Below are 143049 nucleotides of genomic sequence, written 5' to 3'. Positions count from 1 at the left end.
TGTCTGTTTCCCTTCATTGGATTTTTTATTTTATTGTTGTCTATTCCTTTTCTTATGAATGCAAGTTTAAAATTCTTCTTGCATCCCAATATCAGATACTGCCTTTCCCATAATATGCTCAGTCAGTAGTTACCAAATGTCCAATTAAATGACTTGGAAAGGGGATTCCTGTGATCCGTTTTGGGATTTTTGACAAAAGCCCAACGGAAAATCTACTTTTTTAAATGTTTAAAAATATATAATTAATAAATAAATAAATAAATAAAAATAAATGTTTAAATTACACAACTAATGAATGCATTTTCTATGAAAATTAGAATACTTTATTGAGAAGGAATCTGAGTCTTAGTATGGACCAAGAAGAAAGAAATGCTCTCATCAGTTATTGATGTTTGCCATGAGTGTGATATAAGTGCGTATGTGTCTATATGTCTTCCTGTGTACCGAATGACAAACATAAGGTCCCATGACACCTTAAGGTTCTTATGGCTTCTATCCTGCCATATGCCTGAGATAAACTTCCTTCTTTCCTGAAAATAGTGAGCCCCGCTAACTTGCAACTTTATTCATACGGAATTTCAAGCGACCCCAAGGAGCCAAACAACCTTGAAAAGAAGGATTCACACTGCCCAATTTCAAACCTTATTACAAGGCTACAGCAATCAAAACATGTGATACCAGGATAGGGATAAACATAAAGATCAGTGAAATAGAATTGAAAGTCCAGAAATAGTGCCATACGTCGACAAGCAATGGGTTTTCAACAGGGATGCCAAAAACCATTATATGGAAGAAAAATGGGCTTTTCCATAAATGGTGCTGGGAAAACTAGATATCCATGTGCAAAAGAATGAAGTTTAACCCTTATGCCATATATAAAAATTAATTCAGAATCAATCAGACCTAAATGTAAAGCTAAAACTGTAAAACTCTTAGAAGGAAATGCTGGTGTAAACCTTCACGATCATGGATTAGGCAACGGTTTCTTAAATATGACACCAAAATCACAAGCAACAAAAGAAAAATTGATAAATTGAATTTCATCCAAATTAAAAACTTATGCATCAAAGGAGACTAACAGTGAAGTGGAAGACAACCCACTGAATGTTGAAAATATTTGGAAATCATATGTCAGATAAGGACCTAGGAGCCAGAATATATAAAGAACTCAACAAAAAAAATACAAACAACCTAATTTAAAAATGGGCCAAGGATGAGTAGACCTTTCTCCAAAGAAAATATACAAATAGTCCATAAGCACGTGAAAGATGCTCAACATTGTTTGGGAAATGCAAATCAAACCACAATGGGATACCACTTTACCTCACTAGGATGGCTACAGTTTTAAAAATCAAATAAGAAAGAAAAGAAGAAAACAAAAAGAAAGAAAATACCAGGTGTTGGCGAAGATGTGGATAAATTGGAACCCATTTATACATTGCCGCTGGGAATGTAAATAGTACAGCTGCTGTGAAAACAGTTTGGTAGTTCCTTAAAAGGAGTTACCATATGCCCCAGCAATTCCACTCTTAGGTATTTACCCAAGAGAGGTGAAGACCTATTCACACAAAAACTAGTATATGAATGTTCATAGCACCATTATTCATAATAGCCAACAAGTGGAAACAATTCAAAAGTCCATCAACTAAAAATGAACAAAAAATGTGTGGTGAGCCATACAATGAAATACTAAACCATAAATGGGAATGTAGTACTGATTTGTGCAACATGGGTAAACTTCAAAAACATGGTGCTGGGGCACTTGTGGCTCAGTCAGTTAAGTGTTGACTTCAGCTCAGGTCATGATCTCACAGTTTGTAGGTTCGAGCCACACATCAGGCTCTGCGCTGACAGCACTGAGCCTGCTTCAGACTTTCTGTCTCCCTCTCTCTCTGTCCCTCCCCTGTTCACACTCTCTGTCTCTCCAAAATAAATAAATAAACATTTTTAAAATAAATTTGCATATGTTTATAAAAAAACAAACAAACATGGGCTAAGTGAAAGAAGCCAGTCCCAAAGACCATATATTGTATGATTGATTCTATTTATATGAACAGTCCAGAATAGGAAAATCTATATAGAGAGAAATTATATTATTGGTTGTTTATGTTTGTTGGGGGGGGGGGGTGGGAAGCATGGAGGATTGTGGGTAAAAGCTAAGGATAACAGGGTTTCTGAGTTGATGAAAATGTCCTAAAATTGTATTAACAGATGTGCAATTCTGTGACTGTACTAAAAGCCATTAAATTGTATGCTTTAAATGGGTGAATTATATGGCATGTGAACTATTTCTCAATAAAGCTGTTTCAAAAGGGTTATCAAAGAGGAATTATGAATGATGACATTTGCTTTTTTCCATCCTTGGTCACTTGGCTGGACTCTGGTTACAGTAGATGAGGGATTCTTTATAAAACACTTGTATAGCAGAAAGAAAAATTATTAATTTTCTAGTTGCTGCCAAAATGTCCCCTGGGGGACCAAATAGCTTTCCTTAGCAATGAGCCTTCCTACTTTACCTAAGGATAATTTGGGATTCAGAAGGAGAAAACAAAACTAGGTAGCTGCTCTTGTTGAGAATTTGAAGGCAAGGAAGAAGGGAGGGGAAGATGTTTCTGCAGGAAGGTGACAGGCTGGAATACCCTTGGGCCGACTTGACAGAGAGACTCCAGAAAAGAGACGTTTGATATTTAGCTTTATGTTATCTGCTACCGTGATGTAAACCTCCCTTCCTGAGTCAGCAGCAAAACTCTCCTGTCTTTTCTGTGTGGAAATGAGGGGAATGGGTTTAAAAAGTAGCAATTTGATGGGGATTGAGCCTGGGTGGCTCAGTGGGTTAAGCTTCTGACTTCAGCTCAAGTCATGATCTCACAGGTTCATGAGTTCAAGCCCCACATCAGGCTATCTGCTGTCAGCACAGAGCCCACTTCGGATTCCCTGTCCCCCTCTCTCTCTGCCCCTCCACCCCAAAATAAATAAATAAAACATTAAAAAAAATAAAGGTCATTGGTTTAGATATGCGTGGAAGGCCGGTCTGAATATGGCATATGCCGTGGGGCTGGGGGCATCCATAGGTTACAAGACTTCAAAGTTGGGGGGAGCAGAGAAAGTGGAAGAACAGAGGACAGGGAAGTAGAGTCACTATGACAGGAAAGTCGCATTCAGCCACAGGAATGCCAACAGCAGCGGTCAGAATTTATTGCGCAGGACAGGGGAGAAGCACAGCTTTACGGAGGCTTCTGCTGGCTGAGTCTGGAACCAAGCCCATGATCATTGTAAAGCTGACGCCAGAGGATTGTGGCAGGAAGGCACAAGGGGGAAATCTCCCAGGAAGACTTAGGCAGCGTGGCCCACCATGGCCCTTAGAGATGCTTCAACAGCCTCTCATTTGTCACAGAAGTAAATCCCCACTCACTGGATGTTCGGAAGAAGATCCAATCGCAGAGTTCCCTTCAGAGGCGAACCAGGTGGCTTCATAACTCTGCAAAGTAGAGAATCAAGCAGGAGCTGAGACTTTTTCTAAGTGGGAAGAAACCTAAAGGGAAGGGCAGGAGGTACAGCTGGCTGAGAACCCTGGTCCTGGTTCATTGGAAGGAATCGGCAAACGGAGGGGGATGAGGGTTGGGAGATGGGTCAGCAGCAGCGGTCAGAAGACGTCTGCCTCGAACCTGGTTTTCTATTTTGTAACACGTAGGAAGTGTGCCTCCCAGAGGTCCAGGGACCTGCCTTGGGAGGTCATCAGGACAGAGACCTCAGGAGCAGGAAGAAAGAGGACATCAGTGCTCTTCTCACCTGCTTCTCGGAATGACTCTTTGGTCTCCACCACTGGGAAGTTTTCAGTCGGTTTCTTGTGTCTTCTGGTGCTCTCTGAAGTTGGGGAGTAGTTAGAAGGGGGAGATCTGTGCTTCCGGGCCCTCCACCATCGCCCCAGGCCCAGGAGCACAAGTTCCAAAAGCGTGAACAAGAGACAGAGCCCACTGACCCCAAACATGGTCTTTAGGAAGATGGTCTTCTCAAACGGGCGGGACAGGTAACAGGTTATACTACCAAGGCAAGGCTCTCGGCGACATGCAAAGGAGCTGGGCACGTTGAACCCATACACATGGTACTGTACCCCCAAGGCTGTCCCCTCAAGGACCAGCCGCACACCCAGCTGTGCCACATAGGCCCAGAGCAGCCTGGGGCTTCCAGGACCGGAGGCATCTCTGCTCTTCTCCCCTTGGCGGATCAGAGTCTCCTCCTCCTTCCCCTTTCCTGACTCTTCCCAAAGCCAGATGACATGATACAAAGTGAGACCCATGTAGAGGGCGCTGGGCACAGCCACCAAGATGACCTGGAAGACCCAGAAGCGCAGTGGGGAGAAGGGATGGAAGGCATCGTAGCAGGCGGCCTTGCAGCCTGGCTGCTGGGTGTGACACACGAATTCACTCTGCTCGTCGCTGTAGACCCCGGCCCCGCTGGCAGCCAGCAGCACAAGGCGGAACCCCAGGAGCACAGGGAGCAGGAGGCGTCCCACGGAGGTGGAGTGCCGGCTCTCCTCAGCCACCAGCTGCCTCAGGAACCGGCCACACATCCTGTTAGGGAGCAGAGGGCAATAATGAGTGTGAGTGTACTGCTCCCTGATCTTGAGGAGGCGCATGGGGCCACCTCTTCACTGTGAATCCAAGGATAGATAAGGCAAGACTTCGCGCACCTCTCCAAGGATCTAGTTGGTTTATTACCAAGACTCTGATGGCGCCTGTTTATAGGTAATGGAGTCATCGTGGAAAATAGCGAGGGGGTGCGGGTGTGGCTGTCTCTTCTGCCCCCTTCTGTACCTGGCAGTGGAAAGCCAGGATCCATCTTTCCCTCTCTTTCCCTCCCTCCCTCTGTCCCTTTCCCAAAGGCTAAACAGCCAGAGAGTCCAGAGCCCTCTGAAAACTACTATTTCCCCCATTGATGGCCACCAGGCCTGGCGCTACTGTCACTGGCGCCTGAACCGAATCAGTGCCGACCCCAGAAGGGAACGTGCATTCTCTTGCTCTCTGCTTTTCTCTTGCACCAGGCCTTGGCTGCTCATAGGCGTGCGGTCTGGCCTCCGCTCCCATCGCAGTGGTAAGATTGAGATTCAGTTAGCTTACGGGCCCCGGTGCGGGTCAAGTGAACAGTGAGTGGCAAGGCCCACTTCAGTCTGGTGTTCTTTAGACCTAACCAGCTTGGGAAAAGGAGAACATTTTAAAAGAAACCCAGCAGAATTTACCGATTGAATGTAATGGAGTATGGGGCCAAAGCCAGAGATGACTGGATAAAAATTGGAAATTCCTCTCTGCTTTGTAATTGTCCCTTGGGCTCATCTCTCCCACACTGTGAGAGGTGACCATGCTCAGGGACAGGCTTCAGAAAATTTCTCAGTTCTCTGGAGAGAGTAGCACCCTGCTATAAGCCTGTGTGTCATCTTTATTTATATTTTATTGAGGCAGCCTCCTCAATGCCCAGCTGCTGCTTCTCACCGCCTGTGTTTGGCCTAAACTCTGACATGCCTGCATCCCCTCATTGAAGGGTCTAGAAGACCTTGAAAACATTTTACTCCACAGGGAATATAAAGACTCTTTGCTGGGGAGCCACACAGCCCCGTCTTGTCTACATGCTGCTCCCTTCTGTAGCATCTTAAAGAAGTGGTCTAGCATTTACCCAAGGCCACCCTCCCTCCCAGACCCATGTCCTTGGGTCTCTCCAGCTGCTTCAAGGACTTGACCACCCTCATTTCCTCCCTGAACCTGCTTAGGTCTCTCCCTTTCAACTCTAGTAATAATAACCTGAATTTCTAACTCTTTGACATGGCAGCAAATGAGACATGCCCAATTTGCCTCGTATCAACTTCCCTATTATAAGACCCAGAGGGGTGCCTGGGTGGCTCAGTCATTAAGTGTCTGACTCTTGGTTTCCATTCAGGTCATGATCTCATGTCTCATGAGTTTGGGCCCCGCATCAGGCTCTGCACTGACAGCGTGGAACCTGCTTAGGATTCTCTCGTTCTCTCTCTCTCTCTCTCTCTCTCTCTCTCTCTCTCTCTCTCTCTCCCTCCCTCTCTCTTCTGCCCTTCCCTCACTTGTGCTCTCTCTCTGTCTCCAAAAATAAATAAGCTTTAAAAAAGCTACATATAATATTCAGAAAGATGCACAAAGCAATTTAAGTGGGGATTCGTGCCATAAATAAACTACAGTTGTTTGACCCTTGAACAACGTGGGGGTTAGGAGCGCTGACTCCTAGACAGTCAAAAAACCCCATATAACTTTTGGCTCCCCCACATAAAAAACACTTAACTACTTAAGCTTATTGTTGAGTGGAAGCCTTACCAATAACACAGTCAGTTAACACATGCTTGTAGGTTACTAGAAATTCATAAGAAAGAGAAAATACATTCATAATACTGCATGTATATTGAAAAAGAAACCCATGTATAAGCCACATGGCGGGGACAGGGGCAGCTGCGGCCACTCATGAATGTGCTGGCCTCCAGGAAGCTGCCTTGAGGAGGGATCAGTACCTGGCAGGGAGGAGCCCAAGGCCCACGGCTGCCCTGGCACAGCCCCGAGACCCAGGTGTTCCACCTGACCACCCCAACAGCACACTGGACGACCTGCGGCCTGACCAGTACCCGGGCCTCTTGGGGGCTGCAGGCGTCGTCAGGCCTCCCCAGGTGCTCAGGTCAGCAGTCTCGACTGCCCGAGTAGCCTTCCGTTCAGTCCCATGGAGACAGGGTGCACAGCTGTAAATAAATGCCTTGTGGCCTTTGCCTGTCAACTCCCTTAAAATCCACTGGAGAGGCACCTGGGTGGTTCAGTCAGTTAAGCGTCTGACTTTGGCTCTGGTCATGATCTCACGACTCATGGGTTCCAGCCCCATATCAGGCTCTCTGCTGTCAGCACAGAGCCTCCTTCGGATCCTCTGTCCCCCCTCCCCGCCCCTCCCCTGCTCATGCTCTCTCTCTCTCTCTCTCTCTGTCTCCCAAAAGTAAATAAACATTAAAAAAAAATCCACTAGGGAACCTGTCTGGCTGGGTCCATGGAGTGTGTCACTCTTGATTGCAAGGTCATGAGTTCTAGCCCCACATTGGGTATAGAGATTGCTTTTTCAAAAAATCCACATATGAGGGGGCACCTGAGGGGCTCAGTTGGTTAAGCATCCAACTTTGGCTCAGGTCACTATCTCATGGTTCATGAGATGGAGCCCCAGATCAGGCTCTGTACTGACAGCTCAGAGCCTGGAGCCTGCTTCTGATTCTGTGTCTCCCTCTCTCTCTGCCCCTCCCCTGCTTGTACTCATGCTCGCTCGCTCTCTCTCTCTCTCTCTCTCACTCAAAAATAAAAATAAATAAACAAAAAATAAATAAACATTAAAAAATAATGAAAAATAAAAATTCACATATAAGTGGACCAGCAGGGCTCAAACCTGTGTTGTTCAAGGGTCACCTGTATAGATAAGAACAGGCCGTAGCACCAAAGCTGAGGTGGAATGGTCACTTCTGTGCAGTCAGAACAGATGGATTGAGATGCTTCCAAGGGACTGTTGTAAAGGGCTTAATTGACCAGAGAACCATGTCACCACCCATCAACTGTGAGAGACCATGTTTTGAGTCACTAACGATCAGAATTTGAACCTCTACCTGCCTGTCTGTCCCTATCTTTCTGCCTCCCTCATAGACTGTGAAGACTCCGAAGTCTGTCAGGCCACTGAAAATTATTCTCCATAAAATTGGGTTAAAATTTTTAGAAGAAATCCATTCTCCGTCCTTAGAAAGATGTGAAATCGGTCTCATGATTAAAAGATGGCAGATTGAAGATGGAGATTTACCCCCTCTCATTCCTGAGACTCCTCCAAAATGAGAGTAAATGGATCTTTAAGTGTATAAACCCACTACACATGGAAGGGAAAGATCACCGGTAGCACAACTAAAAATCCACTTTGAAAGCAAGAGGATAGACAAGAAATTCAGATTGTGGTGCTGGCGAGCACACTGGGTAATTCTTCCAGAATTCAGAGAAAGAAGATAAATCCTTGAAAATAATAAAAGGTGACTAGATAAGGGAAATCTATATCCTAATTTGAAAATCAAAGACCACAATAAAGCAAAATCCCTTGTCTGTTTATTGGATGAGAAAATACTTAGTGAAGTGCCTGGGAAAAAGAGCAGTTTCTCCATAAATGTTTAACCAAGTTTTGTTTGGAGAGATACTGAGTTCCATAGAGGACCAGAAGGAAGGTCAGCTTCCAGTGCTGGCCCTAGGTTTCTCAGCCTTGGCACCATTGATATTCGGGGACTGATCAATCATTTGGTTTGGGGGCAGGGAAGGCTGTCGTGTGCGTTGTGAGATGTTTGGCGGCATTCCTGGCCTTCATCCACCAGATGCCAGTAGCACGCTTCTCCCCTCCACCCCCAGAAGCCCCCAGACACTGCTGAATGTCCCCTGGGGTCAGATTCACCCCTGGTTGAGAACCACCACCTGAGGGTCACACCTGTCCATCACCTCTCCACCCATGGCTTCAGTCACCAGCTCTGTAAAGCAAGACATTCGTGCTGGAGCATCTCAAAGGGTTTTAATTTGGTGGGATGTGATGATCGGCCCATTTCCAAGCTGCCTTGCGCATCCTCCCCCTCAACAAGCTCCATCTGTGAGGAAGCCTGCAGGCCCTATGGGGGTCCTTGCACTTAGGGGAGGCACCCCAGGTTCGGTTGTTTGGGGGGGGGGTTTCCGCCCTGGTTGTCCTGGAGCATTGAGAGACTAGAGACTGATTTGGTAAATTCACAAGTCTGGTTCTCAGCCTCATCTTGTTTCAGAGTGGAGGCCCAGCACACTCTAAACACATTTCCAGCACATTCCCAGCAGACCTGGAATTTAACCCAGAGCAGGCTGGGCATATTCCAATGTTGGGAATTTGAGGAATTCTGAGAGGCCCTATAACTGGTTCTTCTCTCTCTCCTGCCCACCCCAGACCTGTAGCCAGATACCCAGTGTCCTCTCAGAGGCTCTAGGAACTGAACTGGGGTCTCCAGAGCTCACCACAGAGCTTTGGAGATTTGGGAGAGAGCGTGGAAAAAGCAGGATGAAAGGACTTGCCCAAGAACCCCTTGGTTTGGAGCTCCCATATTAAATTCTGAGCACCCTTCGGTGTCCTCTGCCCTGTGGCTGTTACAACAAAAACAACACTAATTCTGGGACTTCCTGAAAGATTCACACAAAATCATACTCCATCTCCTAAAGTCTGCAGACCAAAGGCAATTTCTTATACAAGTGGGGCGTCAACACAGGCAGATCTTTCCTCCTCCCTCCTCCCCTGCTTTCATGTGGTCTCCCCCATCTCTTCTAGCTGTCCCCAGCCCTCCAGGCTTACTCTCTGAGACCAGCATCCCACAAACATCTGCAGCTTTGCACAAGGGCACCAGAGCCCCCAAGCTAGAGTCAGACCAGGGGAGCTGAGAGCTCAGCATTGTTTTCAGAGCTCAAACTCCAGGGAAACCACTCTGCTCCCGGGAGTGGAGAAATCATTTGCAAATAAATCTTTTGGGAAGGAGTTGGTGGAATCTGAGCCCTGTCAAGATTTTCACTGGTGAAGCAATACCTGTGAGCTCAAGATTTGGGGGAGGGATGGGGCGCCTGGGTGGCTCAGTTGGTTAAGCATCTAACTTCAGCTCAGGTCATGATCTCTTGGTTCACAAGTTCAAGCCCAGCATTGGGCTCTGTGCTGACTGTTCAGAGCCTTGAGCCTGCTTTGGATTCTGTGTCTCCTTCTCTCTCTGCCCCTCCCCTGCTTGCATCCTCTCTCTCAAAAATAAATAAGTATTTTAAAAAAGATTTGGGGGAGGGAGGAAAGCCCAGCATGTGAGGGGATTTTTCAAATATGTAAATAGATTTTTGTTTAATTTCATCATGATTTTGGTAAGAATCTTTCTAAGCATCTCTATTCTATGGGAGAAAAATTTCAAGATTCCATGGGTGGCAGAACTCATCTCAGCCAGTGAAGGCACAAGGGAGGGATGTCCACCGAGGGCAGTTCTGGACCCGGCTTTCTGCTCCCGTCTCAGCCCACCTGGCCTGGAAAACGTTCTAGATTCTTTTACCTAAAGTGTGATCCCTGGATGCACTGGCAGCACCAGGAAGGCAGAACCTCAGGCTGTATCCCAGGGTTAGCAACTCAAATCTGAATTGTAATAATACCCCCAGCTCACTGGTGTGTGCAGCCCTGAAGCCCACTGTCTCTCACCCTCCCAACCCTGCACCCTGCCCCAGCCCAGCCACTCTCCTTCCCGGCACTCACCTGGCAGCGCCTAACAGAAGCACCAACAACACGGGGGAAGAGTCAGGGAAGAGTCCTCAGGCTGCAGCCAGCAGGGTCCCAGCTCTCTCTCCCCCAGGCCCTGCCTCCTGCCACCACCCACGTCTTCTCCCCTCCCCTCTTCATTCCTGGCAGCCTTAGCGAAGGGTGAGAGAATGGCAGCTGGAGGAGCCTGTAGCCCTGCTATTAAAGAATGGGGTCTGGAGAATAACCCTCTGTTGTTGAGGGCGAGGGGTGCCTCTTCTAAGTGAACTGAAACAGAGGTTTTGAAATCAGCTGAAAGGAGAGCAATGGCCTCTGCATGTTTCCAAGTGGGGGGTGGAGGCAGCACTCACAGGCAACAACAGACAGAATTTCTGTAAGTTTACATCTCTGTTAAGCCCCCCACTCTCCTGGCCAAAGTACCCAAAGCACAAGTTTACCCACAAGAGTGTGAGTGTGTGTGTGTATTTGTGTGTGTGTGTGTGTGTGTGTGTGTGTGTGTGTGTGCGCGCGTGCGCTTTGCTGGGAGAAATAGCACAGGCTTCCCCTCATCTGTTCCCTGTCCCTCAGCATCCCTGGGAGCCCAGCGCCTCTCCACCAGGCCCGGTGAGAACTGTGACACCTGCCTATACCCATTCCTGTCCCCATGGCTCAAGCCAGGATCCCCTCCAGAGGAAGGAAGGGGTGAGGCTGGGCGAGCGGGTGGTGGGTGAGAGCGCAACTCACCACTGCAGAGTTTTGACCAGAGTCAACCCTGCACTCTCAAGGAGGAGAGCTGGAGGGACCCTGGGTTCCAGATGCTGCCCCTGTGGGTCTTAGCGCATCATTCCACTGTCTTCTAGCACGTTGCATTGTCAGGGAGACATTTAAGTCCAGCTTGATAGTCTTCGAAGCTTAAGTTATTTGACCTTCTTGACAGTTGCCAACTGGATTTTTTTTTTTTTATGATCCTTAGAGCCTGTTCACTCCTACAGGGGATTCCATCAAGCAAGGCATGAGATAAGCTGGCACTGCCTCTCTCCTTGGCATGTTCGCATCTGATCCACAGGCCAGTTCCAATGCAGCCATATGTCCATCCATTCATCTGCTGGCTCGCCCGTCACTTGCCTTTTTGATTTTTCAGGCAGGAGTCAATAGACCTGTTTGAGTCCCTCTCTCTAGGCTTGAGATTAAGAAGGCGGCACCCTCACCTCTTGCCCTTGAGAACTAATAGCATATCTCTTTCCAAAGAAATCCTCTCTCCCTCTAATTTCCAACAACTCTGCCAATTGTATACAATTCTGATGTGGGCATAGAGTTTAAGAATGATATGCCCATGGGGCACCTGGGTGGCTCAGTCGGTTGGACATCCGGCTTCAGCTCAGGTCATGATCTCACAGTTTGTGAGCTCGAGCCCTGCGTCGGGCTCTGTGCTGACAGACAGCTCAGAGCCTGGAACCTGCTTCGGATTCTGTGTCTCCCTCTCTCTCTGCCCTTCTCTCTCTCTCTCTCAAAAGTAAATAAACATTTTCAAAAAATTTTAAAGAATAATATGCCCGTTATTTATTGATTTGGCACTTTTTTTTCCTTTGAAGTATTTCATCTCAGATTAGCAAATCACTTTAGAATGTCCTATGTGTTGTATTTTCTAAAACATGATATCTTGAAATCCTAGTCAGATTTTCCGATTTAATATCCTGTTACACTAGCGCTTATTCAGTACTTAATAAGTGACAAATATTCTAAGTGCTAGAGGACTACTAACTTGCTTATCCCCCATAGCAACCTCATGATGTAAGTCTATTATCATCCTCTGTTACAGAGGAGAGAGATGAAGAATAAGGCGGTTAAGTAATTTATTCGGGGGTGAACAGCTAGTGAGTGGAGAAGCTGGGATTTGAACAAGCATCGTGGCAGCAGGTGGCGGACCCTTAAATGCCACAACATGGCTAGCTTCCCCATTATTCAGATTATCAGCCTTTAAAGAACTTTTGATTGTAAACCCATTGTAATTTCATACCCGCAAGAAAATAAAAATCCTCTGCTTACATGTTACACTTCTTAATGACTAACTTCATTATCCACCCTGGATCCCAACCAAAACCTTGGGTGTCCTCATGGACAACCCTTCCTTCATTGACCACGTCTTCCCTGCTGACCAGTGGCACAGATTCTGCCCCTTGAACTAAGATGGTGTTTTAGTTCAAGAGTGAATGACCACCCTCATGGCCCTGCTCCTAGATGTGTCTCACTTCTAATCCATTCTGTGCATTGCAAACAGAATGTTTAACTCAATTCTGATTTAGATTTAACAAAAAACATGTTTCACTGTTTCTTGGCTCAGTGTTGCTTTTTGAATCCCGTACCTTCCTTCTGCGTTAAATTGTCTTCTTCTTTTTTTAACTTCTTAATCATTTTAAGTGTGCAGTTTAGTAGTGTTAAGTGTACTCATGTTGTTGTGCAGCACACCTCCAGAATTCTTTCATCTTGCAAAACTGAAACCTCATACCCATTTATCCCTCCCTTCAGCCCCTGGCGACACCATTCTACCTTCTGTTACCACGAATTGGACTACCTCATTGGATTCACTGGAATCATACAGCATTTGTCTTTTTTTTTCTTTAATTATTTACCCTGAGAAAGAGAGAGAGAGAGAGAGAGAGAGAGAGAGAGAGAGAGAATCCCAAGCAGGTACCACACTGACAGTGCAAAGCCCAGTGTGGGACACAAACCCATGAACTGCGAGATCATGACCTGAGCCAAAATCAAGAGTCAGATACTTAACCAACTGAGCCACCCAGAGGCCCCACAGCATTTGTCTTTTTGTGATTGGCTTAGCTTAATGTCTTCAGCGTTCATCCATATTATAGTTATCTATCAGAAATGTATTCCTCTTTAAGGGCAAATAATATTCCTTGTGTGTATATATGTATATACCAAATTTTGTTCATTCATTCATCCACTGATGGACATTTGGATTGCTTCCACCATTGGCAATCATGAATGGTGCTGTTGTGAACACAGTGTGCCAAATTTTCTTCTTAAAACACAACCTTCAGTAGTTTTTCTACTGGGGAACTGTTGGGGTAAACTCTTTTGATCCTCTTTGGTCTCAAAGTGCTTTCATTTTATCCTCAATCTTGAATTGTTATTTAGTTGGCTAGAGAATTCTTGGTTGATGATTATTTTCTTTCAGAACTTTAAAGGTATTATTTAATTGCCTTCTACTATCTAGTGGGTTTATAAGTCTTTTATGTAAAATGCCTATAGTAGATCACATAATGCCACCTGAGGTATCCACGTCGTCATCCTCAGAAGCTTGAATGTTGCCTTATATCAGAAATGGGACTTTGCAGGGGCACCTGGGTGGCTTAGTCGGTTAAGCGTCTGACTTCAGCCCAGGTCATGATCTTGTGCTTCGTGGGTTCGAGCCCTGTGTCGGGCTCTGTGCTGACAGCTTGGAGCCTGGAGCCTGCTTCAGATTCTGTGTCTCTCTCTCACTCTCTGCCCCTCCCCTGCTTGCACTCTGTCTCTCTGTCTCCCCAAAATAAATAAATATTTTTTAAAAATTTAGAAATGGGACTTTGCAGATGTGATCAAGTTGAGGATCTTGAGATGGGGACACACATGGTCTTAGTGGGCCTGATGACACCACAGGGTTCCTTATAAGGAGAGAGGAGGTCAAAGGGTACGATAAGAGATGTGATGACTGAGGCAAGACTCTGGAGCCATATGTGGAAGAGGCCACGAGCCAAAGAACACAAATGGCTGGGAAAGGCAAGGAAATTGATTGTCCCTGAAACTTTCGCAAGGAATACAGCCAAAACCTTGATTTTAGACTTCTGTGTTGTTGGGTTTTTAAAATTTTTTTTAATGTTTATTTATTTTTGACAGAGAGAGACAGAGCATGAGCTGGGGAGGGGCAGAGCAAGAGGGAGACACAGAATCCGAAGCAGGCTCCAGGCTCTGAGCGGTCAGCACAGAGCTCCACATGGGGCTCCAACTCATGAAGCACAAGATCGTGACCTGAGCTAGAGTCGAACGCTCAACCACCTGAGCCACCCAGGCACTCCTATATGTGTTGTTTTAAGCCGCTAATTCTATGGCAACTTGTTACAGCAGCAATTGGAAAAAAGTACAATGCCTGTTCTTGACTTCTGCCCAAATTTTTATTGGGTTGTTTTCCTTAGGGATTTGTAGGAGGCTTTTGTATTTTGAATGTGTTATTTTTTGGTCAGTTATATATTTTGCAAATATCTTCTCCCAGTTAGTGATTTCCTTTTTCACTCTTGTCACGGAGGCTTTTGATAACAGATTTCTTCACACAGTCAAATCTTCCCATTCTTTTTATCAATAGTGTGTACTTTTTGTCTTAAGATATTCTTCCCTACCCAGGTACGATACTTTTGATTTGTAGAATTTTTGTCATCCAGCTTAAAGTATTTTTTAATTTTCCATCATTATTTCTTCTCAACTGCATGGATGGAATGTTTCGAAGTATGTTTTTAAATTTCTAAATGTATGGGAATTCTCTGCTAATCTTCTTGATGTTAATTGCATCATGGTCTGAAAGAACATAATTTCTGTAGTACCAGCCCTTTAATTTTCTTGAGACTTACTCTGTGACTTAACATGTGCTCAGTTTTCTTTAACACTCTATATATATGCTTAAAAATATTGTTTTCCTCTGATTACTGAGTACAGTGTCCCTATAAGATCACTAGATTAGTGTTGTATTTTGTTCTGTGTCTATACTACCCAATATGGTAACCATAAGCCACATGGGGCTGTTGAGCATCTGAAATATAGCTGGGACAACTGAAGGAATGGAATTTTTAAGTTTTGCTTATTTAAGTGATCTCTGCACCCAAAGTGGGGCTTGAACTCATGACCCCAAGATCAAGAGATCATAAATAAAATGTTTATTTATTTTGAGAGAAAGAGAAAGCAGGGGAGGGGCAGAGAGAGAACGAGAGAGAATCCCAAGCAGGCTCCATGCCATCAGCTCAGAGCCTGATGGAGGGCTTGAACCCATGAACCACGAGATCATGACCAGAGCTGAAATCAAGAATCAGATGCTTAACTGAGTCACCCAAGCACCCCTGGAAATGTATTTTTAAGTTCATCTAAGTATAATTAATTTATTTAAATTTAAAAACTGAAACCCCATAAAATACTTTTCTGTTAAATACCGCTTTGTTGTTTTAGTAGGACAACATTGCCTTTAACCATGCATTGCATAAGATATTATTGTTATATTGTTGTGCAAATATCAGGAATGTGCATTGTTTCTGGTAATTCACATAAACATATCACTGATATGCCAATAGATTAATTCAGTTCAATGATTCAATTTAATTTTCTACTTACCAATGTAACACAATGTATTTATTAAATATTTTATGCAGACAGCATGAGTTACAGTTATACTTATGTAAATTATAGTGGTAGTTAAATTGAAGTACTTTATTTTATACATATATATATATAGTATTTAATTATAATATAATTAAATTATTTTACTAGTTTTAAAAAAAATAGATGGGGCAACATGCATGTGACTCTTGATCTCCGGGTTGTGAGTTCAAGCCACACACTGGGTGTAGAGATTACTTAAAAATCAATCAAGGGCCGCCTGGATGGCTCAGTTGGTTGAGCATCTGACTCTTGATTTTCCTCAGGCCATGATCTCACAGGTTCTTGAGTTCGAGCCCCACATCAGGCTCTGTGCGGGCGGCATGGAGCCTGCTCAGGATTTTCTGTTTCCCTCTCTCTGCCCTTACCCCACTCACTCTCACTCTCTCTCTCTCTCTCTCAAAAATAAATAGACATTCAAAAAATAAAAATAAATAAAGTCAATCAATAAAAATAGGGATCAATTTTTAAATTTAAAATGAAGGCACACTACTGATATAGAATCAAGTGGAGATAAAGAACTTAGCATTTTACTTAATTGTAGAGAATAATCTGATGATGTCTGACTCTTGATTTGGTTTGGGTCATGATCTCATGGTTTGTGAGATCAAGCCCTCCATTGGGTTCTGTGTTAACAGTGTGGAGCCTGCTTGGGATTCTCTCTCCCTCTCTGTCTCTCTATCCCTCCCCTGCAAACACACCTGTGCTCTCTCTCTCTCTTTCTCTCTCTCTCTCAAAATAAATCAGATGAATCATGTGATAAAAAGAGACACTACCCAATTAATATTTTGGGTACATTTCATCTCAGTATACTTCCAAATTCATGAAAAAATATTGTCAAGTCATGGCCTAAAAAAAAAATCAAACTTTCAGCATAGATATTCTATAGTCTTTTACAACTATCAAAGAAAAATTTCAGCTAGAAATTAAAAAAATATATATTTACTATCACAATGGACAGTTCTCTAGATGTTTCCCTTGTGTTTTGTTTCACCGTGTGATACATATTGAAAATATTTGTGTTCAGTTTTCCGAAGCAGACTCTAAGAAAATCATCATGAATACGGTTGATAAATCCACTGAATATAAGTGCAAATACTGTATGTAAGTCATCACTGGTTTGTGGAACGGCTGTAATAAATAGAGAAAATGAATTCAATGATCTTGTACTCTTTGCTAATGCTTATTGGTTGAGCCATGGAAGAGTTTTGCAAAGATTTACCATATTGATAATGCTAATGTAAGGTTTTCTTGAAACAAAAGAAATGCTTGCCAAAGATTCAATAATCAAAGACCAAAATAATGGCAATGTGATTCATGCTTCCCCACTGATATCATACCACAGATGAACAAACTAATTTTGAAGCTCCAAATAAAAGAAAAACATATTTGTGAAATAGCCAGAGATATGAGAATTTATGTCAGTTTAAACTTTTTGAAATACAAATCAATAATAATGATTTTACACATCATATATATACATATACATATGTATATATATGTGTATATATGTGTGTGTGTGTGTGTGTGTGTGTGTGTGTGTGTATATATATATATATATATATATATATATATATAATTTTAATTCCAGGACAGTTAACATACAGTGCTAATATTAGTTTCAAGTGTACAATACAGGGATTCAACAATTCTATACATTACTCAATGCTCATTGTGATAAGTATTTTACACATTTTTCTAACATTGAATCAGTATGGACACTAATCAGATCAATAGCTATTTACCACATAAGAGAAGCTGTGTTATTTTGCTCCACTAAATATACTACGTCTGGCCCAGTGGCTAAAATCTGGAACTCCTACTTAGTTAATTCTCCAGTATACATTTGACCCTTGAACAACACAATGGTTAGGGACACTGACCCCTGCACAGTCAAAAAATCCATGTATGACTCTCCAAAAACTTAACTACTATTAGAACTGCAAGAGGTCGCTTTTTATTGCAATATACAATGTTCTGGAGAGACAAACTGCTCCCTGGGAGATGCTTAGCACCCCATGTTTTAAGCAGATGCTCACACTTGAGCTCACTGCAGTAGCAACAGGAAGTGGCTGTGAAATCACTACAGAACAACATGTACTACAGTTAATTTTATGCAGTTAGGATTTAATACTACACCTTTACATTTATTTACATTTCTTTCAACGGCAAATAGTACCATTTACAGTCCGTAAGTGTGTGCATATGTTTTGATAAATTTTAACTTTTTAAAATAAGATTTGTGGGGGCACCTTGCTGGCTCCATCAGTAAAGCATGTGACTCTTGATCTTGGGGTTGTGAGTTCGAGCCCCACATTGGGTGTAGAGATTACTTAAAAATAAAATCTTTTGGGGCGCCTGGTGGCGCAGTCGGTTAAGCATCCGACTTCAGCTAGGTCACGATCTCGCGGTCCGTGAGTTCGAGCCCCGCGTCAGGCTCTGGGCTGATGGCTCAGAGCCTGGAGCCCGTTTCCGATTCTGTGTCTCCCTCTCTCTCTGCCCCTCCCCCGTTCATGCTCTGTCTCTCTCTGTCCCAAAAATAAATAAACGTTGAAAAAAAATTTTTTTAATAAAAAAAATAAATAAAATCTTTTAAAAAAATAATAAAATAGGGGCACCTGGCTGGCTCAGTCCGTAGAGCACGGGACTGTCAATCCTCAGGGACTTGAGTTCAAGCCCCACAATGGGCATGGAGATTTATCTTTAAAATAAATTTTAAAAAATAATAATAATGAAATAAAAGATAAAATAGATTCATGTATTTTTATGGTGATAAATGATAAAGTATATTTGTATCTACACATATTTTATGCATCCCTTTTTATTTAATTTTTTCAATGTTTCTAGGCTACATGGTTTTTCTGTGGCTTTTTTCAAATTGTTGCAAATCTCCAAAAAATTTTTCCAGTATATTTATTGAAAAAAAGCCACATAGAAGTGGACTCACACAGTTCAAGCCCAAACAACATGGGTTTCAGGGGTTTCCTTCCTTTTTATAGCTGAAAAATATTCCAGTGTGTGTGTGTGTGTGTGTGTGTGTGTGTGTGTGTATCACATCTTCTTTATTCATTCACCAAGATGGACATTTAAGTTGTTCCCACACCATGGCTATTGTAAATAACGCTGCAGTGAACATGGGAGTGCAGATATTACACTGAGATCCTGATTTCATTTTCTTTGGATATATACCCAGACGTGGAATTGCAAGATAATAATGTACTTCTATTTTTAATTTTTTTGAGAAACTGCCATACTTTTTTCCATAGTGGCTGTACCAATTTAAATTCCCACCAACAGTGCACCAGGGTTCTCTTTTCTCCACATCCAAACCAACATTTATTATCTCTTGTCTTTTTCATAATAGCCATTCTGACAGGTGTGAAGTGATATCTCACTGTGGTTTTTATTTGCAGTTCCCTGATGATTAGTAATGTTGAGCACCTTTTTAAAAAAATGTTTACTTATTTATTTTTGAGAGAGACAGAGAGATCACAAGCAGGGGAGGGGCAGAGAAAGAGGAAGAGAGAGAATCTCAAGCAGGCTCCACACTATCAGTGCAGAGCCTGTCGCAGGGCTTGAACTCACGAACTGTGAGATCCTGACCTGAGCTGAAACCAAGAGTCAGACGTTGAACCAACTGAGCCACTCAGGCACCCTGAGCACCTTTTGATATATTTGTTGGCCATTTGTATATCTTCTCTGGGAAGAAAAAAGTCCATTCAAGTCCTCTGAACTGTTTTAAGTTTATTTGTTTTGTTTTGTTTTGTTTTGTTTAGTAACCTCTATACCCAACGTGAGGCTTGAACTTACAACCCCGAGATCAACAGTCGCATGCTCTTTCAACTGAGTCGGCCAGGCACCCCACCCCTGCACATTTTTAAATTGGATTGTTTGGGGGCGGTGGGGGGCTTGTTCTAAGTTACATGACTTCCTTGTATATTTTGGATATTAACCCATTATCAGATAGATTGGGTTTGCAAATATTTCTTCCCATTCCATAGGCTACCTTTTCATTTTGTTGATTATTTCTTTTGCTGCACAGAAACCTTTAAGTTTGATGTAGTCCCACTTATTTATTTTACTTTTGTTACTGGTGCTTTTGGTGTCACATCCAAAAAATCATTGCCAAGATAAACATCAAGAAGATGGTGCTCTATGTTTTCTCCTGGGAGTTCTATAATTTCAGGTCTTATGTTTAAGTCCTTAATTCATTTTCAGTTAATTTTTGTGAGTGATGTAGTAAGGTAAGGAAAGGTCCAGTCTCATTCTTTTGCAAGTGAATATTCAGTTTTCCCAACACCATTTATTAAAGAGCCTATCCTTTCCTCATTGAGTATGCTTGGCTCTCTTGTCAAATATTAGGTGGCCATAGATGCATGGGTTTATGTCTGGGCTCTTGATTCTGTTCCATTGGTCAATGTGTCTGTTTTTAATGTCAGTACTATATCTTTTGATTACTATAGCCTTGTGATATAGCTTGAAATCAGGAAGTGGGAGGCCTCAAGCTTTGTTCTTTCTCAAGATTGCTTTAGCTATTTGAGGTCTATTGTGGTTCCATACAAATTGTAGTTTTGTTTTTTTCTATTTCTTTGAAAAATGCCATTAGAAGTTTGATAGGGATTGCATTGACTGTATAGACAGATTTGGGTAGTATGGACATTTTAACAATATTAACTCTTCCAATCCATGAACGTGGGGTATATTTCCAATTATTTGTGTCTTCAGTTTTATTTATCAAAGTCTTACAGTTTTTGATATATAGACCTTTCACTTCCTTAGTTAAATTTGTTCATAAGTATCTTATTGTTTTTTATGTTATTGTAAATGGAATTGTTCCTTTATTTCTTTCTCATCTAGCTTGTTGTTAGAATCTGGAAACACACTGATTTTTGTATGTTGATTTTGTATCCTGCAACTTTACTGAACTCAAGGATTAATTCTAACAGTTTTTTGGTGGAGTCTTTAGGATTTTCTATACACAAGATCATGTTAGCAGCAAACAGAAACAGTTTTACTTCTACCTTTCCAATTTGGATGCCTTTTATTTCTTTTTCTTGCCTAATTGCTCTAACTAGGATTTCCACTACTGTGTTGAATAGGAGTAGTGAGATGACATCTTTTTCTTGTTCCTGGTGTTAGGGGGAAAGCACTCAACCCTATCACTGTTGAGTATGATGTTAGCTATGAGTTTATCATATATGGCCTTTATTATGTTGAGATGTGTTCCTTCTATGCCCAATTTGTTGAGAATTTTTATCATGAAAGGACATTGAATTTTGCCAAATGTTTTTTTCTTTATCTTTTGAGATGATCATATGATTTTTGTCTTTCATTCCATTAGTGTGGTTTTATCACGTTTATTGAGTTGCATATGGTGCATGAGCCTTGCATCCCAGGGATAAATCCCACTTGGTCTTGGTGTGCAATCCTTTTAATTTGCTGTTGAATTCGGTTTGCTAGTATTTTGTTGAGAATGTTTGTATCTATTTTCATCAGAGATATTGGTCTATAGTTTTTTCTTGTAATACCCTTACCTGGTTTTTGTATCCAGGTAATGCTGACCTTGTAAAATGAGTTTGGAAGTACTTCCTCCTTTTCTATTTTTTGGAAGAGTTTGAGAAGAACTGACATTAATTTTTTTTTTTTTTTAATTTTTGGTAGAATTCACCCATGAGGCCATCTGGTCCTGGGCTTTTTCTTTTTTTTTTTTTAATGTTTATTTATTTTGAGAGAGAGACAGAGAACATGAGCAGAGGAGAAACAGAGAGAGAAACACAGAGTCCAAAGCAGACTCCAGGCTCTAAGCTGTCAGCACAGAGCTCGATGCAGGGCTCGAACTCACAAACCATGAGATTATGACCTGAGCCAAAGTCAGATGCTCATCAGACTGAGTCACCCAGGTGCCCCATCCTGGGCTTTTTATTGTTGGGGGTGGGGTTTCTGATCACTGATTTAATCTCCTTACTTATCTCCTTATGTATCTTACTTATTAGTCTGTTCAGATTTTCTATTCATGATTCAGACTTGGTAGGCTGTCTGTATCTAGGAATTTATCCATTTCTTCTAGGTTATCCAATTTGTTGATGTATAATTGTTCATTCTAGTCTCATATACTCCTTTGTATTTTTGTGGTATCGGTTGTAGTATCCCCACTTTCATTTGTAATTTTATTTGAGTTCTGTCTCTTTTTTTCTTGGTAAGACTAGCTAAAGGTTTGTTAATTTTGTTTATCCTTTTTTTAAAAAAAAAGCTCTTAGTTTTCATTCATCTTTTCTATTGTGTTTCTCGTCCCTGTTTCATTTATTTCTACTCTGGAAGAGGCAGGATGGGAACTAAGGGTGGCTCTGGGGTCAGACTCTTAGTCCTCTGCCAAACCACTTCTCAAGGAGGAGGAGCTACTGAGTCAGGTGCCTTTTGCACATCTTTGCATATGGCTTGTAATCATCTCCTTGGAAACCAAGAGCCGTGACCCCACATTCAGGGTTATGCAGATGGTCCGCCAGAGTGACCAAAGTCCTTGTTTAAATGTCTGAAGCGGGGGTGGAAAGTGGGGAGGTACACAGAGCCTGGGGAATAGGGACACTTTTCAAAGTTGCATGAATTTCTCCAGATTCTTCAATGGCTCCATTTATAAACGTCCCCAGTGCCCGGGTCAGTGTGGGTATCAAGGGAGGAGGCTAAGTTTGGTGCGGGACGGGGGGGGGGGGGGGGGGGGGGGGGGGGGGGGAGTGGAGTAGTAGGGGAATGGGGGTTTTGCCTAGTTATTTCTAAACTTCTGACAAGACCCTAAAGCACCAAGACAAACTTCTCTTTCACAATAAGTTTCTGAGGGTTGGTGCCAAGAAAGAAGCCCCTGAGGGTCGAGAGAGCTCTCCTCCCACTTCTTTATTCCACCAAACAATGCCCTCTTTGTCTCTCCTCTTCCCACCAAAAGAGACCAGCCTCCTCCCACAGCCATATGTTGATGACATGTGCCATGACCTGGAGCAGCAAGGTGCAGGGATCACCCAAGGGTAGGGAGTAAAAAGAAGTTTGGAGGCCTGGCATCTCTGTAACCTACCTCTATGGGAGGAGAAACCTTTCTTCTCTCCCTCCCTCCTTCGTTTTCACAGTTGGATATATCTATCTGGTTTGGAGGAGTATGAGAGGTCACCAGGAACAAGGGCTGAGAAGGGGTCAGCAGAAGTAAAGTATCAGAACAAGAAGGAAAACATCTCCCACAGAGGATTGAATACAGCAGCACTGGACCCAAGAGACCTGGAAAGAAGAGAGCTAAGCTAGTCCTGGGCCCATCATCACAATGAAAATCTGGAGGAAACAAAAATATAAACCAACAATTTCTTAAGATTGTGAAGGTTTAAAATCTGTAACATTTACAAATAGTCAACAAATGTATTTCTCACCATTATGGAAAGAACTCAACTTAGCAACAAGTTTAACTCAAGAACTGATGATATAGAGGCAGCATCCTGGTTTTATTCCATGCTGATCCCATCTGGCTCATTTCTAGAATTTCTAGAAAATCCTCCTTCCTGCACTTTGTACTATGTAAAGTCAAGCTCTTGCCCATGCAAGAATGCAATGCTGAGAGATGGACAGGAAGGAAAGCCTGGAGACCAGAGGCCATGGTCAGCTGTTGATCCCGATGACCAAGTTTTTTCCTCCTTGATCTTCTGCTACCTCACAAAGGGACTCACAGTTGACCCATACCTCAAAATCCTCTCCACCTTGGTAGCTCCTTAGTTTGTGACTTTCTCTATGCCAGATTTTCCAGGCCTAGTGAAGTCTTTCCCAGGTTTTAGGTCACTGCCTGCTCCAACAATCAGGCCTTCTTTCTCCATGATTATAAAAGCAGAAATCCCCTGGGACTCTAGTGCCAAGTAGTAGGGATGGAGAACGAGAGGAAGGCCAAGTTCAGAAGACTAGAAAAGACATCTTTGAAAGACATCATGGACTATTCCAAGGTCAGAGAAGGCCAGTGGAATGAATGCGATGCTGTTTTCACAGCTCAAGGGATAATCCCTCGTAGGCATGAAGAGGGAAGTTAGCAAGAAGGCAATATCAGAGCCCCAAAAACCAACAAAAGACACAGTAGAAATACGCAGACACAACTCATCTACTTTCCTCCTCCCCATCCTCACCCCCAGGCCTTAGGTCTCACACAAGAAGTGGTGTCAGAGCCAACTTTCATCCACGCACATCTGACTACACCCCTACCCATCTGAGGATGATTCCACTTTAGAAAGCATCAGACTCACCCCTGCCCAGGGTTGTTGACTGGAAAATGAGCTGACTTTGGGGTCATTCTGACCAAGGTTCACATGGTGGCTCTTCTAGTCACTAGATATTTCACAGTGGCTTCATCAGGTGACTTAATCATCTGGGCTGCTCTGTATCAACAACTCCTCTCATGGTTATTGTGAGAATTCCATTTTTAAAAACTAGCCTATGTAAGCTGCATGGGGACAAGGGATAGTGTCTCTTGATCTGCCCTGTTCCCCCGTTACCAAGGACATTACTCGGCATTTAGAACTTACTCATTAAATATGGTCCATAGTTCATAGTCCATTTGGGGTTTTTACTGAATGTTTTCCTTGCCATTGACTGTTACAGCCACGTGGAACCCTAAGGATCCTCCAGGCCATTTTACATAAGAGGAAGCAGACCCAGAATAGATCATTTCTGTGGGTCATACAGATTGCAAGATGCAAAGCAAGAGGCCAGTTCCTCAGACCCAGTAAACTATTGATACCGAGCACAGAATTAGAGACTAAGAGTGGGAGTAGAGAACAAAATGCCCCAAAAGCTGCAGGGAATCTGGAATCTCCAGGAGGATGAACCAGAAAAAGAGCCTGGATCATAAGTAGGAGTGATTAGGGCATAGAGGACTGGAAAGACATTACCTGGAACAGAAAACTTGTGGTCAGAAGTCATGAGTAATGGATGATAAATAAAGAGAGGAAGAGGGGGCCCCAAGGTAATTATAATAGATGGCATTTATTGAGCAAGTGCTATGTACCAAGTACCTGTGATCTTATTTAATCCTCACCAAAAAACACATCAGAGATAAAACTATTACTATTAATATCCATTTTAGCAATGAGGAAATTGAAGCAGAGAAGAATTAAGTGATTTCCTCAAGGTCACAAATGTAGCAGGTGATGGTGGCACTGGGGATCAAACCCAGACATAATTTCTGTAAAACCTGGATCATTAACCAAAACTGTCACCATATTAGGAGTTACTGTTTTGAGTAATCAGAAGGAGGGAGGAGGAAGCCCTAGGTAGGGATTATATTGATCCCAGAGACTGGCTACTCAGAGAGGATAAAACAAAGGGGCATTGTTGAAAATGGGTGGGGGAGATGGGGACATTCGGAATTTGGGATAGGGCCAGTAAAAAAATAAAGGAGCAGACATAATCACTGCACAACCATAAAACTGAACAGTTGAAATCTTACGTTGAATGGAAAGAAAAATTGCAAATAATATAAAGACTAAAAATAATTTTTATTTGGTTCTGGAATACCTACAAATGTTGTTGTGTCTGGTGCTCTCAGCAGTCACAAGATATCCAAAGAAATAAATTCTGTTCAACTGACTCAAGAGCATCCTCAGATCTGATTTTCCTCTCCCAGCCCACCAATAAGCTCTCTCTTGTGGCAAATGGGAGATTACCTTTAAGACTCAAGAAACACCAACCCAAGTGGAAATGTCTGACTTGGACCTTAATGATGTGGGGATATTAGGTTTATAGGTCTACTGCAGTTCCAGAAGGCCAGCAGTGAGGACTGGATCATCCTGTTTGCCCTGCAGTGGTAGACCAGCTTTCCCAAAATTGCACCAGCATATCTACGCAAAGACTGGAGCACAACCCCCCTCCGCCAAGACTGGAGCACACAGGCGGGTTGATCACCTTGGCACACAAAATCCCCTCTGCCAGTGGGAATCCACACGCAGACAGGAGGGGTGTGGAACCATCCCTGAGGCAGGTGCTTGTCAGAGTCTGGAATTTAGCCCTACTTGCAAGCCCATAAATTAACTGTTACTATTTCTTGGGATGCTGGCAGAAGACAGGAGAACCTTCGGACACAAACAAAGGACTGTTGGTCATCGCACATCAGGCAGTATGAACATCACGTTGGCCAGGGTTACCCTGTGCCCCTAAATCCCAGGCAGTATCTCTGAAGGACCCAAATGGATGCTATATAAGCAGTAGGCTTGTGTACGTTACAGTCAAGGAACACTGAACTTGGGAAAGGCATGCTTTTCTCATGAACTGTCTTGAGCCTGATCTTTTTCCAAAGGGCATCTCTTGAGGTTGCTCACTGCAAACACTACCCTGAGAAATGGCCCAGGTGGTGACCACACAGGGCTTGGCATTCTTGACATGGCCAGTAAGAACATGCAAGAACTCAAGCTCAAGACCCATGGCAGATTGCCCTGCCCAGCAGACACCCCTGACCCCCCCTACCTCTGCACTGAGTTGACCAGTTGTCCCCATGAGCTCTGCAACTCACAAAATGATTGCTCTGCTGGCAAGGCAGGATTGTATCCCAAAGGTACTGACACACTGATCTTTGGTAACTCTCTGCATGTGTTGCAATGATTGGTGAGGAGTTTGCAGTTGAATAAGAACATAGAAAAGTAATGACTTAGCAGCTCCATTGAAAACAAAAGTTTATGTGGAAAAGTAAAATAATTATAGTTGATTGTATAACAGAGCTGTAAAGGTATTACCTAGTCTGGGGCGCCTGGGTGGCGCAGTCAGTTAAGCGTCCGACTTCAGCCAGGTCACGATCTCGCGGTCCGGGAGTTCGAGCCCCGCGTCAGGCTCTGGGCTGATGGCTCGGAGCCTGGAGCCTGTTTCCGATTCTGTGTCTCCCTCTCTCTCTGCTCTTCCCCCGTTCATGCTCTGTCTCTCTCTGTCCCAAAAATAAATAAACGTTGAAAAAAAAAAAAAAGGTATTACCTAGTCATAATAATGAAAACAATGAATATAGATCTAACCTAAGTTCTCATATATAATATTTATATTAGGGGGATGGATGATGGGAAGTGGGTGTGTGTGGTGGAGGCTGGCAAAGGAAAGAAGGTAAATCATCTCTTCCAGAATATCTAGGATATCTATATACATCTATATAATGCCTGACACTGAAATATCAAGGAAGCATTTTATTCAAAAACATGGAGGTATACATCTCCAAAATAGCCAACTAAAAAGATATGAAAATCATTGAATGAAAAATAAAGAAAAAATATTTTGGAAGTCATTTTACTTTGCATAAACCAGGCATTGAAAAAATACTTATTGTCCTTAAGTAAAGAATTTTCACTGGGAATGGTTGACAGAAAAGAGAAGAACTGCAGAAAGATCATGCAATTGGAAGTAACAATGTGGAAATTTCATTTCTAAGTAATCTCTGTACCCAACGTGGGGCTTGAACTTAACCCCAAGCTCAAGAGTTGAGCACTCCACAAACTAAGCCAACCAGGCACCCCTGGAAATTTATTTTGAACAAAAAACTTGACTCAATCCTCAACTGCTTTTATAGCTTTATAGATAAAATCAATAATAAAAACTAAACTAAACTAAACTAATAAAATAAAATAAAATAAAATAAAATATAAAATAAAATAAAAAAATATGAAGCCAGACTAGCTGGCTGTGTATGGAGGCCCTACCTTCAGGGCCTCACACCTTCCAGGGAATGTTGGTTTGAAAGCTCTAGAGTAAAAACAAAGAAAAAAAAGACATCAAATTCAACAAAGAAATCCCAGCCTGAGCACCCTTGGACCCTGTAGCCCTGGACAGCAGTCAAAAATGGGAATCAGAGAACATCCCAGTGAAGTGGCTGAGGTCTACCTGGAGGCGGAGTACTCTGACCTATTCAGAGTGAGCGCCTACTACCTGGACTAAGCATTCACTGCTTCTTATGTTCTACTCGCCAGCAATGAGCATGAGAAGGACCAAGGAACCTCCAGAAGAGAGGACACAGCAGGCAGAAGACCCTGCAGAATAGAAAGAGGGCTTAGAAGTATGCAATGGAGTTCCTCAGAATCCTACTTTAGCCACTATACGTATTCTCAAAAGCTCTGGGTTCAGGACGAGAATGGGGACAGGGAGAGACATTGCCAGCCAGCACACTCGTGAGACTCAAGGAAGGTGCCTAAGTTCAGATTCTGTCCTCATCCTGAGCTCCCTAGGGAGAAACTGGCCTGGATAAGCCAGATCTTTCAGATCTCTTGCTCAATAGTACTTTCTCTTACACCGAATTGGGTGAGCCATATGCAAAAATACTGTCTCTGATATTTAGTCATGGAAGAAAACCCAAATAACTCAGAAGGAAATAACTCAGCCAGTGATATGTCAAAGCAACTTTGGGCTCTTTGAACAAATTAAAAGAACACATGACAAAGAAAAATTTCAGATCAATAAGGAAACCCAAAGTCCACAGAACAGGCCAGGGCTAAGGCAGACTGAAATGTGAGACCCCGCCCCACCCAGGACAGGAGACATAGGCTGGGGGTCGGCCAGGAAAGGGAACCTTGGAAGACCCCAGTCCTGGCCAGCTGTGGGGGAAGGGGAGAGGGACACAGAGCGACTCAGAGACCCAGAGAAACTTCCTGGAGGGGTTCAGGTTTCAGAGGAGGTGTGAAAGGCAAGACAGCTGGCCAAGAAGAGGTAAAAAGATTGTTCCTGACCAGTCAGGCATGAGACGGCTGAGTGGAGGGTCACAGGGACCTGACAAGGGACATGACTGAGAGTGGAGCTGGGCCATGGGCACCCCCAGGCTCACCAGGGAGGATAAAGGGCCCAGAGGACCAAATGTGTGTCCTTCCCTGAGCACCTCCCACCTGCCCAACAGAGAACCAGCAACAGATCCTCCTGCAGGCAGAACCAAGTTCAAGCGCACTTTAAAGATGCCCCACCCCAGGAGGGCCTCACTGCCACATGCTGTCTCCTTCTTGGCAGTTCCTCAGTCCCTTAGTACTCCCTTGTCTCTTTGGCAGATTCCCCTGGGGACAGAGAGATAGGGAGGGAGTCGGGGATGTGAATGTCCTCCAGACAGAACTCTGGGATGCTGGGTGTGAGAGAGAGAGAGTCATACCCTAGATGCGCTCTGCCAGGGGCCCAGGCTCTGGCCAGGTGCAGAGCTTTTCCAGAGGTGGTCTGACAACACCCAAGTCCCCTCCCCGCACCCACAGTGAGCCTAGGGTGGGTCATGATAGACTGCAGAGGCATTTGCTACCTGAAACCCCCGGCCATTGGCATTCTTTCACCTGGGGGAAACACAGACTTTCAGCCTGCAGATCAGCCGTCTCAGCTCTCGATTCGCACACTGTCTCTGAGCTCACTGAGTGCAGCCTCTGCCCAGGGTGGCTTGTGCATCCTTCTCTCTCACTGTCAGGGGAGGAGCCTGTCCTGCACTCTCATTGGCCTGCAAAGTTGCCTTCCCTGGGCCGGGCTCAAAGCCCAACCATTCCCATAACTACACCTGGCTTTATCTCCAAGTAGTCTGCTCCGAGCTCCAGGACCCAAGACAGTCCAGAACCTTCCAGTCAGGCACAATGGGCACGATGGTATCTGTCCTGCTGTCCCTGCTGCTCCTTCTGGGTCCTGCAGTCCCTCAGGAAACCCAAGCTGGTGAGTGAGGAAGTAAGGGTGGCTCTGGAGAAGAACGGAGGGGAAGTAATAAATGGAACAGGTGGGCTGGAGAAGGGCCCCTCCTACAGCTGTGATCCACAAGTAGACTGTGTGAATGGGAGGCCAAGGCTGTCAGCTAACTCAGCTCAGAAACTTCTAGAAGCACTGAGGGAGCCTCTGGACCCATGCTAAATGAGGCCGTAAAGATCTGAAACCCCTTAGTTTACAAATGAACAAAACTAAGACCAGAGAGGTGAAGTGACCTGGCCAGAGTCATACAGCCAGGACGGGGCAGGAGCCACACAGGTAGAACTTCTTGTTCTTTTCTTTCTTCCAAGGGCTGAAGGAATCTGTCTGACTCTCAGGGAAGAGAGAGCAACCCCAAGGGGCAGATATGAAGGCAGGTTAACTGGAGGGTTCTAGAAAGAAATCTGTCCCCTCCCCCCACAGTGCCACTGTTAACCCTGAAGGCAAGTTACTGGGAGAGAGGCCAGCTGGAACCTTGAAAGAACCAAAGTCAACTCTAGAACAGGAAAATGAGGCTGTTTCTCAGCCAAAAATCTCAGGGGGAAGAAATATAAGCCAAAGTGTGCATGTTTTAAGTTTGCTACATTTACAAACTATGAGAACATAGGTGTTATTTGAGAATGTTAATCACACCCTACTCCAAAATTTGTATTAGCCAGGGTTCTCCAGAGAAACAGAACTAATAGGATGCATATCCAGACAGAGATTGATTTTAAGGAATTGGCTTGTACAATTGAAATCCACAGGCTAGTTCAGCAGGTAGAGACCCAGAGAAGAGTCAGTGTTGCTGTCCTGAGACCAAAGGAAGTCTGGAGGCAGAATTACTTCTTCTTTGGGGGACCAGGCTTTTTTCTTGTGGCCTTCAACTGATTGGGTGAGGCCCACCCACATTGTGAAGGGTAATATGCTTTACTTGAGGTCTACTGAATTAATAATGTTGGTAGTCATGTGGCAGATTCCTAGTCCAAGTACTGACATTATTCTCGCTAATTAGTTTCTAAATGTGATTAACATTTAACACCCCTGTGAGTTGTATCATGAATTAATTATGGCGAAGTCCTCCTCTCCAAGTCCCTGCCTTATACCAAAACATAAGGCACAGCCCTGGGAATTCTGAGCTCTAGATCCATTCTAGGTCATTTCCTGAGTTTGCTGGTAAATTCTTCCTACACATTGGAACTATATGTATTAGATTAGGTTAGACTAGGTTGTGCTCCAGTAACAAAGTTGTTAGTGGCTTAACCCAACACATTGTTTATTTCTTACTCATGTAAAGTGAATACAGATAAGGCAACTTTCCTGTCTTCTGTGGGGTGACTCGGGAATCCAGGGATTCTGTTTTATCCTGAGGCCTCCACAGTCATCACCTAAATAAGAGACAGAGACAACAAACCAGCTAATAGGGCCTGAGACCAGAAGAAAGACATCACTACAATTCACATCCCCTTTCAGCAGAACTCAGTCTCATGATCCCAATATACCTACAAGGGGGCTGAGAAGTATTGTGTTGTCTCGTGCCAAGACAAGACAGTGTAGTGAAGCTACAGAATGGTCTCTGAAATACCATCCCTAGAATTGGGAGGGCCCTTTCACTCGAGCGAGCCTCCAGTGGGGTGAGGCTGTGGGCTGCAGAGGCCAAGGCGCAGTGACCACATCCCCCTTCCTGGCCCTCTGCTGCCCCACGTTGGGCCTGCATGGACCCCACACTTCAAAGTCTCTTCCTCTTTTTCAGGGTCTTACCGTCTGAGCTTCCTCTACACCGGGGTGTCCAGGCCCACTGACAGCCTCCCTAGCTTCCAGGCCACTGCCTACCTCAATGACCAGGTCTTCTTTCACTATGACAGTAAAAGCAGGAAGGCCATACCCCTGGACCCATGGAGCCAGATGGAAGGAATAGAGGACTGGGAGAAGGAGAGTGAACTTCAGCAGGCCAGGGAGAGCATCTTCATGGAGACTCTGCAGGACATCATGGACTATTACAAGGACAGAGAAGGTCAGTGGACCAAGGAGGGTGGGGTGGAGGGTCTTAGCCCTGCAGGTGTGAGTGGAAAGGGATCAGCAGGATGGAACTAATCCCCATCCCTAACAAGGAACAGACATTCTGCATCTCCCCACCCCCACCCCACAACGCAGCTGCTCTCCGCCTGCCCTGTCATGTCCCCATCCTCACTCCCAGACCTCAGCTCTCACAGGAAGTGATGTCAGAGTCAACTCTCACCCAGGCACATGTGACCTCTCAGCTCCACACCCCAATCCGTCTGGGGCTGCTGGCTGGCACTTTAGAAGGCATCAGACTCCCCTGCCCAGGGATGTCGAGCAGAGAGTGAGCTCACCTTGGGGTCGGTCAGACGTGGGTTCACATCGCAGCCCAGCCAGTCACTAGCCATTTCACAGTGAATGCATCTTAATGCCTGGTCTGAATCGGCAAAACTGGAATCTCCAAGAGATTCCATCAAACTTACCTATGTGAATTCCACAAAGGCTAGAACTTCATCTGTCTTGATCACCCCTCTAGTCCCATCCCCTAGGACAGCCAGTAACACCTGCTCAAATGAAATGTGTTACATGATTGAGAGAAAGTGCCTGGCAACAACCATGGCCCATACTGGGAGCTAGTGGGGACTGAATTCAAAGCCACATGCTGTTAGAGGTACAGGGAATCCTAAAGGCCCTCCTCTCCATGAGGGCTCATCTGGACTTGTGGTAGGAGGCATTTGAGGAGCCAGGACAGTGCAGGGCACCAGGACTGACTCCCATGTGTCCAGCCCAGCACGCAGTCCTGCACACTGCCCGCTCCCCAAGTCAGCCAGTCACAGGCTGGCAAACTGTTGATGCTAAGTCATCGTAGGGTGGGTGTCGAAAGATGGGTTTCTGAGTACAAAAATGCCTAAGAAGCTACACGGAACCTGAAAGTTTCCTAAAGGAGGCCAGAGTTTTGCAGAAATCTGAAGGATAAGGAATGGGAAGCCCGGGTAAGGAAAACAGCCCAGTGAGTGTGTCAGAAGTAGGACAGGGTGATTGATGCACAGTGCCCAGAGACACCAGCAGACATTTCACCAGCTGGAATAAAAATGTTGACACGAGTAATTATGAGGAAAGAGGGTAAAGAGATGAACACAGGGTGGCAGAAAAAGGATGGGAGCGAACACTTATTGAGCACTTGCTAGGCACCAGGCACGGGTGTTAACACTTGTCATGCTCGCGCTCACCCTCTAAAGTAGTACTGTCACCATCGCTGTCTCCAAGATGAGAAGACAGAGGCCCAGAGAGGTTAAAGGCCCAAGTTGGTGCACAAGCCAGGTGGGGGTGGGGAGAGAGCTGCCAGTTGAGGCCAGGGAGCTTGAGAGGAGAACCTGTGCCCTCGGCGTTAATCAGTATTGGGTAAACACCTCCCTTTATCACCAAAATGAAGACATGTGTCCCCTTCCCTAAGGAGGCTGATTTCCAAGGCTTGTGGCTCGCTGGGAAGAGAGGGGGCCTCTGAGATTTGTAATGTAGATATCAAACTCTGGAGAAGAGGAAAGCAGAGATCACATCACATTTACTCCAGTGGTGACATCAGCTCCACTTAGAAATGAGAGGGGGGAATGGGGGACATTTCATAATCTGCATAAAACTCTAAATATGAAATTCTATTTCACTCAGAGATAGCACTTCAGTGTGGTTGTGTCAGGTTTCTAAGAGCTTCCGATGGGGCACCTGGGTGGCTCAGTGGGTTAAGCGTCCAACTTCAACTCAGGTCATGATCTCGCGGGTCATGAGTCAGAGCCCTGTGTCAGGCTCTGTGCTGACAGCTGGGAGCCTGGAGCCTGCTTTGGATTCTGTGTCTCCCTCTCTCTCTCTCTGCCCCCTCCCCACTCCAACTCTGTCTCTCTCTCTGTCTCTCTCTCTGTCTCTCTCTCTCAAAAATAAGTAAAACATAGGAGCGCCTGGGTGGCTCAGTCGGTTAAGTGTCTGACTTCAGCTTAGATCATGATCTCGTGGTTCATGAGTTTGAGCCTCACATCTGGCTTTGCGCTGACAGCTCAGTGCCTGGAGCCTGCTTCAGATTTTGTGTCTCCCTCTCTCTCTGCCCCTCCCCCACTCTCTGTCTCTGTCTCTTTCTCTCTCAAAAATAAACATTTTTTAAAAATTAAATAAATAAAACATTAAAAAAATGTTTAATAAAAGAATTTATAAAATATAAAAAGACCTCCCAGTGCATTCACAGTTCACTAAATGAGATGATGCACAGGGACTAGACATCCTGTGCCTAGTCTCTAGCTCCCTGATACTCCCCGGCTGGGAAGAATGTTTCTCTGCTCAGACGGGCCTAAAACCCAAAGCAAAGCAACTTTCCCTGTCTCTGTCTGCTGTATGTCTGGCTCATAACCCATTTGTCAAGATAAAGGGACCGTGTGCTTAGGTTTCCAAAACCACTCTTCCTGCTGTTTTTGCAAACTGTGTAGGAATAGCAGTTGTTAAGACGGAGTTGATGCCAGGCTGACTGACTTCCTGGGGGCCCGGGGAGGGTACAGGGTCTCACACCTTTCAGGGAAGGTTTGGCTGTGAGCTCCTGAATAACAAAAGCAGTGGAGCGTTCTGGAAGTATGCCTACGATGGACAGAACTTCATCGAGTTCAACAGAGAAATCCCAGGCTGGGTCCCCCAGGACCCAGCAGCTCTGAACACCAAGCGGAAGTGGGAGGCAGAAGAGGTCTATGTGCAGCGGGCCAAGGCCTATCTGGAAGAGGAGTGCCCGGCGATGCTGCGGAGGTACCTGCAATATGGCAAGGCCTTCCTGGACCGACAAGGTACCCCCCACTTCCTGTGCCCTGCTCCTCCTGAGCTGAGCTGAGAAGGACCAAGGTGATCTCAGGCTGGGAACCCAGGGAATATCTCAGGCACATCCCATGGTGGTGTCTCTATGCTGATGCCTCCTGGCTTGGCACTGGATGGAGGCAGGCATGTAAAATGCCTGCCTGCGACAGGACTGGTCGGCACAAGCCAACACATTGGTTTGGGAGGCGATGAGAACGAGGGTCCTACAGGATACAGCAGGGAAGGATCTGATGGACAGAGCTGCAGGCAGAACTGAGGCCTAGAGCTGAGCCTGGGAGAGGAGAGAGCCCCAAAGCCCACTCAGAAGTTTGGGAAAAAATAAAAACTGTATGGAGGCATTCACAATTTCTTGCCATCAGATGTCAGTACATGGTGGAGGGACAGGGGAGCAGGAGGGTGGCCACAGTCATTCCATGATCCAACATGGGAACCCTCAGCCTTCCCTGATCTTTGTAAAGCTTCCCTGGGGAGGCAGACACAAAACTTGGAGTTCTGCTCATCACCAACACCCAGAGAGTGGAGGGAAGGGACACGAGCAGGGAGTCATCTAGGGCACACCCTCCATGTCCACGCTCTGTCCCCCCGCAGATCCCCCATCTATGTCCGTCACCAGGACCCCAGGAGAAGATACAATCAAGTGCTGGGCCAGTGACTTCTACCCACAAGATATTGATCTGCACTGGATTCAGGGGGGCAATACAGTAGAGACTGAGGTGAGGGGAGACCTTCTCCCCAGTGGAAACGGCACTTACCTGTCCTGGGTGTCGTTGACAGTTTCCCCTTGGAGAACTAAGAACACAGTCTTCTGTCGCATAGTGCACAGCAGCCTGGACCAGCCCCTCACTGGGCTCTAGGACAAGAGGCAGAGAACCAGGGCTGACAGCCACAAGGGGACTCAGGTGCAGCAGTCACCCTTCCTGCGGAACACCAGAAGATGAGCTCTAGAAATCACCGTCAGCATCACCAGTGGGGCCCAGGGAACAGTGCGAGAAGTCAGGGGACAGAAGATTTGAATGCCGGCCACTGAGCTGACTCACTGCTAAATTCTCTTGCAAAACCCCATTATCTAATCTATAGAATCAAATCAACAGTAATCACCTTGCCTAGCACACAGTGTAGGAAGAGATTTTTCAACTGCAATGGAGTAAAAATAATGAGTACGTTACCATTCGTCCTGTGCTCCTAAGCCTCTGATTCATCTGAAATTCTCGGCATCGACTCAAAGCAGCGTTTCTGGGCATCATGACCTGGGGTGTCAACTGTAGCGTGGCATGGACCACCTGGTCCATTGGGCCTTGTTTAGGAGCCCATGTGGATGTCCCATCTGTTGTGAGGTTGGAGAACCTCTTTAATACAAACCCAAGCCTCCTCTGTGCCTCAGTTGCCCCAGACCTCCCTCCTCCCTGTGAAACACTGCCCTCCATTCCAGTGCTCCATCATTCCCACACCATTTTGCCTTGGAGCCACACACCATAGCTCATTCGAGAGGCTTCCTCTCTCCGGGACATACTCCCAGGAAAGCAGGAATCTGATGTTCACTTGTATGCGTGTGTGTGTGTGTGTGTGTGTGTGTGTGTGTTTAACCAAGTTACCCACCACCATCCACAGGTTTAAACCCCAAAAGACAGAGCAGAGCTCACACTTGACCTTTTCATTAAGCTAATCTCTATAACGAGACCTTCCTTTCCTTCCCAGCCTCAGCCTCTACACTGGATTTCTCCAAGTGAAATGAGCTGAGCTGAGCTCATTAAGCATTCAGAATTCTAAGCTGACTCTTTTATTTTTCTTGAAACTCTAAATTTTAAGATTATACTTTTTATTTTTGATACTTTGACCAAGTTTGGAAATCAAAGCTGAGAAATAGCTTCTTCAGTCTATGTGAAATCCATATTCCTCTCCTCCGAGACAAAAACACAAACAAATAAACAGTATAGGGCTACAGGTGGGGATATCCCAATAGTCAAGAGGGAAAAATATAGCCATTGACATTTCAAACCACATGACACTGAACAAATAAAGAAAACCACGTGATGGGAGAATTTCAGATCAATAAGGAAACCCAAAGTCCACAGGAACAGGCCAGGGCTAAGGCAGACTGAAATGTGAGACCCCACCTCACCTAGGACAGGGGACATGGCTTGGGAGTGGGTCAGGAAAGGGAACCTCAGAAGACCCCAGTCCTGGCCAGCTGTGGGGGAAGGGGAGAGGGACACAGAGCCACTCGGACACCCAGAGAAACTTCCTGGAGGGATTCAGATTTCAGAGGAGGTGTGAAGGCCAAGACAGCTGGCCAAGAAGAGGTAAAAAGATCGTTCCTGAGCAGTCGGGCATGAGATGGCTGAGTGGAGGGCCACAGGGACCTGACAAGGGATGTGACTGAGAGTGGGGCTAGGCCGTGGGCATGCCCAGGCCCACCAGGGAGGATAAAGGGCCCAGAGGACCAAATGTGTGTCCTTCCCTGAGCACCTCCCACCTGCCCAACAGAGAACCAGCAACAGATCCTAAGTTCAAGGGCACTTTAAAGATGCCCCACCCCAGGAGGGCCTCACTGCCACAAACTATCTCCTTGGCAGTTCCTCAGTCCCTTAGTACTACCTCGTCTCTCTGGAAGACTCCTCTGGGAACAGTTCACCAGCTAGACTGCAGGGATGGGCAGGAGATGCCAAAGGGCTACAAGACTTAACCCTAGTCTCTGTTAAGGTCCTCTTCAGTTTGGCTGAACGCTGCCTTTTCAGCCTAGCGTGCTACTAGGTCTTGCTGTGCCAGCCAAGTAGACCTGATTGTCAGATATGTTTAGTGTTTTCTCCTGTTTCTTTTGTTTCTTTATTGGTGCATTCACTCAAGTATTCTATACTGAGTATCGATTTTCTGCTTGATACTCTAATAAGCATTGGAGACCAAGCAGGACAAGTAGGTACCACCCTTTCCTGCCTGGAGCTTGCCCCAATTCTGTTTATTGAAACAATACCCTCTATCAAGGTTCAACCCAAAGCTTACCTCTTCCCATGAAGACTACTTCCCATGACCGCTACCATGATCACTAATTCCAACACATACTCCTTCTATGCTGTCTCTCAGATAGAAAAATCAGGGAAGATTTCCAGAAAGCCACTGAGGGAAGCTAATTTCCACACTAAGCATCCCACACCACCCCATCACCTCATCTCTTTTTTGTCCCTTTCCAAGTGAAAGGAAAGGAATCAAAGATGGGAATAACCGGGGGGAAGAGCATTTGGGGCAGAGGGCACAGCAAAGGCCAAGTCCCCAGGGCAGGAACAATCATGGTGCTTGAAAGGCAGAATAAAGACCAGTGGACTCCAGCATCATGAACAAGAGCAGAGTCATAAGAGAAGATGTTGAAAAGGCAGATAGCAGCCAGATTGTATAAGAGCTTTGTCAGCCTTGGGAAGGAGCTTCTACTGCAAATGGCACTGCCTGGTAGGTTTTAACAAAGATGGTGATATGATTTGATTTAGGTTTTTAAAATATCCCTTTGGGGTGCCTGGGTGGCTCAGTGGGTTGAACCTCGGACCCTTGATTTCAACTCAGGTCATGATCTCGCAATTCATGGGTTGGAGCCGCGCATCTGGCTCCACGCTGACGGTGCAGAGCCTGCTTGGAATTCTCTTTCCCTACCCCCCTCTCAAAATAAATAAATAAACTTCAAAAATAAAATATCCCTTTGGCTGTTATGTGAAGAACAGACCACGGCGACGGAAGAGTGGAAACAGGGAGACTAGATACAAGGCCGGGGGAAGGACTTGGATCACAGTCGTAGTAGCTGTCAAGATAGGCAGCCAGAGTCAGGATATATTCTGGGGATCAAGCCTACGGGGACTTGCAGATGGACCCGATGAGCACTGAATTTGCTGAGAGGTTGGCTATGAGCTGTGGGGTAGTCTGATCTGAATCACTTCTGGCAGCACGCTCCTCCCTAGGCTGTCATGTCCCACACAGGCCTCCTGCCTCAGTCCCCTTGATTGCTCACTCCACCTGATCCCTGCTGCTGGAGCATCTGGAAGCTTCCTGCTTCTCATCCAAGGAAGAATTTTCAAGATGATCCACCTCCAATAGTATTGCGTGCACTCCCAGGGTAGCTGCTCCGAAGACCAGCCTCCAAACTGATCCGTGCTGTTCCTTTCTGCGTCTTTCCTCGCTCTTACAGCTCAGACCTCATTCGTCTCTCCCTCTAGCCTCCTTACACGGCCCCACCCTGCCTGCGTACCCTGGGTGAAGAGCCTCCTCCCAGACCTTCCTCTCAAGCTCTCCAGACGCATCTTCAGCGTTGCTCGCGCGCCCCCTCGTGGTCTAAAGGCAAAGGTGCAGGCTGGCCGCGCGCACCTGGGCCGGGTCTCCTCCTGCCTAAGTACCAGGAAATGCGTTAGCTCCCTTGGAACCTAGGAAGCCAAGGTGGCTGGATGTAGATCCCCGACAGCAGGAGAGCTCCAGGAAGTGGAAATGCTTTCTACCTGAGAGGTGAATAATTGCTATCGACCATTCCTAAACTAAGAGCTGGCAGAGAGAAGAAGGAACCCCGGGTGGCCCAAACTGAAAAGACCCGACTGAATGCTTCTCCTAAGCCCCGCTGGATCTGCTTCTCCCCCGTGGCTGCCCCAGAATTTCTTCATTGCTGACCCGATACTCCTAGCTCTCACCTGCTCTGGCTCAAGGGCTTGCATTTGGCTTTGAACTGCAACTCCCAGTGCCTACTTTAGGCAAAAACTCAGAATAAGATAGTGACAGAAGGAGGCTTCCTGCACAAATGTGTCATTTAGGAATGCCCCTCAGCTGCAAGGAATATCGTATTTGACTGCAGATGGCTCAAACGAGGGATTTTTCTCAGGGCACAACAGCCCCCCTTCTCTATGGGTTTAGGGTCGCCCCCTACTGGTCACAATAATAACTGCAGCAGGTGTTAGGTGTTAGGAGACAGAAGCCTTCTTCAGCTCAAAGTCAGGACTCACGCCTTGAGATAATGGCCTAAATTCTTCCTCCCACAATTCCTGCCTTTTATCACCGAGGAAAACCTTCCCAGGAAGACAGACCCACCCACCCCCAGCCGACCTCCCTTTACATCTCACCGACCAAAGTCAGTTTCATGCCACAGGCTGAGCCCCTGAGATTAAGAGTTTTCTGTCAATTTTTGTCAAAATCAGAGAGCATTTTTTAGCACAGAAGAAGGAGGAAGATTATTTGGAGGTAAGCGCCAACAGTTTCTGTTACCCTGGAAAAATATATACAACGTTAAAAAAAAAAAAAAAAAACAGCTCCCATACTTCTACAAAACATTAGCACATTCCCATTCATGTCAGGAATATCACGAATGCCTATTTCCACAATTATTCAATATTTTTCTAGAACTTCTAAGTTAATTCCTTAAGACAAGAGGAAGTGAGAAGTTCAAATATTGACAGTCATGAAATGAATGACACTTATTAGCAGATGCTACGTCTTCCTACCTAGAAAACTCAAGAAAATAAATGGCCACTTCACTAAAATAGAGTTCAAAAATGTGGGTGACAAGCAAATACAGGAGATCAATAGATTTCCTACACACCAACAACAAATAGTGGGAAATAAAAAAAGAAACCCAGCCACATTAGTTTTAAACAGAATAAAAACAAAATAGCCAGGAATGAATACGTGTTTTCCTGGGGGTTGAGCAGGATGTCCCAATTTATATAGCTTATTGTTTGCAGCAGTTTCCCATCTTTGACCTTGAATCTGGTATTTGCCACTCCTCTTTAGGAACTCTCCCAGCCCTTCTGTCTCCAGCTTTCAGGCATATCCCACATCCCATCCACACTTCCTCTCTACCCAGGCTGTGTAAGGGGTCTGGAGAACCAAACACGGGCCAGGCTGCAGTGGCCAGAGAACAATTTGTCTTTAGATATGGGAATAAGTTACTAACATAATACTAAATACCCCTCCAAAAATATATATAGACAAAACAGAGTACACTGAGTTAGTATGGCTTACTGGTTAAGCAAGCAGATTCTGGAATACAATTGAATGGTTTTGACTGGAATTTATAACTGCCATTTATAACTGTATAATCTCTCTGTTTGCTTGTCTGTGAAATAGCACCAGTGTGGAAAATATCCCACTTGAAGAGGGTCAAGTGGGCTAACACAGGTAACGCTGTTTAGTAGCAGGTACATAGGAAGCATTCAAACATTATTAGCTATGTTAAGTATTACTATCATGGTTGTTATTGAAAGAAAGGCATTCTTAAGCCAAGTGCTGTTCAAAACTCTATTAATTTATTCACTCCTCAAGACAACAGAAGTGTTCCATGCACTTCCCAGGTCAGGCCCTTACAGGGAAGGGGTGAGCCGTCCTCCCCCCTTTGGTCTTCCTCTTCCTGCTCCTTGGGAATGGATGTGATACCTGGAGTTCAATCTTGGACTGTGACATTGAGAACCACACCCTGGGGATAGGAGAGCAGAAAGCTGGAAGGGATCAGGGTACCAGGTCCCAGTGGAACCACCAACCCAGCCCTGAACTGCCTAAACCCAGACCTTACAAACGTGACAAAAATAATCCTCTGTCTTGCTTAAGCCGCTCTCATTTGGAATCTCATTCACTATAGTCAAACCTCATCCTGATACAGCCTACCACCAGGAGGTCTCTGCCATTTGGGACATTCTGGGTGTAGTATGAAATAAATGTGCAGGGGCGCCTGGGTGGCTCCGTCAGTTAAGCGGCCAACTTTGGCTCAGGTCGTGATCTCGTGGTCCGTGAGTTCGAACCCCGTGTCGGGCTCTGTGCTGACAGCTCAGAGCCGGGAGGCTGTTTCGGATTCTGTGTCTCCCTCTTTCTCTGACCGTCCCCTGTTCATGTTCTCTCTCTGTCCCAAAAATAAATAAATGTTAAAAAAATTTAAAAAAAAAAAAAAAGAAATGTGCAGACTTCTGAAATGACCTTTCCCTAACTGTGACAGGGCCAGTTAGAAGGAGATAAGAAGCACAAAGCAAGGGGTTCCAGGCTGCCTCAGTCAGTGGAGCACACAGCTTTTGATCTCAGGGTTGTGAGTTCTAGCCTCACATTGGGTGTGGAGTGTACTAAAAACAAAATAAAAAAAATAAAAAAAAAACAAGAAAGAAAGAAAGATTAAAAGAAGAAAGAACCCCAAAGCAAAATGTTTTCCAGGCAGTTCTGTTTCTTAGGGACCACCCAGGCAGATAATTTATTCAAACTAAAGCTGCCTGGCTGGAAAATTGAATATTGATTGTTGTACATTAATAGTTGAAAGTAGGGGCACCTGGGTGGCTCAGTTAGTTGCGTCTGACTTAGACTCAGGTCATGATCTCACAGCTCGTGAGTTCAAGCCTGGCATCGGCATGGGCCTCTCTGCTGACAGCTGAGAGCCTGGAACCTGCTTCTGATTCTGTGTCTCCCTCTTTCTCTGCCCCTCTCCTGCTCACGCTCTGTCTCTCTCCCTCAAAAATAAACATTAAATTTTTTTCCGTAAAATAGTTGAAAGGAAATGTGGAACCATGAGGGTGACCCCACAATAATTTCAATATACACACTGTTCTCATTTAACTACACCCCTTTGACCTTGCCTTTCTCCTCCATCTGTCCACGAACCATTCCTACTGTGCTCACAGGTGCCTCCTAGGCTCACAGCACTTGCTGAGGGAGCAGTCAGCTTCCCTGGACCCTTGAGCACCCAGTGTTTACATGAGGATCTTAAAACACAGTGTGTGAGTCAGTGTCAGATTTCCTTCAGCTAAGGGACAGAACTGCCGCCTTCAGGATTCAGAAAAACATTTCCTCCCTAGCTTGTAGGCTCAGCTGCAGTTGCACCTTATTGTCACGAGAGGGCACTATGTACCATGCTAACGGATTTGGAGAGGTTGTCCCAGCAGCTTTAGGAAGTTGTAGGGGCTGGGGTAGCCTGAGTGGCTTAGACAGTTAAGCCTCCCCACCCTTGGCTTATGCTCAGGTCATGATCTCACAGTTCGTGAGTTCATGAGTTCGAAAGCCAGCTTGGAATTCTTTCTCTGCCCCTTCCCCGCAAGTGTGGGTGCACTCTCTCTCTCAAAATAAAAAACTGTAGGGCTGCCAGGAACCCTAGGTGGCATTTCCTTTCAACTGTGTTTGCTGATCCCTCTTATAATTATTGTGTCATCTCACACCGCTTTCACACCTGTCCCCCAGCATTTCCACCTGAATGTCCTGAAGACCCCTCAGAATCAAGAGTTCAGATTCCAGCTTGATCCCCCCCCCAACCCCATCCCCAAAGAAAACCAAAACAACCTCTCTTCCCTCCACCTCCTCTCCTTCCTTCAGATTTTTCTTTATCCTCCCAACCATCCAAAGCTAAATTATGCTCTCACTCTGGTCCTTTTCTCCACCCAGATTGCTCCTGTCTAAATGTGTCTGCATCCAGTAGTGCACAGTCCTCCCAGGTCACCTGTCTTTCCAGTCATCCCTGATGCTCTGACAACACAGGTGAGATTATGCCATTTCCTTCTTTAAAGGTCAAGAAAAGTGAAATCAACCCAAGTGTTCATCCAAGCGTGAATAGATAAACAAAGTGTGGTCTATCCACACAATGCAATATTATTCAACCTTAAAAAGTAGGAAATTCTTTTTCTTTTTTTTTGTAGGTAGGCTCTATGCCCAATGTGGGGCTTGAACTCACAACCCTGAAATCAAGAGTCACATGCTTTACTAAGCCAGCCAGGCACCCCAGAAAGGAATGCTACAACACATGCTACAACACAGATGAAACTTGAGGTTATTATGCTAAGGGACAGGAGGGCTTGGATTCATCCAGAACTGACTGTTGGATCCAGATACTTGTATCAATAGGCCTGGCTTTTGAGACAAAATCCCAACACGTGGCAAATGGTATGACAGAGGGATCTACTTCTAACATGAAGTAAACCTTTAAATCAGCTATTTCTTCAGTCTCTAATTTTTTTTTTAAGTTTATTTTGAGAGAGAGAGAGAGAGGAGTGGGGGAGGGGCAGAGAGCAAGGGAGAGAGAATCCCAAGCAGGCCCCAAGCTGTCAGCACAGAGCCTGACACGGGGCTCAAACCCACAAACCATGAGATCTCTTGAAATCAAGAGTCAGATGCTTAACTTACTGAGCCACCCAGGCACCCCTCCAGAGCAGCCTTTCTAATATTTCTTTTGGCTTGAGTTAAACTGGAAGCATTTCCACCTTTGCTAGGATTTCTGACCAACGTAAATTCTCAGATGTATAAGAAATCCTAATAAATGCCTTGGAGTTTGGCCACACTTACTACTTCCCAGAGGGTCCTGATTTGAGTGCCTCTTGTGAGACTAAACAAGATTTAGGCATTGCCTAAAATTTTTCCCAAATTAATTCCTGTCTTAGGGTTTTCCTCTAATGTGATTTTTTTTTCTAATGTGATTATTTTTTATAGGCTCCACACCCAACATAGGGCTTGAACTCATGACTCTGAGATCAAGTGTCCCAGGCTCTACCAACTGAGCCTGACAGGCATCCCATTTGTGTGATTTTTTTTAATAGAATAGATTCCCCTCTTTCATTGAGGTATAGTTAACATATAATACAATGTAAGTTTAAGGTGTACAGTGTGACCATTTGATACAATTACATATTGTAAAAGATTACCATAGTAGGATCAGTGTCAAACTTTCCCTTCCTTTTTAAGGTTGAATAATATTCCATAGTATGTATGTACTGTGTTTTGTTCATCCATTCATCAACAGACACTTGGCTTGCTTCTACTTTGGGGCTATCCTGAACAATGTCGCTAGGAACAAACCCATACAATATCTCTTCAGGTCCCTGCTTTAAATTCTCTGGGGTCTATACCCAGGAGTGAAATTGCTTGGATAACATGGTAATTTTCCTTTAAACTTTTTGAGGAGCTGCCATACTGTTTTCCACAGTGGCTGCACAGATTTTACATCCCCACCAGCCATGCTGGTGGACAAAGGTTCCAATTTCTCCACATCCTTTCCACCACGTTTGTTTTGTTTTTCGTTTTGTTAGTAGCCATTTTAATGGGTATGAGACGGTCTTCTCTGAACTCTTGCACACTCCACTTGATCGGTTTTTGACACTGTTTGAGGTTTCCTGCCATTTTGAACTCGTAGGTTTTAATTTTCAGTGTTCATTTCAGATAAGAGGGAGCCCCGGGCAATGGCAAGTGCGCAGGCCACGGTGGCACAAGTCCTGGGTTCTGCCTTAAATCTGTCACCGGGAGACCCTGAGCAGGAGAGAACCTTCTCTAGGCCTCATTTCCTCCCCATCCTCCTCCCCCTTCCCCTTCCCCTTCCCCTCCCCCTCCTCCAGGGGCAGCCACCATGATAAAGAATACACTGTGCTCCGACCCCTCAGCTGAAACTCAGGCCTGGATCCATTTTAAGGCGACATTCTCTCTCACGAGTTGCTGGATTCGGTCTCCAGGTTTTGGTTTTTGTTGTCGTTGTTTTGTTTTGTTTTTCTTTTAACTCATTTTGCTGCCCCCGGAGTTGGGTACACGCCCTGGGAGTCCGGGTCTAGGGTATGGCGCTAACGGTACGCGTCCCGCTGGCCTAGAGAACCACCGAGAACTGGGGCCTCCTGAGTCCTAGAGAGGTCGCCTCCACAGGCCAGCTCGGGCGCACTTCCGGCCTTTGTGTGGCTGCGGGAGACAGGAGACTGCAGCCCGGGAGACTGCGGCCCGGGGCCGGCCGGAGCGTCAGTGCGCTCTTTACGTGACTCGGTGTTCCCCACCCCCACCCCAGGGCAGAGGCAGGGGTCACCCAGACCGCAGCGCGGCCTGTGGGGTCCGGAGAAGGCCCGGCAGTCCCCTGCGGGCACCGCGTCTCCACCTGTGCGCGCATTCGGGTCTCGCCTTCCCTTTGTGCCCCGGACAGGGGAGGAACTTAACAAAGACTTGCGCGGGAGGGGGGGGGGGGGGTGTCCACGGTTACCCACGCACACACACCCGTTCAGCCTGGCTGCAGAATTCAGGCCGACCGCGCTGCCTCCCAAATCCGTGCTGCTCCACAGGGAAAGTCCTTTTGAAAATGAAGTGGTTGTTGAACTGCGAAATGCGCCCTGGATCCGTCAGCTTTGCGTTTTCTTCTTCAGCGCACACAGTAACCCGAGCGCTGGGCTAGCAGTAGGGGGAGGGAGGATTCAGGCCAGATTCTCGCCTGCCCCACACGGGGACACTCGAGCAAGGGAGCTGACGGGTGTGCTCCTGACACAACGTGAGATACCCGAAGCACAGGTGAAGACCCCACCCCCCACCCCCCACCCCCCACCCCTCCCCGCCGGGCCCCGCCACTTGGCAGGGATCTGAACAGGGAAGATTTTGCAAGGGGGCTGCTACTGCAAGGAGGGGTAGGAGCTGGTCTGGGGAAATGCCTACCAGCCTGGAACGTTCCAGATAGAGCTGGACCAAAGCACAAAGGTGAAAAGGTGGGGAGAGCTTCCGGGAGCGTGGTAAATATTTCAACACCATCCTGATAAATGTTTATTCTGTGCCGGGGTTGTGGAGATTAAAGAATTGTGTGTGACCACAGATCCCTGCCCTGGAGATTGTTTAACCCCTTCTGCAAGAAATAGCCAAGCCCCTTTAAAAAAAAAAAAAGTACAAAAACCCTGGGTTTGTTTTCTAGAGATAATATAGCAAAATGATATCTGAATGCCACTTACCAGCTGTGTGACCTTGGACAATTTTCTTAACCTTTCTGACCCTCAGATTCTTTGTTTCTAAAGGAGGGATAATAGTAAGATTTTAAAAGGGACAAGTGAATGAGGTAAAAGCACCCACCTCAATGTGTGTGGCAGGTACCACTGAGTTAGTCCTCTGAGGATGGGGTGGAATAGGTTATAGGATAGGTTAGGATGTGCAGGTATAGGATAGCGAAGTGTAGGATAGTATAGTCCCCCTGTATCTTTCTGCGCTTGATTTGAAGTGGTGCCACTCGTTACTTTTTTTTTTCTTTTGTATCGGCTCAGACATCTGGCACTTTTCTTGGTGTCTTCACTTGTCCTCAGTTTCCTCAGTTTAGATTTTTTTTTTGTCTGCTTTTTTTTTTTCAACCTTTTTTTTTTTTTTTTTTTTTTTTTTTTGAGACAGAGAGAGAGAGAGCATGAACAGGGGAGGGTCAGAGAAAGTGGGAGACACAGAATCTGAAACAGGCTCCAGGCTCTGAGATGTCAGCACAGAGCCCGACGGGGGGCTCGAACCCATGGACCGCGAGATCATGACCTGAGCTGAAGTCGGACGCTTAACCGACTGAGCCACCCAGGCGCCCCTCTATTCTGCTTTTTAAGATTTTTGTTTGTTCCTGGGGCACCTGACTGGCTCAGTTGGTGGAACATGCGACTCTTAATCGTGGGGTTGTAAGTTCAGCCCCACGTTTGGTGTAGAGATTACTTAAAAATAAAATCTTTACAAAATAAAATAAAACAAAATAATAGGGGGCCCCTGGCTGGCTCAGTTGGTGGAGCGTGTGACTCGTGCTATCAGGGTCATGAGTTCAAGCCCCACATTGGGCAAAGAGATTACTTTAAAAAAAAAAAAAAAAACCTATAAATAAGTAAATAAAAGGATAGACATACAAATGACCAACAGGTACGTGAAACGATGTTCAACAGCACTAATCATCAGGAAATGCAAATCAAAACGACAATGGGATGTCACCTCACACCTGTTAGAACGGCTGTCCTCAGAAACGTAAGCAATAACAGATGCTGGTGAGGATGCGGAGAAAAGGGAGCCCTTGTGCAATGTTAGTGGGAGTGTAAGTCAGTGCAGCCACTGTGAAGGACAGAGAAGTATGAGGGTTTTCTCAAAAGACTTAAAATAGCTACCTACTTTTACTATATGATTCAGCAATTCCACTTGTGGATATTTATCTGAAGGCAATGAAATCACTATCTCAAAAAGATACCTACACCCATATGTCCATCACAACATTATTTACAATAGCCAAGACGTAGAAACAACCCAGTGTCCATCTGTAGATGAATGGATGAAGAAAATGTGAGATATTTAGATAATATATTTAAAATGATGGGGCGCCTGGGTGGCGCAGTCGGTTAAGTGTCCGACTTCAGCCAGGTCACGATCTCGCGGTCCGTGAGTTCGAGCCCCGCGTCAGGCTCTGGACTGATGGCTCAGAGCCTGGAGCCTGCTTCCCATTCTGTGTCCCCCTCTCTCTCTGCCCCCTCCCCCATTCATGCTCTGTCTCTCTCTGTCCCAAAAATAAAAATAAACGTTGAAAAAAAATTTTTTTAATAAAAAAATAATAATAAAAATAAAATGGAATATCAATCAGGCATTAAAAAAGAAAAGGAAATCCTGCCATTGGCAATAACATAGATGGACCTAGATAGAGGCATTATGCTAAATAAATCATACACAGAAAGGCAAATACCATATGATCTCACTTATATGTAAAACCCCCAAAAATCTCATAGAAACAGAGAACAGATTGGTGGTTGCCAGAGGCTTGGGATTGGGGGAAATGGGTCAAAGGTACAAACTTTCAGGTATAAGGTTAATTTCTGGGAATGTGATGTATATATATAGTATGGTGCCTATGGTATTGTATATTTGAAAGTTGCTGAGAGAGTCAATCTTAAAAGTCTTATCACAGTAAAAAAAAACTCGGGGGGCACCTGGGTGGCTCAGTCGGTTAAGCGTCTGACTCTTGCTTTTGGCTCAGGTCGTGATCTCACTATTCCTGGGTTCAGATCTCTGTGCTAACAGTGCAAAGACTGCTTGGGGTTCTCTCTCCCTCTTTCTCTGTCCCTCCCTGGCTTATTCTCTCTCTTGCATTCGCTCTTGCTCTCTCGCTTTCAAAATAAATTTAAAAATTTTTTAAAAGAAAAGAAAAAAACTTGTTACTATGTATGGTGATGGATGTTAACTTATTGTGGTGACTATTTTGCAATATATACTATATCAAATCATTATGTTGTACACCTTAAACTAATACAATATGTCAATTATATACCAATAAAACTGGGAAGACCATTTAAAGTAAAAGGAGCAGGTAGGGGATTCCTGGATGGCTGAATTGATAGACCATGTGACTCTTGATCTTGGGGTCGTGAGTTCAAGCCCACGATGGGCACGGAGCCTACTTAAAAAAAATTTTCTTTAAGTGTAAAATAAAAGGAGCAGGTAGCTGAGATGAAAGAGGGAAGCCTTTGAATTAGGGAAATATGGGCAAAGCACAAAGAGGCAAGCCCACCGCGCAATAGCCTTTCCAAAGCCTGTAGGGGCGCCTGGGTGGCTCAGTCGGTTGAGCATCCGACTTCAGCTCAGGTCACGATCTCGCGGTCCGTGAGTTCGAGCCCCATCAGGCTCTGGGCTGATGGCTCAGAGCCTGGAGCCTGCTTCCGATTCTGTGCCTCCCTCTCTCTCTGCCCCTCCCCCGTTCATGCTCTGTCTCTCTCTGTCCCAAAAATAAATAAACGTTGAAAAATAAATAAATAAATAAATAAAAAGAAAGATAAAATGCAATCTACCGGCTGTTTCGAAGGGACACATGCACCCCCATGTTTATAGCAGCACTATCAACAATAGCCAAAATATGGAAAGAGCCCAAATGTCCATCAATGGATGAATGCATAAAGAAAATGTGGTCTAGGGGCGCCTGGGTGGCTCAGTAGGTTGGGCGACCGACTTCAGCTCAGATCACGATCTCGTAGTCTGTGAGTTCGAGCCCCGCGTCAGGCTCTGGGCTGATGGCTCAGAGCCTGGAGCCTGCTTCCGATTCTGTGCCTCCCTCTCTCTCTGCCCCTCCCCCGTTCATGCTCTGTCTCTCTCTGTCCCAAAAATAAATAAACGTTAAAAAAAAATAAAAATTAAAAAAAAAACAAAAAACAAAATAAAGCCTGTAACCACCCGAGCTACCAGAAAGAAAGAAGGGTGTTTGCTGTACTCCAATGCCTCACAGCTCGCTGAATTCAGCTTTGTTAGTGTGCTTTGCTTTGGGGGGCTGTCGCCTAGCAGCGCAAAACATTAACGTGCTGAGAAAACTTGTATACAAAACAACGTGACTTCACATTCCACTAATACCGCTCCCCCCGTCTACCAAGTGTCTATGCACCGATCACACCCCAGGAACGTATTCTAGCTGAAGCAGACTATCTGGTCACTACTTTCTTCTGGACCTTTTATAACCTCTCAAGCTACATTTTTTCTCAACTTCTCAGGAGCGGGTATGATGGATAATAATTTCCACTTCTAAAGCAGAGGTGCACGGTTGTCAGAAACTGGGGAAACGTGGGTGAAAGCGGGGTGAGTGGAGGAGATTGAAGTGTATACACTACAGGGTAATCCTTAAGTTACTAGGACCTACTTGACAAGTGTTGTAGAAGGACAGTAGCCAGATGCACCTGCCGCCTCCTTTCCCATCTGACCCCCAACCCCCCTTCACACACCCCTACCGCTTCCCATCCACAACCCCCGAAAGCTTTGACCAGGAAGCAGGAGTTGGGCCGGACATGTCTGAGCTGGCACGTCTTCCTCACCACCCAAGGGAAACCATGCACTCAGCACCACCCTTTTCTACCCGTCACTGCCCACCATTCAGGGGTGCCACGTCAGGCAGTTCCCTCTCTGTGTCCCTGCAATAGGGACATTTTTCATCACCTGACTTTACCTTAGGAAAGTTACTGTCCTTTTCCATCTCACCCTTTTCATTCCACTTATGAGCCTAAGAACAACACTAATCATGGCTGATTTGAGTAACAGTTAATCAGAGATACAAGCATATTAAGAAAAGAAGAGACAATGGGGTACCTGGGTGGCTCAGTCAGTTTAGAATCCGACTTCGGCTCAGGTTGTGATCTCACGGTTCATGAGTTCAAGCCCCATGTCCAGCTCTGTGCTGACAGCTCAGAGCCTGGAGCCTGCTTCGGATTCTGTGTCTCCCTCTCTTTCTCTGCCATTCCCCCACTCACGCTCTGTCTCTCAAAATTAAATAAACATTAAAAATTTTAAAAAGAAGAAGAAGAGACAAGGCACACCTGGGTGGCTCAGCGGTTAGGTGTCCGACTTCAGCACAGGTCATGATCTTGGAGTCCATGAGTTCAAGCCCCACGTCAGGCTGTGTGCTGACAGCTTGGAGCCTGGAGCCTGCTTCGGGTTCTGTGTCTCCCTCTCTCTCTGCCCCTCCCCCACTCATGCTCTGTGTGTGTGTCTCTCTCTCTCAAAAATAAATAAACACTAAAAAATTAAAAAAAGAAAAAAGAGAGACCATATAACTCCCAAGTGAAATGACACGGGTGCTCACTCAGAACCTCTCAAGTTGTCTTGTTCGACTCCTCCAATACTAGACCCAAAATGAATACTGTTTCTAACCCAGCTGTATTGTTTTCCCTTTGTACTTAGATGCTAGAACTGCAATAACATCTTCTGCTATTTTCCACCGCAGGTATATGGCATTTTGGCTACATTCTGTTTTGACTAAGCTTTTGTGAGAACACAACTGATGCTTACAGCACTGTTTCATTGGAAAAATAAGCTCCAAATTCCCAAGAGCCAATCTATAAATGGACTATTGGAATGTATTTGTGTTGTTTATTAGAGATAACCATTTATATGTTAGTATTTTACTCTTGTAATATTTTACAGTTGTAAATAATTTTTCTGTTTCCAACCCTCATTTCTTGGCTTCTTGCTAATGTTTTGAGAAATAATACTTCTTTTTTTTAATGTTTATTTATTTATTTTGAGAGAGAGAGAGAGCACGCACAAACAGGAGAGAGGCAGAGAGAAGGAGAGACAGAATCCCAAGCAGGCTCCATGCCGTAAGCACAGAGCCCAACACGGGGCTGGAACTCACAAACTGTGAGACCAAGACCTGAGCTGAGATCAAGAGTCAGACTCTTAGCCAACCCAGCCACTCAGGTGCCCCCGAGAAATAACACTTCTAATCACTCTGCATGGAAATCTTTCTAAAATGTATGACACTTGGGGTGCCTGGGTGGCTCAGTTGGTTGAGCATCTGACTCGTTATCGCTGCTGAGGTAATGATCTCACAGTTCATAGGCTCAAGCCCCACCCCAGGCTCTGCACTAACAGCTCAGAGCCTGCTTGGGATTGTCTCTCTCTCTCTCTCTCTCTCTAAAAATAAATACATTAAAAAATGTTTTAAAAAATAAAATGTATGACACTTTCCTATGGGGATATGATTTAACTCATTTTTCCTGACTTGGTCAACATAATGAACATCCTTTACACAATGAAATGATCCTACCTAAGAAACCTCTCTTAGGTTTTCTGTACATTTCTTTTTCAAAGAAAAAGTAAACAGAAGCCTCATATACACCGATAATTTGCTCAATTAATGACATGAATCTTGCTTTCATGTCAGTTATTATAACAGTCTCTGAGGTTTTTAACATGATTTCTAAGTGACTCAAGTCTGAATTTGTTTAAAATTCCATCCTTGGCACAACCCATTCCATAGGCCATTTTAAAAACACGGTTTGACACAAATATTTACTTTGTAATGTTTAAAGAGGAACTCTAAGCCTCTTTAAAAATAAAAACAAACAAAATCTGTCCTTTGCTTGGACTAAGTCCTTATTTCTCAAACCTTATTGCAGACTACTACCCTGACATTTCTTACCCCATTTATGTAGTGATTTACAAGACTGAAGTGATTCATACACACTCGTTTTCCAATTTCTTTTTGGGCGATGGTTATACAAACATTATTTCATGGATCCACTCTGTCTCCTGTCATCACTTATCCCTCTGGTCCCACCTGGAACACTAAAATGCCCTCTTTCTGGGACCAGGTCCATAATCACAGTCTGTTTTCAACCACATGGTTTGCTGCTGTAAAGGTGGAACTGAGGTAAAGCCACTGGCAGATGATTGCTCTTTCAAGGAAGTTCACTTCCTAAGGGCTCTTTCTGTGTTAGAGCATTGCGCAATAATGCTATGCCCCAAAGGAGCCACCCCATAATACTAGCCTGTTGCTGAGCTTTGGTTTGTCTGTTTTTATTATTTTAAAAAAAAACATTTTTTAACGTTTATTTATTTTTGAGACAGAAAGAGACAGAGCATGAACGGGGGAGGGGCAGAGAGAGAGGGAGACACAGAATCTGAAACAGGCTCCAGGCTCTGAGCTATCAGCACAGAGCCCGACCCAGGGCTCGAACTCACGGACCGTGAGATCATGACCTGAGCTGAAGTCGGCCGCCCAACCGACTGAGCCACCCAGGCGCCCCAATTATTTTGTTAATGTTTATTTATTTTTGAGAGGTAGAGAACATGAGCAGGGAAGGTGCAGAGAGAGAGGGACAGAGGATCCAAAGAGCGCAGAGTGTAACAAGGGGCTCCAACTCATGAACCATGAGATCATAACCTGAGCCACCCAGGCACCCCTGTCTGTCCTTAAGTAGGACATAATACTTGAAGGATCACTGAGCCAGGACAGAGGAAAGCCCTGGGAAACTGTGGAACAGTAACAGTGTAACAGCCACAAAGTGTCAAGCACCTGCTGGCAACAGGAAATGCTACTAGATATTTTGTATCCACGATGCCATCAATTTTTAAACTCATATCAGCTCCCCAAGCTTGGAATTACCATGCCTGAAACCTTAAGGAGGAAACAGGTAGAGACAGTTGCCAACGTTGGGCAGCTACAGAATGGCAGAGTCGAGTCCACTCAGGTTCAAAGCTCAGGCTCTTTTCACTAAAATCCTTCTCCAGATAGAGACTCTGCTTTTCCTCTCTGGAATGAAGACAACAGCTGTGTTTCAAGTTCTTAACCGCCAATGGATGGGACGACAGGACTAATTGGGCTTCAGCATGGCTGGCTAGAAGCACCCCAGCTCTCCCAGGCCTGCGCTTTGCATTTTATAACAGGCCCCAGGCCGACTGGAAAGCCCAGGAGCTCTGTGCATTTGGGGGAGTTTCACTACATAGTGTATGTAAAAAAGGGAAAATAGAGTGTTTAAGACAAAGTAGTGTGATCTTGCATTCAGGGATAGCCAGAGATGACAGAATATTCTTTACAGGAAGTTCTGTCTTCTTCCTATTACCAAATAGGTGCACGGATGACAAATGACATGGGAAACCGTCAGGACTTGATTGCTTTTCCAAAACAGCCTCTTCAATCACCGCCTCTTCAAATGAACTAAACTGGCCTATCGTCAGGACCAAGACTTGCTCAAGGAGACCAACTATTTGCCAGCTCAACTTGTAACATGTGGAAGTTTCAGGAAAGTTCCAGATGGAGGAGTTGAAGGGGTGCAGGATGAGACACCCCAAAATGTGCCACTTTGGCATAAAGATTATTCCAAGTTAAAATTAATAAAAACCCAGCAGATGCAGAAAAAGCACTTTGCCTCCCCCATAACCGTGTAAATTCACATTGGAAAGGAAAACCTGCACTGGGCAGAGTATTAACAGCCACCCTCCCAACCTTTACCAATGGAGCTCATGTGCCCAAAAGAGCCATCTAGTTTTTCCAAACATCTCCTTTCACCTCCTTGCTGTTGACTTTTCTCCCCTTTGTGTCCTCAGACCCCTACCTCTTTCCTGAGCTCATATAAGCTTCATGTGGCCTCCCTGTCTTCAGAATTTCCTATCTGTGTGGATTCCCCATAAGTATACCTATTAAATTTGATTTTGTCTTGTTTTAAAAAAAAAAAAAACCGCCAAACAACAACAAAACAAAAAAAGAAATGCAAAAGAATCCTTTTCCATAGGGGCTAAAATGTCTTTTTTAGGTTTTGAGAACAGTTTGATCTGTAACCTGAGTACAGCCATGTATGTTCCTCTTTAGAAAAATCCTGGAGCCCTTTTGGGGCACCTGGCTGGCTCAGTCAGCAGAGCATGTGACTCTTAATCTGGGGGTTGTAAATTCAAGCATGCTGGGTGTAGAGATTATCTAAAACTAAAATCTTTTTTTTTAATGTTTATTTATTTGGGGGGGGGCAGAGAGAGAGGGAGACAAAGGATCTGAAGTGGGTTCTGTGCTGAAAGCAGAGAGCCCAACACGGGGCTCAAATTCACAGACCATGAGATCATGACCTGAAACTAAGTCAGACAGTTAACCGATTGAGCCACCCAGGCACCCCAAAAAAAAATATTTTTAAGGTTTTTTTTTAAGTTTCTGTATTTATTTTGAAGGAGAGGGAGCACAAGTGGGGGAGGAAAAGAGAGAGAGAGAGAGAGAGAGAGAGAGAATCCCAATCAGGCTCTGCACTGTCAGCACAGAGCCCCATGCAGGGCTCGAACCCATGAACTGTGAGGTCATGACCTGAGCTGAAATCAAAAGTCGGACGCTCAACTGATTGAGCCACCTGGATGCCCCATAAAATATTTTTTTAAAAATAGGAAAAAGATAAATCCTGGAGCTCTTTCTTCTTGCTCCACAATGACCTGGCTGCTGTCCCAGCTGCCACACACCTGTCACCTCAGGACACCTGTCTCCCATCAGCAGCACCCCAGGGAGCCCTGGACCCAGCCTCAGCCTCACCCCATGCTGGGTCTCCTACTGCTGCCAGATCCCATTTCTCTCTCTCTTTCTCTCTCTCTTTTAATGTTTGTTTAATTTTGAGAGATAGAGACAGAGCACAAGCAGGCGAGGGGCAGAGAGAGGGGGAGACACAGAATCCGAAACAGGCTCCAGGTTCTGAGCTGTCAGCACAGAGCCCGACGCGGGGCTCGAACTCTGGACCAGCAAGATCATGGCTCAAGCCGAAGTCAGACATTTAACTGACTGAGACACCCAGGCGCCCCCCTCCCCCACCCCGGCAGTTTCTCTCTTGAGTACACCTTCTTTGGCTGACACACATCCTTCCATAAACTTCCTGAGACAGTGTGCCCATAGAGTAAATATTTTGAGACTTTGCATAACTGAAACTTCCCTTTTGCTGTCCTCGTTACTCTTTCTTTAGTTTGGGTATAAAATTCTAGTTTTGATATTATTCTTCCTTGGAATTTTGTCTTCTAATTTTCAGTGTTGCCGTTAAGAAATCAGGAGCAGGGGCACCTGGGTGGCTCACTCGGTTAATCAGACTCTTGATTTTGGCTCGGGTCGTAAGATCAAACTCTGCATGGGGCTCTGTGCTGGGTGCCTAGTTGGGATTCTGAGTCTTAGTCCTTTAGATGAGACCTCTTTTGTTTGTTTCTGGATACTTTGGGGTAGTAAATTTCACATCGATGAGGTTTTGTTTCTTTCTTTCCCAAATTCCTTCTTGCTAAGCATTCAGCAGGCTGTAACGTGTTCTGTATTTCTGTGACATTTCCCTACACTCTTTTGTTGATGATTTCCCCCCACTTCACTTTATTCTCTCTCCAAAATTCCTGAAATTCAGCTGTGGAACCTCCTGGGTTGACTTTCTAATTTCCACATGTTTTTCACTCACATTCTCAGTATATGTGCTGAAGAGAGCACTCACTCACGTCTTCAATCTCTTTGTCATTTTGTTCTATTTGCTGGCATATTTCCTTACCTTCTCCCTGTCTCTTTCTTTAAGATTTATTTTTTATTAAAAATTCTTAATGTTTATTTATTTTTGAGAGAGACAAAGACACAGAGCGTGAGCAGGGGAGGGGCAGAGAGAGGGAGATGCAGAATCTGAAGCAGGCTCTAGGCTCCAAGCTGTCAGCACAGAGCCCAACATGGGGCTCAAACTCATGGACCATGAGATCGTGATCAGCACAGAGCCCAACATGGGGCTCAAACTCATGGACCATGAGATGGTGACCTGAGCCGAAGTCGGAGGCTTAACCAACTGAGCCACCCAGGTACCCCTTAAGATTTTACTTGTAAGTAATCTCTACATACAACCTAGGGCTCAAACTCACAACCCCGAGATCAAGAGCCGCACACGCGTCCCCTTAACCTTCTCTTCTAATGAACTTTTCATTTTTGCACTAACGTTATTTCCAAGATACTCTTTCTGTTTTCTGACTGTTCCTTTTTAGAGCATCCTGCAATTTCTTTTTTTTAATGTTTATTTTATTTTTGAGACAGAGAGAGGACAGAGAGAGGCAGAGCATGAACGGGGGAGGGGCAGAGAGAGAGGGAGACACAGAATCGGAAGCAGGCTCCAGGCTCCGAGCCATCAGCCCAGAGCCCGACGCGGAGCTCGAACTCACGGACCGCGAGATCGTGACCTGAGCTGAAGTCGGACGCTTAACCGACTGCGCCACCCAGGCGCCCCGGCATCCTGCAATTTCCTCTCCTATCTCTGCAGACATTAACCGCAGAGGTTGTTTGATTCAATGTTTCCTTCTGCTCCCTCATTATCACGGTTTCCTGGTCTTTCTCTTGCTGTGCCAGCTGTTACATCAATAAGCTAAACATGGCCCCTGTGTTGTTTACTTCACAGCAGGCTCAAAGCCCACCGGTGCTAAACTCAAATTCTTACACATCCTATTGCTTTAAATATAGCCTGCACAAGCATATTTTTAGCCATGTAGGGCCTGCCTGCTTTGTAAAACTGCACCCAACATCAGCTAGCCATGGAGAAGACAAACCCAGAGGCTATAAAAAGCCACCAGGTCAATGCTGCTCTTAGGGGATTCTGACCCAGAATCTCCCCACCGTGCTGCTGAGCAATGTCACCTAGACATGCAAGTCCTCTGTCCTAGACCCCTCTCTCCTGAGTAGTCCTTTGCCTTACTCCCCCTCCGGGGGCTGTCACTGTCTCTGTAAGGCCCCTTTCATGCAATCCTGTGCGAGTTCCACCCAGTAAAACATGTGGTGCAACATTGCCATGTCTCTGTCCTGTGTTCCTTGATGGGTCCCAAAACCTGGACCTCACCACACCTAGCCTTAAGATAGGGCTTTCCTGGGGTACCTGGCTGGCTCAGTTGGAAGAGCATGCGACTCTTGATCTCAGGGTTGTGAGTTGAGCCCCGTGTTGGGTGTGGAGTTTACTTAAAAATTAAATCTTTAAAAAAAGATGATAAGGGCTTCCCTCGAACATCTTGGCTCTCCACTCACACGTCAGTGCAGGACTCTGGGAAGCTCCGTGGAAGGCTCTGCACGTGGGCAGGATTTGTCCACAACGAGCTTCCCTTAGAGGGCCTGGTGGGAACTAGACTCTACTGTCAGCATCTAGATCTTGTCTCTTGGTTAGTGTCTCCAGGGGAAAACCCTCCAGCCTCCCTCCTGAGGAGCCCAAGCCTGACTACCAGCACTCTGGAGGGGGAGGAAAGGACTTGACTTTTGAAGGGTTCGGCAGAGGAGGCCAGGTCTGACTACTCATTCACTGACCACAACCTACCTCCTCCGGTCTGAGAGCCCACACCCCTCAGGCTACCAACCAGACCTAACTGGCCCTGGGGACCCCAGGCACAACTGAGATGAGAGAGTCAATAAGTATGTACCTCCAGAATGGTGATGCCTTCCCCCCAAGCACATGCTTTTTCCTAGAACAGGAGATAGCAAACTTCTCTTTTTTTTTTTTTTTCTTTTTTGGAAAGGGCCAGATGGTAAATATTTTAGGCTTTTCGGGACACATGGTTGATGTCACAACTACTCAACTCTGCCACCGTAGCACAGAAGCAACCACAGACTCTATGTAAATGAAGGCATGTGGCTGCATTCCAAAATCACTTTATTTATGGACACTCAAATTTGAATTTAACGTAATTTTCACATGTCACAAACAATTCTTCTTTTTATTTTTTTTTCCCAACAGTGTAAACACATAAAATTCTTAGATCTCTGGCTGTACAAAAGCAAGTGGCAAGCGGCGTTTGACCCAGCGGCAGAAGCGTATGAATCCCCTTCCTGGAATATGATGGTCTAGAGATGCCTGTCAAAATCCTCTGAAGCTGTCTTCCCCTTCCCCTTAGCAAAGCCTCCAGCGCTCATTTTTGCCTGTAGGTATAAGGGCTGCAGGTCCTCTCCCTCCCTCATGCAGCCTCCAAAATGTGCCACGGAAATTTAGACACTTAGGAATTGCCTTGGAACAGAACTGGTGGTAACAGCGACTCTAGGATTTGCCGCCAGTTTCTCCCCCCGCCCCGCGGGTGGAACAAGTTGTTGATTGTTCTCTTTCCCTGGATTTTAACCAAGGTGATAAATGAGTCCCTGAGGAAGAGATCTCGGGGAAAGGTGGGTGCTCGGAGCCAGAGCCCTGACTCCCAGGCCTTGCGCTCATCTGCGTCAGAACCTCTGTTTCCAGCAATAAAGGCTGTTCTAAGTGGTCCAGGACCTGCCTAGTCTCCGCTTTCACATCAAGGAAAGAAGTCCTGCCTTTCTTAGTTGCAGGGGCTGAATGGGGGGTTGGCAAAGAGAAGACCTACTTCCCCCACGTCACATGCGTCTTGGCGCGTCAGCTCTGCCAGCCGGTCTCGCTTTCTTTATCTCTAATGTGGCGACAGTCGTTCCCACCTCACTGGGTAGTTGGGTGGACTGATAAATTTAACATTACCAAAGTCTCTGTCACATCGAGGGGCTCCACATATGACAATTAGTATAATTCTAATTTATCCAGGCAGGAAACTCAAGAGAGGTTAAGGTATCACCATCCAGAGGGCACTCAGCTCATTCATTAGGGGTGGAGACAGGAGTAGTTTGTTTTTCAACTCCCAAACTAATATTCTTTCTTCTATCCTGCGCTGCTTTTTTCTTTAAAGTTTACTTATTTTGGAGGGGGGTGCGGGGAGATCCGGGGAGAGAATCCCAGCGCAGAGTTCGAACTCATGAACCATGAGAACCTCTGAGCTGAAATCAAGAGTCAAAGGCTCAATCCACTGAGCCACCCCCATCCTGCACTGCTTTAAGAGGGGGGCTTAGTCCTTTTTATTTTTTTTTTTAAGTTATTTATTTATTTATTTATTTTTGAGAGAGCAAGAGCGAGTACAAGAGGGGCAGAGAGAGAAAGAGAAAGAAAATCCCAAGCAGGCCCTGCACTGTCAGTGTGGTGCCCAATGAGGGGCTTGAACTCACCAACTGTGAGATCATGACCTGAATTGAAATCAAGACTGAACCGCCCAGGCTCAGTCCTTTTTTTTTTTTTTTTTTTTTTTTTTAACCACACCTGAAATGCTACAGTAGGGAAGGTGTTGGGGCTGGGGGATATTAGCTCTGTTGCCTCCCTTAATTTCAGCCCCCGGGGTTTGTGCTGCAGGTGACAGACCCTCTCCTCTGGGGGTTAGACACAGCAAAGCTGCGCCATCAAATGGCACAGGGGATGTTGTGGGCACCGCCCCTTGGCCGCCCCCAGCACCCCAGGCTCCACCCTGGCCCCCTCCCAGCGCAGGCTCCCTTCCTCTGGGCTGAGCCACTCCACTGGACAGTTACAAAGATTCTTTGTAATTTGTTTGCACCGGGAGGAGTGAGAGGAGGGCCCTGGCTATACTCAAACCACATGGGCTGCCAAGGCCTGTTTACACAGGGAAGGAGCCAAGACAGATGACCCTGTGGCTTGGGGGCCCTGACTGAAAACACAGCCCAAGCCTGTGGATCAGCCTCCCTGTTTCTGGGCTACACCACACAGAAGCAGCATGGAGGCACCTCTTTACCCAGGGAGGCCTGTTTGCTCGGCTGGGTGAGAGGTGTTTGCACAGAAAGGGAGGTGGCAATAGCCATCTGGCTGTTCTCTGGCTGAGCAGGAGAGCATTTGCAGGTCAGGCACTGTCTGTGTTTCAGGGCCTCTGGGGAGGCAGCCCCTGACAGTGGGCTTGCTGGGATGAGTGTCTCTTCTTTCAGAGTGAATGTGGACAATTTGGAAAAAACTGTTTGAAAAAAAATACTGTTATTTTTTTTTTCCTTTAATCCAGACCCACACCAAATTAATTGTCCAGGATCTCTTTCCCCCCAGCTATAGTTTGCAAGGTAGGGAGAAATGCAGTTTTCAGCATTTAAAGAATGGTGAGGTTTGCCACTTATTAGGTACATTGTGGTTTAAAAAGTATTGCCAGGGGTGCCTCAGTTGGTACAGCATGCAACTCTTAATCTTGGGGTTGTGAGTTTGAGCCCTACGTTGGGTGTAGAGATCACTTAAAAAATAAATTTAAAAAAATAATTGAGGGGCGCCTGGGTGGCACAGTCGGTTAAGCGTCCGACTTCAGCCAGGTCACGATCTCACGGTCCGTGAGTTCGAGCCCCGCGTCGGGCTCTGGGCTGATGGCTCAGAGCCTGGAGCCTGTTTCTGATTCTGTGTCTCCCTCTCTCTCTGCCCCTCCCCCGTTCATGCTCTGTCTCTCTCTGTCCCAAAAATAAATAAACGTTGAAAAAAAAATTAAAAAAAAAAATAATAAATTTAAAAAAATAATTGAGGGGCGCCTGGGTGGCTCAGTCGGTTAAGCATCCGACTTCAGCTCAGGTCATGATCTTGCGGTCCGTGAGTTTGAGCCCCGCGTCAGGCTCTGTGCTGACCGATCGGAGCCTGGAGCCTGTTTCAGATTCTGTGTCTCCCTCTCTCTCTGACCCTCCCCCATTCATGCTCTGTCTCAAAAATAAATAAATGTTAAAAAATTTTAAAAAAATAGGGGCGCCTGGGTGGCTCAGTCGGTTAAGTGTCCGACTTTGGCTCAGGTCATGATCTCACAGTCTGTGAGTTTGAGCCCCGCGTCAGGCTCTGTGCTGACAGCTCAGGGCCTGGAGCCCGCTTCCGATTCTGTGTCTCCCTCTCTCTCTGCCCCTCCCCTGCTCATGCTCAGTCTCTCTCTGTCTCAAAAATATATAATAACATTTAAAAAAAATTTTTTTTAATAATAATAATTGATAGGGGCGCCTGGGTGGCGCAGTCGGTTAAGCGTCCGACTTCAGCCAGATCACGATCTCGCGGTCCGGGAGTTCGAGCCCTGCATCGGGCTCTGGGCTGATGGCTAAGAGACTGGAGCCCGTTTCCGATTCTGTGTCTCCCTCTCTCTCTGCCCCTCCCCCGTTCATGTTCTGTCTCTCTCTGTCCCAAAAATAAATAAACGTTGAAAAAAAAATTAAAAAAAATAATAATAATTGATAAAGCTTGTCATATCTACCAGTCTGCATGATCCTCAAGACAGTGGAGTGGGTAGCCACGGCCAGAATCATCCCTATTTCACAGATAAGGAGTAGACGGTTTGAAAGGTCAAGTTGCTTGCACAAAACCACACACCCAGTAAGAGGTAGAAGCCAAGTGACTCCAGTTTGCATGTTCTTTTTTCATGGAGTCCCCTTACCTCCCCATCTGGCTGTAAAGAGAGATACACAGAGAGCTTATTCCAACATGTAACCACCTCACCACAGTGGCTTCTGGGAGACAGCCTTGCACCTCAGTGACGTGGCGGAAACCACAGGGGATGAGGCGCTGAGCCTCAAGGGTACTATGCAGGGACCATGGACCCGTCCCTGGGTATCCCCGATGGGGCATTCACTGGGCTCCAGTGAATGGAGAGGCTGGGGACCAACTGCGTGAAGTCATGTGTAACATACACACTGTACTGCCACCAGTGAAGTCATGGAGGCAAGGGAGGGAGTTACAGAATCACTGAAACTTTCCTCCAAGCTCCTTCACCGCCGTCTCCTCTTGGGCTGTGGCTTGCTGCATCCAAACGGGCAATGTGTCTCCCTGAAGCCACTGCCTGGGTTCCACCTACCATCCTCGATGCTTCTTCCTAGCTCATTAGCCTCCCTTTGATAACCCCAAACACCAACCACCCAAGTGGGCGTCATGCTCAGCTTCCCCCTTTCTCTCTTCACCTCTGTCCCTTAAGTCCTGCCCAATGCAAATTGCTGTGACCTGTGTGACTGATTAAAACTTCTCAGCTCTGTTTCCACCACCCTTAGCCCAGCCCCTGCAACTGACCGGGCCACCACGTTCAACTCCTGGTCTTTTCTTTTCCTGCCACGGTCAAATCCTGGCTCTTCTCTCTTCTTGCCGATCTATCCTTCAGTGACCACCCTTCTATAATGACCAATGTGTTGCTGTGTCTTGCAGCAAAGTACTCTTGCATACGTACATGCTGACATACTTTCACACAGAGCCCCATTCTGAAGTTAGCTCCCCCTCCCCACCAGATCTCCGTTCATCTCCTGCCTAAACTGCATAAAATGTTTGGTTTTCTTTTGGTCTTCGTGTCCAAGGCATCTGAAATCTGCCTGCCATCATTCTTTCAACCAACCTGCCTTTCCTTACTTTCCTGATAAAATGCTATTTGTACGTTTTCAAGTGTTCTTCCTATTGCAAAGTCCTCTAGAAATTCCAATTAGCCCTCTACTGTGTCCTTCCTTATTCTCTCTTGACATTCAGTGCCTGTCATCGATTGTTGAAATCAGACTGTGACTCCTGGAACTGGAAGCTTTAAGGACCACGTGGTCATGAATGACAGTTCACTCCATGGCCAGCCACCCGTGCTGCCTGGACGTGTCTATACATCCACAACGTGTTTCTTTTTTAAATTTTTTTTTTCAACGTTCATTTATTTTGGGAACAGAGAGAGACAGAGCATGAACGGGGGAGGGGCAGAGAGAGAGGGAGACACAGAATCGGAAACAGGCTCCAGGCTCTGAGCCGTCAGCCCAGAGCCCGACGTGGGGCTCGAACTCACGGACCGCGAGATCGTGACCTGGCTGAAGTCGGACGCTTAACCGACTGAGCCACCCAGGCGCCCCCACAACGTGCTTCTTTACGCTGCAATTCTCTTGCAGCGATGAGGATCCTCCTCCTTTACACACTACTCAGATGTTTAGAGGAAGCTCTGGGGTTAGTTCAGCTGCTCCCCAGGTTCTGGCCCAGCTCTGAGAGCCATCTCTGTGCCATATATCTCTCTCCTCTGCCATTTGGCCTTTACCAAAGGCAATCTGGGGGAGGCACTGCTATAAATGGCTCTCAATTTGCCAGTGATTGACACTCCAATGATCAGAGAAGGCTTAGTAACATGTTGTAAGGTTGAGTCCCAGAATTTCAAAGAAGGTCATGCAAAATTTGCATATGAATTGGGCGAATGAAAGCAAGACCTGGGAACACAGCCCAGTGGTATCACTGTCTTCTTGACTTTGGTTCTTAAAGGGTGAGGAAGGCCACCCTGTCCTGGCTGGATGCCTGTCAGAGCCACTGGAGTTGTACTGAGCTCTCCTATATATCCCTGGCACCTTTGTGTGCTGTATGTAGACAGAGATGCCTGGGCACTGACATACAGGCAGGAAAGAGCTCGCAGATGGGCCTACACGTGCAGCCTAAGTCCAAGGATCATTCAACAGCCCAGAGCCCTGAACTCATCTTGTGTCCCATGTGAGTGAGTCCAAATATATAAGCACCATAACAATGGCATTACTAGTTAACCACAATAGTTCACGGCATGCCAGGCACCTCACCAGTGGCTTTATACCAGTCAACTCAACTAGAGCCTCATGACCACCTGATGGAGTAGATGCTGTTATAATCCCAGTTTTACAGAGAAACTGAAGCCCCAAGAGGTTACATAACTAGACTGAGAGTGCATAGTACACACAAGGTTAGAACCAAGGCCATCTGAATCCTATAGTGACCTTCCAGAGTGATCTCTGCTGAAATCCAGTGATCATATCCTTTCCTGATATGAATAGGCCTGTAAACAGAGGGGGAGTTCACTTGTAGGAGGATCATCATGGTCCCAGCTGAGCAGAACCAAGCTGGACTTGACTTCCTCCTCCCTCTGGTCACCTTGCTACAATTCAACCACTGTTTTAAGCATAAAGACAAGAATCCCTATGTTTAAATTTTTTTTTTTCAACGTTTATTTATTTTTGGGACAGAGAGAGACAGAGCATGAACGGGGGAGGGGCAGAGAGAGAGGGAGACACAGAATCAGAAACAGGCTCCAGGCTCTGAGCCATCAGCCCAGAGCCTGACGCGGGGCTCGAACTCACGGACCGCGAGATCGTGACCTGGCTGAAGTCGGACGCTTAACCGACTGCGCCACCCAGGCGCCCCCCTATGTTTAAAATTTAAAACTAACTCTAAAAGATATCTACACCCCCATATTCATTTCAACATTATTTACAATAACCAAGACATGGAAATAACTTAAGTGTCCACAGGTGGATGAATGGATAAAGAAAATGTGATGAGAGAGAGACAGACAGACAGATGGATACAGTGGAATACATTCAGGCATTAAAAAGAATGAAATCTTGCCATTTGGGACAACATGGATGAACCTCGGGGGCGTTATGCTAAGTGAAATAAATCAGACAGAGAAAGACAAGTAGCATATGTATGATCTCACTTCTGTGTGGAATCTAGGGGGTGGGAAGTTCATAAGTACAGAGAACAGATTGGTGGTTGCCAGAGAGGGGCAAAGCAGGGGGTTGAGCAAAATGGGTGAAGGGGATCAATGGTACAGGCTTCGAGTTATAAATAAGTCATGGGGACATGATGGACAGCATGGCAACTATAATTGCACTAGACTGACTATTTCAAAGTTGCTGAGAAAGTAGATCTTAAAAGTTCTCATCACAAGAAAAAAAAAATGTAACTATGGTGACAGATGTTAGACAGGCTTATTAGTGTGATCACATTGCAATATATACCTATATCAAATCATTACGTTGCACACCTGAAACTAATATAATGTCCTATGTCAATTATATCTCAAAGATTACTTAAGGACAGGGGCTGGCTCAGTTGGTGGAATGTGTGACTCTTGGTGTTGGGGTTGTAAGTTTGAGATCACTTTTTTTTAAGTTTATTTATTTATTTTGAGAGAGAGAGAGAGAGAGAGAGAACCAGCAGGGGAGGGGCAGAGAAAGAAGGGACAGACGATCTGAAGCATGAAGCAGGCTCTGTGCTGAAAGCAGTGAGCCTGATGCGGGGCTTGATTCACAAGCCATGAGATCATGACCTGAGCTGAAGTTGTACACTTAACCGACTGGGCCACCCAGGTGCCCCTGGGTGTAGACATTAGTTAAAAATAAAATCTAAAAAAAAAAAAAAAAAGTCACTGGGTGAGCCTTAATGCAATAGGACTGGGCTCCTTAAAAGAAGAGGACATTAGGGGGTGCCTGGGTGGCTCAGTCATTTGAGCATCTGACTTCAGCTCAGGTCGTGATCTCATGGTTCGTGGGTTTGAGCCCTGCTTCAGGCTCTGTGCTGAACGCTTCCTCAGAGCCTGGAGCCTGCCTCGGATTCTGTGTCTCCCTCTCTCTCTGCCCCTCTCCCGCTCTCTCCCTCTCAGAAATAAATAAACATTAAAAAATTAAAAAAGAAAGAAAGAAAGAAGAGGACATTGGGACACAGACACACAAGGGAAGGCCATGTGAAGACAGATGGACAGGAAAGACAGAAGACAGGCATCTATAAGCCAAGGAATGAATCCTGTTGACACCTTGATCTTGGATTTCTAGTCTCCAGACTTTATACGATGCATGTCTGTTGTTGAAGCTGCCCAGTTCATGGTACTTTGTGGTGTTTTGTTTTGTCTTGTTTACTGTTTATTTATTTTTGAGAAAGAGAGAGACAGAGCACAAGTGGGGGAGGGGCAGAGAGAGAGGGAGACACAGAATCCGAAGCAGGTTCCAGACTCCGAGCTGTCAGCACAGAGCCTGATGTGGGGCTCGAACCCATAGAACCGTGAGATCATGACCTGAGCCAAAGTTGGATGCTTAACCGACTGAGACCCAGACACCCCCACACCTACCCATGGTACTTTGTCATGGCACCCCAGCAGACTAACACAGTCTCCCTCAGAGGCTCCCCATTCAGCCTAAGCCGACCTTGAACTTCTGGCAGAACCCTAGGGGAGAAGCTTCCATTGCCCCTTTCCTGTGTTGCTAACCCTCCTGCCCTGCACTCTGGCTTGTTCTGGTGCCCAGAAGGCAAGGCCCTGCACCCAGGTAGCCTGACCATTGTGGAGGTAGGTCACTTCATGGTCCACTTCATGTGGACCTCTCACTTCATGTTCGGATTCTGTGCTGCTGTCCGCGGAGCCCAAGAGCTGCTCAACTGTTACTGAACCACATTCTTGGCTCATTTGGAGTTTACAGTCTATGGAGAGCCCCGAGACTTGTTCACCACTATTGCTGTCAAAAAGCCACATCTTCCACATCCAGTCCTTTCTGACTTATTTTTTCCAGGCTGATGTTCCATCTCGGATGGTGGCCACAGGGGTGTGTTGTAGACTTTTCCATCTGGATGCAGAACATTTGGCTCTGTTAGATTTTAACTCACCCATTCCCTATTTGGGGTGTGGGTGTAGGGCTTGCTTTTCCACCTTCAACACGCAAGTTAACACTGTTAGCCTTGGTCGTACACAAATCTAACTTTCTGTCACCAACATTCCTATATATAACATTGGTAAAACAGGAAACAGTTCGTATAAAGCATATATAAGAGGATCCCGTTGAATAGGAAACAGGGCGGAACCCAGTAGTAGCTGCTCTGGAGGGTGCATTCAAAGTTGCTGTGAATTTGTAAGGGGCGCCTGGGTGGCTCAGTCGGTTAAGCATCCAGCTTCGGTTCGGGTCATGATCTCATGGTTCACAAGTTTGAGCCCCGTGTCAGGCTCTGTGCTGCTGGCTCAGAGTCTGGAGCCTGCTTCAGATTCTGGGCCCCCCTCGCCTTCTTCCCCTCCCCCACTAGTGCTCTGTCTCTCTCTCTCGAAAAGAAATAAAACATTAATTTCTTTTTAAGTTGCTGTGGATTTGCCAATATAACTTGGGTGTGGTTATTCAACCAACTAAAAACCCCATCCGATTCTGCCCTTACCTGCCCCCCGTTCATTTTGCAAGCACTCACGGAGGGCTTGTCCCCTTGGAATAAGATCCATAAACACACTATCTTCTCTATAAAAGCAGAATCTCCAGGTATTTTTCCTTTGTACCCTGCTCGAGCCTCTTCATTTTAGTGTTCCGAGACGTAATCATCAAGCCTGTTTTACTCCAGGCACACCATCTATAATTTTTCAGACTTGCAAGTCTTAAATATACATCCTCCTGGACTTCCCCTTCTGGCCATATGGCAGCCAAGATGAGCAGAGAAACCCTCCCCATATAGCACACCGACAAATGATGGGTTCCATGCAAAAAAGCATCTTCTACTAATGTGTGAATGGGCTGGTGGGAAAGTAAGGGAATCCCTTGGAGGCCAGAAAAAAATGACGGAAAGCAGCAATCCAGAGGGATAAGCACGCTGTAGAGTGACTTTTCCCTAGAGTGTCTGCTCATCTCTGGTGCCCAGAACATGGGTTTTAACAGGTGACACACCAGGGGGATAGGAGACAAAACCAGGGACCTGAGCCTTCTGCCTAAAGCTAGGAACCTCTAAGGACAACACCCTGAAAGGTGAATCGAGGCACCTGGGTGGCTCAGTCGGTTGAGCATCTGACTTCAGCTCAGGTCATGATCTCCTGGTTCGTGGGTTCCAGCCCCGCATCAGGCTCTGTACTGACGGCTCGGAGCCTGGAGCCTGCTTTGGATTCTGTGTCTCCCTCTCTCTCTGCCCCTTCCCTGCTCATGCTCTGTCTCTTTCTGTCTCTCAAAAAGTAAAATAAAATGTTAAAAAAAAAAAAAAGAGTAAAATCCACACCAAAGAAGAAAACCATGGGGATATGTGGCTATTTGGGCCTTGGAAAATTCCTCAACACAATGCCACCCTCACAAAGATTTGGTACCTGAAATCACACTGTCTGGGTGACCCAAAAGATCTCTAGCTAAAAATTTTTTAATCTTTTTTTTTAAGATTTTATTTTTAAGTAATCTTCACACCCAGTGTGGGGCTCAAACTTACAACCCCAAGATCAAGAGTTGGGTGCTCCACCAACTGAGCCAGCCAGGCATCCCGCTAGCTAAATCTAGTTTATAGTGACCCCAATGTATTAATATTCCTGGGTATAAAACTGAATCAAACAGATTCTCACTATAAACCCAGGGCACACCTGGCTCCCACAGGGACAACCCTGAGGAGCTCACGACAGGATGTCACTAGACTTTCATTTGAGGAAACACCCCCAAGGGCCCTAGTGCCTAGTGTCAGCGGCCTGTTAGGGATGCCCCCCATTAGTCTTAACCCCACCAGCTTTCACATCACAGAAGTCAACCTTGGGAGCCCACAGTTTCTGGAATGCTCTTCAGAAACTTTTATTTGTTCAGGGCAGCCTGCCAGGCCTTAGGTACGGTATTGCTTTGTAATAGTAAATCATTACATTTAGTGGTACTTGGAGTTCTTTCAAAACCCTTGTACGGATGTCATCTGATCTCATGAGCTGAGCTCACTTGCCAACAGCAAACTTAGGGTCACCAGCACTATTTCATGTAGACCCTCTGACTATTTGTGGGCCCGGCAATCCTCATTTCTTGGAATCTGTCCTTAGGAAATAGAGAGGTCTTCAATGATCATGAACAAAGATGTTTTGCCTTTCCCATAGTGCCACTGGGAAAGGGTCTTCTTGGATTATTTACTTGTCTCTTTTCCCCCATACTGATGTAAGTGCCATCATTCCCTCTTCCAGTTAAGATTATGATTAAAAGAACAATATGGGGTGCTTGGGTGGCTTAGTCGGTTAAGGGTCCGACCTTGGCTCAGGTCATGATCTCATGGTTTGTGGGTTTGAACCCCGCATTGGGCTCTGATAGCTCATAGCCTGGAGCCTGCTTCAGATTCTGTGTCTCCCTCTCTCCCTCTGCCTTCCCCCACTCATGCTCTGTCTGTCTGTCTCTCTCTCAAAAATAAAAATAAAAAAAAGATAAAAATAACAGTAATCAGGATAAGCAACATGCATTGAGTGTTCACTGTGTGCCAAATGCTTTGCTATCAGACACTTACCTCCCACAGAGACGTTGTGAGGTCAGTATCACCATTATCAGCTACCAGTTATTATCAATCAATAATTATCAGTTATTAACTATCATCATTTTACAGATGAAGAAACTGAAAGCTTAGAGATAGGTTATTAAGAAGCCCCAAACACATAACTAGTTAATGGTGGAGTTGAAACTTGAACTCAGCTCCACTTGACTCTAATTTGTACACTTGGAATAAGTACACTATGCCTGGTATCTGGTGAAGCTTAAGAGGAATTCAGCAGATTCTTTTTTTTTTTTTTTTAATGTTTATTTCTGAGAGAGAGCGAGAGAGAGAGAATGAACAGGGGAGAGGCAGACAGAGAGAGAGACAAAGCAGACTCCAGGCTCTGAGCTGTCAGCACAGAGCCTGACGTGGGACTCCAACCCACGAACCACGAGATCATGACCTGAGCCGAAGTCAGACACTTAACCCACTGAGCCACCCAGGTGCCCTGGAGTTCACCAGATTCTTCAGTCATCCCATGGATTAAACAATGTCTCAGAGAAGAGTGTCCTAGATATTTAAGCTTCATGTCCAGTGGGGCAGAACCTGTTGGTCAGTACTCAAATTTCTGCCCATTCTGCCCTAAGGAGCTCAGCTGTCCTATTTTTCTCCCTGTTGGCTACTTTTGCTCAGGTTCTTACCTTCCATACAGCTCACCATGCCCCAGGTAGTGAATCTTCATACATCTTAGCCAATCATGGTTGGCTAGTTCCATCCTCTAAGCTCTGATGGTTCTTGGCGTGGCTATGTGATTCTCTTTCTAGCTGAAGAGATGTGAAAGTCTGCTGAATGGGGGTGGGGGCAGAATTATGAGATTTTCTAACACAAGAGAGAAGGTAGCCCAGTCTCTTTTGCATCTCTGACATCTCAATTCTGTGTGGCTTCTGGGAAATGTTTTCCATATCTTTGGGAAGGAGAAAGGTTTTTCTCTCATCCACAAACCTGTCTGCATCACTCCCATAATCACACACATCTGACAGGTGCTTCTGGAAGGTTTCTCTCAGTGAAACCTGCATTCTCACAGTGCAATCCATTATTTGAATAGCAAATATTTATCAGGAGTACTTGTGGGCACTAGGGGTGGGGTTGAGGTGGGGAGGATTGACATACATAAAGAGAAGTCGATGCTCAACGGAATAAAAACTCTGAGAGATTGTTAGGATCCTAGAAGAAAGGGGATGAAAAGAAGATTCCGGACAAAGCAGAGAACTTCAAGTGGGGATAAGCATTAGAGAGCTGGCTGGGGAATAATCCCTAATGGCTGAGATGACTGAAAATGTTAAATATTCACCTTGAGTTGATTCCAGTCTGCACTGTTATAATCTCCTTCATTTATTCAGAAACTGAAGGTTAAATCTATTGTGCACAACGATTTTATGTGTCATGGACCTTTCGTAGGTCTGGAAACTGAAGAAGAGGCTGTTCCAGGCCAGAGGACCCAGCAGGCAGTGGCACTTAGGGGCAGGAAGAGGTGGGGGGGGGGGCAACAGAGCTGACCTCAGAGCAGGTTTGAGACAACTCCCTCTTCTACTAGCAGAGAGGGACCTCTCTGCAGAAGAGGGACCCCACACAACCCTTCCTGCTTCCCTGAGAAACCTGCAGTCAGGCCAGAAAAATGTGTTTATGTGCCTCTGGATTTATGCACCTTTTCACTTTGTATTTTGGTGACCCACACCTTAGTCTAGTGTCTCCTACCGGACTTCTTGAAAAATTCTTGAAGACCAGCTCAATGTCACTTTTATATCCTCCAAAATAAAGCATAATACTTGATACATAATAGGTGATAAATGGCTATAAATAAAGTCTGCCCTAAGTCTGTGGTGAGGCCCAATAAATTAAGTATGGTCAATAGAAGGGCATTTGTCACCCTTCTGGTGTAAGTAACTTAGCTGCAGAACGAAGATAAGAATTAAATCTCTTTGGGGAAAAAATATGGTAATAGATATATTTTTAAAGTTCATACCTATTAACTCAGTAAACCCACTTGTAAGAGCCCGTCGTAATTAAATAATTCAAAAGACATTTGCATAAAAATCTTCATTCAAATGTTTCTTCGACTAGCAAGACATTAGAAGTATTCTACGTGTCTAGAAATAGAGAAATTCTTTTTTTTTAATTTTTTATTATTTCTTTAAAGTTTATTTTGAGAGAGAGAGAGATAGAGAGCAAGCCAGGGAGGGGCAGAGAGAGAGGGAGACAGAATCCCAAGCAGGCTTCGCACCCTCAGCGCAGAGCACGACACAGGGCTCAAACTCGCTAACCATGAGGGCATGACCTGAGCCGAACTCAAGAGTTGGACACTTAACAGACCGAGCCACCCAGGTGCCCCATTTTTTTTTTTTTAATTTTTTTTTCAACGTTTATTTATTTTTGGGACAGAGAGAGACAGAGCATGAACGGGGGAGGGGCAGAGAGAGAGGGAGACACAGAATGGGAAACAGGCTCCAGGCTCCGAGCCATCAGCCCAGAGCCTGACGCGGGGCTCGAACTCACGGACCGCAAGATCGTGACCTGGCTGAAGTCGGACGCTCAACCGACTGCGCCACCCAGGCGCCCCGCCCCATTTTTTTTTAAAGTAAGCCCTACACCCAAGATCAAGAGTTACAGGTTCTACTGACTAAGCCAGTCAGACGCCCCTAGAAATAGAGGAATTCTAAATAATTAATGGTACAGTTGCTCAATGGAATACTATATAGCTATTAAATGATAATTATCCATTCTGTGAGGCAAAATGTAAAATGTTAATGATATGATATTAAGTGTTTTTATTTTTTTTTTTCCAACGTTTATTTATTTTTGGGACAGAGAGAGACAGAGCATGAACGGGGGAGGGGCAGAGAGAGAGGGAGACACAGAATGGGAAACAGGCTCCAGGCTCCGAGCCATCAGCCCAGAGCCTGACGCGGGGCTCGAACTCACGGACTGCAAGATCGTGACCTGGCTGAAGTCGGACGCTTAACCGACTGCGCCACCCAGGCGCCCCGATATTAAGTGTTTTTAAATAGTACACATGAGGGGCGCCTAGCTGGCTCAGTTGGTAGAACATGGCAACTCTTGATCTCTGGCTTGTGAGTTTAAGCCCCATGTTGGGCATAGAGATTACTTAATAAAAAAGATTTTAAAAAAGTAAATGGTACACATGATTTCACATCAAACAGACTGGGCTATTCCAGGTGGCAAGAAACAAAGTTGGGTTCTTTTGTTGGCAAAGGATTTATTGTAAGGACACATGGAGACATAGGGCCACCGGGTGCACTGACCTCTGCAGCAAAGTCGAGCAATCTCAAAGACAAAATGTTGTTTGGGGCCTGAAAGTTACTCAGATTGTCACCTCATTCTGCTGTGGGCCCTCAGCACCAGATGGCCCTCCTCTGTGAGCTCTGCCATGTGGTGAACCAGCCCCTCATTGTCTTTGTTTCCATGACTCAGTTTTTCTCTCTATTCAAACCTCTGTTTACTCATGTCTTCTATGCTTCTATCACCTAATGGTTTCGGCTTACTGATTTCTTCTTGTGCTGATTTTTTTGTTTAAGTGAACACTGTGCTACACTCACAGCATTTTTTTAAGTTTATTTTTTTTAGTAATCTCTACATCCAACATAGGACTCGAACATATGACCCTGAGATCAAGAGTCACATGCTGTTTCGACTGAGCCAGTCAGGTACCCCTTGCCCTCCTTTCTGATTGTTTCAATATGTATCTCCCATTTAAACTCCCCCAAGAAAGGGAATCCAATGCTTTACTTCCCTACTGTTCCATTAGAACTCTGAGGCCGGGCTGCCTCCATAGTTCCAGTGGTCAGAGTATATCCAAGCTCAGCTTCCATCACATGCCCAGACCTGATCCATTCAACTCTGGTGCAAAAAGTGGTTACACAGCATTAATGTGGCAGGTACTTCAGGCTTCCCAGCCACCTATCCAATACAACTGTAGTTTTGAACGATGTTTAAAATAATAAATGAAAAAGGTGTACCTGGGTGGTTTAGTCGATTAAACATCCAGCTCTTGATTTCGGTTCAGGTCATGATCCCAGAGTCATGAGATGGAGTCCCAAGTCAGGATCTGCTGACAGCACAGGGCCTGCTTAGGATTCTCCCTCTCTCTCTCTCTCTCTCTGTCACTCCCCCATGCACGAGCTCTCTCTCTCTCTCTCTCTCTCTCTCTCTCTGTCACTCCCCCATGCACGAGCTCTCTCTCTCTCTCTCTCTGTCACTCCCCCATGCACGAGCTCTCTCTCTCTGTCACTCCCCCATGCACGAGCTCTCTCTCTCTCTTTCTCTCTCTCTCTGTCACTCCCCCATGCACGAGCTCTCTCTCTCTCTCTCTCTCTCTCTCTCTGTCACTTCCCCATGCATGAGCTCATTCTCTCTCTCTCTCAAAATAAATCAATAAACTTTAAAAATAATAATAAATAAAAAAGATATATGTATGAAAGCAGAGAGGAAAGGGATAAATTAAAGCCATCACATTCTTGTTAGGGTAGAGGGATTACAAGTGATTTTTTTTTCCTCCACTTTGCAATTTTCATTTAATGATACTGTAATTGCCTCTTAGTTTTCACGGGTTTTGTTTTGTTTTGTTTTGTTGAGACAGAGAGAGAATGAGTGGAGGAGGGGCAGAGAGAGGAGAGAGAGAGAATCCTAAGCAGGCTCCATGCTGAGGTGGGAGCTGGAGACTGGGCTGGATCTCACCTCACCACCATGAAATCACGACCTGAGCCAAAATCAAGAATTAGATGCTTAATCCACTCAGCCACCCAGGCGCCCGATCAAGTTTTTTTGTTTTTGTTTTTTGTTTGTTTTTCTTTTAAGTAATCTCTCCCAAGGAATAGGAGTCGTGCAACCACTACTAAGTCCAGTCTCTCTCATGAACCTGACTTGGAATATAGAGCAAAGTTACAACCATTAAAGCCTGTGGTCACCCTTACACAGAAGGCAGAGCAAGGTTGACTTTCCCAGCTAAAGGTGAAGTGAGAATTATTGTAGGTTGTGAAAGTGCCCTGAAGGCAAAAGTGTCTGTTATTACTCTGAAAACTCCCCTTAAACTGCTGTAATACAATATGCAACATGAGCAAAACACAGAATCTTGTAACTACTTTAGTTATGGAAATACGTCCTTTGTGCACAGGCCAAATATTGGAAAACCCCACGCACTTCATTGACTGTCATCTCCAGCTCCAGAGAAGCTACCATGGCAGTTTTATGAAACCAGCCACCCCTGGCTTCACTTTGATCTTCCTCTGTTTACATACCCCCGTTTCAGTTCGTTGGCCACAGACATACAATTACTAAGAATTATTATTGCTTGATAAGAACTATAATTACTACAATGACTGCCCGAAATGGAAAGGGCAGGAGAGAAATCGAATTATCATATGGACTGGTGTCTGAGCTGGGCCGTTTGTGTCTCGTAAGCCTGAACCCCGCCTCCGGTCCATTCCCCGAATTAACTCTCGGCGCACCCGCCGAGCGCGGTAACCTTAAGACTGGAGGCTTGAGCACCGAAAGCAGGAGCGGCATCCAGCGATTCGGGAATCGAGATGCAAATTCCTCCTGCGCTCCTAGAGAGGACCCGGAAGCACAGCGCAGTCCCGGAAGGCGAGATGCTGACACACTTCCTGTCTTTGTGACTCATTGTGTCTGTGTCGAGGCGTCGGGAGGGCCTAGGTCCGTGTGCAGCGCCGTTCTGCCGGCCTGAGCCCCAGAGTCAGCTCCCCTTTCTCGCCCAGCGCCCCCAGGCTGCTCCCGGGGCTCACGGTGAGACTTGGGGCCGGCCTCTGGGGAGGGCGGGCGGCGCCGCAGGGTGTGTGCGTGAGGGTGGGCTCTGCAGCTGCGGCCCCGGGGTCCCTCCAGGCGGCCCGGGGGAGTGTGGAGAAAGTCCAAGCCCCTGGCCCGACGGTTGGAAGCGCCGTCCCCCGGGAGACGTCCCGCCCTGCCCCCGGGTCCAGGCGGGGAGGGGGTGAGGGTCTAGTGGCCGGGGGTACCCGGAGCCCTGGGGAAAAGCCGTCTGCGGGCCCCTTCCGGGCCCCTAGTCCGCAGTGTCGTCATCGTCCTTTGACGTTTCTGAGAACCGGGTCGCGAGCGAGCCGACCCCTGTCTGATTTTACTGCCCGTCCTTCGTCGCCATTTGCTTTGATTCCAGTGAGAGACTTTTTTTTCGGGGTCCTTCAGGACCTCGAGGTGAAAAATGAGGAAGGCCGAGTAATGGACACGTTTTGAGGTGCCGCTTACGTGTTTCCAGATCACCTGCTTCTCATCCCACCTCCACCCGCTAGCGGTGATTAAAGGATATTGGAAGCTTAGAGTGGATAAAGACGTGGTTCGGATCTAGTAGAGATTTTGTACATCCCACTTTCTCTTTCTGCCTTATGGAATATTTTGAAGACTTTTAAAAATGATCTGTCCGGAAGATTACGTGGTTCCCCCAACCCCCTCGGTTCTGGGTAGTTAACTCTTGCTTGTCTTCGAGTGGGTGAAGAGTGAAGGGAATTTGTGGAAATTGCACCAGGCCATCGGGGAGACTGGTTGCCCGAGTGACCTTGTATTAGTGACCTAATACAGGACTCTTCTCCAGCTCTCAGTTTTGTCATCAGTAAAATTAACTCGATTTTCTCAAAAGGCCTTCCCACTTTGAAATTACTTGATTTGGCCAGTGCAATCGGAAAAAAATTGAGCTACAGTTTAGCCTGAAGCTGTGCCCCTCCCTTCTTTTTCCTGCTGTGCCTCCAGGACACAATAAGATACTTTCATTTTAGAGAGTGGCTGTTACATGGCCTGGGACCAAAGAAAGCATTTATTGTACAGGCCAGTGCTGGGCGGATTGGAGGTGGTCAGTAAATACTTGTTGAATTGAATTGTGGAGAATTCATTGTAACCAGATCAACAAAGTACTGTTAGTATATATGCTGGCCATATGTGGAGAAATAGCTTTATTACAAAGGGAACCATAAGGATAATTTGCCCCAGAACATATCTCCAAGTTTATATTGTCTCTGAATCACTGTGCAAGATACCCATTCATTATTTTAGGCAGTTTTCCCAGTCTTAAAGTACCAACAAGGAAGCTAGCTACTTAATACACATAGTCTTTTGTTGATTCTCTACTTGATCTAAACATTAATTTTTTTTCTAACTTTATATTGCATCTAAATACAGGTGAGTGCTATATTAAATTTTACCTTTTCATTCTGGAGTAGTATTGGTATTCTTTGGGTAGCTGGCTGTCTTTTAAAGGGAGCTTTTTCATGTTAAAAAAAAAATTATAGGCACCTGGGTAGCTCAGTCGGTTAAGCATCTGACTTCGGCTCCGGTCATGATCTTGCATTTGTGAGTTCGAGTCCCATGTCGGGCTCTGTGCTGACAGCTCAGAGCCTGGAGCCCGCTTTGGATTCTGTGTCTCTCTTTCTGCCCCTCTCCTGCTCGTGCTCTGTCTCTCAAAAATAAATAAATGTTAAAAAAAAAAATTTAAAAATTTAGGGCGCCTGGGTGGCTCGGTTGAACAGCTGACTCTGGATTTTAGCTCAGGTCATGACCCCAGGGTCGCACGATCGAGCCCTGCATCGCGCCCCATATCAGGCTCCAGGTTGAGCGTGGAGCCTGCTTAAGATTCCCCTCCACCGTGCAGACGCATTTTCTTACCCTGTGTCTCTAAAAAATAAAAAAAAATATGGAGTGCCTGTGTGGCTCAGTCGGTTAAGCATCTGATTTCGGCTCAAGTCATGATCTTGAGCTTCCTGAGTTCAAGCCCCGCGTTGGGCTCTTTGATGTCAGCACAGAGCCCACTTCAGATCCTCTGTCTCCCTCTCTATCTGTCCCTCCTCTGCGTGTGTGCTCTCTCTCTCAAAAATAAACATTAAAAAAAATTAAAATAAAATAATAATAAAGTAAAATAATTTTTTAAAAAGCTTAACAAAACTTAAAAAAAATTTAAAGCTCTGTTCAAAAAAGGGAAGAGAGGGTGCCATTTGTTTAAACTTTCAAGACTATGCTCTGGAAAAGATACTGACCTGCTTAGAAAATAGCCTTTGGAATAAACCGAGCTTGTAACTCCAAGCCCTTTTTGTAAGAAAATCGTTGGTATTTGTCCTTGGTGACAACCGGTGGCTGGGGGTAATCTTATCTAAATCGGATAGGGTGTCAGAATGTTTTTCAGCTCAGAGGGACCCCAGAGGTAGTTTTCTACTCCCCTCCCCCATTTGACAGATAAGGATACCGAGTGCCAGAGAGGTTGAATAATTCACTCAGGGATGTGTAACTTATTTGTGGGAGACTAGAGTTTAGGTATTCCAACCTGTGCTGCTTTCACTGTTACAGGAATTCTGTTGCTTAATGTTTTAAGCAGGCTGAAAATTGGAAAGTACAGTCATAGCTCTTAAGTTTGTGGAAAACAAGGTACTCCTCTACCGCTTACTGAATGCCAGACGCTGTTTAAAGAGCTTCATATATGTTAACTCACGTAATCATCACGACAACTCTGTGAGGAAAATTTTTTTTATTCCCATTGCACAAATGCAGAGAGATATTAACTTACTGAAAATGATCAGCTCGTAAGTGGTAGGGTAGCTTATTGAAGCTTCTCCAAATAGCCCCTGGGGCTAATTTGAGGGCGGTACTGAGTGCTGTATGAGTGGGCAGAAAAATACCACACTGTAAATTCAGCAAGTATTTCTTTAAAACTAGGTGTTTGCAAGGAATCATACCAAGTGGTCTAAGAGGTACAAAGAAACATTCCCTTGGGTGCCTGGCTGGCTCAGTTGGTGGAGCCTGCAACTCTTGATCTCTAGGTGGTGGGTTCGAGCTCCACGTTGGGCATAGAGCTTACTTTGAAAAATAACAATTAAAAAAAAGGAAGAAACCTACTTTAGCAATTAGTCCAGTTGAGGAGGAAGGCGTGAGCAATTACATTACAGAGAAAGAAATACAACTTCCATGGCAGATGCTTGGCAGAGAGCATTTGGGCCAGAAGTTTAGAGAGAGGAGAAGAGGTGGTTTGCTCAGATCATTTGAGAAACCCAAAATAAACCCAGCCCTTCCCACTGCTGTTGTGACTTTTCTCTTTGCCTAAGTAGGAGCAGAAATGTTGAGGGATGGGGGAGAGGGCCTCATAACGGGGGGAAGAGGGAACGTGCCTATGCCCTCATCTCTGCCCCTTTGGGTCTCACTTCCTCCTCAGAGTCTCTTCCTATTGAGTCCCACTGACCCAATAAATATCCCACCTTCCCCCCACCCCCCAAGCAAGCTCTGTGCCCAACGTGGGCCTTTGAACTCAACAACTCCGACGTCAGGAGTCCCATGCTCCACCAACTGAGCCAGTCAGGCACCCCAGGAAGTATCCCAGTCTTTAAAACTCTGGCCTAGGTGTGGGCCCAAATCAAGATTCCTTTCCTTTAGTCTCCTTCGTATAGCTGAGACAGGATAAAATTTTCATGAAAATATGAACATTTTTCTGATGCTAGACTAATTTCTACACCAGTCCTGTTCAGTTGCCCCTGGTTAGATTTGAGGTGATTCCTACTTGTGTCTCCTGCTGTGTCTCCTTAGCCACACAGCTCCCTGGTGAAAACAGATGGCAAATGAGGCCCATTCCTGGGTGGTGATCCTTCACAGGCACCTTCAGAAGCCTTTCCTCTGGGAAAGAACCTGTGTGCACACAGAAGCTCTTCCTAACCCCACGTATTGGGACAGAAGGAGTTTGGCATGATGCCTAGAGCTTCAACTGAGGGTTCCTAATACCAAATCCTACCTCTGCCCTTTAATTGCTGTATGACCTTGGGTGTGTTATTTAACGTCAGTAAGCCTTAGTTTTGTCATTGTAAAGTGATATGATCATCATAGCTCCCTGCTAAGATTGTTCTGTGAAATACTTAATATCTGGTCCGTGGAAAGCACTCAACGAATATGAGTTCTTATGCCCCTGAATGAATGTTCTTGAACAGTGATGAGGGGCAAGTGGCATTTTAGCTAAGCTCTAAAGGATAAGTAGGATTTGAAAAGGCCAGAAGACTGGGAGAGGAGATCCCAGACATCGACTGTGATGTGAGAACAGGATGGTGATCAGAATCCAAGACATATTTAGGAGCTACTCCTTTTGTGGATGGAAAAGGTTCATGCCGGAGAGGGAAAGAAATTGATGCCGATGGTGAACTTGAGAGGAAACTGGGACCAGGTACTGGGGACTGGTGACTGGAAAGCTATAGAGGTTTAGGGGTTCCTTCGGTGGCTCAGTGGCCAAGCGTCCGACTTCAGCTCAGGTCATGATCTCACAGTCTGTGGGTTCGAGCCCCATGTTGGGCTCTGTGCTGACAACTCGGAGCCTGGAGCCCGCTTGGGATTCTGTGTCTTCCTCCGTCTCGCTCTCTGCCCCTCCCCCGCTTGCCCCTCATTGGGCTCTGTGCTGACAGTGGAGAGCCCACTTTGGAACTTCTGTCTCCCTCTCTCTCTGCCTCCTCCTCTCACACTCTCACTGTCTCTCTCTCAAAAACAAAGAAACATTTTTTAAAGAGAGAAGAAAGAAAGAAAGCTATAGAGGTTTATGAAGTAGGGGGGAAGGGGAATAAAGGCAGGAAACCAAAGAGCGGAAGCCAGACCTGGCAGAACTAGGTAATTGCTTCTTCCTGGTGCTTGGAGACTGAATGCGTGTAAGGAGAGGAATCCAGAAAGGTGAGATTCTGAGCTTTAGTGAATGAGGTATCAGTAGAATATCTGATCCCTAATTGCCACTAAAGGGAAACAAGAAGTGGCAGGGGAAACGGCAATATTTTGAGTAGCTCCTCTTTCTCCTCAGTTTAGCAGAAATAAACTGCCAGGTTCTCTAGCAGATAAGTACAAAGAAGTCAAGAGTCTTTGTCTTTCAGGGGCTTAAATTTTAGTTGGGAGGTGATGGGAACTGCAACCGAAATAACGATAATGCAAGGAGAGTATATGTGGCATAAACAGGAACAGAGAAGGTATTGAGGGTGTTCAGAAGAGGAAGGTATCTGAGTTAATCTGGAACGGCAGACGTTTTACATCTGGAAGAGTACGTAAAAATTTGACCAACGAGGTTGACGTGGTCGAAACTGTTCACGGCGAAAGTGTGACGATGGGATATCACACCCTGTGCTTGGGGAACATGAATGGCCAGAGAGGCTGAAACACAGGGCATCACGACGAAGAGCGGCGGGGGCGGGGAGAAGACTGGAAAAGTAAAGTAGGGTGTGTTCTTTGAACACTAAATTGGCAGATAGCAAAAATTCACGGGCGCTAATTGAGGAGAAAGAGATGCCCGGAAACGTACTTTGGCAATATGGCAGTGACCTCGCTTGGTTCCTACTGGACCTGGGAGAGATGGAAGGTAGTGAGACTATGGCACTGTGGCACAGATAGGGAGCCGGCCTTAGGGTGGTGGGAAATAATTGTGGGGGGCACAGCAGGACAAGGTAGTCTTTCTTCTGACTTTTCAGAATGAAATTGAAGAAACTAAGGCTTTTAGGAATTATTTAGCCTCGGTTGGGAAGACGCTAGCCAAAGGAGCGATCTGTTGGACTGCCTGTCCCACTGCCTCTTCCCGTGGGGGCAGCTTTCCTAACGAGGTCTTGGCTGTTCTGATGCCCAGACTTCAGGGCTGTCTCTTCCCAGACACGGCCTTGTTGACACACCAGTTACTTCCCTGGCTCCTCTAGCGCTAATGTTGAAACTTCCTTAGAACAGTTGGCACCTTCTGCTTTGTACTGAAATTATTTGGGTAAAAATGGGAATCCTGCTTCACATCTTTGTATCCCCCTCCGTCTAGGAAGGCACTTGGCATATTGTAGCCTTGGAGAGGGAGATGTTTAAGAATTTAGTCGTAAGGACTTTACCAAGGCTGCTCTGAAGTTGTAAAACGTATTTACTGCAGCAGGGAGGGTGGGGTGCAAAACCGTTCTGAAGGAGATCAGCGGGAAGGGCTGGGGGGTGGTTTGCACTGGACTTGACCAGCTTAAAATCGCAGAAAAAAAATGACTGAATTCCCACATTTCTGTTTATTTCTATGTAGAAGGCCTTTTTGAATATAACGTTCTTTGTTGTTCCTAGAGTCCGCTACTTTAATAAGGATTTTGATTTTACTAAGGACAAAAAAAGTTAAGATAGGAAAACCAACCCTGTGAGAAATCTCAGATTAAAACAGCCATCGCCAGTGCTCGCTTTGGCAGCACGTGTGGTCAAATTGGAACGATGCAGAGATCAGCATGGCCCCTGCACAGGGACAACGCAAGATGCTGAAGCGTTCGATTAAAAAAAAAAAAAAAAAAAAAAAATCACCTCCCAGCTTTTTTTTGGACACATTCCTATCTGTAAAAATTATTTATAAAAATTGTATACATGTAGTATTATACCAGTATTTTATATAACAAAACAAGGATACATTTAATTGTGCTATTCAGAAAATACTTTTGTGTTTTAATTGTACATGATCCCTTTTCTACCAAAATTACCAAAAAAAATTTTAATGAGAGCCATGTAATTAAAAATGCTTTCTAGCTTAAAGTTCTTGGCTTTGGATGATAGAGCAGTTGAATGCTCTGTCTCTAAAACTTGAATTTGATGCTGTTGAGACGAAAAAGATACCTCACAAAGATTTGCCAGTTCAGATGGAAGAAACACATTGTCAGCTCTGCTTAGTAACTATTGGTCCTATCCACCACGCAAAATTTTTGTTGTTGAAATTCAGCTAGTACATTTCCGTTTTTCAGACCCTTAAATCATCTGTTCTTAAAAACTAATCAAAAGGTGGCATGCCTAGCTGGTTCAGTCAGCAGAGCATGATCTCGGGGGTTGTGAGTTCAAGCCCCATGTTGTGCATAGAATCTACTTTTAAAAAAATCAAGGGGTTCCTGGGTACCTCATTCAGTTAAGCATCGGACTCAATTTCGGCTTAGGTCATGATCTCACAGTTGATGGGATTGAGCCCATGTCGGGCTTGGTGCCACTGTTAGCGTGGAGGCTCCTTGGGATTCGGTCTCTCCCACACCGCCTCTGTCTTTCTCAAAATAAATAAATTTTAAAAAAGAATCAAAGGTGTTTTAAGTGGTTTTTTTTTTTTTTTAAATTTATTTTGAGAACAAGCGCATGCACGAATGCAAGCAGGGAGACAATGGCGGGGGGGTGGGGGGGTGGATTATCCCAAGCAGGCTCTCCACGCTGACGATGTTGTAGGCATCGACTTGAGGTTCAATCCCACGAACCGTAAGATCATGACCTGAGCCGAAATCAAGAGTCCGATGCTTAACGGACTGAGCCACGCAGGCACCCCTGTTTTAAGTTTTTAAAAAACAGACTTTTGGGGGCACCGGGGTGGCTCAGTCCATTAAGCATCAGACTCTTGATTTCGGCTCAGGTCATGATATCATGATGGGATTGAGCCCTGCACTCACAGCATGGAGCCTGCTTCAGATTCTCTCCCTGTCTCTCTGTCCCTCTCCCTCTTGTGCACTCACTTGTTTGCTCTCCTCAAAGTAAATAAACATTAAAAAAAGAAAAATCTTCTTTAAAACACAAAAACAGACTTTTAAGATCTTAAAATTCTTCATTTGGAAGATTTTATACAGTGTAGAAAGTATAAATATTAACAGATGATTAGGTTTGTCCAGGATACTTAGTATCATCTCTAGAAGTTAAAATTACATAACAATGTCGGGGGGGGGGGGGGGGGGCCCATACACTTTTTTTTTTTTAAGCAGCTGCCGTGTCACTTATTGGTTGATTTCTTGTTGAATTAGTTTGACATTCGTTCTTACCCACTAATCTGCGTGAGTGAAACCTCGCTGTAGGTAGAAGCTTCATCTGTGCCACTTTCTTAACGTGTGTTTCCACTGTTTGCATTTCTTCGAATTGTGCTTTTTCTGTTGGAGTCTTTAAGCTGCTGGTCTTTTTTCTTCTTTTCTTTTTTCCAGATGTAATTGACATATAACATCATATTCCAGGTGTACAACATAATGGTTTGATATTTGGGCAAAACGATCACAATAAATCTAGTTAACATCTGTCACCACAATTACAATTTTTTTTTCTTGTGATGAGGGTTTTTAAGGGCACTTAGCAACTTTCAAGTATGCAATACAGTGTTATTCACTGTAGTCCCCTTGTTGTACATTATGGTACTATGACTTCTTTAAGACCTGGAAGTCTATCATTTGAGCCCTGTCACCCAGTTTGCCTGCCCCTGTACTTGTCTCTTTTATGAAGACAAGATTAGTTCAAGCTGGATAAAATAATCCATTATTCCACATAACTGGTCTCAGGTAAACTGGGAGATATCACAGTACCTAAAAGTGAACAAGTGAAATGAGGAAATTTTGTCAGCCCTCTGTGTGGGGGAGGGAGGTTCCTGCTTTTTCCTTGGGACGTACCCTGTGACATGTGCCGGTTCGACATTTAACCAAGGGCGGGTGTTAATGTCAGTTTGTAACATGCCGTCTGTAGAATGGCACTGGTGGTCGTGCCTCCCTGCTAGTGCTGTTGTGTCCGGAAATAAGATGACGTGTGTACTGCTTGAAGCCTGGTACCTGGCGCCCTGCTGACACTCAGCTCTCTCTGGGACGAGCACTTAGAAGCATGGCGTCGTAACCTGCTGTCCTGGAGGTTAGGTGTTCAGACTCAGGCACACACCCTAAGGGTGTTATTGGCCTGTTGGACGTTTCTCTCTGCACGCTTTTTTTTTTTTTTTTTTTAAGGGGCACCTGGGTGGCTCAGTCGGTTAAGTGCCTAACTCTTGATTTCAGAGTTAACTCTTAACTCAGTCGGTTAAGTGCCTAACTCGTGCAGGTCTGATCTCTCGGTTCATTTGTTCAAGCCCCACCTTGGGTTCTGCATTGACAGTGTGGAGCCTGCTTGGGATTCTCTCTCTCCTCTCTCCTCTCTCCTCTCTTCTCTCTCTCTCTCTCTCTCTCTCTCTCCTCTCTCCTCTCTCCTCTCTCCTCTCTCTCTCTCTCTCTGTCTCTCTCTCAATAAACAAACAAACAAAAAAACTTAAAAAGAATTTATTTTTAAGTAATCTCTACACTCAACATGGGGCTCAAACTCACAACCCCGAGATCGAGAGTGTGCCACATGCTCTACCAACTGAGCCAGCTAGGCACCCCCTCTCTGTAAGCCTTATCATATAAAATGATGGTGAAAACAGTGTGACTCTGGAGGTTTTGTTTTTTCTTTTGCTTTTCAGAGGCATTTTCAGTGCCTTGATGTGCAGCCTTGTGTGAAGTGTTGACACAGGTCACTTTTCATAAAGGTACTAATAGTTATGTTTACTATGTCAGGAACAATACCGAAACGTATCAGAAAACATCTAGAACAGAAAGGAGAGCACAGACCCTGTTTGGATCAAGTCAGCTCCCTGAGCCTGAATGATGACTGCAGAATCCAGGGAAGCCACAGGTCTGTCCCCCCAGGCTGCCCAGGAGAAGGATGGTATCGTAATAGTGAAGGTAGAAGAGGACGATGAAGAAGACCACATGTGGGGGCAGGATTCCAGCCTGCAGGAGACGCCGCCTCCCGACCCAGAGATTTTCCGCCAACGTTTCAGGCACTTCTGTTACCAGAACACTTTTGGGCCTCGAGAGGCTCTGAGTCGACTGAAGGAACTTTGTCACCAGTGGCTCCGACCAGAGATAAACACTAAGGAGCAGATCCTGGAGCTGCTGGTACTGGAGCAGTTCCTCTCCATCCTGCCCAAGGAGCTCCAAGTCTGGCTGCAGGAATACCGTCCTGATAGTGGGGAGGAGGCCGTGACCCTTCTGGAAGATTTAGAGCTTGATTTGTCAGGACAGCAGGTAAGAAGAAGGTGAAACCTATTCTGTATAAGCAGCACTTGGGCTGTAAGCCTGGAGCAAAGAGAGAGTTGCAGTTTGAAGCTGGCACTGGTAGTCTTTGTGGCGGTTATTCTTCTCCGCTCAGATGCTCAGAGGTGCTCTGGCCTCCTTCGCCTGCATCCACTCATTATACGTACCCTCTTTCTGTTCATTTAAACTCCGGTGTAAAAAATGATTTACCCATAAACCCACCATTTGTCCTCAGGTCCCAGGTCAAGTTCATGGGCCTGAGATGCTTGCCAGGGGGATGGTGCCTCTGGATCCAATGCAGGAGTCCTCAAGCTTTGACCTTCATCATGAGGCCACCCAGTCCCATTTCAAGCATTCATCTCGGAAGCCTCGCCTCTTGCAGTCACGGGGTAAGAAAGAGGCAAGATTTCACGTGGGGGAAAGCAAACTGTCCGGGGTGGGAGTGCCCTCTCTGTGTTGCTGAGGGCCTGTAATAAAAAAATTTTTAAGCATGCTTGTTTTTTTTTTTTAATCATTACACTTTATTGTCATTATTAATAAATAAATATTGGGGGAAGTGAAACTTACAGCTCAACCTCAGGAGTTAACGTTACTGAGATGGTAAATAAAATGTGCATCATGAACTGGGGTGGACATTACATTATTCTTGGAATGATTAGCATTTTGGATGTCCAGATTTTTTTTTACAGGAAAGTGCTAGGAAGTGGTAATATATTTCCGGTCTGGGTTTTAAGACACTCTTGTTAATGTCCTAAGTTGCCTTGAAAAGGATCAGTTTTTAAAATTCATTTTATTTCAGATGTGTCAGAATGTTGTAGAATGTCTTTTTCTAGCTTCCAAAAATTTCAAACAGTGTGGAAAGGATGGGAAAAATATTTTGGTTTTTTGTGAGGAACATGAGGAAAAAAATCATTTCAGGGTCATGTAAATGAAAATCAGTTTGTTTTTTTTCCTTTGAGGGAAATATTAATGTCTTTATCCAATATAAAAATCAAAGTAGGTATGTAGACATCTCTAAAAACAATAACATACTAAAAGTCTAGTTGTTCGAGAGGAGTTGATAAAGGAATGTTCCTTATCCAATGTGTTTATTTGTGATGTCATTTAAGGCGTGAATATTAGAGCTGCAGGAAACGTTCTCTGCATGTTGGAGAAATCCATGTAAATCAGTGCATTGTGATGTTTGATTCACCACTGTGCATGCAGTCCCAGCCATGTCCTATCTAGGACTTGCGAGGTCTCTCTACCCTTCACGTGGGGGAAGCCAGAAAATTGAAGAGGGTATTTTTAGTTTTAAGTGCCAGATTAAGAGCTTTTTGTCCCCAGAGTTAGCAGTTTTAGAGACCCTGACACCTACCCTTGATGCTTACTAAATAGATCTCCAGGGAATTCAGCCATTTGCGTTTATCCTCAGTTCCCTCTTGGCACTACCCCTCTTCCAGAGTCTTTCCTAATTCTCAGAAGGTTAAAATGCTAGATACTGGGTCTTTTTTGCACATTTTGCTTTAGCTTCTCTTTTAACCACCTGGTCTGAAATAGTTACAGGGTTTAGTAATTCAGTTTCAAGTTCGTTTCTCTTCTGTCTTTGCAGCTCAGTAACATCATCTGTTTATCCAGTAATACTTCCAAATCTCACATTACTTGGCAAGGGAAGATTTTAATTTTGCGGTTTAGAAATTTGTGCAGTTGTTCTTACACGTTGCAGTTAGTGTGATCATCTGATCGATGTCTTGTATCAGATCCGTGTCAACCCATGCTTTTATATACTTGTGAATGTCTTGTCGACATTTGAAGCATGTATGCATTTTATCAGAAAACTGTGGCTAAGTGAGGGAGAAAAGTAGAAGCACAAAAAATGGCCAGAATAGATTCCCTTGTTACTCTGAGTAATGTCTCTGTTCTGAGACATTACTACGGAAGATTGTTAGCACTCATGTTTTATTGTTCATAACTCAATGAAATTCTGATGCTCTGGCTCTTTGGACTGCGGAAAATTAAATTGTGAGCCAAACTTGAATCATGGACTGAATTAACCCATATCTGTAGCTGAGAATAGGAAGCTGGCTCTGCCATTCTTAACTGTGTGACATTAGACAAGTCATTTACCCTCTCAGGGCTTGGATTCCCCCTCATTAAACTAAAGGGATTGGACCAGGTGATTTTAAGGACCCTTTTATGACACCTTGTGACTCCCACCTAAAAGTCTTTTCTTTGTTAAATTCTCCGTAGTTAACTATTCTGTAGTTAAGCACTGAACATCGAACATGCTGGTGCAGGAAAGAGAGTGCCCCAGGCCCTTCTTGGAGGGGAGGCCCAGCACACAGCTGGTTTCACTCACAGCTCCTTTCTCCTCCCTCAGCTCTCCCTGCCACCCACGTTCCTGCCCCTCATCACGAGGGGAGTCCCAGAGACCAGGCGATGGCATCTGCACTATTCACAGCAGATTCCCAGGTGAGCTGTGGGCCCCTCTGCCCTCCTGAGACCCTCGTGTCTGCCTCTCTTCCTGGAGCTCTTTTAGCTCTCTCCACCCAGGACACAATCTTGATGCCCCAACCCACAGAGTAGCCCCACTCCTCCTGATCCCATTCACCAGAGCCTTATGGTCACCTTTTCTTTCCCGGCATCCTGTAGGTTTGCAGTCAATTCTGTCCCTGACTCCAGGTTTGGGTGATGGGGTTGTCCCGGAGCTTTGGGAGAACTGAGTGTGGGGCTCTCATATTATTTCAGGCAATGGTGAAGATCGAGGACATGGCCGTGTCCCTCATCCTGGAGGAATGGGGATGTCAGAACCTGGCTCGGAGGAATCTCAATAGGGACAACAGGCAGGAGAATTATGGGAACGTGTTTTCCCAGGGTAAGACTAATGCAGGATTGTTGTCTGAGATTGTTTTGCATCTTTTTTTGTTAGTTGTGGAATTTCTGATGTGGTCAGCTGAGAGTTGACAGGGATTGAGAGACTACTGAGCGCCCCCCCCCCCCTTTTTTTTTTCAGACCAATTAGAGAAGGAGCACAATTCCATTTACTTAGCCCCCAAAGCCTGATACTATGATTCCCTGATTCCAAGTGGATTTTTTACCTTTCAGTAGTTTTTGCTGTTAGAAATCAGAAATACTCTTGTGTTCTGAGTCCTCACCTCTTCAACCAGTCTGATCCTAGGATTCTTCTCCGGTCCCCTTGGGTTGCAATGTAGGTGCCTCTGTCGAGGGGGTAGAATCTGTATTTCCTATTAGGTCCATGTGAGACCTGATCATTGGTCTAGTCCTAACCTAGGACCACATTCCTGGAGTTACCAAGCATCCTCCCCTGGGCTTTCTGTCTTTTTCCATCCTGCGAGCACAGCTCCACAACAACTTTATTTAATTCATGAACTTGCGCCTGTTACCTCCCTTGTGATTAGGATTCCCAGTTTCCAAACCCAGTGCTGGTCTTCTGTGGAGAGGTCTGTTCCTGAATGAGTAGTAGGAACAAAAAGTTTTAAGAGACATCATCCCGATAAGACAAGGTGACACAATTGACAAACATTGCCATTTGTCCCTGCAAGACCTCAAGCCTTGGAAGACAATACTGGACAGCAGCTCCCAAATAAATAGTATCATGGGGGGTTCACAGTGAGACTTCTGCCGGGGGGGTGGGGGGGGGGGATAGGGAGGAGGGTCACTGAAGGGGACTGAAGAAGGAACCTCAGGTTTTGTCTTGAACCATAGATATAACCGGGTGATAGTTTCCTGGTTAAGCCAAGGAACTGATCTGTGTTTATGAGCTGGGTATTACCTATCCCATGATAACTTCAAAAAGCAAACAAACAAAAACAGTACAGTCTGGGAACTATCCAGATAATCAAGGACTTTGGCTTGGAATTCAAAAGAAGTGGACTGATGTCCTCAGTATTTATGGCAGTTTCATCACTAAAATCAGAAGTTAGATACCGTTCAACTCTCTGTAATTTCTTTTTTTATTTATTTCTTTTTTTTTTTTTTTAATTTTTTTTTTTCAACGTTTATTTATTTTTGGGACAGAGAGAGACAGAGCATGAACAGGGGAGGGGCAGAGAGAGAGGGAGACACAGAATCGGAAACAGGCTCCAGGCTCTGAGCCATCAGCCCAGAGCCCGACGCGGGGCTCGAACTCCCGGACCGCGAGATCGTGACCTGGCTGAAGTCGGACGCTTAACCGACTGCGCCACCCAGGCGCCCCTCTGTAATTTCTTTCGGAGGTCTGTTTGGGATAGTGCAGACCCACTTGGAAAGGGTTCTTAAAGCCCAAGTAAATAAAGAATAGGGTTGAGATATCTTGGGTCTCTCCCTAGATGATTGTAGAGATAGATAGATAGATAGATAGATAGATAGATAGATAGATAGATAATCTCTACATACACACACACATATATATATATATATATATATATATATATATATATATATATATGTAGATATAAATAATACTGCATGGTTTTTGAACAGTTTTCAATCTCTATTTAAAAATAACGACATGCAGAATTTAGCAGTCTACAATAAAGGTGTATTCCAGTGTTTTACCAGTGCGCTGGTTGCTACACGAGAGCGTCAGCTTTGTGTTTGTAAAATTTGGGATTTTTACATTCTCTCTGTCATGGGCCATATACAGAATTGTTTTCAGTTTCTTTTCTGTTCTCCGTTATTCTCAGTGGTCTGTCAGTGAAGGTTCTAGTTACGTTTATTAATGCTCCAGCCAGCTGCTTCCCCCTTGTCTCTGATACCTGAGCACTGTCAGCTCTGTGCTGCTCTCACTGGAGGAGATAATCTCCTGTGTCTCAAAGGCCTATGTAACCTGCCAAGTCCAGAGCTCCTTGTTTTGTCCGTTAACCGTGGACTTGTAAAAAGCTCACAGAATTGGAGGAGTATTCACTTTTCCTTTATTAACTATGTATATGCCTTTCTTTGTGCTAATACCACTTACTGTTTTCTAGGAGAGACCTGTCCATTCTTTTTTCAAACTCATACTTTATTAGAAATGGAAAGTGATTTTTTTTTTTTTATGTTTATTTTTGAGAGAGAGACAGAGTGTGAGCTGGGGAGGGACAAGAGAGACAGGGAGACACAGAATCCAAAGCAGGCTCTGTCCAGGCTCTGAGCTGTCAGCACAGAGCCTGACACAGGGCTCAAACTCACAAACCGTGAGATCATGACCTGAGCCGAAGTCGGACGCTCAACTGACTGAGCCACCCAGGCACCCCTGGAACGTGATTTTTTTAAACATATATCCCTTCAAATTAATTAGGGGGTGACCAGTCATACAACTGTGAATGATGACCTTCTGCATTCCTCATTCCTTCCTTCCCTAACTTGTCCGGCTCCCTCCGCTCTTCCCAGGTGTACGCTCCCATGCTGTCAGCACGCTGCCCCTGCTGTCCTCCTGCTCTGTCTGCCCTCTCCTCCCCCAACTCTGCTCCCTGTTATCTCCATTCTCTTCCCCTGTTTTTCTCATATTTCATCCCTGTGGATACTGTGATGCCACTTTACAGGCATGTAGAAGCTTCCTGGAGAACAGTGTCACTTGATTGATGATCCCACAGGTTGAAAAGAAAATGTTGCTATTTGTATTTTCTGTTGTGTCAGGTTGTGAAAACAGGAATGAGAACGAGGAGTCAGCCTCAAAGGCTGAAAACGCAGAAGACTCAGCATCGCGTGGGGAGACAACAGGAAGATTCCAGAAAGATTTTGCAGAGAAACGTGAACAGCAGGGCAGAATAGTAGAAAGGCAGCAAAGAAACCCTGAGGAAAAAACCGGAAGAGAAAAAAGAGATTCGGGGCCAGCTACAGTCAAGGAAAAAAAACCCACCACGGGAGAGAGAGGTCCAAGGGAGAAGGGTAAAGGATTGGGAAGAAGCTTTAGTCTGAGTTCAAACTTTAACACCCCCGAAGAGGTGCCGACGGGAACGAAGTCCCACAGATGTGATGAATGTGGAAAATGCTTCACGAGGAGTTCAAGCCTTATTCGCCATAAAATAATCCACACTGGAGAAAAGCCCTATGAATGTAGTGAGTGTGGGAAAGCCTTCAGTCTTAACTCAAACCTTGTCCTGCATCAGAGAATCCACACCGGAGAGAAGCCTCATGAATGTAACGAGTGTGGCAAAGCCTTCAGTCACAGTTCAAATCTCATTCTCCATCAGCGGATCCACTCTGGAGAGAAACCTTATGAATGTAATGAGTGTGGGAAGGCCTTCAGCCAGAGCTCAGACCTTACTAAACATCAGCGGATCCACACGGGGGAGAAACCCTATGAATGTAGTGAGTGCGGAAAAGCTTTCAACCGAAACTCATACCTTATCTTGCACCGGAGAATTCACACACGAGAAAAGCCGTACAAATGCACCAAGTGCGGCAAGGCCTTCACCCGGAGCTCGACCCTCACTCTGCACCACAGAATCCACACGAGAGAGCGAGCCCCCGAGTACAGCCCCGCCTCCCTTGATGCCTTTGGAGCATTCCTGAAAAGCTGTGTGTAAGGCAAGGAGTTGTCCACAAGCCATTTCCCCCTTCTGTTTCCAAAATTACCTTAGAGACGTGTGCCCACGGAGGGGAAAAAAGGCAGCCTCAACAGATTATAAAAGTCACACTTAAGGATCCTTGTAGCTACATCAGCAGTGTTCTGCCTTTGCATAGTCTGTGGGCATGTAATCCCTCCACACAGCCCCTGCAGGGGAAAGCTAGTCACATGGAGAATCCTCACGATACTTCTGTACAAGACGAAAGCACACATCACGGCAAAACGTCAAGCTTTTCAGTAATGAGGATACCTTTTAAGGTGCTCTTGGCCCAAAAAACCACAGTACAAAATTGAAAGATTAAGATTGGCCCCGTGAAAACGATACTGAGGTTTAAAGCTGCTTGCTGCAAACAAATCCCACTTGGCCAGCATCTTGCTATCCTGTATTTCTCGAAAAGAGGAACAGTTGAAACAAAAACTGCATTGGGACATGCTGCTCAAACTAGTTCTAGAGATGATAAGTTATATATGTGATCACTGGTAGCCTGCCAAAGCTATAGAAATCTAGGACTGTGCTGATCAGTATCAAACCAAAGATTTCTGGCTCTTCCTGAACGAGGGTACGTGCACCAGTCTACAGTTCCAAAGGACTGCAACAAATGTAGATGGCTCTATCCTCATCACTGAGATAAATCCTACTGAAATGGCAACAATGATTCGAAACCTTCTCTTCCTTCTCGGAATCCCTAAAGCACTATGGCACTCCTAAATGCATTTCTCCACAAGCTAGCACTTGATTGTATACTGTCTTTTAATCCACCATTGTTTCGTGTATGAAAGTTTTCGTCCTGCCCCCTGCCACACCCCAGCAAAGAGATGCTTCGATCGTCAGGGGATATATTTACATCCCCGTCAGCACTGGACACAGTGCTGAACACCTAAAACGCACTCATTATACCTGACTTCTAACAGGACTTTCTATGCTTATGATAAAGTCCTGTGTGAATCATGAGTACCTGAAGTATGGTAGCCTGGCCCAACTTTTGAAGAGGACCTTCGGAATCCGAGGCATGCTAAAGCTTTGGGGTCTGATGCTGTTTTTATCCTGAATATAAAAGAAAGGTGCTGGCCAGCTGCCTGCATAGACTCTTCCTAAACACAGATCTGTGAGTAAGTACCATGGAATGTCAGAAGTGACTTTATTGTCATCATCTTAAGAAAAATAAGAACATTTACTAAGGCCAGTTTTTAACATCTTTCTGTTCCAAAAGATCTTAGAATTCTCTTCAGTCAGCTGTTGAACGTGATCATTTAGGCACTTTGAGTCATTTGTAACTAAATATAGTTCAGAAGCTATAATTTGTGTTGCTTTTCAGAAAAAGGAAACCTGTAGAGTGCATCCCCCCCCCCACACACACACACTTTTCCAGAAGCTTTGCAAAAGCATTTGATATCGTTAGCTGGCAATTACCAAACAAGTTTGTTGCTCTGAGGAGTTCACCAACAAGCTGAGACGTGGTTGGGTGTATCATAGTTGAACTGCACAGCATCTCTTCTGTTTCTCACCCCTGAAGACTGAGGGGAGGTTCTGAAACTCCTCTTTTCCATCGTCTGTGCAGGAGGAAGCAATTGGCTGCCTAGAAACTAATGGCAGACGTTTTTCAGATACACATACGGGAGACGCAGGTAGCATGGGCTACATAGGCAGTCCTCAGGGACTTGGGTAGAGATGACTCTGCTCCTGAGAGTGTGCAAATGATGGTGGACAGCCCTGCACGAACTTAGAAACAGACTAAGAGCAGACCCGAAGACTCCCCTTCCTGGGGGAACCCCACATAGAGTTTGAGGTTTTCCATCAAGAAACAAAACTATCATTGACCAGTTGTTCAGTGACCCGGCAGCTCAAGCCTGGGAGACAGCATGGCTGTATGGGGAACCAGTAAGGTGGGGACAACTGTGGCCTCAGTTTCAGACCAAACTAGAAATTCTGCACAGCAGTAATTCTTTGGCCTCTCTTTAGAGCTGGGATCGACCACAGCTCCCCTGTAGCTTCTAAACGGTCCTGTCAGTGTTGGCTGAGGAAACTTCAAGGAAGTCTGCAGGTGACCAGACTATTTCTGTCCGTCCAGTTTCAGACCAACAGAAGAGATAGTCCAGAAGAATATGCCTACATAGCTTTTCATAGTCCGTGAAGGTGGAAGAAGTGCTTTCAAGGTTTTTTTCAGAGAGGACGCCACGGTGGAGGCTTCACGGCTGGTGCTCATCAGCAAAGACTTGCCACTGGGGAGCACCAGGAGCGGCAGGCCGCTTAACCCCAGGCACTGATCAAAGCACTGACTGGAACGTTCTGGAGAGGGAACGAACTTGGGTTGGTTCCACATTGGTCCTTTTTTGTTGTTGTTGTTGTTTTTAGCCATAACTCCATGCTGACATTAATTCAGCCATCGTTTTGGGGTTTTTTGTTTTGTTTTTGTTTTTTTGTTTTGAAAAGGAAAGTTCAGTCCAGCCTGTGCCCTCCTATTTCTCTTCCTTGCCGACCACGGGGGAGCCACAGCGGTTGCCTCAGATCTTCAGCAGATGCACTTCTGAAAGCAGCCATTTGAAAATGCGTTTTCTGGGGGCCGGGGGGGGGACAGGCTATGGCTGTTCACGAAAACCTTTCACATTGGTCCGTTTATCAGCTGCTCAGTGTAGAGTGTAATTGGGTCACGGTCAGAAAGGCTCACCACATCTCATTAGTGTGTCAGGACACTCAGAAGTTCTTGACTGGCCGAAGTCTATTAACAGTTTAAGTACTCCATAGTTAACCATTAGCATGCTAGTTGATCTGATGGAAGTTTTTGAAGGGTTTTTAAAGGATATACCTTAAATACACCTGCCAGGAAGAGAAGTAAAATTCTTCAGATTGTGGGGGGGATTTGTCTGTATTCCAGCCTGGCAGGCAAGGCTCCAGCCTGAAAAGACAGATCTCTGAGGCATCTTGATATGTAAGACACTTCGTGTTTGATCAAAGGCATAAAAGTGAAACTGTGCTAAATGTGTACAGACAGCTCGCTGCATTTGATACGTGTGACCATTGACATCTTACATACATCAGAAAACTCATTCCAGGAAAGAACCTCGAGAATGCGATAAATATGGCAAAGCCTTTCATCACATCTCAGCCCTTGGCATCCAAAAGCTTACACTGTAAATAAACTTTATTAATATTGTATGTGAGGAAAACTTTCACGTATACCACTCGTTGCTTTGGACAGAAAATGAATTCCGTCAGTATGTTCCAATCATGTAATGAATTTCAGAAGCACTGCAGAGGAAGCCTGATCCACTCCAGAGGATCCACAGAAGAAAAAAAATGTGGGGAAATGCTAAAAAGAAGGCAAAAATTGTTAAAAAATTGTTCATGTTGGGTACTTCTATATATTTTGTATGACCCACAATGTCAATGTCTGTGTTTTGTACCTTCAACCCCGGTTGTGATTCTGTGTATTCCCTGTAAACAGATAATGTATTTTATTTTAATCTATTTGACAGAACACATCACTCCAAAAGAGCAAAACTTCTGGAGTGAGTAGTGAAGGAGTTGATGTGGGTATAGACAAAAAGTCGGTTTACAGAACGGAGGAGGGGGAAGAGGAGAGAAAACCTTTAGAGTTTGGTGCTCACCAAATCAGAAGAGATTAGTAGATTCCTTAGGAGAGACAGGTCAATAGGCCTCTAAAATGGAACAGTTCCTATAAACATCTGCAGCTTCCTGCGCATTTTCTCTTCAAAGCCAGGAAGTGGACCTCTTAGCTGCCAGCTCACCATTTCAGGCAAAGAAAATGGGTTCTCTGAGCTTGCGAGGTGGGGGAAGAGGGGCTTCTCCAGGAATCAAGAGTAGGGAGTGCACTGGAAAGGCCCATTGGGACCCATTAACCTGACCAGGTCATATAAACTATGGCCCTGCTTCCCCCACTAACTCTGTTCTTTATGCTTAGGCAATTTGGGTTAGCAGAACGCCAGGACGGGCCCTTTCCTGGAAAACTGGCATCCAGTTCCTGGCATGGCGGGAAGTTTTTCTGATAAGGCTTGAGAAGCGTTTTGCAGTATTTGCTTTGGCTGTGCTCCTGTGTAGCTTCCCTGCTCCCACTTACTTCCCGTGATTATTAGAAGGCTTGTGAAGATTCATAGCTGTGAAGGAATTTTTTTCTTCCTTTTTATCCTAGAGTTGATCACCTTTTATTCCAGGGTCTGGTCACCCTGATGTCCTCATCTGAAGCTAGCTAACCAGGTTCATCCTACCATCCTCATGGAAGATTCGTTATGTGAATTGGAGTAACAGTATTAAAATGTAGTCAAACGGTGACAGCAATACTTGCCAGAGGAGCCATATTTTTGTGTGTCCAACTCTGAGCAACTTCTCAGAAATATTTATGAGGGGGCTGGGTTCCCCATCTGGGAAACCAAATGAAGGTCTGCAGGTTGTGAAATGAAATGTAGAGTCAGAAGAAGAAACTAAGTGGTATAAATAGATCTTTTCATAGAAGTTAGAGTAGATTTTTATTTCAACTACTACTGGAGAGTTTAATAAAAAGCATTATTTGCAGAGTTTTCCTAACCTAGGTTTAGATTTTGTTTTTAGAATGGACACACTACTGTACATTTAAAAAGCAGTTACTTATTTGCTATTCAAATTAATTTTTATTATATCTGAAGATGAAATTATCTGTTTTACTTTTCAAAGCTTTGTAAAACAAACTTGAAGTTATAGGGAGGCTAAGCCATCTCCAATTCTGCAGGTCAAATAAAAGTTGGAGAAATAACTTTGGACATATCATACAACAGAATGTGTCGATGTGAGAACTTAGTTTCATATTGTTCTGTTTGACGGTGGATGGCACAAACCTCATGTTTTCCTCTTATCCTGAAACAGTGGAAGGTAAGGAGAGGCATGAGGTTTGGCTTCTAAACACTGTTATTTTAACAGCTTTTTTTTTTTTTTTAATGTTTTGAGATTTCTCCCCTCCGTTTACTTAAAGAATTATGGCCCACTTAGAATTACATGGTAATTAGCAAAGCTAATTGGTCTTCAAGTTCAACTTTCTCCCTTCAGCAAGCACTCATGAAGCAGTGAGGCCCAATGAGTGTCTTAAGACATAAAAAAAAATGAGACCTGCAAGTGATTGAAAGGTGGTAATAAAACTCAGATTTCATTCCAGTTTCAGATTTGGGTTTTAAGTTTCTTGAGTCCAGGGAAGGGACTAGGCAAGCGCAGTCGCCCCGACTCAGGTGTGTGTGTTACTGCTTGCTCGCCTTCCTCCTCACCTCAACCGCTGACCAGTGTAAGTAAGGTTTCTTTCTGCCCTAGCAAGGACAAAGCATGTTAGGCTCAGACCAGCTTCTGCCAATAGCAGGGGTTACATGAAAACGAATAATTGGGGGGAGGGGGGATGGGGGGGGAGAAGGTGGATGGTGATTGTGCAGAAAAATCTTGTTCTAAAACAATACGAGTGTGAGGGTAAGGGTGGGGAGGGTTACAAGCAAAATCAGCGATTATTTTAAAATGAACATATTGTATTTTTATTAACTTGTAGTTAAATATAGGTTATTACAACCAGGTCAACATGATAAGCCTAAATCTATATAGAGAGCTAACTCAGGCATTGTCTTGTTTATCTGTAGACTGGATAAGACAAACCTTTCCTGTTCTGTCAGTCCCTAGTTTCTTAGTTTAGAATAAGTTAGATCGAAAGAAGAAAATGTGTCTTTGTAATACCCGCAGAATTAAGTTCTTGCTGTTGAAACCTGGCTTCTCATTTCACTAGTCTTAGGAGAGTCCAGACGCTTGGTAGACGTTCAAAAAGTGATTTTTAAATTGCATTTGTTCCTTTAAAATCCTCATTAACCTTTCTAGGAAGGCTTCTTTGAATAAATAATGGGATCTTAGAGGAAAAGTGGTTTGTTTTTTTAAAAGCTAGGGAACTCCTCTATTGAAAATCATTTGAAAACTTGATTGAGGACTAAAGTTTCCATTATGAGAAATGGCAGCAAAATGACACTTACATGCATTTATAGTCAATGGTCCATTGTAGGCGGCCGGTGGTGTCTGATGAATGTTAGAGCAGTGAGGTTGGGGAAGGAGATTGTGGGGAATTGTAATAAATATCTCTATGTTGTTTCTCTTCTGGGTCATGGTAAAACAATAAATTCTCACCTCTAGGTGGCAGTGTTGGTGGCGTTTGCTTTTTGTCCTCCTTCGTTGCATAAATACACATTTTGGGTGAAGGAAAAAGTATAATTTCAAAGTTAAAAACAACTGCACCCCTGCAGACCATCTTCGCAGCCACGAACGTGCTGTAAGTAACTTCACAGGAGCACGTTCCAGGTGGCCTTTCGAAGGCAACCAATGAAAACCTGTGGTGTGAAGTAGCTCTTCCCGATACCCCAAAACACGATTTTCTCAGAAGACGGAACCATTAAAACAACCTTTGACCAATTTATGGCACTCCAAAAAAAACTGAACATCCTAACGGTTGGTGCAGCTGGTGATCTGTTCAGATCTTCACACTGTGACTTCTCCCCTGATAACCTGGTTCTGTTATTGTGCAATGTAGTGAAACAGACTCCATTTGATTTTTTTTTCTTACTTTGTCTCATTTAAATGCTTTATACACCCTATTTAGAAACCAGAATCGAGGCGTGAAACATTTCTGTCTGCTTCCGTTTCAGGGTTCTTAAGGACTACTAACTCCTGCCCTACCTGCTCTAGTGGAACATGCAAACTCTTTTTAAAGTAAATAAAAGAAGTAAAAGGTGGCACATGTGAAAAAAAAAAAAAAACACAAGTTTTTTATGCATTGATCTTCACAATAAAATCCCCATTCAGGGGAACTTTGCCCTGTCCAAGGGTCTTAGCACACCGCACCCCCCACTGCCCAGAGAGCAGAACCTGAGCTGAGGGCTTATGTGCAGATGATTTATTTGGGGAAGTGATTCCAGAGAACTGAAGTGAGGGACGGGGTAGGCCGAAATGGGAAGAAATCCAATCCGTTATTGAACTTGGTCACTGCCGGGGAGGATGAACCCTGTGGCAAATTCTGGCCCTGAGCTAATAAAATCGGCCTTGGGTAAGCAGAGGACGGGAACCTTACCGCACCCCGCCCCCCCCCGCCCCCAGGGCAAACTGGAGCTCCAAGAGCCAAGGGTCAGGGTTTCTTCCGGAAGCTTCTCAACTTTTTACTCTGCAGTCCAGTTCAAACCCTGGTGGCTGCCTTGCCTTCCTCTCTTCACAGCTGCAGGAGGGAAAGGTGGATGAGGCCACCTTCCTTCCACCCTTACCTTGGTGGACAACCCTATTCGCTGCCAGAGTCTTGGGTTCCCAGTGTAGGTGTCTTCTGCTCTCCAGTCCCCTGTGCTAGTCACAGCTTCACTTCACCCTTTCTCAGCAGATGTCCCTCAGTATTCTTTCCCAAGGGCCCAAGTCCACCAGGACGTGCCTCACTGTCTGGTCCTTCCTGCTCCCTGGAGCCCCTGGCCTTGCTCTCTGGTGCTTCCATGCCCCTCACCCGTCAACACCTGTTCTATGTTTAAATAAACACAACTATAGTTATAAGGAGCAAAAACAAATTCTGAAAATCTTTGGACTTTGTCCTTTCCTTTTGGGCTACCAAATTCCTCTCTGAAGTGGACCATGACCACTCTTCTCATCTCTTAGGTGCTGATCTCCCTCCTGTACCTCAGCTCTTTCCCAACCGTTTAAATGGAAGATCACAGGTATTCTTGACAGAGCATTTTCCCTCGTCTTCATTCTCCCTTATCTAGAGCACTTGGCCATTTCCTTGAAACTCCATCAGTGGCTTGTATTATGCTATCCTTTGGCGGCTCTCTCTTCACTCATGAATAATAAACATCAATTTTTTCTAATCCACACATCATTTTCCAAAAAAACCAGTTGACTCAAAAGTGCAGAAACAGGCCTAGAAAATGAAGTGACTTACCCAGTAAATGGGAGAGCAGGATTTTATTTCTAAATTTTTATTTTGAGAGAGAGCATGAGCAGGGGAGGGAGAGAGAGAATCCCAAGCAAGCTCTGCACTGTCAATGCAGAGCCCGACTTGGGGCTCAATCTCATGAACAGCAAGATCATGACCTGGGCTGCAATCAAGAGCCCTAAGCTTAACTGACTGAGCCACCCAGGTGCCCCCACTTTATTATTTTTTTTAATTTATTTACTTCCCTTTTTTTTTTAATTTTTATTTATTTTTGAGAGAGAGACAGCGTGTGAGCAGGGGAGGAGCAGAGAGAGAGGGAAACAGAATTCAAAGCAGGCTTTGAGCTGTCAGCACAGAACCTGATGCAGGGCTCGAACTCACGAACTGTGAGATCATGACCTGAGTTGAAGTTGGACACTCAAGTGACTGAGCCACCCAGGCGCCCCTATTTACTTCCTTATTTTTAAGTAACCTCTCTACCCAACATGGGGCTTGCACTCAACTCCGAGTCACATGCTCTTCTGATTGAGCCAGCCAGGTGTCCCCAGAACTAGATTTCAAAACCAGGTGTGTGACTCTAGCAACCGTTCTGTTATGAGCTCAATTCTCCCTCCTTCATAAATCACTTACATGATCCCACAACTATGTTTATGGAACAGCCTCACACAATGGTTAAACGTACACAGGCCTTGGAGGGAGCCAGTTTGCCTAGGGTCAAACCCTTCATCCACCACTTACTTGCTGTGTCTTAGTTACCTCATGTGCAAAATGGGCAGAGAGTTCTATAAGCATTAAATGAGCCATTACATGTAAGTCATGTGCAACAGTGCCTGACATAAGTGTTCCAAAAATAGGTCACCTGTTATTTCCTCCATGGGCCTCTCGATCTCTCCTGAATATTTATTTAGCCCTCACAAAAGTCACTTTTTTTTAAGTGAAACATCCTGGCATGTCCTCCATTCCATGAGTCCCTAAAACACATAACCCTGAAATCAGCTCCTTGTGAAACTGGGGACCCTGGCTCTGGGCCCATTTCAGTCCCAAATGTTATGTGCAAAAATTTCACAAGGCCTCTGTGATTAAAGTTGCCTCACTCCTTCAGCTGATGCAAGTCCCTTTGCAATCTCAAATCCTCCAATGAACCAGAATTTCCCCTGGAGGAGTGAAAATTGCTGCCCAGGCTTAAAGGAGCCCTTCCTTGCTTGTTCCAAACTACCCATGTCCCTTTGCCAGTGGACTTACTGCTTCCAAGTCTTCAGCGTGGCCTCTACTCCGGATGCTTGAACACAGGAGGTGGTAGTCTGACTCTACCCTACCTGGGTTAAGTTTGTCGCGTGCCCTACATTTAGTTCTGGATTGCACATTTTAAAAGAGAAACAGTCCAAGTGCTGGATAATAAAAGCAACACCACCTCGTGTGTACAATAAAGGGTTTTTTTGTTTTTTTTTTTTCTTGGTGAAGAGAAAACTCACGGGGAACTTGGTCTCTTCCCTCAAATACCTAAAGGCCTGTCATGATAAAAGAGGGATTTAATTTGTTCTGTGTGACTCCCAAGACATAGAACCCAAAAGCCTTTGCGACAAACACTGACAGGCCATGTGCTAGGAATAAGAAAAGGAAAGAGCGACAGCAGTGAGTAAGGCAGATGAGTGAAGGGGCTCTGCCTGGCTGCTACCAGGACAAATGAGAAAAAGGCACCCCTTCCTCAAGACACTTAGTTGACTGCCTTCTGCCGGCAAGTTGTGATAACCACACAACCTACTGATAACTCCCGGATAATAAGGTGAATGGTGGCCCCTGGGGTGGTGCGGGGTACAAGTTGCATAACTGGAGTAGCCCTTGTGGAAGCCACTGGGAGAAGAAAGAACCTTGTTGCAGGTGCAGCCAGAGCTGTAAGAATTCAGGCACTCAGGTATGGCTGGGGGACTCTCAGAGGCAGGGGGCAGGCAGAAAGGGATTTTGCATTGGGGAAGGCTGGGCCAGATGCCCTTTGTGATCTCCTTCTATTCTGACATGATGCACATTTTTTTCTGGGTTCTTCCAGAAACTAGGGGAACAACTTGCAACCTGCTCTTGTAAAAGTCTTGGCAGGAAACTTCACCTTCTCTTATTAGAGAGAAGGCAGGTGGCTCCTTCCAGAGAGGGCAGAATTGAAAAAAGTGCCTGTGATGGGTAGAGCCACATCTGTCCCTGTGGGAAGGGGGCATGGAGGCTAACATTAAACCAGAGAGAGGATCAGAAATAATATTGTAGCCAAGAACACTTAGTGATAGAGAACAAACTATAGGTTGATGGAGGAGGTGGGTGGGAGATGGGCTGGATGGGTGATGGGTACTAAGGAGGCCACTTGTTATGATGATCACTGGGTGTTGTATGTAAATGAATTCAGAATCACTGAATTCTACTCCTGGCACCAATATAGCACTGTCTGTTAACTAACTAAAATTTTAAAAAATAAATAAAATGATCAGGTTAAAAAAAATAATACTGTTACCAAATAAACATTTTACTTTTTTAAATATTTTCTTGAAGTTTATTTATTTTTTTTGAGAGTGAACAAGAGCTCCAATGAGCGTCAGGGAGAGGCAGAGAGAGGAGAGAGAGAATCCCAAGCAGGCTCTGTGCTGTCACCACAAAACCCAGCACAGGACTTGATCTCATGAACTATGAGATCTTGACCTGAGCCGAATCAAGAGTCAGATGCTAAACCTACTGAGCCACCCAGGCACCGCCCAAATAAACATTTTAAATGATTAAAAAAATATATTGTAGCCAAAAGTGATGAAGACTAGAAGTCTCACTGTTGGTATAGTCAGTTACAAAGCCAGTGCACTTTTGTGTGATCCAAACACTTGAAGTTGTCAGAGAAGGTGGGGCACCTGGCTGGCTCAGTCAGTAGAGTGTAGGACTCTTGATCTCAGGGTTGTGAGTTTGAGCCCCACACTGGGTGTAGAGACTACTTAAAGTTGTCAGAGAAGGTACTATTATGCCCATTTTCCTGATAATCAAATTGCAGATCTAAATCTCCCAAGGCTCATTGGCAACGGAGCTCCAGCTTCAAGCTGTGAGGTTGTCTAACTACATCACTCTGCTTTTATTCTCTTTTCCTTTCATTTTATTTTTTCTTTCTTTTTTAAAATATACATATTTAAAGTTATCTCTACACCCAATGTGGAGCTCAAACTCAGGACCCCAAGATCAAGTCACAAGCTCTACTGACTGAGCCACCCAGGCGCCCATCCTTTCATTTTCTTTAGCTGAATGAATGTTTTTGCAGCTCCCCAACATGCTGTACGTGTGGACCCCTTCCAGGAAGAAAAAAAAGGAAGTTTTCACAGTTGGAATGGGACAGAAGTTCGCCGAGCCTTGTTTTAGGAGAAATCAAGATTTGATCACCCTCTACTGGCTAAGCATAGTGATGGCAGCAAAAAGAAGCCGTGGTGAGAATGAGCAAGGAAGATCCAGAGAGTCACCATTTTAGGGACAAACTTGACCACCATGCTGCTGGTAGGGAAGGGAGGAAGCTAGAGCCTACAGTAACCCGTGGTAGCTTTTCCCCTTCTGGATTTCTGCTACAAGGAGAGGGAATGCTTTTTCTTTTTCAGGCCAAATAATCTTTCAAGCAAAAAAGAACTGGATAATGTAGAGAAAATGGGAGAGTATGGAGGTCATTTAGGAACCATGGACCTTCAGAGGGCCCTCGGTCAGTTCAGACATTTTACATTCCAAGATTCAGAAGCAACTTTCAGATCATGGAACTGTTGTAAGTGATCGCTGGGACATGATAGATTTTAAATATTTTGAAGGGCTGGCAAGAAGAACAACTACATTTTGTGAGATAAAAGGACCAATCAAAACCAGGGTTGAAATTGTAGGAAAACAGATTTTTGCTTTAATGTAAAGAAATTTCAGCAATTAGAACGTCCCAAAAGGAGGGAACTGTTCTCTAAATGAGTAAGCTCCCTGCCATGTAAATGGTTAGAAGCAGAGGGCTGTTCACAGAAAGAGTGTTTGCACGTTAACAAGAGGCTAGTCTGTGGTTGCCTACGATGCCTTATTCAGGCACCATTTATTGGTCTCATCTCTATTTTCATTGACCACATCTGCAATTATTTGCTTACATATCTGCCAAGAACTGTATTTTTCATTTTTTCCTTGTGCTTTAATACAATGGCTGACACATTCTTGGTATTTGTCAAATGAATTCACTGGAAAAGTATGAGGTTCTTGGAAATCAAAACTGTTCTGAAGAGGAAATGCAGGTGACACACCACAGTGAGCCACCAGTCAAGTTGGCTAACTTTTCCTTTGCTCTCTTGTGGTTGTGCTATAGTTATTTTAATGGAAGAAACGAATGACTCACCCTAAGTTAATTTGCTTTAATAAAGTATGATTTGCATGGATAGCCTGTTGATCTTCCTAATGCTTTTAAAAAAAAATTTTTTTTAAAGTTTATTTAGTTTGAGAGAGATAGAGTATGTGTGTGTCAGAGAGGGACATAAAGAAGGAAAGAGAGAGAATCCCAAGCAGGCTTAAGTCAGTCCAAAGCCTAACTCGGGCTTACTCTCATGAACCATGAGATCATGACCTGAGCCAAGATCAAGAGTCAGACACTTAACCTACTGAGCCACCCAGGCAGCTCTATCATCCTAATGCTGTTTTTAAAAACCTGTTGAGATAGAGGCACCTGGGTGGCTCAGTTGGTTGAGCATCCGACTTCTGCTTGGGTCATGATCTCATCGTTCATGAGTTTGAGCCCTGCATTGGGTGCACCGCTGTCAGCACAGAGCCTGCTTTGGATCCTCTGTCCCCCTCTCTCTCTGCCACTCCCCCACTCACCCTCTCTCAAAAAGGAGAGAGAGAGATTAATAATAAACATTTAAAAAAAAACCTTTTGAGATATAGTAAGGACACAGGATTGAATTAGAGAATCTGTATTCTACTCTCAGCTCCACTACCAACTAGCTCACTAGTGTGGCTTGGATATGATTTCTCCAGGCATTGGTGTTTTGTTTTATTTTTGGTGTTTTGTTTTTTTTTTTTAACGTTTATAGAGGGAGATAAAGAATCCAAAGCAGGCTCCAGGCTCCAAGCTGTCAGTGCAGAGCCTGATGCGGGGCTCAAAGTCATAAACTGTGAGATCATGACCTGAGCCAAAGTCAGACACTTAGCTGACTGAGCCACCCAGGTGCCCCAGCATTAGTTTCTTCATCTGAAAACAAGAGCATAACCAGATTATCCTTAAGGTCTATTTTGGCATTAATATTTTCCAACTCTGGGCCCCTTTGCTTTAGACAGAGCAACAGGCTTGGAATTGGAAGGATTTCCTTCAGGCCCCAACATCACAGCTCACTGGTTGCATGGCTAGGCAAAGATCCTTTTGACTAAGAGACTGGATTGAGCACGACCAAGACATCAACATGCATGTGGCTCATGGAATTGTGCAGGTTTCCTGGTTTTCCTCTAGTGATTCTGTTCCCTTCAACCATCTCTTATTCCTCCAGTCTAATTCAGAGGCAGTAGAGTATTTAAAAGCACAGGCTTTGGAGAAAAGAGCCAAGTGTGAATCTTGACTTTCCAGCAGATCACTTGTATGACACTGGTCAAGGTACTTACTTTTCTGAGCCCCAGTTTCCTGATCTGTAAAACAGAGATTTCAATATTTCACAGGGATAAGTATTCTCAGGTCTATAATATTTCATAGGATTGATATAATGAAGACAAATGTGTATAGTAGATTGTTCCCCAAAACAGTCACATTATATCCCATCCCACATACTCTTTCACAATGAAATAGAGAAATTTCTTTCACCAAGGAATAAAGTCTGTCTTCTTCCCCTTGAATCTGGCCCAGTGACCTGTTTAATTTTTTTAAATGACTTATTTATTTTTGAGAGAGAGAGAGAGAAAACAGAGGAGGGGCAGAGAGAGAGGGAGACACAAAATCTGAAGCAGGCTCCAAGCTCTGAGCTGTCATCACAGAGACTGATGTGGGGCTTGAACTCACAAACTGCAAGATTATGGCCTGAGCCAAAGTCAGACACAACCGACTGAGCCACCCAGGTGCCCCTGCACACAGTGGCCTGTTTAAACAATCTAATATGGTAGAAATGATGCTGTGTAACTTCCAAGGCTGGGCTCTAAACACATGCAAGTTCCACCCTGACTTCTTAAAATGCTCCTCTTGGGGAAGCCAGCAGTCATGTCATGAGGAAGCCCGAGCAGCCATGCGGAGACACTCACACGGAGGAGCACGGAACCCCCAGGCCAACATCCCAGCTGAGCTTCCAGTCTGTGGGCCAGCCCCAACCACCAGCCATCCCAGTCCCTTAGGACACCACAGGAAGGAGAAGAATCCAGCCAATTCACAGATTTGTGAGATCAAATGAGAAATGATAACTGTTGTGTTAAGTCACTAAGTTTTGAAGTAGTTTTTAATGCAGCAATAAAGAAGTGAAACCAAGTGCTTAACAGTACCTTGCCCATAGTAAGTACTCTAAGGAGGTGTATGGAGGGGATGGTAATGGTAAATGTTGTGAAAGGGTTTGACATTAAGGGAAAAACTAACAGGAGTATGGAGCAAGCTGTATGAAGATATTAAAGGTGTTCTCCACATTCCTAGGGGCTCCCCCACCTCTTCAAAACAGCACAAGATGATACAGGAAGTGGCCATCCTTACATTGAACTTTTCTATCATTTCCATTCATTGATCTTAGTTCTGAATTCCGGGGTCCCCTAAGACAAATTTCTTTTGGAAACGACAACTCTTTGTATTTGAAAACTACGACTACTTTGTCCCTCATTCTCCCCTCCTCTTCTCCTACCTAAAGTAAAGGAAGGAAAAATTCTTCAGATTCTCTCTGGTCAAATTAGGTATGGTGTTCAGACCTCACACCCTCCGATTTGTTCATTTCTGGATGACCATTGGCTTTTGGTGCCTGTAACAGGTGGTGTCGAGAACCCACCCATCTTAGATGTCTGACCAATGCATGTGGGAAGGAATGAATGAAAAAAGACTGACCATGGGATAACTGTTGACACTGGCCAGTTGGTACATGAAGGCCCACTGTCATCCTCTCTACTTTTGTCTTTGAAAATTAAAATTTTTTAATGATCCTAGAAAAATAGGGGGAAACGCTGTCATGTTTCTGTGAAGTTATGGTGCATTTAATCAGGGATTTCGTGTTCAGGGATGTTGCTGTCCTTCAGTATGTGTACCTTTTGAGGAATCAGGCAAAAGCAAAATCAATGGGGGCTGGGAAGGGGGTGCCGAAAGAAACATTGAGAATCAAGCCTGAAATCTGCAGGAGCAGCAGGAGAAAAGGTAGGCAGAAACTTCTTTAACCAGTCCTGCAGCATCAGGAGCACTTAGAGGGCAACCTCCGAGATTTCTGCCCAGGAAACTTAGAATCCGCAAAAGCCCCAAAGGCACGGCGACTTAGATTGATGCCACCGTGACCCAGGTCCGAGATTGATCACTGAATCTCTGACTTCGTGGGCCAAGCGTGCGGCTCCGTGTCCATAAACGTGGGCCGCGTTCTCACGAGACGACGGGCTCAGGTCTCGGGCGAACGGGTTCTGAAGTCCACGAAGGGACCGAGGTCGCTGCGCCGAGCCCGCGCCTCTCCCTGGACCGGGACTACGGAGACTGGGTGCGAGAACCCGCGAAGCCTTCACCTGGCAGGCACTTCCTTGGTTTAAAAGGTGGAGGGGGGAGGGGGGGGAGTGGCGGCTGGGGAACGAGGTTCCTGCTAGTTCGCGTAGTGGAGCGACCTCGCCCGTCCCCAAGACGCCAAAACCCCCGACTAACCAAGACACCGAGAGGCAGAGACGACCTCCCCCGGTCCTAGAGGGACCGCTACGGACCCGGACAACTCCCGCGGGGGGCGGGGTTCTGACGAACTTCCGGCTGCGCCGGCCGCGGGGTGCGTCGAGGCACCAGAGCTTCGAGCGGCCCCAAATCCGGTGAGTCTTTGGATTCCTGGTTCGCGTAGCTGCGGGAGAGGGAACCTTGGGTGAAAGGGTTCGGAGAGGGAAGAGGGGTTGAGCAGCTGTGGCCTCTGGAGAACCCCCTAGACCGGTCCTGGGAGGGCTGTGGGGAGGAGCTCCGTGCTCCTACCCAGCTAAGCTAGTGGAGGCTCGTCCTCGCCTTTTCCTGCCCTCCCCGGCGGTTTCTCAGATAAACTGCTTCTTTCGCGTTCCAGAACAGATTTTCTGTGCTCTCCCTGAGACGGGCCCTTAGTCCGTCGGACCCGGGCTGCCTTCTCTTTTTTCCTTGCTCTTAACAGGAAGTCCGAACTCGGGGCTAATTGATGAGAAGATGTCTGAGGGGTTTGGGGACCTGCGGTGGGAAACCGAGCCTCATTAGAAGTCCCGGGTAGCTATTGATCCAAGAGAGGGAATAGTTCCGTTGGGCTTTGTTCAGATTAGAAAGCAGATACACAATAAGGATCTGCTCGAGTTTGGAAACACATTTCTAGGTTACCATTTATAAATAGTTTCTCGAGAGGAAGGCGATCTGGTGGGTGAGGTCCTTGGAAACCTATGTAATATAAAGTAAGAGTTGAAAGAACTGTGAAGGAAAGAATCAAGAGGCAAAGCAATTGTTTTCAGGGATTGGGGTGCTGCTATGCAGAAAGTTAAGTACTGTACAGTAGAATTCCATGCTTCAAGAATTAACCATATTTGCCTGCCTGCGAGTTTTCAGGTACACAATGTGTGTGTTAAAAGCATTCTAGCAATAGTTGGTAAGTACCATTAAATTGTTATCATCTATTTTAATTTGGTTTATTTATGCCTCATCTTGTTCCGGAATGGGTTTGGGGCACTTCTATAAGAGAGTATAAGTTTTGGGAAATTGGGATAAAAGAGGGGGAAAAAACCACCTGGGAACAAGAACAGTTCCCTTCTGGTTATAGTAGACCATAAACTTTTGCTTGATGAGCCTCTTGTGCTACACATTCTAGATAGTCTAAAGAAAGTAGTTCACTGTGGTTGAAGACAATCTGAATTAGTAATGAAACCTCCTCTTTTCTACCCACATGCTTTTTTTATCTTATAAATACTGTATTAAGAAAAACTCAGAAGCCAGGGCACCTGGCTGGCTCAGCCACTGTAGCACAGGACTCTTGATCTCAGGGTTGTGAGTTCAGTCCCCACGTTGGGCATAGAGCTTATGATACATAGATAGATAGATAGATAGATAGATAGATAGATAGATAGATATGCAGGCATAGAGTTTATAATAAATAAATTAATTAATTAAAAAAAATTCAGAAGCCATGACCTGGAGGGCATCCCGAGATGAAACTTTAGGCAAACTCAGCATGACCAAATGTGAAATAACTGGCTTTGCTCAAGGGAAAAAAAAATTTACAACAGAGCATTACCAGGTTTTTAAAAAGTCTTTGCCAGTCCAATAGATGGAAGCATTTCATTGCAGCTTTAATTTCCATTTATTCTGTTGTAAATAAGGTTAAGCATCTTTTCATGGATTTATTACTAAGCTGAGATTTGAAAGACAAAAAGAAGTTTGTCTGAGAATTGGGCATTATCAGTGCATTGGGAATGAGCAGGGAAGCAATGAGACAGAATGAAGAGGCAGAGGCCAGGTTGTGACTTTTGTCTGCCATACAGAGAAGTTAATAAAATGGTTGTTAAGAGCAGGGTCATATGTGCAGATCTGTATTCTAAACCTCTGCTGGTACTAGACTTTTAATGTGTGAAACTTGATTTTTTTTTTTTTTCAACATTTATTTATTTTTGGGACAGAGAGAGACAGAGCATGAACGGGGGAGGGGCAGAGAGAGAGGGAGACACAGAATCGGAAACAGGCTCCAGGCTCTGAGCCATCAGCCCAGAGCCCGACGCGGGGCTCGAACTCACGGACCGCGAGATCGTGACCTGGCTGAAGTCGGACGCTTAACCGACTGCGCCACCCAGGCGCCCCGTGAAACTTGATTTTTAGAGGAGGCATCGTCAGGGGTCAAGGGCAGGCTGCCGCAAGATGGGGCACTTTAACTTTAGCACAAACATTATTTTGAGTTAAAAGCAATTGAAACCCAGCAGATTCAGGAAAGGCTCTTTACCTTCCCCCTCAAGTGCCTGCCTACACCAGGAAGAGAGCTATTAATGAGATTGCTTTTTACCTAAGAAACCTGCATAATAGGGCACCGTTTGTTTTCCTAACATCTCCTCTCACCTCTCTTTTGGTCTTCCTCATCTTTGTATCCTCAGACCCCTTTCCTTAGCTCAGGTTGTTATTTAAGGCTCCATGTTGCCTCACTGCCTTTGGGATTTCATATCTATGTGGATTCCCTGTACACACAAAACTAAATTTGATGGGGGCATCTGGGTGGCTCAGTCAGTTAAGCGGCCAACTTCGGCTCAGGTCATGATCTCACGGTCCGTGAGTTCGAGCCCCGCATCGGGCTCTGTGCCGACAGCTCAGAGCCTGGAGCCTGTTTTAGATTCTGTGTCTCCCTCTCTCTGACCCTCCCCCGTTCATGCTCTGTCTCTCTCTCTCTGTCTCAAAAATAAATAAATGTTAAAAAAAAACAAAAAAAAACACTAAATTTGATGTTCTCCTGTTAAAAAAAAATTTTTTAAGGTAAGCTCTACACCCATCATGAGGCTCAAACTCACATCCCCGAGACCCTCTTCCTACTGAGCCAGCCAAGTGCCCCTCGATTTTTCTTTAAACAAACACACAAACACGCCTCTGCTGGTAGCCTTTGAGCCTGTGGAATTGGAGTTGCCAAACTGGAAAATGGCCTGTGCAATTTCAAAGGAGGAAAAGACTGTTGTAACATCAACTAGTCAAAAGTGTTTGATGTGGGGAATAAGTTTAAGAATTCTCTATGCTTGCACCAATGGGTTAGCAAGGCTTAGGGTGGAAAGCCACCAGAGGGGGAAAGTGCCCAAAGCCAGTCATTAAGTAAGACAAAGCATAGAGGCAGAAAGCCCTGGGTGAAAGAGTCTAAAGTTAGCTGGGCTGAAGAGTGCCTTGTTAACTCTGAGGTTGCAAGCTCAAGCAATCTTAAACTTTGGAGATAACAGCTAATTGGCTAAATCACCTACAGAAAAACATTTTCCATCTGCCGCCAGTATATCATTGTGCTTTGATCTCAACTTCAAAACGCAGCTTGCCCCCCAAACCCTTTGCTTCTTACACAAGTTAATGGTCACTATCTGATCATTTCCTTCCGCACATTTACCACATATGTAAAATCTTGAGAGCTCAATAAATACAGAGGTGAAACCCCTGTTCTGGGCTCTTGTCTCCTCCCTGACATTAGCCTCTCGTATTCATTTCTGTGTCTGCTCTCTTGCTGGATAAGAGAGAGCTCCAGACTCAAAAGTCTGTGACAGTTTGATAAAAGTAAAAGTAAGCTTTGTGATATGTTTAAAATAGATCTGCTAGAAACTTTATTTCATTAAGCCAATATTCTAATAATTGTTGAATGAGAGTCAGAAATTAATTATTGTTCCTAGAGACAAAGCAGGTACCTTTTAAAAAGAAATCATAAAAAGGCTTCATAACTTTTTAAAAGTATCTAAGAATGGTCTGCTTCAACATCATAAGTATTAAAGTTAACAGCTGTGCTTCTCCCCCCCCCCATATTTTTAATTTAAATGTTTTATTTTATTTTTAAGTAATCTCTATACCCATCATGGGGCTTGAACTCACAACCCCAAGATCAAGAGTCACACGCTGCACTGACTGAGCCAGCCAGGTGTCCCTTAAATGTTTTTAGAATAGTTTTAGATCTATAAAAAAGCTCAAAGATAGTACAGAATTCCCATATACCTTTTCTCCAGTTATTGTTAACCCCTTGCATTACTGGGTACATTGGTCACAACTAAGGAACCAACACTGATATATTACTATTAATTAAGCTCCGCACTTTATTTGAAGGTCACTAGTTTTTCCCTAATGTCCTTTTTCTGTTCCAGGATCCCATCTAGGGTACCGCATTATATTAGCCTTCAAGTCTACTTAATGTCCTCTGGTCAGTGACAATTTCTCAGGCTTTCCTCGTTTTTAATGATCTTGACAGTTTTGAGAAGTACAGGTCAGGTGTTTTATAGAAAGTCCCTCAATCCATGGGGCGCCTGGGTGGCGCAGTCGGTTGGGCGTCCGATTTCAGCCAGGTCGCGATCTCGCGGTCCGTGGGTTTGAGCCCCGCATCGGGCTCTGTGCTGACTGCTCAGAGCCTGGAGCCTGTTTCCGATTCTGTGTCTCCCTCTCTCTCTGCCCCTCCCCCGTTCATGCTCTGTCTCTCTCTGTCCCAAAAATAAATAAAAACGTTGAAAAAAAAATTAAAAAAAAAAAAAAAGAAAAAAAAAAGAAAGTCCCTCAATCCAGATTTGGAGGAGGAAGGCCACAGAGGTGATGTGCCCTTGTCATCATTTTCAGGTGCACTTACCACTGGTGATGTTAACCTTGGTGATCCGACTGAGCTAGTGTTTGCCTGGTTTCTGCATGGTAGTACTTCCCTTCAGCCCCTTTCCGTATTTTTCTCGCGGAAGCAAGTCCCTAAGTGCAGCCCACACTCAGGGGGTGAAGAGTTAAGTCTCCCTTCTTGACAGGAGTATCTACATACATAAATTGGCATAATTCTGGGTGGGAGGTTTGTCCCTTCTCTGTTTATTCAGTCACTTTTTTTTTTTTTTAACATTGTATGGATTCACAGATACTTATTTCACATTTCAGGTTATAATCCACTACTGTATTTTGTTGCTCAGATTGTTTTAGTTGTAGCTATTGAGAGCTTCCCCCCCCCCCCAAGTTGGCTCCTGTGTCCCTTTAACATGCCCCATTGTTTTGTTTTTTAACTTTGTGTCACTATAGGATGCTCCAGGCTCATTTTGTATGCTCCCCAACCTAGAATCAGCCATTTTTCCATTTTCTAGTTCTTTTTATTGGAGAAACCAAGATCCAGGCTCTGGGTATGCTAATTGCAGGATGTCATTGCTTCTAAACCTTCACAGCAGACAGAACTAGGAAATCAATGTCTGCATACTAACTCGTGTACACACACTTACTAATTCTGTATTCACCTGTATCTGTAAACTAAGTATGAGTTGATGCTGCCATATTTTTTTAGCTTAAATTTGTACTGATAATTAAAAAATTTTTTTAATGTTTATTTTTAATTTATTTTTAATGTTTATTTCTGAGACAGAGGGAGACAGAGCATGAGTGGGGGAGGGGCAGAGAGAGAGGGAGACACAGAATCAGGAGCAGGCTCCAGGCTCTGAGCTGTCAGCACAGAGCCCAACGTGGGGCTCGAACTCACGGACCGTGAGATCATGACCTGAGCCGAAGTTGGTCGCTCAACCGACTGAGCCACCCAGGCACCCCTGTTTATTTATTTTTGAGAGAGAGAGAGAGAGAGAGACAGTGCAAGCAGGGGAGGGACGGCGGGGGAGGGGGGCGGGGGGGGGGGATAAAGAATCTGAAGCAGGCTCCAGGCTCTGAGCTGTCAGCACAGAGCCCGACACAGGGCTCGAACTCATGAATGGTGAGATTATGACCTGAGCCGAAGTGAGACACTTAACTGACTAAGCCACCCAGGCACCCCTGTACTGATATTTTTTTTAAGCCTGATTTTACAGCTTTTATTCCATGAGTACACCCAAAGATCCATATATCGCATTCATTCTTCCCACAGATATTTGAGTACCTGCAAAATACCAGGTGTATTGTAGATGTTTGGAATATAGCAGTGAAGAAAACGGATGAAAGTCTCTGCCCTCAGGAGTTGGTATTCAAGAAGGAAACAGGCGGTTTAAAAAAAAAAAAGGTAAAATATATAGTATATGTATGGAGGTAAGTGATGTGGAAGAGAGTAAATTAGCATAAGGAGTTCTGGGATGAGCAAGAGTTGTGTGCAGTTTAAAATATGGGGTCAGGGATGCCTTGGCGAGAACATAGTACAGACCTGAAGGAGCCAGCCATATGTAATCTGGAAGAAGCATTCGGCAGAGGGAACGCCATGCTCTGAGGGGGGATGCTTGCCTCACGTGTTCAAGGGACAATGTGGTTGGGGTCAATGAACAAGAGAGAAGTAGAAGATGAAGTCAGACGGGCAACAGAGCTGAGACCTCGTGAGGCCTTGCTGGCCATTGTGATGACCTTGCCCTTTACTCTAGGAGACACTGCCTCGAAAGGCGTGAGCAGAAGAATGGTATGACCTGACTTGTATGTTAACAGGGTTGCTCTGGCTGCTTGTTGGCACTAGACCCGGGGGCAGGGGTGGAAGCACTTAGGAGGCTCTTGCAATACTCCAGGCAAGTAGGGGAGGGGCTGGGATGCAGTACTGGAGGTAGTGCGAATTGGTTGAACATTGGATCTTTTGGACGTAGAGCTCACAGGATTCGCTTATGAATTATATGTAGAATGAGGAGTCTGGGATAACCAGGTTTTTTGTTCCAAGAAAACAGAATGATGGAGTCGCCATTAACCGTCAAGTAGGTAGTTGGTCACATGAGTCTAGAGTTCAAAAGAGAGCTCTGGGCTGGAGATTAATTGGTGGTTGGGATGGGGCGCCTGGGTGGCGCAGTCGGTTAAGCGTCCGACTTCAGCCAGGTCACGATCTCGCGGTCCGGGAGTTCGAGCCCCGCGTCGGGCTCTGGGCTGATGGCTCAGAGCCTGGAGCCTGCTTCCGATTCTGTGTGTGTCTCTCTCTCTCTGCCCCTCCCCCGTTCATGCTCTGTCTCTCTCTGTCCCAAAAAATAAATAAACGTTGAAAAAAAAAATTAAAAAAAAAAAAAAAATTGGTGGTTGGGAGTACGTGGATGGTAATTAGAGCCGTGTGACTGGATGAAATCTCTGGGGAGAATGAATGCAGCAGGGATGAAGTGGTCCAAGCGCCTATCCCTCCACTCATTTGAGGTCTTGCAAAGACACGGATTTGAGTTGTGGGCAGCATCCAAGGGAAACTTTTTCTTCTTAAGAATTTTTTTTTGTTTTTAACATAATCTCCACATACAATGTGGGTCTCGAGCTCACAACCCCGAGGTCAAGAGTCGCATGCTCTACCGGCTGAGCCAACTAGGCACTCCACCTTTTTTTTCTTTAAATGTGACTATGTACATGCTTTGCAGAGGTAGTTCTGTGATCTGTGAGATTGGATATGCCATTCTGGGAACAGATCCACATGAATCTGATACAGGTCACTTCCTGTTGAATGCCACCTGTGCTAAGTAATTCCTCCCTTGTGCCTTGCTGAGTTTCCCAGGCTTGATCCCAGAAGCTGAGCAACCCACACAGATTCCAGTGTCTTTCCTATTCTAGGGATGCACTTCTGTGAGTGGAGTGTGAAATTTTGTAACCAGATATGAGAAGGTATTTCAGCACTGCAGAGATCTACTTTTAAGCATTTCAAATGAATGCTCCCAGCACTATTCCATCTGTTATTTTAAGGTCATTTTAGCCTTTTGTGCTAGTGCCTTTATTTAGGAAACTAGATAGTGTGCTTCTCTCCTGGCTTTTTTCAAGTTATTCTGAACTTGGGAGCTCCAGAAGTGTATTGGATGTGCAGAGCAGCGTGAGGGAGTACGTGCTGCTGATTTGGGTCCACCCTGTCAAGACACCTGTTGATATCTCCTAGGATGCTTCAGATTTGGGGTACAGTGGAGAGGAATCCCAAGTACCGGCATCCCTAGAAGTCTCAACTAATTAGTAGCTGATAATTATTGAAATTTTCATAAAAAGTTATATATTGAGGTTCTAGTCGTAGGATCCCATTTTATATTTTTTAGAATTACTAGAATTAAAAATAAATAAAAAATAAAATTATCAGAATTGGTCACAAAAATTAGTGGAGAGCAGTCATAGAAAATGTATGTTTTTAATGTGTGTTTATTAAATGTGTGAAAGTAATACTTAAGTAACATACTAGGGACACCTGGCTGACTTAGCTGGAGCGTGCAACTTGATCTCAGGGTTATGAGTTCGAGCCCCACGTTGGGGGTAGGGATTAGTAAAATAAAAAACTTAAAAAAACAAAAGCTGTTAACATAGATGTGCATTTGTTGGGGGCGTTCTGCATGGTCTGTGATTGCTTTTTTGTTTGTTTGTTTGTTTGGAAGTCCATGAAGTTGTTGGATTAGTAGTAAAACCAATTTGGTTTGTCCTTAAAGATTTTCTGATATAAAAGTAATAATACCCATTGTAGAAAATTTAGAAAATGAAAAAAAGAATTTAAAAAATTGAATTCATCTATAACCCAGCAATATCACTGTTTGTGTTTTATCCTTTTTCCTTTGTTGTGATTATGGGGATGTATGTGAGACTTGCCACTTAGAGACATCAGGCCAGAGGTGGATGTGCATGTCAGCCATCAGCATACTCAAGTTTTTATTTTCGTTTTTATTTTTTTCATACCGAAGTTTTCAAATGCCTTAGATTTAGGTTATCTTTGACGCCTCTATTTTCTCATCTTCTGCAAGCTTTTGAAATTATGAAAGCCTCTATTTTCTCATCCTTTTTATGGTCTCTATCCTTGTTACCATTATCATTTCATGTAACGAAAACCTGTGTAGATTTTTATCCGTTTGGCTCTTCACTGAGACTGTTGGAGTTGTCCTGCTCTCAGTTGTCCAAACCCAGAATGGGACGTCTACGTGACCTGACAGATGCTGCCTAAAGTTTGGAAACATGCTTAGGAAAGCCAGTCACAAGCATGTAAGGTTAATTCATGCAGGTTTCTTTCAGAGTATACTTCATGAATGCCACTAATTGTATAGTCTGATTCTGTTGTCTGTTTACTCCTATACTTTCCATCTCCCCCACAGACTTGAAAACCTTGTGGGGGTGAGAGCACATCTGTCTTACTCATCACTGCAGTCCCAGCTCAAAGCCCGTGGCAGGTATTCAAGTCAATGTTGAGTGAAGGGACTTCATTTTTTGGGCAAGTGAGGGAAAAAGAAGTAATTATATTTACTACAGATGTTTTTGGTGTTCTAATGTATTGACTGACAGATAATTAGAATATTTAGTATTTAAAAGAAAAATTTTTTTTTTTTTTTTAATTTTTTTTTTCAACGTTTATTTATTTTTGGGACAGAGAGAGACAGAGCATGAACGGGGGAGGGGCAGAGAGAGAGGGAGACACAGAATCGGAAACAGCCTCCAAGCTCTGAGCCATCAGCCCAGAGCCTGACGCGGGGCTCGAACTCCCGGACCGGGAGATTGTGACCTGGCTGAAGTCAGACGCTTAACCGACTGCGCCACCCAGGCGCCCCTAAAAGAAAAATATTTTAAGCATTTTTTTGTATCATTTGCTATGACTTAATTTTTACCTATTCTCAACAATACATATCTCATCAAAATAAATACCTCTGTAAGAATATAGGTTACTTTTAGTTTAATTTGTCATTCACTTGTCTTTTTTAAGTAGGCTCTACGCCCAACATGGGGCCCGAAATCATGACCCTGAGACCAAGAGTCACATGCTCCACCGGCTGAGCCAGCTAGGTGCCCTTGACTAACAAATTTTTAATGTTGAATCTCAAAGTCTTGGATTTAGACAGGCTGCAGTTGGCCTGTAGGTATCCTGTTGAAATCTCAGGAGTTGTAAGATTCTGAAACAGGTTTTAGAGCAAAGTTAATTTAAATTTAATTTTAGCGGTCCCTGGGTGGCTCAGTTGGTTGAGCATCCCACTGTTGATCTCAGCTGAGCTAACACATGATCCCAGTGTAGTGGGATCCAGCCCCACATTGGGCTCCACACTGAGCATGGAGCCTGCTTGAGATTCTCTCTCCCTCTGTTCCTCTCCCCACTGTGTTCAGTGTCTCTCTCTCTCTCTCTCTCAAATTAAAAAAAAATTATGTACAAATTAAAATTTTAAAAAATAATAAATTTAATTTTAAAATTATGCCATAGTGTACTTTTTATCAGAGTGGAGACAGTAAAATTGAAGTAGGATATCCTGAGCTGACTCTTGAATGATTTTGGACAATTATTTTTATGTGATGGTTCTGTGGTGGCCATAATTTCCACAATTTGTTGTGCTGACAGTGTGGCTGTAAAGACCTAAAAAGCATCCTTTTTTTCTTTTTGTAATTTATGGTAACCGTATTTTCTCAGGTTTAACGTGTAGCCCTAAAGATCCAGAAACCCAAAGGAACCACTATTCCTGCTCCACATAGTCCCATCCGTAGTGAGGCTGTTTCTGGAATCTGTGTGATGACCAAGGTTTTAGGCATGGCTGCAGTTCGGGTTCCTCGGCCTCCACGGGAGAGGGGGCCTGTGGTGGTTAAAGATGAGGAAGAGGAAGGGAAGTGCCTTCCTAGCCTGGAGGTGTTCCGCCAGCGCTTCCGGCAGTTTGGGTACCATGACACACCTGGCCCCCGGGAGGCCCTGAGCCAGCTCCGGGTGCTCTGCTGTGAGTGGCTGAGGCCTGAGATCCACACCAAGGAGCAGATCCTGGAGCTGCTGGTGCTGGAGCAGTTCCTGAGCATCCTGCCCCAGGAGCTCCAGGCCTGGGTGCAGGAGCACTGCCCGGAGAGCGCTGAAGAGGCCGTCACTCTCCTAGAAGATCTGGAGCGAGAACTGGACGAGCCAGGGCAGCAGGTAGGCTGGGGAGACCTTTTCTGCTATGAGATTGAGAGCATAGCATTCGGGGCAGGCTGGGTTTGTCCATCCAGTGAGAGTAGCTGAATGGAAGTTTCTGCTGACTTACACTGTGTTTCCTCCTGTATTTCTTCTACCGTCCAGTATTGATCTTTAGCTATGGGAGTTGAATGAGATGAATGGGTTTCCTTTTTTTTTTCCCTTAGAGGTTGTACATTAGCTCTCCTGGTGTTCTTTCATTCTGCAGTTGACCCTTGAACCACACAGAGGTTAGGGGTGTCAGCCCCGCCTCCCCAGGATATGTGCATTTGAGGATCCCAATATAACTTTGGATTCCCCTGAAACTTCTAAATAGTCTACTGTTGACCAGAAACCTTACCAATAACATAAATAGTCAATTAACACTTACTTTGTATGTTATATGTATTCTATACTACATTCTTGTAATAAAGTAAGCTAGAGAAAGGAAAGCCTTAAAATCATAAGAGACATATTTACTATATTGTATGTCTCAAAAAAGAGATGCGTGTTTAAGTGGACCTGGGTAGTTCCGAGGTGAGCTGTGCATAAACTCCATCATTCCTCATTGTCTCTAGGCCTCACCGCCTCCAAATGAGCAGAAACAGATGTGGGAGAAGAGGTCCTCTTCAGGAACGGCAAAGTTTCCAAGCAGTGTGCAGCCCCAGTCTGTGGAGACCAGTCACAGATGCGAAGCTTGGGAGCCCTTGTACATTCAGGAGACTGGGGAAGAGCAGGATTTCACTCCAGAGCTGAAACAGAGTCAAGGTAGGGGCTGTCTGTCATGCCACCTGCTTGGTGCCCCGGGCCTTTGTGGTGAAAGAAACAGAATAATTCTAATTCCCGGTTGCAAGGCAGTGCCCTAGACTGACTTGCCTGGTCTGGCTGCGGAGGCAGAATGAGTGCCTGAGTGCCTTTCATCCCTAGGTGCATCTCAGCCAGAGTCCTAGCAAGGGAACATGACATCCTCTTCTCTTGAAAGGGTGGGTTGAAGTGAGTTTAAAAAAGGGACTGTTCGGGGCCCCTGGGTGGCTCAGTCCGTCCCCCACTCTTGATTTTAGCTCAGGTCATGATTTCATGATTCATGGGATCAGGCCCCACGTTGGACTCTGTGGTGGCAGTGAAGAGCCTGCTTGGGATTCTCTCTCTCTGCCTCTCCCCAGTAGTGCTTTCTCTCCCTCTCTCCCTCCCTCTCTCTCTCTCTCTTTCAAAATAAATAAACATTTTAAAAATGTAAAAAAGGAGACTGTTCACAGAGGTGTGACAGGTTGAATGAACCAGTAAGAGATGATGCTTGTTTATTTGTTAATATTGTTAATAATTGGGTGAACCTGTTAACATCAGCATTGGATTATGCAGAAATGATCCCTGGTAAATTCTTTTCAGCTTCCAGTTCATAAGGCTATTTAAAATTTTTAGCTTAGGGGCGCCTGGGTGGTGCAGTCGGTTAAGCATCCGACTTCAGCCAGGTCACGATCTCGCGGTCCGTGAGTTCGAGCCCCGCGTCAGGCTCTGGGCTGATGGCTCAGAGCCTGGAGCCTGTTTCCGATTCTGTGTCTCCCTCTCTCTCTGCCCCTCGCCCGTTCATGCTCTGTCTCTCTCCCAAAAATAAATAAACGTTGAAAAAAAAAATTTATAAAATTTTTAGCTTAGAGGCACATGGGTGGCTCATTTGGTTAAGCATCTGACTCTCGATTTCAGCTCAGGTCATGGTCTCACACTTCATGAGATCGAGCCCTGCATCAGGCTCTGTGCTAACAGCATGGAGCTTGCTTGGGATTCTTTCCCTCTCTCTCTCAAAATAAGTAAATAAACTTAAAAAATTTTTTTTTAGCTTATGTATTAAGTTACTTATTTCCCACACATAGTACCTGGCAACTTTAGGGAAAATCTGTACATGTAGCCAAGTGTGACTGCTCATCACAGAGAATGAAAGGGACTTTTATCTACTGCTGCTGGGGTCCCCAGCAGACAGGAAGTAGGGGGTGAACGTGGAAGGAAATAGATGGGTTGAGTGGAGAGAGAGAGCCAGGGACCAGGGAAGGGGCTGAGAGGAAAGTACCTTGTTGATTGAGGCTCTTGTACTCACGGAGGGCTGACAGTTCTCAGAGGGAGCCCGTGGTTCAGTGTGGATTTCTCTTAGTCCCCTTTTCCATGTATGTGGACAGATTAGATGGACTTGTAAGTGTTGCTGCCTAGTGCAGTGCTCTAAAGAAGATATATTGCTTCAATATAATTTCGGGAGTATTAACTTTAGAACTAAAAGAATTGTAAGACATAGCCACTGTAGGTTACATGATGAGAGTCAAACTCTAATGGGAGGTTAGCACTTTCATTTAAATGAATAATGATCTGGGACTAGAATGATCGAATATGGACCGAATGTCCTCTTTTGTTGCTTTTCCACTTCTGTGAGAAGGTGAGTTTGCCACTAGCCTGGTCTCCTTTATTACCCTTTTTATTTTCCTTAATCAACTTCAACCATTCAGTAATACTTCTTACTTGTTTCTTTCTTCCTGGGCATCACCATCTCCTTTGTTGCTGTCCCAGCAGCCTGGTTTTGCCTTATTGCCCTCTTTATGTGAAGCTCTTCTCCTGGCAGAGAAGGCTGTGTACTCGTTATATCCTAACAACTACTAGTCGTGGCCTTGTGTGAAAGCCTGGTACTGTATACTAGATCTGATGGTGACTTTGTGTATCTGTGATACTGTGACCTCTCACAGAGCGATACTTGGTCACCCTTTAAAACCCATCCACATCATCTGACATTTCAATTTCTCCTTTAACAGTTGCTTCTCAGAACACAACACAACTGACATGTTCTTTTTCTGCTTATTGTTTCAGATCATAAATCGAACACCCAGAATGAGGAATCAACAGAGAAGCAGAAAAGTTCTGAAGAATCTCAAGAATTCAAAAGGGATATTATTCCTGTGATTATTGCCAGTAAATGTGAGTCCAGGTTAGAAAGGCAGTGGGTAAACCTTGAAAAGGAAAGAGGAACAAAAACTCCTCTCCTAGACAAAGGTTCTAAGAAAGGCAGAGAATTGATTCCCGCTAAACCTACCCCAGGAGAGAGGCGTTACATTTGTGCAGAGTGTGGAAAGGCCTTTAGTAATAGCTCAAATCTTACTAAACACCGGAGAACACACACTGGGGAGAAACCATATGTGTGCACCAAATGTGGGAAAGCTTTCAGCCACAGTTCAAACCTCACCCTTCATTACAGAACACACTTGGTGGACCGGCCCTATGACTGTAAGTGTGGGAAAGCCTTTGGTCAGAGCTCAGACCTCCTTAAACATCAGCGAATGCACACTGAAGAGGCACCATATCAGTGTAAAGATTGTGGGAAAGCTTTCAGTGGTAAAGGCAGCCTCATTCGACACTACCGGATACACACTGGGGAGAAACCTTACCAGTGTAACGAGTGCGGGAAGAGCTTTAGTCAGCACGCGGGTCTTAGTTCACACCAGAGACTCCACACTGGAGAGAAGCCATATAAATGTAAGGAGTGTGGGAAAGCCTTCAACCACAGCTCAAATTTTAATAAACATCATAGAATCCATACTGGGGAGAAGCCCTATTGGTGTAATCATTGTGGAAAAACCTTCTGTAGTAAGTCCAATCTTTCCAAACATCAGAGGGTCCACACTGGAGAGGGAGAAGTGCTTTAAGTGTTGAGCATGCTCTCTGAGTAGTTTTTGATTTTTCAAGTTTTAGCATACGGATCCTAGGGAGAAGCCTAGTAATTGCGCTATAAACTCTAGTGGTAGATTTTGTTTCACTCAACGTCAAGGGTGCCTGAGGAATGAGTGCTTGGGTGTTGGCCCAGTGGGAAGGAGGTCCTGGAGGGCATCAGGGTACTCACTGCCCACTGGCCAGCTCGCTGGGACGGGGTCCCCCACCACACTTTAGGTCTCCTGAACCAGGCCGGCATTGCCTTTTGTATAGTTAAACTGAGTATATCCAATATAATTAAGGAAGAAACACTGAAACTGTTTAACTGTTTTAACATATATTCAAGAAGTATGATTTGTAAAGAATTGAGCCACCTGAGCACAATTTAATCTGATTTGGAATAAACTTGTAACATCTTGTAATGCCTCAGGACTGTTCAAATAAATGGTATGTCGGTTATTGAACACTATTCTAGAGAGAGGAAACTGTTCCTGCCTGGTTGTAGCTCTTGGAAAATTTGGATTTGAGGTCATTAGAACTTTCAGTGCTTGTGAAGGTGCGTATTGGGAAGTCAGGGTAGAGCAGCTAGAGTACCTGCCTCTTGGGCTGTGTTGCGCTTAATTTTTTTTTCTGCACACTGGACACATTTTTTCATCGTTGGAAACATTCATCAGCCTCGTGTGCGTTTTGATTGTGTATATATATTCTGCCTCTACCGAAGTCTGAAAATCTGACTCTGAAACTTCCTTCTAAACTCTGCAAGTCAAGAATATACAACAGGATTCCTTCTAGCCCATACTGTGTGTTCCCTGACTGTCGTCAGGTGAGATTTTTGCACAGTCTCCAAGCACAAAGAAGCTACTCTCTTACAGCAGAGGGGAAGGGAGATTTTGTCTGTTAGGCTGGAGGGTTCTGGGGAATTTGGGGTTTGAGGTCCTCAGACACACCTACCCAGATGTCCCATGCATCAGGATCTGAATCTTTCCCAATCAGGGCCCAGAATTTTGGCATAAATGACTTGGCAAGGTTTTGCATTTAGCTTTCTTTGCAGTTCTGACCCCCTCGCAATAAACCGTGTGCCTGGTTTTCAGGCCAGTCTGCTCTCGCTGCAGATGGGATCACTGATCCCTCCCATGGGTGACTTTGGCTTCCACAACATGCCCTGAAGTGATAGTTGGCTGGACTAAGCCTATAATTTTCTCTCTTCAAAGCTTGAGAAACTCCGCGGTCCTAATAATTGCCACTATCCCAGTAATGTTCAAGTTCTGGGACTATTCCAGAAGCTAATGCTTCCCCTTCTACCTGTACCTCATCTCTTGCTAGAACTAGTGAGAATCTCGGTAATTCCATGGTATACCATGCCAGGGTTATCACTACTGCACTCGTTACCAGGCTCCTCTTACTAACCATCTGACCAGTGAGTGACCTGTCCCAAAGTCTCATCCTGATGGCTCAGTTTCTAGGGCCACTTCCAGCGCTGACTGTTAACAGTTTGGGTTTCCCTAAAACAGTCTGATACAAGGACTTGAAGGCCTAGAGTTTATTTAGGGAGGTGATTCAAGAAAGCCAGGTGTGAGGGAGCAGGAAGGGAAGGGGGGAGAAAAGCCAATAATGGGCTTCTGTAGGGAACTACAGCTCAAATCTACTGAACAGAACAAGCTAACAAATGGGAGAAACTGGGAATACGGGAGCTCTGCTCGAGTCTCAGTGCCCACCTGTGGTTAGGTGGAGTGCCTGCTTGGCTTTAGGAGAGTGGTTGAATCCTGGTGGGCCAGGAAGAACACTGCCCCCAGGGGGCTTTGAGACTGTCTTGGTCTGAAGATGCTTGTGAGCATGCCGACCCCCATGTCACACAGATAAACTTATAGGACTTACATTTGGATTCTAGATAAATAACATTTGGGGCATACTTCTACTAAAAAATTTATTCAGTGTGTATCTGAAATTCAAATTTCCCCGGGCATCCTGCATCTTACCTGGCATTTGTGGGCAGCAGTCCTTCCAACCCTTTGTCTCCCCAAACATGGTGATCTGATGAATCGAGGGGACTCAGTTACACCAATAGAATGTATATATGCTGATGAGGTGACAGCTTTGTGCATCCCAGGAAACACGTTGTGACTTTATCCATTCTTCTAGAATAATCTCTTAAGGGCTAGCCTGGACTCAGGGCAGCAGGTCTTGCAGCCCTTCTCTTTGGTGGCGACTGTCCACTACTAGGAGAGAGAAGGGTGATACCTATCTTGAGATAGGAAGTAACACAGTGGTCTCCACATTTCTGTGTAATGGCTTAATTTCACCCCAGCTAGTCTACCTACAGTGACTTAAAAAAAATTTTTTTTAAACATTTATTTAGTTTTGAGACAGAGAGAGACAGAACGTGAGCAGGGGAGGAGCAGAGAGAAAGAGAGAGAGGGACACAGATCTGAAGCAGGCTCCAGGTTCTGAGCTGTCAGCACAGAGCCTGATGCAGGGCTCGAACTCACGAACCGTGAGATCATGACCTGAGCCGAAGTCGGACGCTCAACAGACTGAGCCACCCAGGCGCCCCTACCTACAGTGACTTAAAATACAGTTCAAGTATATGATACAAAGGGCACCTGGGTGGCTGGCGCAGTTGGTTAAACGTCAGGTCATGATCTTACGGTTCATTAATTCAAGCCCTGCATCGGTCTCTGTGCTGACAGCTCAGAGCCTGGAGCCTGCTTCAGATTCTGTGTCTCCTCCTGTCTGCCCCTCCCCCATTCACGCTCTATTGCTCTCTTAAAAATAAACATTAAAAAAAATTAATAAAGTGTATGATGCAAAAACATGATTTTAGATGAATAAGCCAATTTTGACTCTAATACTACATTTGTGATATCAGCCAATACACACATTTCAATAATTTTTTCCAACTTTTTAAAGTTGTAAAATACACAAAATTTACCGTGTTATATACCTTAAATATATAACTTGTTAAAGGTATATATATATAAACTTTAAATTTATACCAAGCTAATAGAAAATATCTCATTTTAATTTTTTTTTTTTTAATTTTTTTTTTCAACGTTTTTTATTTATTTTTGGGACAGAGAGAGACAGAGCATGAACGGGGGAGGGGCAGAGAGAGAGGGAGACACAGAATCGGAAACAGGCTCCAGGCTCTGAGCCATCAGCCCAGAGCCCGACGCGGGGCTCGAACTCACGGACCGTGAGATCGTGACCTGGCTGAAGTCGGACGCGTAACCGACTGCGCCACCCAGGCGCCCCTCATTTTAATTTTTAAAATGTGTGATGGTGAACATGTGTTTTTCTTATCTTTATTGGCCAGTTGCTTTTCTTTTTGTGAAATGTCTCCTTGTATTCTTTGTCTTGTTTCTGTTGAGTTGTTCGTCTTTGTCTTCTTGATTTATGAAAGCTCTTTATATGTTAAAAACCTTAGGACCTTTTCTGTCATGTGTTAGAATATTTCTAAAAATTTTTTTTTGATAGAAGTGCGAGCAGGGGAGGGGCAGAGAGAAAGGGAGAGAGAGGATCTCAATCAGGCTCCACACCCAGCACAGAGCCTGACACAGGGCTTGGTCCCATGACCATGAGATCATGACCTGAGTCAAAATCAAGAGTCAGAAGCTTAATCGACTGAGCCACCCACGTGCCCCTCAAATTTTTTATATATACTTTTCATAGTATTTTCCCAGTACTTTATTTTTAATGGCATTTATTTAAATAATAACAAATTAGGGGCTCCTGAGTGGCTCAGTCGGTAAAGCATCCAACTCTTGATTTCCACTCAGGTCGTGATCTCGAGATGAGCGGGATCGAGCCCCAGGGGCTCTGCGCTGATAGGGGGGAGCCTGCTTGAGTTTCTCTCTTTGTCCCTCTCTCTCTGCCCCTCCCCTGCTCACCGTGCATGTGTGTACAGGTGCCTGCACTCTCAAACATTTTTAAAGAATGAAGATGGTATTCCAGTAAAAGGTAAAGGAAGGAGTATAGTTGTGGAATTAAGAATTTAAGTAAAACTGGATTGGCAGTATGAATATTAACTCATTTCTTCACAATAAGAAAAATTTAATACCTATCTTTTTTTTTTTTTTTTTTTTTTTTTTTTTTTTTTTTTAATTTTTTTTTTTTTTTTTTCAACGTTTATTTATTTTTGGGACAGAGAGAGACAGAGCATGAACGGGGGAGGGGCAGAGAGAGAGGGAGACACAGAATCGGAAACAGGCTCCAGGCTCTGAGCCATCAGCCCAGAGCCCGACGCGGGGCTCGAACTCCCGGACCGCGAGATCGTGACCTGGCTGAAGTCGGACGCTTAACCGACTGCGCCACCCAGGCGCCCCAATACCTATCTTTTTAAATTTCTTTCCATGAGCAACTACCCAGAAATAACGGGAACCCCGAGATGAATATTTTTCTTTTCCCTTAACCCTGCACCAGGGTCTTGGAGAAATAGCTAGTTTTACAAAGAGAAAAATAAGGTGAGCCTTCCAATTTTGTTGTACCAAAAGCTTTCATATTTAATGAGGTTATATTGAAATGACATAAGGATCAACCTAAAATGAGTTCACATTGGCCAAAATAGTGACAATTTGAGCATCAAAGAGAATATTGGCTGAGGTTGATTGTCATATATTTAGTCTAAAAAGCCAGAGTCTACAATGATTAACAAAAATAAAAAAGTTGGTATCAAGTATTCTAAAAGAATGGCCATTGGAGGGGCACCTGGGTGGCTCAGTCAGTTGGTTATGTGTCTGACTTCACCTCAGGTCATGAACTCAAGGTCATAAGTTCAAGCCCCACGTCAGGCTCTGTGCTGACAGCCTGGAGCCTGCTTTGGATTCTGTGCGTCTTCTCTGCCCCTCCCTGACTCACCTTCTGTCTGTCTGTCTGTCTGTCTGTGTCTCTCAAAAATAAACAGTAAATGGGGCGCCTGGGTGGCGCAGTCGGTTAAGCGTCCGACTTCAGCCAGGTCACGATCTCGCGGTCCATGAGTTTGAGCCCCACGTCGGGCTCTGGGCTGATGGCTCAGAGCCTAGAGCCTGTTTCCGATTCTGTGTCTCCCTCTCTCTCTGCCCCTCCCCCGTTCATGCTCTGTCTCCCTCTGTCCCAAAAATAAATAAACGTTGAAAAAAAAATTAAAAATAAATAAATAAACAGTAAAACTAATAATAATAAAAGAATGGCCATTGGAATCTCTTCCAGAATGAGAAGTAGTTCTGTTGATTCTTGTTATTCAAACACATTGGTATTATGGACTACTTTACAATATTGATGAGGATAGAAATTAATAATTTAAAATAATCGATGAGGAAATATTTTCTGACTCAAAGGAAACAGCAAAAAGACTGTAAGTTTCAATCTTGAGTTAGGCAAAGCCATGCAAAATAGGCAAATACAAATTTAAGTCTCCTTAAGAACTTCATGGTTTTACTAACATGAAAGAATGGAAGATCCCATAAAGTCCCAAAGTCACTAAAGTTACATTTCTTAGGATCCTGTCAAATTAAAGAATTAGGGGAAAGAAGTGTACCTACTTATTCCCGCGGGAGCTGCAGAATTCTATTAACTCAAAGAAGAATGTGAACACATGTATGACGAATTCAGGGAAGTGAGCTAAATATCACTCCCCTTGATTTCAACAAGTACAGTTTCAGTGGAGATAGGGTTGCCAGATTAAATGCAGGGTGACCTGTTAAATTTGAGTTTCAGGTGAGCAACAAATAATTTTTAATATAATAATAATGTCTCGTGCAATATCTGGGGCATAGTTTATATATATTTGAGGGCATATTGGAAGGAAACAGAGAATTCCATAAATATTTACTTCCTTGTTTGTTAGTTATTGCACAGTTGTTGTTGAACACCTGCTAAGTGTCAGGCAGTTCTAGATTTTGGAGGATTACCGTGCCAGATGAGACGGTCAGTGTCCCTGCTCTCAGAGACTCTGGTGAGGGCTGGAGGAGAGGGAATACTGATAATGAGAAGTAGACAGATCCACAAAATAATTCCAGCCACTAATAGTGGAATATTTTTAAATAGATTAGAAATTGTATTTTCAAGTGTTTCCTGGGTGCATATTTAAGAGGCTTTATGGGGGACAGTTATTTTGTTATTGTTGATTGAAGTATACAAATAGCAAGTGCACAAACCTGAAGTATACACCTCATATATAGTGAGATAAAGTCTTTTATGTATATTCATGCCTCTGATTGCAGATGCAAAAGTTGACTGAAACAAAAAATTAAAATTGTATTCAAAATCCATAAAACTAAAGTATAGAAATTTAAACTCTTTTAGCCTCTGGTATAGATCTAATCACCAATTTATAGGAAATATAAGGGCCTGAAGAACATGTAATAGGACAATGCAGGGAGACAGGTGACTTCAGACAGTGGGAAACTGCAGGATAAATCATCCTTTTTATTAAATCACAAGGAAGAAAAATAAGATGAAAAGAGAATTCATAGATTAAAAGAAACTTAAGATCCATATCATCTGATCTCAATATTGACCTTATTTGGATCACAATTCAAACAGAATTATAACAAATTAAAAATTTTGAGGCAATGAGGGAAACTTGATCACTGGCTCCATATATAATATTTTAAAAGTTATTAAATATTTTAGATGTGGTAATGGTATCAGTTATTTTTCCAAGAGTCCTTATATAGGCAATTATAACGAAATATTTACAGATAAACATGTCTGGGGTTTGCTTCAAAATAATCAGGAGGAGCATGTGTGGGATTGTAGATGAAATAAGGTCAGTATTTTATTGATAACTGATTAACATAATTTGCTGCAAAAAATTAAATATAAACAAATTTAATTAATACTGGATTTTGTATGAATGCAAGGCTTTAAAATTTTCTCCTGGTTTGGGTTATCATTATAACTATTACTTCACAATTGAGAAAAATATAAACATATAACAAATCTGATCTATGATTAATAAACAAAAAGTTACGTTTATTAGAATTTACCTCACTGAGATTGAGGGAACTGTCTTGCTTTTCTCAATAGATGGGCATTACCTACTACTAGAATAAAGTATTAAATCTATTCCCACTTTTGCTTTTTCTTTTTAAAATTTTCTTCCTTTTTAAAGCTTTTTTTTTTTTTAAAGACCAGCATGGGGCTTGAAGGCATAACCGCACAACCAGAGATCAAGAGTTGCATACTCTAGAGACTGAGCCAGCCAGGCACCACCCCCTACTTTTGCTTTTATAGACGTAAATATTGGGAAATCCTGCCCACATAGAGGAGATGAGTGGCAAAAGGAATATAGTTATAGCAGTGTTGATTTTACATGGCAAAATCACACTGTGATTTACAACAGAAATGGTTTTGTCCTCTCCTTTTACTGGAGGGAAGTTATGGGAAATAGGTTTAAAAATTCTCTATGCTTACACAAATGGGTTAAAAAGGCATAGGGTGGAAAGCCGCCTTAACAGGACCAAAACATCTGAGAACAGCTAATGATATACAGGCCATAAAGGAATCTTGAGTAACTTATGGTTCTCAGGATAGCATGCTCCATTTATCTTAGTCCTTAGAAAAGACAGATAACCAGATGCAGGGCCTGCAGGAAATGGCCATCTGTGTAGCACCGAGAGGTTATGTTTTGACCCTAACCTCTAACGTGTGTCCCTGAGATCCTTTATCTCTCACACACAAGTTAATGACTACTGTTTTACTTTCTGCACGTCCATCACATATCTAAGCTTTCAAGATCCTAATAAATATGGAGAAAGGACCCTTACTCAGGGCTCTTGTCTCCCCATAGACATTAGCTTCTTTAATTCTGCGCCCGCTTTCTTGCTGGACAAGAGAACTCCAGACTCATAGTCTGAGACAGGAAATAATAGGAAACCACTTGAATCACAAAGGATTTGTTCACCTAATCCTTACTGGCAGCAGTATTTCAAGTGAATCCTTTTGCTTGGTACCCCAAAAGGTTTGACACCCCAGACCAATACATCACTGTAAGATTTGGGGGTAAAGAAGCCTAGCTATCTTCTACCAGGAGGGAAGATGACTGTGAAGGAGGGCACCCTGGCCATAGGGATGTTTTCCAAGGGAGCAATTTTAAAGATGTACAGATAGAAAATGTAAGACTCTGGGGGCGCCTGGGTGACTCAGTCAGTTAAGCGTCTGACTTCGGCTCAGGTCATGATCTTGCGGTTCGTGAGTTCAAGCCCTGTGTCAGGCTCTGTGCTGATGGCTCAGAGCCTGGAGCCTGTTTCCGATTCTGTGTCTCCCTCTCTCTCTGCCCCTCCCCCGTTCATGCTCTGTCTCTCTCTGTCTCAAAAATAAATAAACGTTAAAAAAAAAAAAGAAAAAAAATGTAAGACTCTGGAAATTGAATCTCTCAAAACTAGCTGTCTACACACACTCTCTGAGAATATTTGTGTTCTCCATCCCCCATCCCTACCTGCCAGGTTGCTCATATCCTTGTCTGAAGACTGGTATAGTCTGACACGAAACCCCCCAGTGAGGCCACTAGTGCATGCCCTCCTATTGACTTTTGGGAAGGCTTACCTTTTTACTCCATTTTTTCTCTTTGTTTTAGGTAAAAGCTTTACAAAATTCAGGTACTTTCTTTCCCACCTTGGTGGACTGCTTTGAGAGTCCCTTAGGTGATTCATGGCACTATAGAGATCATGGACTCAGAAGAATAATCATTAGGAGTGTGGCATTTGAGGGGCGCCTGGGTGGCGCAGTCGGTTAAGCGTCCGACTTCAGCCAGGTCACGATCTCGCCGTCCGTGAGTTCGAGCCCCGTGTCAGGCTCTGGGCTGATGGCTCAGAGCCTGGAGCCTGTTTCCGATTCTGTGTCTCCCTCTCTCTCTGCCCCTCCCCCGTTCATGCTCTGTCTCTCTCTGTCCCAAAAATAAATAAAAACGTTGAAAAAAAATTTTTTTTTTTAAAAAATAAAAAAAGAGTGTGGCATTTGAGAACTAGCTGAGAATTACCCAAGTGGCTGGGCTCTGGGGCAAATGCCCACGTAAATTACAAATTGACTTCTGAGCCCCAGAGTAATAGAGCTGATTGCATTGAAGGTGCTGGGAGTCTAAGAGCTGTTCCCCTTGGATTGGCATTAGGAGACCTTTTACAGAACAATCCCATTTTGAAGAGACTCCCTCTATTTCCACCCTTCCCTGTTCTGCTTGCCACTGCCTCCTTCCATAGCTCTTGAACTTCTTGTCCCTGAGGTTAGAAGTGGAAGAAAACAGAATGAAGAGATTAAAAAAGCAAAAAAAAAAAACAAACAAACAAACAAAAAAAACCAGGGGTTGTGTGTGTTTGTTTTGTTTTGGTGGGGGGTGTGGGTGGGTATCGAGTTTACTGAGTGGCTTGGATATGCCAAGTATTTGCTCAAAATCTCACTGTGGTCTAGAAGGACTGGGTATGGGCCCCACCCTTCTCAGGCCACGCACAAGTTATATGCGTTACTAGTGCATTGTTCTGTCCTGCCTCCAGGCCTTTTGCCCTGGCTGTTCCCTCTGTCTGTTGCACCTCCCTTCCCCTCCAGGGCCTGCAACACTTCTGGAAAGTCTCCTTTCCCTAGCACTTATCATGTTTTCCTGGAATTGGTTATTTAAATTATGGCTCTTAGACTGCAAGTCAGTGGAGAGTAAGTTCTGTTGCAATCGCAGAGCTGACCATGGGCACCATAAATACTGGATGTAGTGAAAGCTGGGATCAAATGGGAGGCAGGGCTACAAGGGGAGTCAGGAGGGCCCTCGTTGAGCAGGATATCACAAGGTCTCGTTTTTGTAAGGATTTGATTCCGGACACTTACAGGGATCCTCCAGTGAGGGCATAAAAGTGAGGAAAACGGGAAGCCTCCCCCTCATTCCTTCAAGCATTTCACACATTTGGTACCTGCAGGGGGGCTTCGCCTGTTTTGTTTTCTTCGGATGCATCCATCGGTAACTTCCCCGACTTTTCTCTCCCATCACCTTGGGCAGGTTTTGTCTTTACGGTAACTCTCTGACGGGCTGCAATGGCTTCTTCAGATTTTAGTAATTTAAAGGGGGCATTTTTACATGAAACAAACACAAAACTTGGTTTTTGAAGCATAAACTTGGTTTATTTGGGAATTTCAAATAAAGTTTTTTTTTTTTTTTTTTTTTTTTTGATGAATCCTTCGAAAGTGTTGCTTTTTGCAGCGGGTCGGCTCGGGACCCCGGTCGCTGGGGCAAGGTGCGCTCTCCCCTGCCTTCGGCAGCTCGTGGGGAACCCCGGCCGCCCCAGCCGCCTGCTCGGGGTCAGCGGCATCCGAGCACGCGCTCAGAGGCCGAGGTACGCGGCTCTTCGCCTGGCCCAGCCAACAGGGGGCGCGGCGGCGGGCCGGAAAGCCAGGGCCGGTACGGGCGAGGGCGCCAAACCACCGAGAGGAGAACACCTCCCATGTTCCTAGAGAGAACAAGTGGGCGCGGAGGGGCCACGGGGGATAGCGTGGGCGGTGAAAAGCGCCGACCCGGAAGCGAAACAGAGAGAACTTCCGTTCTTTGTTCTGTCCCGGTGTGTGGGTCTGTGACAGGGTCCGACACGGCCTGGTCCGTGTCCGGCTCCCCAGATCTCCCGTCCTTGCCCCCAGGGTGAGTCCGGCCGCCCGCGGGGCTCGCGGTGAGACGGAGACTGTGGTCGCCGGGGAAGGGGGTGGTGTCCGCGCCGCTGCGGCCCGCGGGGCCCCCAGGCCCGCCCGGAGCAGGGCGCCGGGACGCGCCGCTCCGTCCCCCGCAGCCGGTCCTGGACTCCGCTTTCCCCGGGGCTTCCTTCCTCCAAACGGGGCCCTGCCAGGACGGGAGGAAAGGGGCTCCGGTTCTGGTTTTGTGACTTTGCCCAGTTCGAGCACTTAAAAGTTCCAGTATGGCTGTAAACGGGTCCCTCTCTTTAGAACAGCTGATGACAGCGCCCCTAACTTGGTAACTCTCCCAGACGCTTTTATTTGTTGTTGACGCGGTTGTTCGCGCCAGCGGCAGGGGAAGTCTATTTTTACTTAGACGGGTCTGAGGATCTGAGGAGTTCAACGAAGTATTCGCAGTTAGAACTTGGTCTGGAATGGGGCGAAGGAGCGGAGAGTGTGCAAACTCAGATCCCGGGAATAATCCTACGGGCGTTCAATAAATCGAGTCTCTTACGGGGAATGGTACAGCTGTGCCTGGCTCCCATTTTCAGTTGTGTTAGATCCCCGATTTGATCGGCTTTTGAAGTGGGATTGAACGCAGAAGGATGTTTACGTTCTGAATGGCATTTGTAGACTCCAGGGGAGGATAAGCAGGATGATGAACCTGAAATCTATGGAATAATGAGAGGAGCTAAAGGTGTTTATCCCCAAGAAGAGAAGTTTGTAGAGAGTGGGCATCAGTGTGGTTTACAAGTGTTTGATCAACAATTGCCTGGAAAGAAAAGATTCTATTCGTGAAGCTCCATAGGGTACTAGGCCTCTGTGAGGTGAAGGTCCAAGGGGATAGATTTTCAGCTCTAGCCGAAGACCTCTGATGGCTGAGCTGTGCAGCCATGAAACAGACTCCCTGCTGAATTTGAGAGTTTCTTGCATGTTAGCTGTCAGAATATTGGGAACTTGAGAAGGTCTTTTCTGTCTTTTCTTTATTTCCTTTCTTTCATGGGGTTTGAACTCACAACCCTGAGATCAAGAGTTGCATGCTTTACTGACTGAGCAGCCAGGCAGCCATTTCTTACACTGGGTGGAAGGTTGACCTGGAGAAATTTCAGTTGCCTTTCATCTCTCTAGGGGTGCAACCCAAGTACCAGTTGTAGTCTTAATTGTATTGATTAGTATATGTTCTCTCTCTGTCTTTTTTTTTCCTTTGAGTAGAAATGAAGTTTATGAATATTTAAAAAAATTTTTTTTCCTTCATCACACAGCAGCATTGGCATCAACTAAAGTTAGAATTCCCAGGAACTTGAACAGAGGCTTCCAAATTCCTGGTAATTGCCACTCTAGCAACTAACTCCAAAGAAGGAAGGAAAGATTCCAGCAGGTAAAAGCTTTTCATGACTCGTTCTCACTGCCAGGTCATCTTTCTCGGTCCCCAGGAGCAGCTTCAGGGAGAGGTGTTGGCAGCAGAGCAAGGAAGGGCCCGGCCTGGACGTGACGCTGTGGGGGCACAATGGAGATTTTTCTTCCCATGAGAAACACTGTGTACTGATCCAGACACTGGAGACTTGTTCTCAACAATATGCCTTTGAGTTCCAGCTTTGGTTAACCCAGCTGTGAGGAGGGAGGCTTACTTTTTTTCCTCTGGAGTCAGAGCCTCTGATTTTCCTTTAAAGAGAGTTTGGACTAAGAGCTGATTTGTTGCAGGGGTCTGCTTATAAACAGTCCTGGAAATTGTAAAGTTGGTTGATAGGAACAAAAGATGGCTGGCTCTGAGACAGAGTTGAAGGGACCCAGCGAAGAGAGCTCTGGTGGCAGTAGGGTGTGTCACCTTGATTGCCCTTGGGCCTGGCCCGTGCCTCATTCAGTGCCTTTCCCTGTGTAAAGACTTTGGTGGTGGGCATTCTGTACCTCCTTGGTGCCCAAAGACAAGAGTTCTGTGAGCTCTGAGTGACTCTCTGGGCCCCGCCCCTTCTTATGCCTTCTGTGAATGCAGCGGTCTATAATGAGGAAGCAGATACCGCTTACGTTACTGTGTTTTTACTCCTTTCAGTAGTGCCTTGCAGCGTAGTACACTCAACAGTTGTTTGTTATACGAACAAATATGTAAAGAGGGAGGTAGATGAAATCCAGGTGTTTTTTTTTTTTTTTTTTCCTTTTCTCTTGCCTAAGTGCAAGGAAGCTCTGGTAGCTGCTGCGCCTTTTCTGGGTCTGTTGGTTCTTGTCACAGCATTCAAGAGGGCAGTAGAAACTTCCACTTGAGATCCAAACCTCGGTCTAGATACTGATGTTTCATTTTATTCACTCGAGCCACAAAGAACAGATCTCTTTTGCTGGTCATAGCAACTGAGCAGTGGGACATCAGCAGGGAGTAATAAGTAAGCTTATGTTTCTTAACAAAGTATTGGTCCCTGCGTCAGAGATTTAGATTCTTCTCCAAGGAGATATATTAGGAGAGAAGAGGGGAGATAGAAAGAAGGCTGGCTGCTGCCTTCTCGGTGATGGGGACCAGGCCTCCAGATCTGGTGTATACATACACCTGCTCCCTGTGATGACACTGCACGAGGACCACAGAAGGAGCCCCTGTCCCTCAGTGGCATCCTGCCTTTGGCTGAGACTGGAAGCAGACAACCATCTTAGGAGAGGAAGGATTTATCTTATTTAATTAATCTGAGCTGTTTGCCCTAGTTCTGGGCATCAGGTGTTATTTCTCCAGGGTTTTTTAAATGGGAGCCAGAAAACTCATGAAAAGTTTTTCCAATCTCTGCTATTTAGGTGCTGTTTCGTGGCCCCTTATCCTCAAAATTTGGTACAATAGCCAGAAGCCTAATAAAGTAAAATTTTTTTTTCCTAGTTCTACTGTCTGTGAGGGTTTTTTTAAAAAAATCTGCAAAGGGGTGCCTGGGTGGCTCAGTCAGTTAAGCATCTGATTTCTGCACAGGTCATGATCTCACGGCTCCTAAGTTCGAGCCCTGCATCAGGCTCCGTGCTAACAGCTCAGAACCTGCTTTGGATTCTGTGTCTCCCTCTCTCTGCCCCTCCCCTGCTCGTGCTCACGTCGCTTGCGCTCTCTCTCTCTCCCCCTCCCTCCCCCTCCCCCTCCCCCTCCCCCTCCCCCTCTCCCGCTCCCTCTCCCTCTCCCTCTCCCTCTCCCTCTCCCTCTCCCTCTCCCTCTCCCTCTCCCTCCCTCTCTCTTCTCCCCTCCCCCTCTCTCCTCCTCCCTCCCTCCCTCCCCCTCTCTCTCCCTCTCCCTCCCCCTCCCTCTCCCTCCCCCTCCCTCTCCCTCCCTCTCTCTTGCTCTCTCTCTCCCCCTCTCCCCTCCTCCCTCCCCCCTCCCCTCCTCCCTCCCCCCCCTCTCTCTCTCTCTCCCCCTCCCTCTCCCTCTCCCTCCCCCTCCCCCTCCCCCTCTCCCTCTCCCTCTCCCTCTCCCTCCCCCTCTCTCCTCCTCCCTCCCTCCCTCCCCCTCTCTCTCCCTCTCCTTCCCCCTCCCTCTCCCTCCCTCTCTCTTGCTCTCTCTCTCCCCTCCTCCCTCCCCCCTCCCCTCCTCCCTCCCTCTCTCTCTCTCTCTCTCCCCCTCCCTCTCCCTCGCTCTCTTCCCCTCTCCCTTCCTCCCTCCCTCTCTCTCCCTCCCTCCCTCCCTCCCTCCCTCTCTCTCTCTCCCCCTCTCCTATCCTCCCTCCCTCCCTCCCTCTCTCTTGATAAATAGATAGATAGATAGAAAGAAAGAAAGAAAGAAAGAAAGAAAGAAAGAAAAAGAATCTGTAAATGTTTATCTTTATGCACTATCCTAAACATCCTTAAAAGTTGATACAATACATACACGTTTTGTAAATATATGTGTGCACACTTTTTCATTTTCTTCTGTTTTTTATTTCAGTCGTTGCTTAGTGTTTCATTCTGTCAGTGTCATTATTTGACACCAGTATTCCACATCTTTTGTCGTTACAAATATCACTCAGTACATTGTGGGAGCCAGAGGTGGGATGTTGTCTAGGAATGGGGCCCTTTCTGTGGTGCCTGTGCAGGTTCATCACAGGGAGCAGGTGTATGTATTTACCAAGATCTGGAAGGCTGGTCCAAGTTTCTGTGTTTTTCTCTTGCTAGTCTTGGGGACTACCTGAAATACTAGCTCCCAGGAGGTTTTTTTGTTGTTGTTGTTCATCTGTTTTGTTTTTTTTTTAACCATTGCACCTTGAACTTTGCTTCTGCAGTGCTTCCGGGTTCTCATTCAAAACCTTCTTCCTGCCGAGTCTGCAGATAGTAGACCAGAGACCCAGAGCTTCTGGCCCTACCGATGGAAACTCAGGCTGATTGCGTATCTCAGGAACCTCAGCCCCTGCTTGAGAGTGGTAAGCAACAGGGATTCATTTATTCTTGCATTCAGACATTCCCCAGTCACGCTGAATCTCTTATTCACCAGGCTCTGGGCCAGCTACTGGAATCCACATGTGGCGGAGACACAGTCCTTCCCTTTCGGTAGCTGATAGTCGGTAGCTGATAGTCAGTAGCTAATAGTCTGTAGGGAAAGCTGACTAAAGACGATAATGATGTACAGCTTATCAGGTTTTATAGCTCAGGCATTTTTGAAGTGCTGTTGGTACCTCATGCGGAATTAAGAAAACCGTTATAATCACAGACTTCCAGGTGCTTGGTAGCTGCCAACTTCGTAGTCCTCGTTTGTGTACTTTAGGAGCTTGCACTTGAGGGGCTCTTGGCTTTGTAGGTCACAGGCAAAAGGATAAAATGAGTAGAAGCCATTAAAGTATTTGTATTTTGCTTCCATCAACTGTGCCACTGACTTAGAGCCAAATACAGTCCTAAAGGGTATGCTTATCAGGAAGAAGCACGTAAGGAACTCTGTAGGTTATTGTACACAATCCAGTGTCTCTAGGGGTTTAGAGTCTCTGAGGGGCAAATATGTTAACTTAAGGATTAAAGAAGAGGCACCTGGCTAGCTCGGTCAGTTAAGCATCCGACTCTTGATCTCAGCTCAGGTCTTGATTTCAGGGTCGTGAGTTCAAGCTCCGTATTGGGCTCTGCACTGAGCGTGAAGCCTACTTCTAAGAAAAAAAAATAGAATTACAGAAGAAGATACGTGATCAAGCACAGAAACAGGAAACATGTAGTATTTAGATTTGATCTTGGGGATGAAGAGAAAGAATAATGGGCATTATCTGTTCAGTCAGGCTACTGGTTTCCTCTGGTCTAAGAGACCTTCATGCATGAGTTTGAGTTGAGAAATGCGGAGATGGGTGGAAGGGACGTGAGCAGGAATGTCTACATTTCTATCCAAGCTTGGGAGAAAGGACAAGAAGGTGCTGATCACTAATGGGAGGACTGGGCCTGCTTCCCTGAGAAGCAGCGACTGGACAGAAAGGAAGGGACCTGGGGCAGATGGAGAGCAGCATCAACAGGGCTTTGGACATCCCTCCTCTGGAGGAGGGATGCACACTGAATGTGCCTGTGTAAGCACCTTTCACAGCCACTGGGGAATGAAACTTAGATGTGTAAGAGGGAGTGGGCCCTAGATTGTTCCAGGACCCCATGAGTTTACTGTGGGTTCGGAGGCCAGAGAGCAGATGACTTCACTCACGGACCCTTTTATTGTCTTTCAGCTCTTCCTTCCTCAAAAGTTCCTGCGTATTCTGACAAGGATAGCCTGGGGGATGAGATGTTGGCAGCTGCACTGCTAAAGGCCAAGTCCCAGGTGAGCTGTGGTTTCCTTTATCCTTCTTTTTTTTCCTTCCCATTTTGTGGAAACGTTTGTGCAGTGACATCCATTTGGTGCCCTAAACCGTGATTCGCTGTATCAGGGACATGGTCCTTTCCTGCTGAATAACGGAGTCCTCTCTTCCTGCACCATAACCTCCTCCCCCCCACCTCGTGGATACGCATCATTCGGCCTCATCCCGTTACTTACTTACTTACTTACTTACTTACTTACTTACTTACTTATTTATTTATTTGGTGCTGCCAGTCCCATCCCTCACCCTGAAATTGCATGCAAGACCGTGTTGTTTCAGGAGCTGGTGACATTTGAGGATGTAGCTGTGTACTTCATCCGAAAGGAGTGGAAGCGTTTGGAGCCTGCTCAGAGGGACCTCTATAGGGATGTGATGCTGGAGAATTATGGAAATGTGTTCTCGCTGGGTAAGGAGTTTGCTTTCTCAGTAAAAGTCCCGTGGCATTTTTCTGTTTCCTTGTTTGGTAGTAATAGTCGAATCACAAAATGATCAGCTAAGGATTGACTTAATCTTAGAAAGTTCTAACAACAATCATGATAGTAACTCCTGTTTGTGTAGTAAGTTGGAGTTTGTAAAGAGGTTTTGTATACATTCTTTCTACCTGTCAGTAACACAGTGGTGGAGGCCGCTGGTAGTCTCCTCATGTTACAGGCGAGGAAAGAGAAGTCAGAGGTCTTCAGTGCTTTACATGTGCTTTATGTGTAGCTGGCAAGTAGCAGGACTTGAACCTAGTCTTTCGGCTCTAAATCTGGTGCTTTTCTACCTGTGATTCTTAATGTATATTTGAGAGCCTTTTCCAAAAGATTAGCCTGTTAGGATTCCTAAACGTGGAGGCCCTGCTCTGTGCCCAAGGGCACATCTGGAACTCTCCTTCTCTTCTCTGTTGTACTACCTTGGGGGATCTGTTGCTTTGTTCAAGGCCAAGTGCAGCAGCTCTGGTAGAGATCTCTGCTTGTTTCGGGGAGCAGCTGGCTTCTTTAACCTTTAGTCTGTGGACTGAATTCCTTGTCTGTCATTCGCTTCCAGTGAGAACATTCTCTGGGCGGTGCCAGGGGGTCTCCCTGACTCCCGCTGGAGACCCCTGTACATTTCCTTTCAGGCCCCTGCAAGCCTTGGGTCTGGAATTGAGCCCTGGGACTGCTTGACATGACCTTATCCCATGTTTTCCCCCACGGCGGGATTTCCATTTCTGGATTTTGACACAATCTTTGGGCTGCATTGAGAGGAAGAGTCGAGAGTCCTGGGTTTGAAGGGAGCTGAAAACAAGGAGGTCCTGAGAGCTGCCTATTCAGATGAGGGAGAAACAGCTGTTTCTGTCGCTGATGTTCATTGTGCTGTCTTTACTTTTTAAAACATTGACAGAGTAAAAGTGCTGACTATCTAAATCCTTCTCATTCATTCTCTGTCCCTGAAACTCCCTTTGAAAACCCCAAAGTAGTGAAAACTGAGAAGTCAAATGAGTCAAATCCTTACATCCTAGCACAGCCTCCTAGGCCTAGGGCCCAGAGATGGACTGAACTCTATCTTGCCTGTTCCCATGGGTTTGGCATGTGTGGCCTCCCCCTTGTCGCTTCTTCCTGCTCTGCTGCTGTTTCCCATCAGCCTTCTGTGCTTGCTTGCTTGTATTTGTTCTCCCCTATCTTCTGAAAGCCACCATCTCCCCACTTGTATTTGCAGTCTCTGACCTCTGTGGGGACTTTGTCACTTCATTGAACAGCATGTCCTTTCTCTTCTGTTTTTGGTTCCCTGCCTCTGCCTGGTCTGTCTCCCTCTCTTCCCATCTCCAGCCTTCTCCTTACTTCTAACTCTTTTTGCTTTGATTTTGCTTCCTGCCTTTCTCCTTCACTGTTTCCTCAAGGCAATGATCTTAGCATGCCTCAGCTGCCCCCAGCCTGGGCAGGTCTGCACGCAGGTAAGAGGCATGTGCTTTTAGCCCTATGAACATTCTTCTCGTAATTATCCTGCCCTCTGGTTTTGTTTCTTTCTTCCACAAGGGACAAGTGATGTTTGTATTTTGTATTGTGCTAGATGGTGAGACCAGAACTGAGCACGATCAAGAAATTTCTGAAGATACAGGATCACGTGGGGTGCTGTTGGGAAGATTCCAAAAGGATATTTCTCAGGGTCTTAAGTTTGAAGAAGCCTATGAACAAAAAGTCAGTCTAAAGAGGCAAATGGGGAACTCCTCTGGAGAAAGATTGAATAGGAAGATAGAAGATTTTGGTCAAGTGACAGTTGAGGAAAAGCTAAGCCCTGCAGGAGAGAGAAGTGAGAAATATAATGATTTTGGGAACAGCTTCACTGTGAGTCCTAACCTCATTTCGCATCAGAGACTTCCTATGGGAGACAGACCCCATAAGTGTGATGAATGTAGCAAGAGCTTTAATAGAACTTCAGACCTTATTCAACATCAGAGAATCCACACGGGGGAGAAACCCTACGAATGTAGTGAGTGTGGGAAGGCCTTCAGCCAGAGCTCACACCTTATTCAGCATCAGAGAATCCACACCGGAGAGAAACCTTACGAATGTAATGATTGTGGGAAGACCTTTAGTTGTAGCTCTGCCCTCATTCTGCATCGGAGGATCCATACCGGGGAGAAGCCCTATGAATGTAACGAATGTGGGAAAACCTTTAGCTGGAGCTCTACCCTCACTCATCATCAGAGAATCCACACTGGAGAGAAACCGTATGCTTGCAATGAATGTGGGAAGGCTTTTAGTAGGAGCTCCACCCTCATCCATCACCAGAGAATCCACACTGGAGAGAAGCCCTATGAATGTAACGAGTGTGGGAAGGCCTTCAGCCAGAGCTCACACCTCTATCAGCACCAGAGAATCCACACTGGAGAGAAGCCCTATGAATGTATGGAATGTGGAGGAAAGTTTACCTATAGTTCAGGCCTTATTCAGCATCAAAGAATCCACACAGGGGAGAATCCCTATGAATGTAGTGAGTGTGGGAAAGCCTTTAGGTATAGCTCAGCCCTTGTTCGCCATCAGAGAATTCACACTGGAGAGAAGCCTTTGAATGTGATGGGAATGAGCAAAAGTTCTCTCAGAGTTACTGCTGAATTAAATATCCGAGAGTCTACATGAAAGACAGCCACACACCTGTTTTCCTCACTTCCTCTGAGTCTAAAGAGCTCCTGCCTTACTATATGAGTATGAATAACTTAGAATGTATCCCTTCCGACTCAACCCTTTCACTTTAGAGAATGGGGCAAACTGGGCAAATCCTCCTGGCACAGTGATGAAGCTACCTAGTCTGTTTCCCCAAGAATGACATCAGGTGGCGAGCGGCAGGTTAAGTGCTGCGAATGAGAGGGAGGCTCTGGGACTTATCACCTTCCATTCTGGAAGGGAGTTTGCACTAGACCATTTCTTTCACACCAGAGGAGCCTTTCTTTCCAAGGTGGGGAATGGAAGCACAGTAGGAATACAATTCCAAGGATTCCTGTAGTCGGAGTCAGTATAGTCAGCACAGAAGGCAGTGGAAAGAATGTTCTGAGTCCTATTTGATAAGAAGGGGAAATGGAGGCTGTATTTCAAAGCCACTGTTCCTAATCCAGCTTTAAGTTTTGATAAGGAATGTGCTATTTTTTTGTTGTCTCATGACTTCATTAATTATGGAAAAACTTGGTGCTGAGGGATGTGTTATTTTATTGGGGGGGGGGAACCCCAAGAGGTTTTCTGTGGTAACTATTTTGCAGGGCTCTTGGAGCAGCAAGCCCAGGTTTCCAAGAGCAGCAAGGCAGGCAGTTTTGTTGGAGAACTTGTACTTCCCTCCTGTGATAGATATGGCTGCGAAATCCATCTGAATACCAGTAAGTCTGACGGAGAGGAGCAGAAGCGTTTGCCATTGGCCTGGTTTCCCTCCTGCTCTCTCCCTGTTCCTCTCCCCACTCCTGTGTTGGAAAGCGATTTAATCCAAACCCCCAGTTACTAGGAATGCTTTTATGGAGCTCACTCAGCCAGCTTGCCCTGCCCTCTGTCCCCTGTGACCTATGACACCTGGCCCCAGCAGCCGGATCCCTCCTGACCCCACTTCTGACTTCAGCAGCCAAGTATGAATGCAAAGAAAAAGCAAAGCCCAGAGAAGGGAGTCTCTGGCCTGACTGGGCCGCGTTGCTGGGTTAGGATGGAGCTCCCGAGTTTCCCAGCTGAAGGGATGATCTTTGGTTCTGTCTTCCCAATCCTGCTCATCCTGTAGCATAAATGAAGTGCACTATTAAACAGAATAGTTTCTTAGAAGGAGAGATTGAGTGTGTTTTTGTGCAGGAGCACAAATTTATTTCAGTTAAAATAGGAAACAGTGACTATAACTGGAATCTTTAAAGATGAATCTTTAAAATTTTTTACAGACAACTATTTTTCTTTCAGTCACAAACACATGACCTCTTTCTCTCAAGACTCCAGGTACTGCCACAGACTCCCATTTACACAGCTGCTCCCATCTCATACCCACACGTCGGATTTTGTGTGCCGTGTGCTCTTAAGACCAGCAACCAAAACTGGAAAGGTGTTACCGGGTGTGGGGCCCCTGACAAGTGTGTACATTGTTGGGTAGCAATGGGCATATGTAGACTTCTTGTTTGGGCGCTTGGTGGGAGGGTGTTCCAGTCACGAGAAGGAAGGTTGAAATGAAAGTCTTATGCAAAAGATGAGGAAGTGTCTGGAACTGACCTCTAAAAAACTGGGGAGCATATATTGTGATCACCTAATATATTTTTAATTTCTTAAAGCTATAATGAAACTCATTCTTTTGGCTCTTCTTTGACAGTCACCACGTACTTGCAGGTTGATTTTGTTCCTCAAAGTGTAGACCATGAACTATCCATATTAGAATCATTAGGCTGCTTATTATTAATGTAGGTTTCCGAGCCCCCCAAGTCAGACCTATAAAATAATTTCTGAGGATGGAGCCTAAACATATACACTGAAGAGGATGAACCAGTAATGGAAAAGAGAAAATTTCTGGGAAGAGATAAAGTTGAGCAAGATCTTGTAAAACATTGTATGTTTTAGAGAAGAGGTTCCAGGCTGGACGGTTTGGGGTGGGCCGAGCATGTTCACTTACGTGGAGATTCCTGTTGCGGAGCTCTGGAAAAGACCCCTGAACAGGCAGAGCTGCTAGCTGATGAATAGTCCCTGCACATGATCGACCACTGCTCTGCCCACACGCTGAACTCCCCCGCCACGCAAAGACCTCATGACTCCCTCCTTCAGGGCATCTCAGACCTGGGACTGATCTGGACCACTGCATGAAATTGGGTTTATTTTTAAAATATCTTTTT

At 45.1% G+C, this 143049-nt stretch overlaps 3 protein-coding genes, 1 long non-coding RNA gene and 1 other non-coding gene across 5 annotated transcripts; 4 read left to right on the top strand and 1 right to left on the bottom strand.

The window, feature by feature from the left end:
* Positions 1 to 3421: 3421 nt before the first annotated feature.
* Positions 3422 to 4585, bottom strand: GJC3 (gap junction protein gamma 3). Its single transcript, XM_032591560.1, has 2 exons — positions 3790 to 4585; positions 3422 to 3478 (listed from the first exon to the last, which is right to left on the bottom strand). Exons 1-2 carry the CDS (start codon positions 4568 to 4570, stop codon positions 3471 to 3473), a joined length of 789 nt encoding a protein of 262 aa, XP_032447451.1. The 5' UTR covers positions 4571 to 4585; the 3' UTR covers positions 3422 to 3470.
* Positions 4586 to 29196: 24611 nt separating this feature from the next.
* Positions 29197 to 35363, top strand: AZGP1 (alpha-2-glycoprotein 1, zinc-binding). Its single transcript, XM_030300438.1, has 4 exons — positions 29197 to 29334; positions 31094 to 31354; positions 33879 to 34154; positions 34771 to 35363. The coding sequence occupies exons 1-4, from the start codon at positions 29259 to 29261 to the stop codon at positions 35034 to 35036; spliced, it is 879 nt and encodes a 292-aa protein (XP_030156298.1). The 5' UTR covers positions 29197 to 29258; the 3' UTR covers positions 35037 to 35363.
* A 39140-nt stretch (positions 35364 to 74503) lies between these two features.
* Positions 74504 to 142508, top strand: ZKSCAN1 (zinc finger with KRAB and SCAN domains 1). Its single transcript, XM_030300383.2, has 10 exons — positions 74504 to 74636; positions 84152 to 84664; positions 84909 to 85062; positions 87033 to 87124; positions 87401 to 87527; positions 90269 to 91158; positions 117220 to 117699; positions 118296 to 118485; positions 120562 to 121385; positions 140114 to 142508. Exons 2-10 carry the CDS (start codon positions 84239 to 84241, stop codon positions 140849 to 140851), a joined length of 3921 nt encoding a protein of 1306 aa, XP_030156243.2. The 5' UTR covers positions 74504 to 74636; positions 84152 to 84238; the 3' UTR covers positions 140852 to 142508.
* On the top strand, positions 81034 to 81135 carry LOC115504633. The gene has a single exon (XR_003965737.1). It is a non-coding gene; the product is annotated as a U6 spliceosomal RNA (small nuclear RNA).
* Positions 106918 to 112922, top strand: LOC116737815. The gene is made up of 2 exons (XR_004343039.1): positions 106918 to 107080; positions 112792 to 112922. It is a non-coding gene; the product is annotated as an uncharacterized LOC116737815 (long non-coding RNA).
* Positions 142509 to 143049: the final 541 nt, after the last annotated feature.

The sequence above is a fragment of the Lynx canadensis genome, chromosome E3 (assembly GCF_007474595.2).
Source record: "Lynx canadensis isolate LIC74 chromosome E3, mLynCan4.pri.v2, whole genome shotgun sequence".
In the NCBI taxonomy this organism is placed as follows: domain Eukaryota; kingdom Metazoa; phylum Chordata; class Mammalia; order Carnivora; family Felidae; genus Lynx; species Lynx canadensis.
The sequence above is the reverse complement of the archived record's forward strand: the minus strand, read 5'-3'. Positions and strand labels throughout refer to the sequence as shown.

Bases quoted from the DNA above. Each gene is read 5' to 3' on its own strand.
- GJC3 (XM_032591560.1), bottom strand. From the start codon at position 4,570: ATGTGTGGCCGGTTCCTGAGGCAGCTGGTGGCTGAGGAGAGCCGGCAC.
- ZKSCAN1 (XM_030300383.2), top strand. From the start codon at position 84,239: ATGATGACTGCAGAATCCAGGGAAGCCACAGGTCTGTCCCCCCAGGCT. The intron at 84,665-84,908 runs GTAAGAAGAAGG...ATTTGTCCTCAG, and splicing joins TTGATTTGTCAGGACAGCAG to GTCCCAGGTCAAGTTCATGG. The intron at 121,386-140,113 runs GTGCTTTAAGTG...AGACCCCATAAG, and splicing joins TCCACACTGGAGAGGGAGAA to TGTGATGAATGTAGCAAGAG.
- AZGP1 (XM_030300438.1), top strand. From the start codon at position 29,259: ATGGGCACGATGGTATCTGTCCTGCTGTCCCTGCTGCTCCTTCTGGGT. The intron at 31,355-33,878 runs GTCAGTGGACCA...GGGAGGGTACAG, and splicing joins CTATTACAAGGACAGAGAAG to GGTCTCACACCTTTCAGGGA. The intron at 34,155-34,770 runs GTACCCCCCACT...GTCCCCCCGCAG, and splicing joins GGCCTTCCTGGACCGACAAG to ATCCCCCATCTATGTCCGTC.